Source organism: Tauraco erythrolophus, chromosome 13 (genome assembly GCF_009769465.1).
Source record: "Tauraco erythrolophus isolate bTauEry1 chromosome 13, bTauEry1.pri, whole genome shotgun sequence".
Classification (NCBI taxonomy): Eukaryota; Metazoa; Chordata; class Aves; order Musophagiformes; family Musophagidae; genus Tauraco; species Tauraco erythrolophus.
Window position 1 is genome coordinate 16,167,168 of NC_141477.1, and position 109,740 is coordinate 16,276,907.

Here is a 109,740-nt window from a genome sequence, read left to right on the forward strand (position 1 = left end):
AGAGAGGAGAGAAAAAAAAAAAAAAAGGGACTGAGGGTTGAGACAAGAACAGAGGGAGCACCCACCAACCATGGTCCTGGGCAAAACAGGCAGAGCTTTTCTCAAAGCAAAACAGTTTATTAATGATTACTTAGAAGGACAAAGGGAAACAAAAACCGATTACTTGAGAGGACAGAAAGAAACAAAACCAGATCTTAAAACCGACACCTCCCCCCCCCCCCCTCCTTTTCCTCCCGGCTCTACCTCCTCCCCCCAGCAGCACAGGGGGCAGGGACTGGGGGAGTGCAGGTCAGTTCATTCCATGCTGTTACTGCTGCTTCTTTCTTAAAGGAGAAGGAGTCCTTACACCCTTTTCCCCTGCTCCAATGGATCCCCTACCCACGAGGAAAAATCCACAAACTTCTCCAGCGTGAGTCCAGCCCACAGGAAGCAATCCTTCCCCACAGATTGCTCCGGTGTGGGCTTTACCACAGTCTCGGGTACTTAGGGAGCTGTAGCCACTCACTCCGGCGTGGGTCGTCACGCAGACTCCAGATGCCTCTCTGCCTTGTCGTGCACCCCAACATGACCATCCTCAGGCTCAGGCATCTTCTCCACCGAGGCCATCCTGGTTGCAGGGGGGCCGCCTGCTATCTCACCATCAGCCGCAGGGGAAACTCGGCTCCGGCACACCTCCTCCCGCTCCATCCTCACTGACCTGCTGTCGATGCAGCTGTTTCTCTCAGATCTCAGTCCTCTCCAGGTGAACTCAGCCCAGTGGGCACCCCAGGAGTGGGGTGCCCCCGAGTTCCCCAGCTGGCTCCACCGCCGCCATTCTCCGTGGGCGGCGCCAGCCCGACACAGGCAGCTGCCCGGCCGGGAGCCAGGGAGCGGGGGCAGTGCCCTCCTCCCTTCTCTGCTCGATCCTGGGCGAAGCACCTTTTCCGGTCCCTTTGTCCTGACTTAAATAGGGCAATTCGCAGAGGCGCCCTATTGGCTCAATCCCGAGGGGGATGGCAGTCTGATCTGGTGGCCAGAACTAAGCCTAACCCGGTTCCAAAACCGGGGAGGTCGCAGGGAGCAAAACCCCTCTCCTGCCACCAGAACCACCCCCCCCTCCACATCAAACCATGACAATGGGGCTGGGTACAAGATTTTTCATGCTGCTTCTTAGAAAACAATACTTTCATCTCTTGGTAATTTTTTCCCACAACTTTAATGACATGTCCCAATCCATTAATAATGCATATATGAATCACTTTTTTTTTTTATAGCAGAGACATCGATGCAGCACTGAATCACAGGTGAGGCAGGAAGCCAGAATTCTTGCTCTTCTCTACTTGCCACAATTATTCCCGATTTTAAAGGAGGTAAGCAAATAAAAAGGAGAGAAAAATCTCCTGTCCAACATAGAACTGTACTGGAACTCAAGCCTGATATATTTTCTCTTGTGCTGGGGAGTGAAACTGATTTGAAGTAACTGGTGTGGAGTACTCCAGGTGCACTGTACTACTAAAGCTTAGAAATAACTTTTGGTGAAAAGAACAATAATGAGTGGCAAAACTAAGCTATCTACCCAATCAAGCAACCATGATGCCTTCAAACTTATAATACAGATCCCAATCCATACATCAAATGCTGGAGACAACATGCTCTGCTAGCTTAAAGGAGATAAAACACTCATGAAAGATACTCTTCATTTTAAAATATTAAGAGAATTCTTGCCTTATGCCCTCACTGTTTCCATCTCCCAACACTGGCACAAATGGCAGAATTCCCAGTTCTTACTCCTAAGCGGTATACCAACTATGTGCTATCACACCTCACATTATGTACAGCAATAAATTTTACGTGGGGCAACAAAGACCGCATGAGCATGCCTGGGAAAAAGTGCCTTGGGCTATCCTGGCATTCATGATGATACAGAATCACAGAATGTTAGGGATTGGAAGGGACCTCAAAGGATCATCTAGTCCAATATCCTCCTGCCGGGGCAGGACCACCTAGATCAGATCACACAAGAACGTGTCCAGGTGGGTTTGGAACATCTCCAGAGAAGGAGACTCCACAACCTCTCTGGGCAGCCTGTTCCAGTGTTCTGTTACCCTTACTGGGAAGAAGTTCTTCCTCATGTTTAAGCGGAACCTCCTTTGTTCCAGCTTATATCCGTTTCCCCTTGTCCTATCCTTTCAGGATGCCACTGAAAAGAGCCTGGCTCCATCCTCATGGCAGTCACCCTTTACATATTTATAAACATTTGTGAGGTTCCCCCCTCAGTCTCTTCTTCTCCAAGCTAATGAGACTCAGCTCCCTCAGCCTTTCCTCATAAGGGAGATGCTCCACTCCATCATCTTTGTGGCCCTGCGCTGGACTCTCTCAAGCAGTTCCTTGTCCTTCTTGAACTGAAGGGCCCAGAACTGGACACAATATTCCAGATGTGGCCTCACCAGGGCAGAGCAGAGGGGGAGGAGAACCTCTCTCGACCTACTAAGCACACCCCTTCTAATACACCCCAGGATGCCATTGGCCTTCTCGGCCACAAGGGCACATTGCTGGCTCATGGTCATCCTGCTGTCCACCAGGACCCCCATAAATCCAGTTCTGGTAGCGTAAACGACTGCAAGCTGTCATTTCACTGTGGTTCCACTGCCCTCATCCCACTATTTGTGTAACGAGAAAGGCCGAAGCACAGAAATCCACTTGTGAAGCTCGTCAGCAGCACACACGGCACAGTGGCAGCTGTCACCCCCACCCGCACTGTTCCTAGGCTGACTTCTCACACCGTGACCCCAACGTCTTTATCCACTGCAAGGAAATATATTCAGTTTGTCTCTACAGGCAGATGTAGGTGTTTCCTTAGGGATACTGACTGCATTTGAAAACAATAACAAAGCTTTCTATGATTTTTACAATAGCTTATGCCAATATAACAGAATTTTACAAGCACAACACTAGTTTTGATTTTCAGAGTATTTTTTATTACTGTTTCAGTTGTACAGTTTCAACATTAGGGAATAATACGTAATGTACAGTACACAGCTTGCGTTGTTCCCAGGTTTTAAAGTCCTGTGTCAAGGTTCAGGCTGCAGAATAGAGTTCACCATTCCTAAAATGAAAGCAGGAACATACAGTACTATCTTGCTGCAGTATTAGTGCCATCTTGTTTGGCAAATACAAAATTAGGAGCACGACCTGCCATTAGGATACTGCATGCACCGAAAGATTACTGACACGGATCCTTAACGTTCTGCCTCTGTAGCATTTGCTCACATCAACGTGACATCACTAGAAAAAACACTTTAAATAGTTTGCTCCTTGGTTTTAAAAGGTAGTGAAGGGGTGCAGCTAGAAAAACACCTCACAAAGTGAAACTACAAATCTGATAACACATTTTGCATAGTTAAATTTATGTCAGGATAAACTTGGGTCTCTGGAATTTTTTTTGAAGCCTTTGAACTTTTTCTTTGAGCTGAACAGTGACTCAGAACACTCCCTCATTCAGCATTCAGACCATCAGGTCACTCCAGATACCTTTCCATTTCTTCGGTTACTTTCTTTTCCTTAACATCCCTCACCCTTTTTAAATTCCTCCTACAGCAATACACTGTTCCAGACATCCACTCTCTCCCCTTTGGCTACTCCTATTGATTTTCGCCAGCTTTTCCCTCCTCTTCAGTCACTTCCACTCTCTTCTGTTACTCTTCTTGACATCCCTGGTCTCTTTCTCATCTTTAACCATTCTGATTTTTCTCTTAATAAAGAGAAAATGCCACCGTCTCCTTGTTGCATCCAGTTGCTATTTGCAGTACCACTTCTGAATCCTTTAAAAGCATTCACCTCCAAGGGCCTCATTCTTTCCATATTCACACATAGGATGTAAACCAAATAATTCCAATGGTTTTACATGCAAAGTGACAGATGAAAAATCCAACCCACTGCCTTAAATCATAGCTGGAAAGAAAACAGAGCTAATAGAAGGAAACACAATGAAAAAATAAAATCTCAATGTAATTGTGCACATTCCCTCTGTTGAACTTAGTTGTTTTTTTCCTCTCTTGGTATAGAGCTAAAACATCTTTACAGTGTGTCAGCTTCCTGTCACACATTTCTGTTACAATAACATTAAACAAGTTTGATCGCGTTTGCTTCTTTAATCTGCTAATATGGATTGTTCTAAATTCCCACGGTTTTCTGCTTAGTTCTTTTTAACTAGTGCCCAGCATCAGGAAGAATCTGCCTCCTACCTGTTGACACCAAAATGGGAGAGCAAAAAAATTCACACGCATCCCATGTAATGCAGAGGCTGCTGTGATCAGCACACTTCAAAAAAATATTACAGGGCCGCCTGGATCATTGATTGCTTATAGCACAAGTAGTTTTGCAAGCAAGTTTTGCACACCTGCTGGGTACAAATGAAAGCTGTTCTTTCTTCATGGTCTCATAGACTTTTTAAGTCAAAAGCAACTAAGTTGTATTTCTGATTGTCTGCAAAGTATTTTTTGCCTGTAACTTTCACCTCTCTCTCTGTTACAGGTTTGGATTTGTTTAGTTTTGTGTTGTTTTTTTTTTTTGTGAAAGTTGAACAAAACAAGCCCAGCGTTCAGTAGCACAGGGAGCCAAGGCACATTTTGCTCATTTGCTCCAGCCCTAGAGTTGGCAACAGGTAGGAGGAACATTACTAGAAATACACAGAGACCTCTTGTTTTCACGCAGCTCTGCCCACACACAGTGTACCATTCAGGTTTAAGTCAGCACACAAGCTGATTACTCACATACATTAAGAACCACTGTAAGTATTTAACTGCACGTATTTTTTAGTATGGCCTCAGGCTTACTTTTTTGTAAATTAAAACAATTAAAAGGAAAATACTTCATAAAAAACACTATACAATTTGAGATAAGCTAGTGCTTGTGAAAAGTGCTAGGTTAATAATTTTGGAAAGTGCAGTCCTCCACATAGCCAAAGAACACAGACAGCAACAGCGTAGGCATCTCTGATCTGCCCGCAGCAGTTGAGGTGCCAACACGGGGAAGGGGGGAAAGGTGATGAGCCCCTAGTTTGATTCTCTGCTGACATATACAAGGATACCAGTTCTGGAGGTGATGGTTGCAGTCTGAGCACCTGTCAGTCACAGCATGACTGCTAACACTAACTTAACCTGACACACACTGTTATTGCTCCCCTTCACAGTCAACTTCGAATCATCATTCTTGAGGTAGACGACCAGATATTCCAACACACTTTCCCTGCACCTTTCAGTATCACATATTTCAAGTAAAAAACACCTATTTTCAAACACTGTAGCTAGTGATTTCACTGTTGCCTACAGTGTCATCCATACTGTATCATGTCTGGAATGAGCTCTTTTATATTACATTTGATGCTTTACATTTTCAAAGCATATCCAAAAATCAGCTAAATGAGGATTGCATTAAACTCTACAGTTTACTCATAGTATCTGATTATATATAGTATATATATTTTATCTGTATACTTTCATGGCCATAATACAAGCCCCTGAGAACAGAGTTTATGCAGAAACACTGGCACCAATAACACTAGTGGATGCAGCTTTATTTAGGTGCAATTAGCATGGAAAGCACCTGAAACTATTATATTTTCTATTTATAATAGATTAACTCTTTGGATATTTTCATAACTATATTAAGAATACATTTGTTATTCTTAACATCCGTTGTGGAAAGATTATATTTACACACAAATACATGAAGGCCTGATGCTGAAAGAGCAAGAAGGGAAGAAAAGAAGGTGTTTGACCCTGTGCCCTCATATACATGGGTAGTGCCTTTAAATCAACTCGGATGAGCGTAGGTCTCGCGTTTGAACAGAAGTTTTGGGTTCAGGTCCATAATGCTTTATGCATATATGACTTTGACAAAGTACTATTTAAACTATTTTTACAAATACATTCTACAGTAACTGTGTCTACAGGCTCAGGCATCCAGCCCTGAGAGAAACATGAAGTCTGGCCCCTGCATTTTGTAAAACCTACCAGATGGGGTACATGTCTAGAAGTAGCTGCTTTTACAACTCTGCAGTGAAATGCACCTGTTCTACCTAGCGCAGGATACGATCCCTCGAGCATCCCAATCTGCCTTAGGCCCCATAATGAACAGTTGCTCTTTCACTGATTGTCAGACTTGGCCAAGTGAATCTTGGTGAAACTGTAACATCTTGCTTAAAATGCAAACCAATCCAAAACTCAGTTCAAAATAAAATAGATTCCAATTTGTCACCCAGCTTATTTGTGGTTTTGTATCTACTTGCAGATGTTGCTGTCCAAAAAAGAAAGAGACTTCAGTTCAAGATAACAACATTACATCATCTGTGAAAATGAAACTGTAGAATACAGGAGCTTCTTAATATTGGCTACATTCTTCACTGAAGTTATTCTCTCCTAACGTTGTGAATACAATCTTGGTTTGCAAAGTATTTTAGAAGACAAACTAAACGTGTTTGAAATACTTTGACAGGAAAATGAAATTCTTTCCAAACTGAAAGAGTAGGAATTTTGATAAGTTAATAACGACAACATTTTTGTAGGTAAAAAATGCAAATGTGTGTATATTACCTCCAAGCATTTTACACCGCTACCTACAGGGAATTTCAAAGCATCCTTCATTTTGATGTGATTTACCAGTTGAATAGTACATTTTGACCAAGAGTCATAAAGTATATTTGACTGCTGCCTCCTGACTGTACGGATGCAAAGAACACCTTGAAAGGGGAAAGAAAAAAAAGAAAGATATGCTACTGTCAGTTTACATTTATGAGAATATTTTTACCCATACAGGAAATCTGAAAGAATGGCACAGTCCCAAATACAAGGATATATATCTCTCACAATTCAATTTTAATCCTATGAGAAGCTTTTTAAAGTGAAGCCATACTTGTGACACAAAGGAGATTTTTTTGGTGTGTATTTATTTTCCTATTTGGAAAGACACAAGAGAACATTTAAAAATAATTAGAGTTTTGGCCCACAGTTTTTCAAATATGGCAGTGGGACTAAGTAGGTTTCACAGAACATTTATCAAGAACTGCTATATTCAAGAAATCATACTTGTTATGCATACGGTAGTGCCTGCAGTATCTCAAATACTAGACCATTGTGTTTTTTTTTTCCCTGGTGGCTGCTCTGAATTGCCTGTAATTTCAGTAGCCCAGGAGAGGCCGTCCTATAGTTGGGCATTATCAGGGCTGGCTCACTAGCCCTCCCCACTACACCTGTTGTGCCAGAGTCTGGCCAGCTAGCAATGTCTCTGTTTGTTATCACCTCTGGTATCAGTTAAGGCTGGGTGGAATGGGAGTTATGACAGAGCTAGCTAAAGTAGGGTGGTGTGAAAGTGCAGAATATCACTACAGTAATTGCTTTGTGGGGTCAGCAATTACGTATACTGTGAATAGGGAATAAGGTAAGAAATAACCAATGTAAAGACAAAGTTACAAAATTTAAATGGTCTTGGTGTCATAGTCAACTAGTACTCATTTTTGCTAAATCACCACATGGTAGTCATCTCTGTACCTTGTCGTTTCTTTCACATAGAAATTTTAGCTTCTGTGCTTTCTTGTGCATAAATACTCCTTCCAGATTTCCTGTTTCCACAGAGCGTAGTTCAATTGCCTTCTCTCCCCAGCCCATGACCTGATTGGATTGAAGGTAAGCTGAAAGAAAAGAAAGAAAAAGAAATAAATTGATACTATTTAACAGCTGAAAAACAGATTCTTGCCTCATTTATGTCACTATGAATCTGAAGTATTTCTCTTTGATAATATATTCTGAATTATTTGTATTTTAAGGTTACACCAAAGGCCTTGGGCAAAGTAACTAAATTTCAGTTTGTCCTCTCAGACTTGTTTTGGACTCTAGACATAAATCTTAAGTGTGCTACTGTTGCGTATTTTAGAATCACAAAAGGTTGTAGGAAACCTCTGAAGGGCATCTTGTTTAACCCTTGCCCCCAAAGTAGGGCCAAATTAGACAAGGTTACTCGGCCCCCTGTCCAGACATGTTTTGATAGATACTTCACAACCTCTCTGAGCTCCTGCTGCAATGCATCACTACTTGAAAGGTTAAAGTTTTCTTCCTAATAACTAATCGGAATTTATCTTGGTGTAACTTGTGCCCATTTTGCCTCTCATCCTTTCACTGTACACGTCCAAGAAAATTCTTGATTCCGTCTTCTCTATACCCTCCCATTAGGAAGTTGAGTTTGTATTTACTATGGAGTTCAGCTTAGTCTGAAACCTAAACACTTTTGAATCTGAGACTATGGCATCATTAATTTGGTGTCCTTTGCTATTATCTTCACATCACAGGTTACTTGCAGTACCTCCAAAACCAAAGGAACATACTCCAGCACCTTAAATCTGGCAATTAGATGAGAAATTGGAATAGTGATGAAGGAGTTAACACTGCGGATTCCAAATTAGGCACAGTTTCAATGAAAGCCCTCCGATTAGTTTAGTGCATGTATGGGCTTCCAAGGTAAAAACACATTAGTTACGCTCTATTGATAGTCAATGCTCAGAAATTGTTCTTCTTGCTGAACTATGAACTCTTATTTCATCAGTCCAAGAATTGTGGTGCTCTGATATGATGTAGAGGGAATTTGTGCATTTGACTGGTTTTCAGCTTCAGTGGACAGTGCTTGCCTGCCCTACATTGTTAGTGCAAGCAATGTGTGTTCCTTAAAACCTTCCATGTTTATTTAGATTTTTGTCTAAAAATTAAACTTCCAGGACACACTGATACAGGAAGCAACAGCCCCTGATCCTACTTTAGGACAGCATGCCTGAGTGACTGTATATCCTTCTTCTACCAATTGTTGATTTCACGTTAACTTGGAATCCTTGCTTTATAATTCTTGTCAAAACAAGTGTAGGAAAATTATACTTCCTTGGAAACGTGTGGTTTGGCTACACTGTTGTGATTTTAGTTCCCTCAAAGTTGACAGATTTTCCCTAAATCTGTTTAGTATCCTTTCAGTTATTCTTTCTGCACACACCCCGAAAGCTTCCCTTCCACTAGAGCTGAGAGCAAGAAAGTTCTTTCCCAGTATTCCAGTCATGGGGAAAGAGGAAGAAACCATCCTGTTTGAAAAGTGAAACAGCAGTGCGCAACTGAGGATAAGTGGGAGAAGAGAAGGGGGAAGAGGGGTATTTTCTAAACATCAAACACCTGAAATCAAGAAATGTTTGTATCTTTTCTTTATCCTTCAGTTTGTAGGCTGTACGACAGGGCACTACTGCTGCAGGCTGCAAGGAAGACTCATTTCCCCAACATACAGGAACAAAGTCATTCAGAGTTCCCTGAAGCTCCCACGCTTCACCTAGATTACTGCTCATCTTAAAAGGCCTACAGCTGTGCATGAGCTGTGGTTCTTGTTACACCATTTACACCAGCATTACTCACTGGACATCAAAGAATACATGCCATAAAGTCAGTATAGCAAAGTGAGCTCAAAATCAGTTTCTTAACATCGTGAAAGCATTAGCAACGCTCTAAACTTGGGACTAGACTTGGTATTTCCTGTTTACACTGTGTAGTAACATCAAGTAGAGCCCCCGTTCAGGGAAGTGACTGCTTCAAGGGAAAACGGTTGAGGGAGATAGGAAAGGTGAAAGAAATTACTGAGCCATATTGGAGCCATTAACTTCTATGAAGTGTCACTGATGTGAGCTGATGATCTCAGTCTCGCGCCAGTATCGTACTCACAGTCTGAATGAGACAAGCTCATTTTGTACCACAGAACCCAGATACTGGTAGCATCTCATTTCCCTTAATGTTTCTTTTCTTTTTTTAAACTCTTTCCCTTCAAGGATCCCTCTTCTGATCTCACGTACCAAATCTGGCTCACTGCCCTAAGCAGTTATTCCCAGTTGACTTCTGCGTGAGAGCAGAATCAGGCCAACCCTTGGCAAAATATCATAAAATTGGGCTTTTCTGGTTAGTGTTACAGTGTTACTTTCTCTTCCATCCATATCTCTGTGCCGCATTGGTATCACTTGTGACAGTTGTTTGTCTAACCTGACCTTAAAGACCTCTAGTGATGGAGACTCCAAAAATGCCCCGGGCAACTGATTCCAGATAAAGCAAGAAGTTGGAAATGAACAAACTGAACATGGATTAAGAGTCTGACCCACTATCGCATGCCTGAGTCATGATATAAAACTCCATTTCACAGGCTAAGAGAGCATACGCTGCCTTACTGAATTCCTTTTTGGAGACAATCAGTATGTGCACAGGTAAAATTCAATGCAAAAAAGCTACGGAATTTTGCTGTTGTATACACGTTTGAGAAAATTGCTTCAGGCAAGTATGCAGATGAGCACGAACATTAAAAGGAGAATATCTAGTGATGACTTTGCTGACCCTAAAAGATACCAGCTATTAGAGACCATACAGATCTTAAAATGGAGTACACTCCTACAGAACCCTTCTTTGGCCCTTCAGTCAAACCCAGTATGCTCTATGAAATCATGAGTTTTATTGGTTCCTCACTCTCTGGGGAAAGCATGTTGGTTTGTTTCTTTTTAGACAAATGGAAGGGAGACATGTTGAGGAATGGGAATGGAATATAGAGATACCAACAGTGTCCTGTGATGCAGCAAAACTCGTTGCCACTGAAACCCAGCCTCGAACTCTCCAATGCTGCTGATGATCACTGGTTAGGGACTGATTAGCTACTTGCATGTACTTCTGGCTGTGGCCCATGCTTTAAACCTTACTGCCCCCAAAGTTAAAGCAATTTTGGGTAGGAAAACTGAGGGAGGACTTGGTTACTTCTCCTGTGCAATTCTGTGAAATAGTTTTGCTGCTATTATTTATGTTACCTGGATAGAAGTGGGTATTTTTCTTCCTCCAGCCACCGCTGTGGAGAACTTTTACTAAATGAGAGAAGCTAGAGAATTAAAAATCAAGAAAGAAAAAAACCTAAGGCTGAATAAAGGCACAAATGGACAAATTAAGAAATTGGCCATGCGAGGCAGGTGTTTTTCTGCTGTATGTTTTGGTTAGATTGCACTGGACAAAGGATTAACACTTACAGTTCCCTAACCACCCCAAGCAAGCTAGGAATAAATTTAAGACTAAATTTTTTTTTTCTAAACATGTATGTTTCTAAGCATCTCTTTTCCAAAGCTTCTCTGCTCCCAGTTGTTGCCCACTCCTCTGTAGTTATTCCAGTAGAACCAACAATCCAACTCAGAAATGTATCTGGGGTGACAGTTTGCTTGTTTGAATGCTTTTTGCTGTCTCCTGGGGGAAAAGCACACAGGAGATCTGCCAATACAAGCAGGCATTTTCTGTGCATGAGCTGGATGGCAACTGTTCAGAAACTGGTGAGTATGTCGATAGAGGCAGTAATTCAACACCTTTTGGTAATGCTGTCTGTTTCTCTACATAACATCCTTTTTGCTTCTAATACGTACACGGCAAAGGAAATAAGGACTTTTATTGGTTCCTCACTCCGGGAATATCCAGTTTTGTGCCAACCCTCTAAAACTACATACTGTAAATAATTCATTACTCACACAAAAGGGCAAAAGTGCTCCCAAATCTTATTAACTTGATGTCTCTTAAACCCTTTTTTAATCCTGTTTTATAGAAAGAAAATATTACAGCTATATTTGTATTTAGCCCTACATATGTGAAATATCTTTTAGATTAAACATAGATAGAGTACTTATACAATTTTAATTTCCCATGGGATTTGAGTTTCCTCTCTCCAATTTCCTATTAACAGATCGGTCACAGAGGTCCCAACTTAAAGACTATGAGAGTAAGCTATATTTAGATTCCCTGCCCTAAATCCATCAATTATAATAAAAAAATCTTTTTTATTTTTTGTAGTCAAGATATTCTCACCAACTACAAAAGTTTTCTTTCAAAATAGTCGTTTAAAGAAATCAAGAAATGAGCAAAGGATGGCTAGAGAGCACCCTGAAGTTAACACAGAAGCGTTAACACTTCTACACCTGAAATAAAGTGAAAATTTTGAGATAAGTTCATAGGGACTTTAGGAGGTCTGAAACAGGTCTGGAAATTCCCAGAAAATGGGATTTCTTATGAAACTTTCAAGTTCCCCCTAAGTTTGGCCATGCAAATAACTCAGTTATTCACACTTCTCTCATAATAGTTAATGTTTTTGTCTAGAGCCAAGAATTTGGAAGGATCAAGAAAATTAATAGGAACTAGTGGGAAACAATTATTAAAATAATAGTTAACAGAGCTCTTTGTTTAAAGTTTGAGTTGTGTGTTGAATTATAAGTTGAGTTTTGGTTTTTTTTTAGTGGAAGTGTGATTCCAATCAGAAGTCAAATTAAGCTCGTACCACGTCACAAAGTTTGACAATTTCTGTTCCAAAGAAATCCATTTCTGAGATGCCAGAAGTGCTGCAGCAGAAATGCAAGGGTGCTCAAGCTAACATAGTGGAAATATTCAACTGAGAGGGGCTGTTTGGAAACTGCCTCCCTTCAGCAGTGGAATCTGCAGAAGTATAAACAATGGAAGAGACAGGCGGACCGAGACAGACACCTTTCCTTCCAGAGAAAACCCACAGTCCCGCTTTCTGAGCGCTCAGAGAAGTTCTGCGAAGGGCTGTTTACTCAGCTCTCCTAACCTCACCATCCAAAACCTTCAGTCTAACTCACCCTCTGCCTCCTCAGCAGGAGCTTTTAATATACCTGTGCTAGCCACCTGTCCCTGGACGGGCACCACATTCCCATCCAGTGGTGCCTACTTCTCTAGACTGACTACAGGGGAAAATCTAAACTACTTACATGGACAAGACTCCTAACTTCTATGCAGTAAAATTCACCAGACTGGATGCCACCCTCAGAAGCATCTTCTCCATCCTCTTCCTATTTAACTGCCCTGAAATACTATAACAAAAATTCTTAGGCAATTTTGTACTGATAGCCTTCCATGCAAACGATTATCATACTGGTGTGCTGAAGAACAGGAGAAAAAGCTACATGAAAGGCAAATGTCCAACTGGCATTCCTTCTATTAAGATGTAATCAACCTTGAGTAATTGAGAATATTATGCCTAACCAGATGTATACTGAAGGATATTTTAAATTAGAGTAATTAACTGGCACAAAAGATCACATTCAGCTGGTCCAAAGTGGTGAAGCTTTACTCACTTCAATGCCAGCTGGGTATGCGTAAGGAAATTTGTACTGAAGTTAAGGCAGCGTGATTTCCAGGCTACAAGAATGCTTTACAATCCTTTCTCTCCTATCTGTGGGTTTGATGATTCAGTACTTTCAGCAACATTAGGAAGAAGGACTTAAGCTCCCTCTGGTCCAAATCACAGACATTCCTGCAAAGTATCTAGATTAAGTGAAAAAGCTTTGAGAGCAATCAGTCCCCAGTGACACAAACTGCAAATTTCCAAGCAGGAGTCACAGATCTATGCGACCCTTCTTGCAATATCTCCCTTACTAAAGCAGGAAGGAAGAAAGCCCTTTGTTCCTCAGGTATCATCCGTCTTTGAAACACACTAGTAACCATGACTCTTTAGGACATAGCATAGAGTAAGAATAATACCACTAGAAAAGCCTGTAATAGTTACAAATAACATCCACGGTTTAAAAGGTATTAAACAAGAGATTAGGGTTAATCTCTGGCAGGACACTTATATAAATGCAGTCGAATTTAAAATTGTTTCTTCGCAAGGCAGGAAAAAGGAGTTCTAACCAATGAAGTACATGTGGGAAAACAGAGAGTTTGAATATTTTATGAAAATCTTATATGCACACCATAAAGTGGATAAGACATTACAGTTTGAAGAAAATGTTCACGTTAAGCTTGCTGAAGGAAGCACGTCCCATAACAACACGCTTCTGGAAAGCTTCTGTCTCTTTGAGATAGCATTCATCAGTGCAGCTTCCAATTCCGTTCAATATTTCTCATTAGAACTCTTCTTACCCTGGCTGAGTAATTGCTCTTTGATTATTGATTATTTCTTATGGTGTTTCCAACATTAATTCAGAGGGGATGTAAAATTTCAACATATCAAAGACCATGAGATATTCCTATGAAAAAAGGGAGAATTGACTTGCTACATTTTGATTATGCCTTGTAGCTCTGAATATGGGCTGAAAAATGGAGATAAGGCTATTCAGTGAAGGGAAGGAAACACTACAGAGTTAACTTAGAACCTTACACCTGTTTTTTCAAACTGAAGCAGTTTTGTTGCTGAATTTTGTTGAAACGGTGGGAAAAAAAAAAGTTGTCTTATAGCAATTTGTGTTCTAGAGGTGGGCTGCTTGCCCTCGCACTGTTGAAAACCCTCTACAAATGTCAAACCTGGCATTTACTCACGGGTGTTATTCTACTGATTTTAAATGGACTTTTCCTAAAAGTACTCAGCTAGAAATGAAAGGAGAAAGGTGAACATCCTCTATTTTTCACTGTGGCATCCAGTTTCTGCCAAGCTAATAATATGCTTTTGTACAGTCTAAGTGTCTTGGGCTTTTTTTGTTTGTTGGTGTGTTTGTTTTAAGATGCAGAAGAACAGGAGTGAGCCAGAACAGAAATTAAAAGCAACAAATAATAAAAACAAGAGTCTGCCTGTGTTGTTCTTGGTTTTTGCCACACTGTTAAGTTGAAGCCCGCTGGGGAAGGTGAAACAAACAGCTGTCCTGGTGACAATACAATCAGAATCTCCTCCTACAAAGCCAACTGCAAGCGTGGAGAGATTGAGAATCTGTTAGAAATACCCGGGGCTGGCAGCACTGTGAAATAAAGTGATAAAATTAAGGGGCCGTTTGACAGCAGTTACAGAACTCTTCAGCAACTGACCTCCCTATAATTGTGAATTTTTACATGAAACTCTATGGGCTATGAACAATCAAAGTAGGCAACAGGAGTACCTTTTCTACCTCTGCGATTCCCGTAATTCTCTCTGTGAAAACTGGTGGTAAGCTGCATCCTCAGGGAAGTTTGGCTGTACAGTCAAGTTATGATGCAATAAACAGTGTGACAAGAATACAAACTCTGTGACCCAAATGCGAAGACTCTCTTGCAATCATCAGCTGTCCTACCACAGACATACATAAATCTGTTTACTCTTTACACGTCTGGTTTGCTCAGGAGCTGCTTTATGTGCCGCACAACCACTTTCGTATGGATACAAACCTCATAAAGAAGTCAGGCTTCATGCAGCTGGATCTTCTATTTAATAAAGGGCTATTTTTCATACGTACCTACAGATGCTGGCATTTCTCCCCACTGTAAAACAGTCTCCTTTGTGAAATGCCCATATATATCAATGTAGATGCCTTCGTCTTCATAGGTGAGTAAAAGCTCCATTCCACTGGTATTCGGGAGGATGATAATGGCATGTGGGCGAATAGCCCCCTGGATCTAGAATCATATTTTACCAAGATTTATATCAGAAAATGGACTGCTATCCTGGTGACTACATCAATCTGACTAGCTTGGGAGGGCAATAAAAAGAACCAGCTCATGGAAAGTGAAAGAAGCGCCTGTTTTCAGAAAGGCTGGGTAGTTTGCTAGCTAGCCTCTGAAACAGGCTGCCTCCCCTCCTCCCCCCTTCGAATACGACAGTAGGTTTGCAAAGAAATCAACCTTCAATATTTCACTTGATTTCACCCGTATTAACTGGCTTCAAGAAGCCATGGAGCCACTGAGACACAATAATATTTACTTACTCACTCACAAAACACTTGCATTATATAAAGAGAAGAAAGGTGAAATAATTTTGAATTCGCAATTATTTCAGAAGATGGAGGAAGGACAAAAGCTGCCACATTCCAGGAAATCAGCGCTTTCACTTTCCATGATATTTCACTACCCCCACTCACAAGCCAAAACCTGTAAATTTAGCAATATTTACAGCAAGTTGAAAAGTTACCTGGACCTTTCAAATACAAGCCACTCTCTGTCCTTCCCTTCCCACATCCTCCACTAAAAATAGTTCCCCATTTAAATGCTGTTCAGCATACATTTTCTGCATGCCACAGGAACAGTGCATTTCACTCACACAAATTATTTTAACAGCTGTTCAATGCACTAGAATCTCTCCCAGAAGCCAACGTGTCCCAAGTGGAAAAAAAAAAAAGTCCAAGTATACAACCATGAAGGTGGGGATTTATGAAAGCTTTTTCGAAAGAAAAAGAGGACAGCATTAAAAAGCAATAAGAAAGCATTTCCTTGTTTGAAGCACTACTCAAAAGTGGATGTTAAATAGTAAATTAAACGACTACAATTATTATTTTTACAGAAAGCATACGACTGCAGGCAGTTTCTACATCATTTTCACAAGCCAGCAACACACAGATCTTTTTTTCTTCAAGCACATACATTTATGCACACCATAAGGGCACAAGGAAGAGTAAAAGAAGCACTGAAGCTGTACTTGCCAAACTGAACACACTCAGGCCAACCACTTGACTCCGTGCCTCCGCAACAACTATCCGTAACACTAGAACGGGTATCCAGAGTCGCAGAGCAATTTTAATGCGTTGCCTTGGTACTCGCATGAGCGATCGAAGCAGGTAAGAGATGAAGAAAGAGGTGGGGAACCAGGAAAAGAGGCTACCAGAAAGCAAGAGTATCTAAAGTCAGCCTGGTGAAGTCTGGTCTGCTGCCACCACAAAGCTCCTTGAGAGAATTATCCAACTCTAGCAGATGCTCTTTAAAATAATGAAATACTGAAAAGACAGAGCCACTGTAGGAGCAGATTTATTTCAGGTCTAAGACTCTGAAGGGAAAATATATTTTTAGTACATGCTGACTTTTGGTTGAAGAGCACACACAAACGGAGTCAGTCTTAAAGGTGCCCCGCATATTCAGGACAGTCACCTGGGAAATCTCTCTCATCAGGTACATAATTATATTTGCAGCCTGCTGAAAAACTAAAGCCTCTAAGAAGGTTCACTTTTTAATTTGCCTTTCTTATCTTGGGCAATTACGCTAATGTTCTTTTTGACAAGTCATTATTCACCTTGCTTAGCAACCAGCTTCCAGGGATGGTATGCAGGCACCATGCTTAGATTTATAAACTGATGTGAATTTTTCATAGTTGCATAGTTAACAAAGCTACTAATTGTCAGATCAAATAAACCCTCTAACAAAACAAATATTAAGTCCCTTAAAAAAAACAAAACACAACACAAAAATAAACAGCACAAGCTTTTAGCAGGTGATTCAACAGTTTGTTTTGAGCAGCTAGAAAAGTTACTTTTGAATTAAGAGAAGTTTATAAACTTAGCAGCCATCCTCAAACATTGTGTCCATGAGAAACACAAGCCTGACAGAACCCGAAGGCTGTCACTTGTCAGGGCAGCAGAGCGATCAAGTGGCTTGCACGGGCGGCGTGAGTTTTCATTTGGTTTGAAAACGGGGGCAGGTTGAGAGCGGAGAAAAAAAAAAAAGTCGGGAAAAAAAAATTCAAGGCAAAGGCTGCAACATGCAGATCTGGGATGAGATTTCTTCAGACCACCTGAGCGTAACTTTGGGACACATTGCCTTGGGATACAAGGCGGTCATGGCACCTGGATGAGCTAACTCTGCCCCTATGGAGCTCTGTTGATTTAAGGGAGGTTTTCAAGTGTGCACAGAAGTTTCCTTGCCAGGAGCCTCCCATCAGGCTAGAGCCATGGAAACCTGCTAGTTTTCTGGACCTAAGCTCCCAAGTTTCTCTGGGTTTGGGACTCTCAGCTTTGAAAAGAACTATCTAGAACAGCTAAAAAAATAAGCAAACAACAACAAAAAAGATTAAAAGCAGAGCACAGACTTCATATTGGACAGCCCCATGCCAGTCATTCACTTCTGCAGGGGAATTACTTTGCTGTTATCTGAATTTAAGCAGGAATTTAGTGATCATGACCACCATCCTGTCAATGAACAGATGCACAATGCAGTATTTACACATCAACGTGAAATCAACACCTTCATGCCAACTTCTTGACAATCTAAGGAGAAAATCCTGAGGAAAATGTAAAAATTCTTTTGAATGTAAGGACTGATTTCACAGGCAACTGAACGGTAAGATCAGCAAGTTTATTTAGTCTGGAAGTTGGGTTTCTGCAAAGTCATGACTGAAAGGCAAATCACATTTTGCACACAGAGCCTGGATCTGTAATCATGTGCAACAAATGCAACTTGGCTCCATGGTGAAGAAATTGGGATTACTCATGGGTGCACACACAGACTTGGCTCCTCTAGCTACAGGCACTCGTTGGTGCAAGGGTAACATGCCTGCAGAGGAGCGAGATTAAAACGTGTTGCAACAGTCTTTGTAATCCAGGCCAAATTTCAGCTCAATTCAGCGATAATTTAATCAGCTTGTTAGCAAGACTGAAAAGCACCGTGGCAGATTGTAAGTGTCACCTAAATTCATGTAGATATTATTGTGTCTTTGATTGCTTAAGAAGGCCTAAATTTCCAGGATAAAGCAATTAAAAATAATACTGTCCATACAACATTTATTATTAAAAATAATACTGTCCAACAATGGCTTTCTGACATCAAACCATTAAAATTGATATTCTAGAGGTGATAAAAGCATTTTAACACAACTTCAGCATTACAAAAGTATGTAAAAGTGGTTTTCTATTACTTGGCACACAATAATTATTCTCTTACCCTGTCTTTTGAAATACAGCACGACTCTTAACCTGAACATCATCAATATACAGCCAAAAGAACAAAGGCATTTACGTAATTTTTTGGAGTATCTTACGTGTGTTGGAAGGTACAGGTCATACACAGATCCAGAGTCCACATCAATAGCGTGAAAGCCTACTAGGGAGCCATATATGACTTTTAATCTTTGTCCATTTTCAACAGTCAGGTCGACTGACAGTGGTTTGTGATGAAGCGAGGTAAAGGACTGGAAAAAGAAAAATATGCTTTATAACACAAGAAAGCTGTTGGTTTAGCGATCTACATACATGATCTTAAGAATTTTCAAAACTCAAAAGTTAGACAGCTATTTTTGTTAAATAGTATGTTACGTTTAAGGAGCCGAGTATCCATCATCCACTGAGCTGCAAGGAGAGCTGGATAATTCACTTGTGTTTTGAAAAAAAATCCAGATTCTAGAAATGGACTAGGCAAAAATTAGTCTGAGTACCATTCGTGTTCCATGTCCTCCTCTTTTGAGGGAAAGCAGCATCAAGTGTGTGAACTCAAATGTACGTTTTGGCACAGCACTGAAACAAGTTATCCACATCTAACAGAATCATGACTGTGAGAGTTTTATGCCTGCCATCTCCAATGTATGTCAAATGAGCTACATTTTCTTTACAAGAATATTCATTTCATCTTTAAATAGAAATAAATGTTATACAAAGCAACAAAAAAGCAAAAGCAAAGAGCAGATGAAAGACAGTGAGAGACAGTGACACATCTGTACCAAAGAGAAGTTTCGCTTACCTTAAAAGCCATGAATTTGTGATAAGGCTTTGGAGCCCAAGCATAAACCTCCACTGAGTTTTTCAAAGCAATTACAAGGAATTTGATTCTCTCATATTTTACTGTAATACAAGAAGAACAATTCCTTAGGTACCAGACAGACACTTAAATCAAAGACCATCTCATCACATGAAATAATTTCAATGAACTACTTCTAGAGGCAGACATCCAGCAAGGGAGACTGGACATCAGTGTTTAATATCACCAGTGACAATACCTTGACTGAAAACCTATAGTTCATTTATTCTCACTAAAGCCAGATGACTGTTAACAACATTTATATATTGCTTTTTATATATCTATGGAAAAAAAATAAAAATCTTACCAGTCAGAAAAAAAGGTCTTGACCCTGCAGCTAAGCCAACCTACTATATTTTCCAGGTGTGAACACACCCCAACATTGCTGGTTGTGAATAAGCTGCTTTTGAAGGAAAGGTGGTTGTTGGCTGAACAATTCTGTTAAACTCTGCAGGGTGAATTTGCATTTCACTGTTCATGTGTGGGGTTAAATGTGCTGGTGCTAGTGTGGGCGAAGGACTCCCAGGTTTCTGAGATGAGTAAGCATTTAAGAGATGAGCAACTTCTCTAAGTTGATTAAGGTCACGTTGAACCCATCGAAAATAATCATGCATTGAAAATTAAGGCTTCTTTGTGTATTGTGTTTTCACTCTGCCAGAGAGGCAAATGCTTTGGAAACAGAATGCTGGGGTATCGCATCCCAGCGCGTTCACTCTTCGTTTCATATTCAGTGTCTGCTTGGCAGGGATTTTTAAAAGACGCAGGTGTTACGCTACTGAAGTAAGGTTTGTTTTCTGTGGGAGGGTGGCTTGATCAGCCCTTGCTGCTTACAAAAGGAACAGTTCACACCGGCCAAACAGATAGCAGAGCCATGAAGAGTGGGTAAGGACGGACACCAGTCGGGAAAATCTCACATAGGCAGAGAAACGGTAAAAAAAAAAAAAAAAAAAAAAAAAAAATCAAACTCCACCAAAACGCAGAACAGCACATCCTTTTCCTCTTCTACCTGGACAAATGGCTGTAAAACCAAAGGTCAAGGTACAAGAAGATTCACCAAGACAAAAAGACAGCAGCTGTTTTGTCAAAGAAGTAAGAGTAGCTTGTCGTATGAAAACACAGAAAATCCTACCAAATGTTTGCCTAATTTTAGGATAGCTATTTTTCTTTTTTGATTAAAAAAAACCTCACACCAAACCCAAAAATGAGCAACTGAAGTGTAATACGAGGTGCTTAGCTATAATCACAAAGCAAGTAACAATGCACATCTGGTTACTTTCTTGGATTTAACCCTTGCCACTTTTAAAGCTGTGAGATATAAAGGCAAAAAAAACCTGTCAGGCAAAGTATTTATGAGAGCCAGCCCCCCCGCCGTCTCCTGCACTCCTCTATATCATTTCTCTACTTGACTTTGAAAAAAGTGCCACTTCCACGTACCATCTTTCACCAAAGCAAAACTTGTGCTATACATCATACCCCTCACGCAGTTAAATGATAGAAACTACCACAATACTGATGCTCATCTTCAAGAACGAACTGCGTGAAAGCCAAATAAAAGCAAGATGGTTTTTCAACTGCTACGGTACCATTTCCAGTGTGTAAGTTCAAACAAAGGTCTATTTAGGTCTTTTATGACCTGGAGACAGGGATGAGCTGTAGCACATCCAATCTCATCTACCTATGCACATCCTACAAATACGATTTACTAGCACTTTACTAGTCTGGTTTCTTAGCAGTTAATCAGGGCCTGGAGGGAAGCTGAATAGCATGGAGGTGAAAAACATCAGTCTAATTAAAGCCTTAAGTAACTACAGAACTTCTAAACCACTGACTGAGTGACAGACCAGGGCTGGAACTCCCTTCTGCCAGCCGTCACGGAGAATACCCAGAACATCATCCGGTAACTACTGCAAGAAGAGATGCTACCTGGAATGACAGGGAGCAAAGCATCTGCCATGTAAAACAAGGAGGTTTGAAAGAACTCAGACATATTCAGCCCAACAGAATTCTGAAACAGAGCTGAAGAAAAATGCTGGTGTCACAAGATGCAGCAGGATGATTAAGCAGCTCTTCAAGGAAAAAATAAAAAGCCTTACCAACTTTGTAGTGCACGCAGCCTTCCAGGTCACCCACAGACACCCAGCCTTGCCGCTTCTCCACCTCCGGATCATTGCGCAAAATTTTATTTCTCAGCCATGATAAGTAATATACCCTCAACTTATTCTTCTTCCCTAGGATTTGGAAAAAAGACAGACATAACGCTTTAACTCACTGAAGTGCAAACTCTCACCCACTTACAAAAAGCCAGAGTTTTGTGACTGAGTACAGCAGGTCTTTGTGCCTTGTCAAGGTGAAGGAAGAGCCCAGCAGCGCAGAAGAAAAACCCTGAGTGATGGTGACATGCAGGAGGGAACTGAAACACGAGCAATCCTACAGCATTTGGCACATGTGCACTTACCTCGTGACTCAAGCTTCATGCAAGATTTTCACACCTGACTAAAATTTCTCCCTCAGGCCAAAGAATAAGTCTCTATAGATACACGTATTGTCAGAAATAATCACACTATCTGGCATTTACTCTTTGATGTGAAGGAAGGAACACAGGTATGGCCTACAACGGCCATTTTGAATAAGTGACTCAGTTCTAATTAACCGACAATCTTCATTACAAGTAGCTATTTTCTTTCGGACGCTTTTCCAGGTGAGAATTACTTTGTCATCTTTCATCTCAGTCACTCTTTCTGTTGCTTCAGTTCATAAGTACACACAGTCAACAGCAGTCTGGGATCACAGGTTAGTCTAAAAGAGAAGGACTGTGTCGTGTAAGCAAGGGGACCTGGCAATATGGGACAGACAGCTTGCATCATCACCTACCATGGTGAGTCTGGGTTGCAGATATGGAGCTGCCATTCCTTGCTGGACCTACATCTCCGACCTTGTTAAGTACTAAGCATCCTTTGAGGCCACTCTCATCCGTGGGGAATAAGGGCCTCAGTACCTTGCAGGGCAGAGTCCAAGCTGATTGTCAGCAGAGGTTGAAGATGCTACCCCATTTAATGTTACTGATGCTTTCACAGTAGAGATCACTCTCATGTTACTGCTTACACATCTCGTTGAACACAGAGTGAGGTTCTTTAATGATATTTTAATAGAATTGCACTTAGATAATCTGACCCTCACCTATCACAGAAACAAGCAGACTGACAAACCATAACTTGCTAAGAACCAGTTAATTTTAAGAATATGAAACACTTCATACTTCCCACAAACCATTTGTACACATTAACCAGTTAAGGAAATATCCCAAAGCCTCTCTGAAATGAGAACGTAAATGTTGAGAATTCAAGAGAGCTTTCCGATTAACAAGAATAACTGTCCTGTGATTTTCTGTAAGAGGAAATTCTTCAACCTAGTTTATAACCTAATTCTTCTTTTTAATTGCTTCCAACCTCAATGCAGGTCAGATACTTTTAGACACTGAACTAACCTGATATAGTAATTAGCACATTGAGTCCTTCCAGAACATCCATTTGCTGGAATCGTCTCCTTGTAATCAGCGAATAAACTCTTCCTTGTCCACTTCTGTCCAAGAGCCACAATCCATTCTCTGTTCCCACCAGTAAATTTACTCCTGATACATGGAAAAAAATACTGCATAAATCACCTAATGATTCAGAGTGTTCATTGTTTTGAGAGCAGATTCTCATTTAGTCGCAATTAATGGTACCTGATAATTTCTCTGTTGCCCCGTGGATGACCTCCCAGAAAAAAACGAATAGGTAAAAAAAGGATCTCGCCATTATAGTTTTTACGCAGCAGAACACTTACATGCTCATGTAATTTAAAGGATGAGTACTTCCGCTGAAGTCAATGTTGATTTAAACAAAAAGGAAAATGCTTGGCGAACTTGAACTTCTCAGGTGACCTTGGGAAGTGCCTGTGAGCACTGCAAAAGTCCCAGTCCAGCACCACTCCACTGGCAACATAAGAGATTCAACTAGATGATCTAAGGGTCTCTACCAATTAAAAAAAAAAAAAATTCCCCCTTTCCCCAAACACAATACTCAAATCACAGGAGGACCAAACTTGGGGGCAGAAGGGCTGCTATTACGAGGAAGTGGAGTGTTCATTTGAAAACGGTCTGTGTTTTGCAAGAACGCTTTCAATTGCCAAATTAAGGGAGTGAATCCATCTGAAATCCAACTGCTCCCAAGGAACCTAAGGCTCCAGTGGGTTGCTGACATCAGAGGATGTCAAAAATTGCATTTGGCTGGCACGATAGCTACGTTTCCTAATCAGCAGGTTGTAAAGAAACAACACGAGGTATCCTGCTATAACAAGCAACCTCCTCTACTGGCAATGCTCTGATGAGTACCTGCTGCCCTTCAGCCTCAACGCACATTTAATTACAGACCTTGCCACACAGCTCTGTTCTTAATTTAAAATTCTGGACTCCTACAAACATATATTACACAAAATCTGTGAAGCTGTAAACTTGAAATCTACATTTCCTTTGGATAATGTTTCATCTACTTCACTCATTTTCCATCCCAGATTCAAAAAGCAAGGAGGAGTAAAAGGCTGGGTGAGACCCACAGAACATGTTTGTTCTTCTGAAGTAGAAAGATGGTTAAAACAACTCAAGAGCTTAGCTAGCGTGAGACTGGGACAAGGTCTACAGATGTTGAAAACTAGTCTGACTATACTCACCTTAGTTTTACATCATGTGAAGCTGACCCTGTAAAAAGGGTGATCCAGCAAGGTTCTGACTAAGCACTGACAGCAGGAAATAAGGAAGCCAAGCTTTTGGAAAACCTGACGCCTGACCTGCTTCAGATTCTTGGAATACCTAACGCACATGACAGCAAAAGGCATCAGGTTTGGATTATTTCCACTGGGTCAGGGCTTAGTGTGATACAGCTGAGGTAAGCGTAAGTATCATGAGCTGCATAAGTTACTAGAACATTTGCAACACTTGGCTCTTCCAACGAGTACGGTTTCAATTCGGTGCCCGATCAAAACGTTTTCTCATTCTGATGCACAAAATCCTTTGCAAATGTAAGTCACCTGTTTGCCATCCTCTACCAGGAAGGCAGTGCCATGCGAATGATGCAGGTATCTACCCTGTAATCTGCTCCAGGACTTTCTGACAGGAAAGGTGCCATACAGCTGTGAAATCTGCCTGGCATATCCTGCCAGCCTCTCCTGCTGCTGCCTTCCCTCCACACACACGCCCAAGTGCTCCTGAGCTTACCCCACAAAGCAGCACAAAGGACCTCTGAGTTGAATTTCTTCTTGTATTTACGAATTTCTGGACTGTCACTCTGTGGGCGGATATTCGTTGGGTTGACGTTGACAACTGAGCCCTTCCTTGCATTTTCTCTCCTGACGGGCTCAGGTTTTGCGCTAGATGCTAGAATGAAAGACACATGCAGTCATGAAAAATGCAAGTGTTTGGCTACATCTCACATTTGACCTGTGTATGGCAGAGTGAAAGAAACCCCAGAGGGGTAAGAAAACACCTCGGGAGCATTGTGTAGCCAGAGAAAAAAAACAACCCATACATCCGGAAAACTCCTCAGGCATTCCTGAGTAAGCACTGTGGTAACACAGCAGCAGAGTAGATCGAGCCACATCTGGAAGGGCAGAAGTAGTACAATGAAAATTCATAGCAATGTGGAATTTCAGTTTCTGGAGATGTTACTGACATTTTCCATTTCCAAGCAATGGACTCTCCCCATTCCAGAAAAAAAAAAAAAAAAGAAAGAAAGAAACCAGGAGTGACATTTTATGAGAAGGGTAAAGCATACTCACAGGAACTACAGGAAGGTCCTACTGGACTGGTGGGAGGGGTGATTGGCAGAAGTCTAGGATCTATGAATGAAGTAAATGATGTAGTAGACGATGTACTGCTCTTTGAAGGTGTGCTTTCAGTGCATGGGGTCTACAATGGAAAACAAAAGCTGCTTCAGGAAGATGATGCTAGGGGAGCAGAGAGCACACAGCAACACGGTGCCTCTGAGGTTCAGAAGAAATGGCATGTGGCATACTTAGACATGATGAACAGTCTTAAAGCAGTAGACACATGGTACAAATTCATTAACAGAAGAGGAGGCCTGAGCAGGGAGCTGTGTCGGGATGCTTAGCCAGGCACTGCGCTGATATAACCCGTCCCCAGAAGAAGAGTACGTTGATCCCTCCCCGCTGTCTCGTCTGCAACAGGATGTGGCTCAAATCTCTTTGCAGCAAGGAGGACACTATTGCCTCCTGTAAGGCAGTTTAGGACATGACCCCTGACAGAGCTGTTCTCTGCCTCCATGACACACTTCTCTCCAGGAGACCCCTGTGCTCACCGCCGTGTCCCTTTGGGGCTTCCAAGACATGCTGCCCTGGCCCCCTGTGCTCCCACCTGACACTTGGATGGAAGAAAGTCAGCGACAATGAGCAGAGGCAGATGAGAGTGCTGCATTGCTGACATGACAGGTAAATGAGCAGAGGGTACAACCCCTTCTAGCTTGTGTAAAAGGGAAGAAAAATAGGAAGGAAAGAAAAGGGAGCAGAGAGAGAGATGGGGAGAAAACAAGTGGAACAATAAAAATCTATTAAGGAGTTCAAGATTTCTTATCCGTCCTCTAGATAAAACTTTTAAAGAAAAGAAATGTGGTGAAAAACCTCATCACAAAAAGAGACAGGACAGATGAAGTTAAAAGGCTCTCAATCTCAGGCTCCTAATGGCTGGACGAAAATGATGGTACAATTCATTCAATCTGTAATTTATCTCTTACCTTATTCAGAGGTTTGTTCTGAGGTTCCTGGCTAGTCAGTGGCACTTTTGGTGAGTTCACAGAGGAGTCTGAAATTTGGCTTTGCTGGAGGAGATCTGGCAGGAGATAGTTCTGGTTGTTTACGCTCCAGAGGCCTTCTTGGGTGCTAGAAATTTGTTTCCCTAAAATCTGATCCTGCACACGAGAACATACAGTTAAACATCACATTTAGCATGCTGCCAATGCCCTGTGCAACTCCTGTTAATTAGGACAATAAATAATGAGCATATAGGGAGGGGTGCTCCGTGTGACGCATCACGTAAAGACAAACCCTATGGAAAGATTAAAATAAAAAATTCAATACAGAAGTGTGTGGTAAACACTGGAGACCTCACCACTGACTTCCACTCCTGAAGTGCTCCATGAATATTCCTCATCTACGTTACCTCAACCACAGGTGAAGAAGCAACCTCATCCTCAGAGACTCTTAGGACAGAATCAAGTGACTTGTCCTAATGTTACAGACCTGACCTCTACCCACCACAATCAGAAGTAGGTACTTTTCAGTTCTGGACCTGCATTTAGTTCAAAGCCCCTTACCATTCGTTTCATTGCTACTTTCTATTTGCTGAATTAGGAAACCTTATTCTAGAATGATGACATTCAGTAGGATCCAGTATCAGCATTTCCAGTACAATGACGTTTGGTACTGCAGACCTGTTTACAGGATCCCACCAGCTTCAGGGAAATACTTGTAAACTATGTAAGGTGCGAGGCACCACACAAGCTCTCTCCCTCAAAGCACCAAATACAGGGTCAGAGGTTGGTTTCTGGGAATACACGGCTAGAAGCTTTGAGAGGAAGATGGGGTGGGTAAAGCAAGTGCTGTCCCAGATGGGGAGGGCAGTGCAGAGGGATCTACCCCTGGCCATGATCAAAGTACCTGAACATCATTGGCACTGGAACATAAAGAGTGACAGAAGCCAAGTGCTACAGTAGAAAATTCTTCCTGAATTACACTGAAGCAAAAAGCACCACCCAGCTCAAGCAGCTTCTGGGTGGCTGAATTCAAGCATGTCTGTACATTTGATAAACATTGTCTGTATCATTTGATAAACAACCTACTGAAATCAGAACAGCTTTTCTGAATGCTGGCCAAAATATGGAAAAAAAAAGTAGATAATGCTAAATGAAAGACATTTGCCTTTCAAAAGCCAAGTAATTAACTAGAAACCAAATTGATAGTCTAAGTATTTTACATTTTAATTTAGATATAAAACCCTGAATCAAACCAAAACATACAAGTCAGTATTTGAGATCAGGGAATCAAGCCAGTATGGGGCTTTTTTTTGGTTCAGTTTTGAGTCAGATTCAGGTGAACTGAACGAAACTCCCATTTGAATCATTCGGGTAGTTTGGGGCACCCTAACCCCTTGAAACAGTTCACGCTGATGGGCCAGGTAAAGGGATGTTGGAAGAAGTCGTGGAGACTCATGATGGCTGTGGCTGGTGAAATAGAGGTGGGAGGAATGGATAGGATTCTCCATGAAAAGGAGGGAGAAGGCTGGAAGGCATCAGAGAGGTTTGTGAGGAAAGGTGGCAGTCATCTGTCTGTTCTCCCTCCCATGTTGTCCTCTCCAGAAAAATGTCACCTCCACTCTTTTCCCTCCTCCATCATCCTAGTTTGGGCCTCAAAGACATCATATCCTTCTCCTTTCCCTCAAGCAGCCTATTTCCAATGCCTGGCTGTCAGGGGAAAGGGACTGGGCTGGTTTTGCTACAAGAAAAATATTGTGTTTGCCCTGTTTATAATTCCTTCTCCAAAGCAGGGTTTCTCCTCCATGAGGATGGTGAGACGAAGGCAAAGTGGGACTCCTTCCCCAGTCAGGAAGGATGCTACTCTGGTATGAAGCTTAGAAATCACACCAGAGGTAAAGAAAACTACTTTTATTTTCCTAGCCCCACCATGGCTTACTCAAACAGCTCTAGGAAAAACACCAGTTTCACTGTAATTTATTTTCCCTATCTGTGAAACAAGAATACACTCAGTAATATGTGAGAAGTGCTCTGACGCTGAGTGCAAGTCTTATTACTGTAATTTTTTTTTTGGTTTTAACCACAAAGAACATTGTTCTACTTTGTCTGACTTCATCTTTTCTGCACTAGTATTTATCAAAGGGGAAAATCCACGACTTGAAGTCTCTACTAGGAACTACAGCTGGGAAGGAACCACAACATGACATATGAGAAGACATTTATTTTTGCTAAGCCAGTAGGGAGAGATGAAGTGGTTTTCCCCTCTTCTGGTAATATCTTAAGTAGAAACAGGTAGTTCTCTTTAAATTTGATAAAAAAGGTCAAGATTTTTAAAAACAAGAACAACGCACACCAACAATAATCAACAGTATTGCTTTTTGCAACATGCCCAATGCCTTCAAGAGACAGGTTGACATCAGAAATCAGTACCAGGTCAATAACAAGGACAAATAAAGAAGTGCAATTTTGTACCTAAACGCAAGCATTTTCGTAGGAAGCACAAAACCTGAAACTGCACATTTTTTCCAAGGCTTATAGCTATAATTTGCAATGACAGAGCAGGACTTCAGAGTGAAAACGCTGCTGAGAAGAAATGGATACAAGGTTTATCATGCACATTAATGATCTGACTCCCCTCCACTGTACCCACCCCCTTACAAATGGCCAAATTACCTTCTGTTCTGCGATGGTGCTTTGAGGTTTCAGTTCAATTCCATCTGGTACTCTCGTCCTTGAGAAATCTGCCACTCTGCTGCTTAGCAGTTGCCTGGTAACAAACTCCAATTAATGAACAGAACTACTTCAGGGAAAAAAAAGAGCCCAAAAAACAAAAAGCTAAAAACTCCACATATACATGTTCAAAAGTGAGTATAATTAACATTTGCTAGTTAGACTTGAAGGTTCTTCAACAAAAGCAAGCTGATTAGTCTGTGGATGTGCCTGAACGGACTTGAGCCCGAGGACCACTCACACACAGCAGGAAGCTCTCCCCACCTTGACAAGAGAGCATCCTTTCATCTCCCTGCACTTCATCCATTGGTTTTCAGACACTGAACAGCTCAGGCAAGCGAGAGCTGGTCTTTCAAGCCGTCATTCGAGAAGCGCCTGCTTCAAAACTACTTCTGTCTCCCCTCGTACACTACCCTGTGTGGTGCAACGATGAGCCACTCTGCTCTCCAGAGACAGAGCATCAGCTGCACTTGCAAGAGGGAGAACCGCTGCTCTGCTATATGCTGGTATCTGGGACCTCTCCGCCAGTGCCTACTGGGACAGGCTACACTGGAATTTCATCCTGTGAATCAGTCCCTGAACCGTGGATATCCTCACCTTACGTACAAAGAAACGAAGAAAATACTGGCCAGTGCACACAGAGACAAAAGAAAGTAAGAGCTGCTGGACTGGCTGGGGCCAAAAGCCCAGCTAGCCCAGGATCCTGTCTTCAGCAGTGACCAAAAGCAGATTCCTAAAGAAAGAGTAAGAACAACACAAGCATCCGTTCTGATACATCCCAGCATACTACTGCTTCCTAGACAATCAGTGGTATCTTTGCATTTTAAACTTCTCCACCCAAGTGGAACTGCCTCAAGCTTCTGTCAGCAAGGCTCTGGCCCCATTCCTGTGCATTTGGCAAGAGAGCTACCAACTTCAGATGGTTTGTGAAAGAGTAGAAGTTTTTGTGGCTTTTTTTTTTTTTAATTTCTTTTTTGGTTTTGGGTCCGCCCTCCTCTTCTATGGAAAGGGTAAATATTTGCATAGTAAACTAACAAGGAATGGCAAGATATGAAGTAGGATCAATGGAGAGTGCAAGTCCTGTTCTTATCAAGAAAGCAAGCAGCAGCTGACCTTAAGTGATGTCAATCTCCCACTTATCACAAGGAGAAAGTAATTCCTAGCCAAGCACACACCTGCACTCACCTTGTTCAAATTTTGGCAGGGAACAGCATATAAAGAGCAGAGAGAGGAAACTGAACTATACAAAACGAGTCCCAGGAAACTCAGTGGTTTAGGGGGATTGTGAATGCTGCTGGCATCGGAGGAGGCAGAACTCTCAGCAGAGCAGGAGAAGTTAGCATCAATGGAATAGATATGCTATACAAGCAGGGAAGAGGCTGGATCACATATACCGACATCGTTTCCTTAAAACAAAAACCTGGTGCGTGTGAGGAAGAATTCTGGCTCATCTCACTGAAAAGAAAAAAAAAAAGAAGAAAAGTTGTTTTACTGCTCAAAGACAGCTGCCCTTAGACCTGGCTTCGTCAGAAACGGAGCCTTCTCAGGGTAGTCAACAGGATTTGTCCAAGGGAATGTGAAGCTCTTTCTCTTGCATACGTGCGTGTCCCAAGTCTAGTCCTGTTGGACACCTCCATGAAAGCTGGAGCATGGACATCAAAAGCTGTTCCACAGCCCAGGCAAGAACAAGAAAACAGAGATTGTTTTCGATAGCCAGCTAAGACTTGGCCCAAGGTGTCTCAGCCAAAGCCCACACAGAAAAACTTCTACAGACTTCACATGCTTTAGATATCAAGACAAACAAAAACCTTCACTTTATGCAGAATATGTAAAGTTTCAATGCTGGCTGCTGCTTTCACTTTGATCACTATCCTTTTTGCTATTTACTTGTTAGCAATCAGTATATATTTCCCAAAGTGCCTATCTTTCAATATAAATGACGTTCAGCCGAGGCGAAGGGACTTTGTTAATAGACAAGATGGTACTTTTGATTTTACAGCAGTTCTTGCAGTGGCTGTGTGCACAGGAAGGCTGATCCTGCCGATTCCACTTCTCTAGAGTACTGGTGGATCCCAAACACAGAAGAGATGCAAATAACACGTGCAGATTTCCAAAGGCAGTGATACCACTCCTTCAAATCATGACAGCGTGCAAGGATCACAGCAATCTAACACTTACACAGCAAAGTCATTGCTACAGGGCAAACCCATATTTTTATGTAGAGTCTTTCTGAGGTCTAGGATGACTTCTATAACCTAGAGTGAATAAAACTTTTTACAGATGACAGTAAGGTGGGTTGGAAGAGGAGCAGTAAGAAAATAAAGGCACTACAGTAAAAAGACAGCTCTTTCAGGTGTACTGAATAAGCAACAAGATTTTTAATATTCTCTTTCCGTATCCTGCAGCTTTGAAAATGAACTTCAGAAATGTAAATCAGGAGCATATGCAGGTGCAAAAACTCCACCTTCTTCTGAGCAGCACAGGGGAAAGGACTGGTATCAGGCCAACACAATAGCTTGCCAACAGTGCTACAAATCTGTGCATCTCTTCCTGAAGACTGACAAATCTGCACGTGCAATTATGTCAGAAAAGCAAGAACCCCATCCCAGAGAGCTCTGTAACCCTGTGATGCACTTCGAAGTAAATCCTAGAACTTGAATTAAACTGAAGTCTCTTTGCAAGAAAATTACCAGTTTCATTCATCAATATAAAAAAAAAATTCCATTTGCTGTTCCAAACAGCAGGGCTGACCAACTGACCCGCCCGACTCTCTTTCACTTGGACTAGAAAGCCATTCATACTTCGTGATTTCTCAGCAGAATACACATTTTGCATGACAGGTAGAACACCACAAGATACCAGTCACAAAAATCAACAAGGAGAAACTGGAAAGCTAGAGAGAAACACTTCAGGTGAGATCAGCTTGGTACAAGCCACAGCATCATCTGGCAACCACAGCAATTGTGCAAAACAACAATATTAAAAATACAGCAAATTTTACAAAAACAAATCCTGCCTACACTATCCTTTCTTTATAAACAGTCCTGGTGAAGGATTTAGCTTTTCAGTGGTAATTATTTTTCCCAGAGCAAACAGACTATCTGAATACAAGGGTCATGTTTGCTTTGCTTTTTTCACTGTAACCTGTATGTAGCATGAAGGTGTGCAGTTTCAGTTCCCTCTCCTTTTTTCTTTCAAAAATTCAATTTGAACGTAGATCAACGTGAAGTAATCTCTATAAAAACACAACCTATTGATACTCACTTAAAATGAGACATTTCCTCATTGTCCCAGGGCAGCAAGTCATCAAAGCTCATTACACTACATAGATCTGATGGAACAAACATTTACCCCTGGGAGTTCATTATAGTGCAATTAAACTGCTTAATTACAACTGACATACATGACTGATAGCAACGTCAGAGGGGAGGTAGCATTTATGTATGCCAACTTTTTCCAGATATTTAGAAGTGTGTAATAAAAAGGAATAAAATAATAATAATTAAAAAAACATCAAGCCAACCTGGCGTGGTTCACATCATCTTCATCGCTGCTGCTGACTTCGTCACTTGATGAGGAGTAGTCTGCTGCTTTTAAGAATGCGTTGGCACCGTCCTTCCCCTTGGTAAAGGAGCCTGGACTCTGAGTAAAGGAAATTCAGTTGATTTTTTCACTAAACAGCACATGCAGTGTTTTACTGTCCCAATAAATATAGCTATTGTCACTTCTACACCAAAAAAAGCTTTATTAAGAAGTTGACACTTTTGCTGGTCCACCACAAGTGGTTATTCCCCCACCCCAAACACCACCCAAGAAAAGAAATGCCTCAGTAAACAGAGAAGTAGCAATCAACCTTTCCATCCTGGCACATCAGTGAACAGAGAGCCAGGACAGTCTTGAGGGTGTCACAGCCTGGTAGCGCATATTCCAGGCGGTTACACCCTGGATATTGGCACAAGCCACAGGCATGGTCTTGACTTCTGAGTTGCATGACAAGTGATCAATGAATTCCTGAAATATTACAGACATACCCTTCTTTCCTAAAGATTTACCATCAGGCAGGTTAAGGAAGACTGAACTCTCTGCCGACGACCTGAGCTGGACACAAGTCAGACCCTGACCGAATGTGATGAGACACACTAAGGCAGCCGTAACCTCCAGCCAGCCCCAGCGGCCTCTCGACGGACCCATCAGCTGGCAAACTCAAGCACCTACAGAGGAGCTGCCTGCATAGACAGCCCGCAGTGAAAACCACGAACAAATCAAAAATATCAGCGTATTTAAAAGAACCTACTGCAATCTGGCCTGGATTAGAAACTTTTTCAGACTTCTTATGCAGCTGCAAGTGGTTCTGGGACAAAGCGTTCTCTGCCTTGGCTGCTCCTGGATTCCCTGGGGGGGGGAAGAAAGTTTTTTTTTGAAAATGCATATGCAGCAGAGTGAGAAAGGGGACCAGTAAGACAAGCACATACAGTTACCCCCCAAAGCAAACACCAGCCTTTGCTGACAAAGTTCTTTCTACTCTTTGTTGCTAAAGGAAATCTTTTTGCTTGCTTCCCCGTGGCTCTGGATGCCACAACATTATGTATATAAAATCAATACTGGTGCAGTTTAATGCTGTAAGAGTAAGACAAGCAGACCAAAACCTTGGCAACATACTCCCATTGCACACCAGCAACAGTTCCACGGACTGGAAGGTAGCTTGCAAGGGAAAAGGGTGAGGGCAAACTAATCCCTTCCTCTGATCCTCTTCTTTGAGGAGACAGCTCATTGTATCAGCAACTGGTGGGTATATTCCAGCACTGAAGGTGCCACCCAGCTATACTCCTGTGACTGCAGAGGGGGGTCAAGCAGAGGGTACATGGAGCTGCGCCCTGATGCACACTTTCACAAGCAAACAGACGTGATGCCAAGATTTGGCCTTCATAAAACTGTTGCACAAAACCAGCCTAAAGTCTCTGATTCTCCAAACCCAAACAGGCTGGGGGAAAACAGCTGCACTAAACTCCACTCACGAGCATGGGGTCAGGCTAAAAGCAGAAGAGCGTTCACCGCTTCCCATGGCAGCACAGGCAGAACTGTTCATTTTCCAGTCCTTGCTTCCCGTGGGGCACGCAGAGTGTCACTTCTCAGCTCCCACTTCCACTGTGCCATGGGGAAACAGGTTTTTGCAGAGACAGCTGGCCCTCGCCACAGGCCAACTCAGCACCACGTGGCACCTCATGACACTCTGCGCAAGGTCAGGTATGGGTGGCAGGTGGCCTGGGGACCCACACTTACCACCCTGCTTGCACAGCTACTGAATACCCACGCAAACAAGACTAGAGGAGCTGGAGTCCATCTCTATGTGCTGGCACCAAGTTAGGAGGGATGTTTGCAAGTCATTAAGCTAATCTTCCATTTCAGTGCCCCCACTGCCCACGAAGCTACCTGGGAAGAGCAAAAGCAGCCTTGGAGAGACGCTGTCTTCTGCAAACAATTCCCGATACAAGCGAAGGGAGGGAAAGCAGATGTGCCCTCACCCTGCCACTGAGACACACTGGCCAGATCAACGTCTACTTCATTCAGCAATTTCTCCCATGACTGTCTCACTGCTACCAACAGCACTCTTTGCAAGTTAAGGGAGGAGAATTCAAGCTCACACAAATTAGGATTTGTATTTGGCAATTTAGATAGTTTTGTCACAATGGCTTCATGTATTCATGCATTTTGCAAAGCTTTTAAAATTCAGAATTCTTTATTGGTCAATGAGTACCTAAGCAACTCAGCAGAAGTATTAGCTTTAAAGTATTTATAGCCCTTTCCTGCCCAATTCATTATCCCTGTGGGTTTGAGAAAGCAACAAACTCTTTCTGGAACACCATATGCCAGAACTAGCTGTAATTTAATGACACTTAAGAACTCACGGAGACAGTTTAAACCACAAGGGAGGTTTTCTATTCTTTCCATTGCTGGTGAGGTTTTCATTTCCCCATGCCAAAATAGCACAGGAGTTACACATCATGCAGACGTTGCAAAGCTGAGCTGTTGCATGTTGTTCATCTCTACACTGTTATTCAAACATAAAATGACATAAGAGCAAAAAGAAACAAAACCCAAGCAGTTTAAAGTGTGCTTTGGATTTGCTTGAAGCAGAGCTTCCTAGTCTGTGTAGTTAGTGAAAGCAAAACTGACTTGACTGTTTTAAATGTAATAAATAAGCTATTTGTTCCTCATTTATCAAGGGCTTGCAAATTAACAATGCAAGCCTCAGTTTAAAAATAAATGACTTCAGCAGCTCACTGGTGTGGTTTCAGAACATGTTTAGCATCCACCCTGCTTCGAATTGGGCGTGGTTCCACCATTCTGAGTAGTGAACCTGGATGCAAAGTGGTGTAACACACCACTGCTTTGCAAGGAGCTACAGAGAAAACGCTCTACAGTTGACCCACAGAATAGGGGTCAACCTATTCAAGACCTTAGGAATAACTATAGAGGAACAAAACTGTCCACTTCTGCTCCGTGTCCCCATCTGCAAGAATCTCAGGTCACGTCTCAGGAACCAGAGTCTGTACTGCAAAACATCTGCACAACCATGAGCAAGCCCACTGCTTCCTACACTGCTGCCAGTGATACCCAAATAATTTACAAAGTTGCGCTTTCCTTAAATTGGATGAGGATATCTCTACCTTTTAACTTGTTTTGCCTTTTTTTTTTTTCAGTTTCACTACCGTTCTGCAAATAAAAGAATATTGGAGGAATGTTTCATAAGGTGCTGTAGGAGAGTCTTATGCTTTCTTCACCCAGTAAGTTATTAGAGTGGTGTACAGCAACTGCTCACCTGGACCATCTTATCAGTGGGCAATGCAAAAAAGCAGCATACAGTTATGCAGAAAATGTCAACGGGTGAACACGAGTATTGAATTACACCTGGACATCTGCAACGTTGGCTCCGCTGAGTTTCAGTGGTGTCAGTGAGTGCAAGAGAACTGATTTTTTTCAATTCTTAATTGAGGCACTTCAAATTTTCTACATGGAAATATGTTCACAGTCACTTTTTGATCCAAAAGAGGAAGTGTTTATATTTCAGGAACATGGAGCCATAAAATCCAGAATTTTTTCAAAAGCCTATCACCAGAAGGCATTGTTAAAAAAAAATCCCGCTTGCAATACAACACTTGACACCCTGCAGAAACTCATTTCACACGATAGGAATTTTGCACATTTTGACTGATGAATCTTTGACATAGGAATCACCTGAGGTTGACCAGCTGCTCTGATGGGATCCCATCTCCCACTGCTTGTTGCCAGGAGTGCTGCTGCTGTTTAGCTTCAGAGCATGTGCCCCAGGGGATGACTGATGAGTGTTACTAAACAGAAAGACAAAAAGCAGATCAGATTATCTTGCATGCAGGAACACAGACTGGAACCACTGAATCAAGTTCCCTGCTGTTACTGTATGATATAATACTCCTGATAAACAAAAATTTTATATTAATTGCTGGTCCAAGAAGGGCCACCCAGTAGTGAGAGAAGATGATGGAGCAGGCGGTTTCCTCTGGGCAGTCATTCTGGGAGATTACAGAGATTCCCAAGTCATTACAAAATATCCTACTATATGTACTTCTCCCTTGGCCTCTTCAGATCTGTGTCACTCCTGATTCCAAAATCTCACAGCTTTTACAAATAATGAAACCTGCTCCAGTACCTTCCTAGAAGATACATCATCATCCACTTATCAACAGGGAAAGGAACACATGGGATAGTAAAACCAGCTGCCAAGCGTGTGAAGTAAAGCAGTGCTCACCCAGAAACCCAGGCTCAGAAGCCACTCACTAGTAACACTGTGGTTTACTTACACGTTTCTTTTCTGCTTTGCCTCCTATAATTCCTAAGTAGAAAGCATTTAGGGCTTGACTTTACTTGAAAGTTATTTCAGATGATTTTTCTGACTCTGGTTCATCAGAAATGCTGCACATTTAGTTATGTCAGCTAAATCTACTTCTCTTTCAAATCTCTCCAACCCAAGTTACTCGCAGCATTATGTTCCCTGATTAGACATCCTGTGGGGGCTACCCTTTATCATTGAGCCCTCTGCATCCTTGGTCTTTTCTCCTGCGATACAAAAAAAAAAATAAAATACACTAGCCTTAATGGCAGACTGCCAAAACAGTCAAGATATATCTACAGACAGCATATTCGCCCATTCGAGCTACTACCAAAACAAAGCTACAGGCACAAGCTTCACAGGTGCCTATACAGTGAGTTGGGGCCAGATCCCCACTTGCCAAAGTATCCAGGCAACTAACTCCCCTTTGAAATCAACAGCACCGATGTAGAGCATCTGCAAGAGCATCCAGGCAGCCCTGACTGGCACCACTCCCACCTGCCATCGTCAGTGCCAACAGGCTTGGACCTCAAGTAACCCACACCTTCGGCAGCCCCTTACTCTCATGTCAAGGGCAAGTAAAGCATCACCAGATCAAGTTAAATGACTGCACAACATGCTGCCCGTTAACTGGGAAACAGATGCACAACTTGCATGCAACCTGCTCGGGCACACCAGGCAGGTGGAACCAAATGAAACACCTCATTGCAGGAATTATTACAGATGGAATAGGTCTTATATATCAAAAATTCTGCTTTCCAGCAGAAGACAGAACTAACTTGCATGAAAAGGAGGAGTAGCTCTTCAGGAGGCTTGTTTCTCTTTAAATCAGTTATGTCAGTCATTAAAAGGAAACTGGCTTAGACACTTCCCTCGGGTTTAAGATCAGGAAGTTTGGGTAGCTATTTTTGTGGACAAACTGACTCAAAAGACAAAATGAACCCATGTCGGTTTGGTGTTACTGAGGTTATGGTTTTGTTTTTAATAAATTGGCTTTAGTTTTCCTATTGACAATAAATCAGCATTAGTATAAGCATAAAACACTTAAGAGCTTACCTTGAAAGGCATCTCTGATGGCCAGGCTGATCCCTGCTGTAAAATTTAGAGGTTGTCCTTTCTGGAACCTTAAGGATTTAATCAAACATTTTAAGGTTGCTACTGATACTTTAGACTCAGTTAATAAACCTAATGCTTACCCCACATCAATGCAAAAATAAGACTAACTAGCATAAACGAATAATACTTCAGTGGGACCTGTGGAGAGGTCTTCCACGACATCAACACTGGAAGCTGCAAGCCAGCAGCAGGTGCTTCCAATTTGCTCCAAGCCTGTGCCCTCTATGAGGGTGCAGACTGCAACAGGTTTGCATTTTTCCCTACACTCAGCATTACTCTTGGTCAATATTTAAAGCAGGCAGTGAAATGCACCTGCAGTCACTAATGTAGCTCCCCACAGGAGGTGGACTACCTAATATTGCTGTCACGGGGCCGGTGGAAGAGACACACACCACCCCCAAGTAATAAAATGAATACATGCACATGAACATGCTCGCACAAATGTTCTTGTACTTGTTCTTAGAAGTTCTATTAAAAAGAGAAAAACACTCTCACCAGAATTACACAAACTAATGAGCTTTTCTGCAATGAGCCAGATTTTTCACAGAAAGGGCAGCTACAAATAGTTGGTCTAACAAAAGAAGTGCATCTGCATTCACAGATCTCACAGATAGACAGGTACACGGAACACTGACCTGCTTAATAATTTGTATCTTCTTTCCAGATTACTGAGAACCAGTTAATGTGCAAGCAATGAGATTTTCACTGCGTTTCATGAAGTCTAGAGGATGGATGCTGCACACGGCAGGGGAACCGAGGAGAGTGCTGTTAACCACCGACAGTGCCAAACACTCCGAGTTTCACATACCTTCGGGGGCTCTTCTTCATTTTGACTCATGCTCCAGAATACGTCATCCTGCACGGGGCTGAGTGGTGTCGTCACCATATCTGACAGTGAACTGCTGTGGAACACATCCTTACTGGCCCGGAAATTTTCACACTTGAAATAAATGAAGCACATGTTGAATTGTACTTTCCTGCCTAAGTAACAGGTTCCAATCTCAACAGATATCAATGGTTCTGTTTGTGAGATCAAATTTTTAGTAAGCGTACAAGGAGTATTGTGTTTGGATATAGCCCTACTCGTCTTGTTCACTGTGAAGCAAATTATTCATTTCCAGCATATTAGCATGTTCGGCGCAAATATTTCAAGGTGAAGAGTATAATAAAAAGAAATAGTAAAAACATCTATGCTGTACATGTCTCCCCTTCCTAAATCTACGGAGAAGCTAATAGGTCATCAGCAATGCACAGCAAACTGCTTAACTTGATGACACAAAAATTACTGTTGAGTAAGCATATTTAATTCAAACCTGACCAATGCTTCCGTTTCAGAATTTAGATAGTAAAATCACTGGGGGAACCCACCTCCCCCGAGTTAGATGACAACTTCCAAACTAGCCCTTACAAGCCCACCATCAACCTAGAGTCAATGGAGATAAACTGCCAGCTGGAAACGCTTTCAACTTTCCAAAGGTTATGAGGGTCCTCTGGCCCTCCTCTGTAAGAGAATTTCCAATTACTTGGAAAAAAAAAAAAAAAAAAAAAATCCAACTTGAGAACGCAGTAAGGAAGAAATAAGAAACTATGCTCAGACCACACCTCATGGGTAGTCATGTCCAGGTGCTTCCGTTACCACTGCCTGTGTTTAAAAGATATCTTCAAAAGTATCAAATTAGAGCATTAGGATAGCAAAAGCCCTAATTGTGGGGTGGGGCCAAGGAAGCAACCAAATCACTTCCTTATAAAGTCTTCATTCCAAAGGAACAATCAGTAAGCAGTGTAAAACTCAAGTTAAAATACTCAAAATTTGGTTCTCTAATTCCTTCTGTATTTAAAAGAAAAAGGGAAGGGAGAGGGAAAAAAGAGAAAAGAAGAAAAGGTCCCTTAAATTCTACACATTAATGATCTATTACACTGGTGTCTTCCAAAGGGGAAGAAAGGCAGAGAGCTAAAAATGTCAACTGAATGTACTGATCTTCCCTGAAATGAGAAATCCTCTTGGACACAAAACCGAGACAAAACACACAGAAATGCGGTGTGAGCTGGGCCCGTCTGGAGGGATTGCTATACTAGACCAAATCTGACATTACAGAAATAGAAAAAATATTAGAGAAATGCCTGAAGCTAGACCATTTTGTCCTTCATCTTGTCAGACCTCCCATGCAAAGCAAGATTGGGGCTCTCCGGAGATACCCAGGACAAGCAGGAACTCCACGGGCTGATGTCCTTCCTGCATTGGGAGCGAGCCCGTGTCCCAGCACGCTAACGGACCTCTGCTGGGAGGCACCTCTTTCCCAAAGGCACGGCAAGACCAGCATCCCCACCATATGCAGACCTAAGAAAGAGGTTTTGTCTGAGTCAAAGTTCAAACTCTTGTGTCCTGATTAAGTTACTGCAACTCAGATGAGGCAGCTACAGCTCAGTTTCCCCAAAGAATGACTCAGATGAATATTTTATTGATTTATTAGCCCAAGTCTATAAAATTCTCCAGTTCCCCAGTCTTAAAAAGTAAACCACAGTAACTGAGAAGCACACACAGCATTTCAATAATATAATAGGATTATGAACTCCCCAAACTCCACAAGACTAATTATTTCATGGGAACAATGTTCGAAATCACGTAAATACTGACAGGTAGTAATTATAAAACCAGCTAAAGATGCCAAACATCCATTCAAATGTCCCATCACAACCTCCCAGACCAGCATGACAAAGTCACTTGTTGAAAAACAGTTCTGAGAAGCTCACCTAGTTAAATATTCAGGTCTTTTTCTGTCTTTTGGGGACAATATGTTCTGTCGAATCTCTTAACAGAAAACAGCTTTTTCAGCAGTTACAACATCTCATAATCCATGTCCTTTCATTTTGTCAAAATTACTTTTTTGTCCAACATGATTGTCACTAATAGTAGTTTTTAGTTAACCAGAATTATTTCAACAGCAAAGTGCTCCCCTGAAATGATTCATAGTGGGTATAGGAATAGGTTTTATAGTAAGTGTATTATTATCAGAATATAGAGTTTTTTTTCTTTGCCATTTTTTCAACAAGATACTCACATTTCTTCCTAAATTCCAGCTTTTGAGCCCTGCAGACTACCAGAAAACTATTTGTGCTTAAAGGCATGGATGAGCTTTGCTGAATCATGATGTAAGTGACTGGGTGAATCCAAACCCTGCAGATGGTACCCACATACCTTCTTTGGGCAGAGAGACACCAGTACACCGGTTCCACGTAAAGCCAAGAAGTCATGATTGCTTTGGGGTATTATTTCTGTAGGACCTACAAGACCTTGCAATTCCACAGCAAGCCAAAAACGTCTCAGATAACTCCCAAAATAAGTGTTTGATATTCCCCTTCAGTTTCACAGATAAAATCATTTGTATGGGGGTGGGGAGGGGAAATTTTAAAAACACACGCGACAATGATTCTAAGCTACTCAGACTTGAGCCTTAAATTGTTTTTATGACAAGTAATACTGAAAGAACACCAGCTCTTCTCATGCATAGAAAGCACTGCTAGACAAAGTGTTACCCGCCATGTGTCTTCAAACCATCAAGGCACACCTAACAGAGCTAAGGAAAAGGACCCTTTACTTCCTAAAATTATAACATAAAGGCGATATAGTTCAGAAGACTGATTACTAGTGTTAGTTTAAAAAGATTTCGCAGCAAGAAGTTTCAAAAAGACAGGCTGCACTGCTGTTTGGTGGATGCCTGAGTTATTAATTTGAACCGAATCTACATATGGGGTGGGGGGGAAACAGTGCAACTGTTGTTACAAAACAGCGTAAGGAAAAGGATTTTCTTCAACTTCTGAGCAGATCTGCTCTGGGACACTGGGCTCTAACACACAGCTAGTTCTTCTAACATTGTTAGCTCTCTTGTTCTGTTTCAGCCATGTTACTCCAGACAACAGAGGAGATCTGGCTAGTAAATCTACAGGAAAACCACCGAGTCAATTAAAAAATGGAATTGATTTCAGATGTGAGCTAATTTCTCCACTAGTCAGGCAGCAGTAGACACTGGGCAGAGAAAAAGACTCTGAGTCTGTTCAAGATGTTCTGTGAAGTTCTGCAGGTAGCCCAGAAAGGCTCATCCCACACCACCCCATTAGAGAGCCAGATCTGATACCGCGCTGCAGCAAACACAGAACAGGTACAAAACAGGTGGAAATTATACACTCTGATCAGCTAAAATCTCCCATTTCCCTTACCAGACAGATAGGATACGAGACACTGAGAAATCATCTCTCTGCACCTCAGGGGCTGTGTTAAGATTTCCAGGGAAATAATTTTGAGAGAGATCTGGGCAACCGGGATGTGCCACAAAATCTCACAGCATACAAGCGTCTAAAATAAGAAATCATTTTTGTCTGATCACAGCTGATCCCTCTCTGACAAACCTGGCTGGAAGTTCTTCGGCACAGACATCTGTGATGAATTCAGCTTGCATTCTAACTCCACAGTTCACTTTTATTTTAAATCAACAAAGCACCCACGTACCAAACTTCACAAGTACATTGCTGGGAGTCTTTTAACCTCCAGGTGACTAACTGGTCCATCACTCCCATTGTCTTATCACTTCCAAACATGCCACTATTAGCATCAACAGCTGCTGCCAACCAGCAAAAGGAAACAAAATCCTTCGGAGGATTTATAAGCTACCCATTGAAGTTCATCTGGTCTCCATACTAACACAGCAGATAAGAGTACAGATTGCCTTCTCTGTGTCCGCACGGTTTCTATCTGCTGGAGCACTGACTTGTGAGTGGCTAACAGGTCGGCTACCAGCAGGGAGTGAAATCACACAGTAACAACCGTGTATCACTTGCTGTTATTATCCTTGAGTAACACCATCACTTTAAACAGCATAAAATTTTATAGTGTAGTTTCCATCAAGGAACGTGAAAGAGGTTGGTAAACACTGCTTCGTCCCTCACCGCTGCCCTTGGCAGCTGGGAGAGGTACCACCAAACAGAGAGCACCGACAGGGCGCAAAGGAACAAAGTGACTTGTCCTGGGTGATGCAGCCAGCCTAGAACGTAGCTCCTTCCACCCCACGAGTGGCATTTTAACAGACAGGACTACCCTCTGTACAGTCACTGTGCTCCTGCAGAATCCCAAATGCCCTGCAATGGACTATGGACTCTCCCACTTCTATTGCAGGGCTGAAATATTCACCTCAAGGAAGCTGCCAACCTCTATTCAAGGCTAAGATACAGATGTCTGTCTGGTAGATCTTGCACCAGCTCTCCAGTGATGTGATGCTACAAGCCAGGCCATCAATTCAGCCCGGTTACAACACTGATGACTTGAAATGACAAACAGGCCCTGGAAAAAGAGATGCGAGAAGATACACAAATATTTTCCCAGGTAAAAGCTATCAGATGAAACAGGGTCTTTCCTCACCCAACAGCTGTCTATAGTGATTTTTGCATCAAACAGAAACCTGAACAGCAAAGGCACAAGGAGGCTTTAACTTAAAGACACTAACAGCCAGCTATTATTTGCTTCCCACAGACTTGCTCCAGGGCAAAAACAGAAGCAGCAGAAGCATAGGACAGAGCTGAGCCAGTCTTCTCTGGCAACCTCTCTTCCCACACCTCTCAAGTAGATGGACCACAAGGCAGAGACGGGGGGAGCAAAGTCCCTCTCACTGTGAAAAAAGGTCAGGTTTGAGATCACCTGAGGAACCTGAACATACATAAGTCTATCGGACCTGATGAGATGCATCCCAGAGTCTTGAGGGAATATGGATGATGTAGTTGCCAAGCCACACTCCATGATACATACAAATAATACTTAGTAGGGCCTATTGTGACAAGACATGGGGTAATGGTTTTAAACTAAAAGAGGATAGATTTAGATTAGATAAAGGAAGAATTTTTTTACAATGAGAGCGGTGAAACACTGATACAGGTTGCCCAGAGAGGTGGTAGATGCCCCATCCCTGGAAACGTTCGAGGTCAGGCTGGACCTGCTTGTTGCAGAGGGGTTGGACTAGATGACCTTTAAAGGTCCCTTCCAACCCAAACTATTCTTTGAGTCTATGATCTTCCATGCAGGATGTTCACCAGCTCATGCCAAACGAGATTTCAGTGGCCAGCGATGAGCTTAAGAAAAGCTTGGGATGATACAACCTAACCTCACTGTAATAACCCATAATCACAGGTGGCCTCAAAGAAGTACACGGGCCCACCCTGCTGCTAGGGCTCAGCGGTGAGGCAGCACGACAATGCTCTGAAAGCAGCTGAGCTGAAACTAATAACCCACTCTCCTCTGCCGTCTGATCCTCCCCCTTTGACTCCAAGATCCAACACACAAGGAGAAGAGGCCACAAGATGCCACAGCAGCACACAAACAATGCCTAAGCCTGATCCACATGCCACTCCATTGCCGGTCCCACTAGCTAAATCCAACAGAAGTAACTGGTGAGATGGATCAGAGGCTGTATATCCATTCATCCAGGAGTCCAGGACAAACTGAGAGCTGCCAAGAATAAAACAAGTGCTATGATTGTATATCCTCGTTGAGGGGACGAACGAACGCACAAACGACGTGCTGTGGGGAACTGTGAAGCCAATACGATTATCTCGGCCACTGCGCGTTTCCAAAGCAAGTGGAGATTGCCAGCTTCAATGAGGTGTGCTCACACGTACAGGAGTTTATTCCATTTCTACTTGCTGTCTTGTTTTTCTTTTGCTCCCACATGCTTACAGTCCCTTCACAAGAGACTGGAGAAACAAGTAACTGCAGTCTAAGCCATTTATTTCCTACCCTGTGGAAGAGCAGGACATGGAAAGCAAGCCGAGTTTCTGGGCACACGGCGAGAACCCTGAATCGCCTCTCCCAGAACTGGTAGAAACAGCAGGAGACAATGTTTTGAGAGAAGTATTCCAATGCAGAACTTTATCAGAGTGCTTTCACTGTACAGGTACTGTTTAGGTACCACTTCTACCTCTAATACTGAAATTTTTCAAGTCACAGACCTTCTGGGCTCTATCCACAGGCAAAATGTGACCTTGGTCCTTACTGCATCTCCATATACTTCTAGATTATTTCTTAAGATCCCTAATGAGCTTGCTTGTGTATATGGTCTTCAGGGATAAAAATTCTGGCTTTGGACTTGTTTTGTGAAGTGCCACATGTATTTATGGCACCATATAAATAATACATCATCCAAGGACTGCAACAGCGCAGTCATTCAGGCTTTCCGTAAAACTTCTATGAGTAATACCACAGAAGCAGCAATCAGGCATCAAGTATATAAAAATAACAGATATCTACCCCTGATCTGCAGTGCCTGTGTATAATTCCACGTGTAACTTAGTGCCACCACGTGCTCCTAAAATCCTCTGAGCCGGTTTGCCCAGGCCTCAGTTATTTGTGCCAGGAGCGAAGGGAATTGGGTTTCCCATGTGCTGTTCTGCTCAGGAACCCCCCCCTGCTTTCTCCTCCCCACCTGGGGCAGCAGCACCGTACCTGTACCACCACAGCTCTCTGCAGCGCGGGGGTGCACGGGCTGGAACTGCTGCCGGACCCCGTCCCGACGCGTGGCGTGGCTTCGTGCCCCAGCGCCGCTGCCCACTGGAGGGAAGGCTGGATGCTGTCACTTTGCTTTTTCCGGTCCTCGACCTGAGAAAGAGAAAAGCAGCAGCACGTGGCACACTGAGCCTCAGGCTTTGCAGCCTGGAGGTTGTCCAACAGCAGCACAGTGCCCACTGACTCTGGTGGATCTTCCCATCAGGGAGAGGTCAGCTCTGGCACAATCCGAACCATTATTGTCTCTCTGTTTGCAAACCTTCCTTTTCCATCAAGTTTCCAAACTGCAGCAAGGAAAAGGGCTTGATTTGCCATCTGCTGTATTCTAGGCCACCGCATTTGCTGTAGGCTGGGATTTTAGCTGGGAGGAATCATTTCCCTGTATTTACTAATCTTTGACAATACGTAGCCTGTTTTGCTGTGCACGTATTACCTTCTACAACGCTGACATTACTGCATGTTGTTTTCTACTTTAAAACACTTTTAACACTATCTTTTCATACGTTACTTGCACTGTGGAAAAGACTGAACAACATGATCTAGAAGGAATAAAGGTCCTTTTATTTCCTGAGGGCATTGCTCATTACAAAAACCTTTATCCTACGATTTTGACCCCACTGATCCTTCCAGTTTCATTCAACATGACTAATTTCCATTTTCTGATGTGAATCTTCAGCATATCTTCCAATTCAGCAACCTAGAAACAGCTCTAGAGAGTAAACTAGATATTAATGCCATAAAACTACCCAGTTATCTGTGTCTGGGTTGGCATTCTTAATGGTATCTCTCACTATATCTGGATGTTTGTGTCAATGTCAGGAAGGTAAGCATATTCTTAACACAGCCCAGGAAACTGCTGAGGAGATGGAAAATGATTTCATTTAGTCTCACGGATTTTGATGGGGGAGAAAAAAAAACACAGAAAAAAACCCCAAACCCACAAAAAAACCTTATTAAAACAAGCAACCACAGCCAAATACCATGAAATTCTAGCTTCAGTGAACTTGATCGTTATACCACTCTTGAGGCCAGATTGTCATCGCTTGTAACTCCTAATAAAGAAAGGCAAATCTTATGCGCAAGAAAGAAAATGTAAAAATTAGAGTGGTTTCACTAAGCTAGATATGATAATTTACCTACCACCTCTGTGCCCGAAGGGTGCTCTCATACAATACATTACGATCCAGATGCAAACTCGTGCAGCCAAAGCTCTGGGCTCCCAGAACGGACACCAGCCCCTAGCCAGGCACTGAACTGGTGCAGTGTCAAGCCCAAGCTGGGAGTCCTTGCCTCGCAGCTCATCCCCTCCAGTGCCGGTGGGACCCGACATAGCACAGAGCGAGCTCACAGGGGCACACGTCACGGAAAACCTGCCCGGACCTGCCTGCGACAGGATGAGCCCAATGGCAAAGATGAGGAACTCCCAAGAAAGGGTTCTGTGGCCTCAAACATTAAACTTGAGGCTTTGGAGGGCCTTAGGGGTTTTTGTTTGTTTGTTTTTAATGCCTCAATGCAACAATAATTCTGGAGAGTTTTTGTATATCAATAATCGGTCCTGCAAAGCCACTGAGCCCTGAAAAGTATGCAAACAAACTCACTTTTGAGAAGGCTATCTCTAGCCCCATGTAGATCTCTCCCAACAGAGAGACTAGCATCCCTTTGGCTAATAAATAGAGGAAAAAAAAATCAATACCAACAAGAACAAATTCATTGAGTTATCACTGTCAAAAAAAGTCAAAACTTTAAAGCATTTTCAAATTGTTGTGAACAATTATGACTGCTGACATAATTACAAAGTCTCAAACTTCAACCAAAAAATGCAACCCTGCACCACTAATTACAATTTTAGTAGAAGGATCTGTGACTTCCAAGAAGTTCTGAGATTAAGTAAGTTATATTGTAAAATAATTTGTCCTTAAAACTAGAGCATATTATGGTAGCCTTAATGACAATAGCCTTGTGCTATGAACCTAAAAGGCAGGCAGCACTTTATCTACAACTAGTGGTATTTTATTTCACCACTAAATTAAAAGTTAACAGTGTCTGCACACTAAATTCCATAATACATTTCATTCTGCTACAAAGCTGTCATTTACAAAACACATGCCAAAACCAGAGATGAGTATTTAAGCTGACATTTTGCAGTTCTTTTGACTTCTAACTACAATGAAGTAGAAAAGAAAGTTAAACCAACTCAACCGAGCAGCATTTTCTCCCCACCCACTGAAAGCCCAGCAAAGGCAACGCATTTACATTGACTTTGATGTCGTGTATTTAGCAAAAGCAGCTTACTTCTCTGTCCACACCCAATTTACTCCCCAGCTGGAAAAAGACCCAGCCCTCCACCATCAAACAAATACTGATTTCAAGAGGAGTTCATTCAAATTTCAGTAATGATTTGTTTAATTAGTCAAGGCAATCAGGCCTTTGAGCTAGGGCATTTGGGTTTCTGACAGTTAAGTTGTACTTCAAACAGAATTATTCTCGTTTTCACAAACTGCTACTCTAACAAGGAGCTTAATATCTTTTGTTTTCCTGATTTCATATTGCTGCTTAGCTGTTTGCAGACTCTATTCCATTCTTAAAATTCATCATTTCAACAATCCTAGCAGTTTCATTTAACTGTTTATCATATAGAAAATTTCAGCTACGGGAACCAGTTGCAGCACACACACACACGTGCACACGCACCAAGAGGTGACAAAGAATGCACTTGTTTAAAGACTGCAGCAAGATATTAAGAAGCGCTCTGCATTCCTCCTACATACATGTGTATGAGTCCTCCTCATGCCTTTGCTTGGGTGTTTTGGGAAGATGCTTTGCCATGAATGTTGAGACCATCACATCCACCATTCTACTTGGACACAGCCACCCGAGGAGACACCTGTGAGCTGCTGAGATTTTTGAGATCGATCCAGACTTCAGTAACACAACAAATTGCATCGGCTGTAGAAGTGGGCTCACAAGTTGGGACGATATCAAAAAGAAAAGTAAATGTACTAGGAATGATGAGAAATATGTGAAATGGACCCATGGGATTCCACAATATCATAACAGTAAACAGAACAAGTTGGTGGGCAGAAATACTTTCAGAGTTAGCAAAAGAGCGAAGTGGATTACAGATCTTAATCAAGGACTATATGTGGCTAGCCCTGATCCATCAAATCTTATCTACAAAATCCTGGGAGACAAAGAATAAGAAAAGGCATCACAGTCCAACATTGGGGCACAGAGATCTGTGCTTGGGAGGCATGACGCCGTTCTGTGTTTGAGTCAGTTATGTGGACCCGAAATCACGCAAAGACATCTGTTAAATCTCAGATGATGCTACTTTAATTCATTCCTCTTTGGAAGACAAGGGAGTGACACCTGGTTGACCAGAAGGACCTTGTTCCCCCATTCACTAGTCAAACCCTTCTCTGAACTCTAGTAGAAGTCACAGAGCAACCTTTCCTTTCCCTTATCCTCTGTATTAGTGGAGACCAAAGGCTTTACTGCAGCGTAAGCATGTAGTAAGGTCAAGCTCCAGGTTTAGGTTTAATGATCAGTCTGTTCTCTGCTTCAGCATTACCACAGCACCATAAACTGCAAAGCACCAAAATGTGACATTGGCCAAGACGGTACCTCTTTACTTGTGCTGCTTGGTGGAGGATGCACAGCTGAATTTGAACTCTTGGAAGGCTCCTTCTTCTTCTGCTTGTGGTCATGCTGGAGAGACAGCAGCTGTGTCTGATCTTTGGGGAGAGTTCGATGCACCTTCCTGTTTTGCTGCATGTCTTCCACCTTCTGAAAACAAAGAGGGATGAACTTCAGAGAGAACAATGCCTTGGAGGACAACCAAGTTGACCGCTGGAAATACTGGCTTTTCAAAGAACAAAGCGACCACAGTTCCAGCAGGGCTGACAGAAGAGCCACAACCTCGAGCAAGAGGAAACATAAAGTGACCTCAGACACTCTGTTTTTGGCTTTTCAGGCAGTATGTCAGAAAATCATACTTTTTCTTTTTACTTTTCCTGAAACCAGAGGGCTTCAATCAAACACTCCAAGCTTCTGTTTGATCACAAATCAGTTTTCCACTGATGATCATTTTGTGGACAAGGTGCCAGCCTTGACAATGAGACTTCAGCATTAAATTAACCTCCGCTCCATTTTCATTTGTGAAAAAGAAACGGTCCTGGTTACAGCCCAAACACAAACTGGAGTCTGGAGATGTGAGCTTAGGTTGAGCTGACGGTGGAAGCTTTGAGGGTAAAGACCCTTTCAGGAGGGAGAAACAACGGCAAGGACAGAAGTGGGAGAGGCAGTGTCATTGCTGTACCATGACTCAGTAACACATAAGTGAACTCTAAAAGAGGCTGAATCTGAGAACAAGAAGCAGTAAATGCATTAAAAAAAGTCCCTCTCTGGTCAGTGACTCAGAGGATGGGAACACCCCCAGGGAACTGAGAAAGACATCAGCTACAGGACCAGGGAGCTGCAATTGCTGTTGGTAAACAGTCTTTTCATACCTGCTTCTTCTCCGATTTCCTCTGTCCATCTGCTACGAACCGTTCATCCTCCACAGCCCTTTTGTCTTCTTTACACCTCTCCTCTTTCCTCTGCACAGCCTGAGCCTCCGGCCACCTCTGCTCACACTCTTGTTGCCTTCGCAGCTCCTGCTCTCGCCTCTGATGCTGGAAGAGAGCCAGGGAATAACATTGCTTATTTTACTTTACTTTTGTAAAAGTATTAAATATCAATTATTAATTACCGATGACTTATGCCAGTGTTCATTAATCACAAGGCCCATTTCCTGCTACGCAGTCACTGATGGGGGGATACCTGCCGCACTGCCCAGCAGAAGCCAACAGCCACGAACTGCCACCACCACAACTGCCAAACCTGAAGTGAAACCTTTGCCCTTTCGGTAGCCAAGCGCAGATCTGCAATACGTTTAAGCAGGCATGCGAGAGCTCTGCGATGGCTGGCAGCTAACCTCCTGACAAACATCTCCCCGTCATTTTGAGAATGAAAGGTTCTTCCAGAGTGCCCCGGGTTTGCTGGAGCAGCGCTATGCTGCACAAATGCCAGCTCCAGAGTGTCTGCACGAGGCTTGAATTTCATCAGATACTCATGAGAAGAGATGCGTTGGTGATTTGGCAATGCCTCCAACACCACAGTGTGTCAGACAGCTGAAAAGGCAGCAGCTCTCCGGTGCCATCTTAAACAGAAGCAGAGCCAGGGCTCTGGATCGGATAGACTGACTCCAAACTGAGCAACACACATGAGAAAGAAATCTAGATCTCTCATCCCATCTGCCTGAGCTTCCACCACCAAAGGAACTCAAGCAAAATGCCCTTCTTCTGCTCCCAAAGCTCAGGGCAGGCTGTCAGCAGGAAAAAGACAGAGCCCATTTAAAATAATTTTAAAATCGTGTTCAAAAGTGACACAGTCCTCCCAAGGCTAAAGGCTACAATTCAGGTTGTGCTGACAATTTAACACAGCCTTCTTGCCTTTCAAAGCCTACTCTCTACAGGCACGTTTTTCATTCATGATGAGACATGGAACAACAACACAAGCCAGTCCTTACATCCTCCAACCTCCTCCTCTGCTCCTTCTGCTGGTCGATCCGTTTCTGCCGCTCCGTTAGCAGCTGCTTCTTGTATTTCTCCTGGTCCTTCAGCTGCTGCTGCTGGCGATGAGGGTCAGAACGGTTTTTGTTCTCCTGCTGCAGCCTCAGAAACTCACGACGGAGAGTTGATTCCCCCGGGAGATTAACTATGGAGCTGAAAAACAGGGGAGGTTTCTATATGACTAAACATAACATTAAAGAGAGAATATAAGGTGCATTGGGAATGGCTTGTCCTGCGTTAGCAAATTAAGATGTTCCGATAAATCTCCAGCATGTTGACTATGCATCTGCACTTACTGTGCTACAAAACAGCCTGAAGCTGATTATTGGGTCCTTCATTTGAGAGTTTCCTTCCTATTGCAGGGGAACTAAGCAGCAGCTTATTGCAGACATCTCATACCCAGTAGTTACATCTGATAGCTACAAAACAGCTACAGCTACCAGAGGGGATATAGGAGATAAGGGATTCAGAGCAAGTTAAGAAAGCCATTCTGCCTTCAATGAGAACAGCTTGGGTAGTCAAATTTTCTATTCCAGTAATAAAATTAACCTTGGTTCTCCTTCATCTTCATTCAGCTCATCATCTTCCTCCTCACTTCCACTGTAATCATAGTCCGTTTCTTCTAAAAAAAGAGAACAATAAACAAACCCCAGTGGAGGATGCTGTGATTTAAGATACGATCTTGAACTTTGATTCTGAGCACTCAACCTGAACCACATGTAGCTCAGCAGGAATTTAAAAGCCACAGGTTGCATTGGGAGGCTGAAAGGAGGTAAGATATCCAGGTACATAATTCAAAATCTAGTTCAGATAATGTTTCACCTTTTCCCTTGACTGAGTACTGGTTTTGCAAAAATAACCAATTTCAATAATCTGAAATAAATCAGGCTAAACTCACAGAAATCCAACTGCCATAACACCACCAGCAGAGAGTTCTTCAGAAAGAAATTTAGATAGGACACAAAAGACTTGTACTGCCCTTCTCTGCTATTGTATACCTGTTGTATGACTAAGATGAGGCCTTCAGTAAATCCAGGTTTCCTTTTTTTAAAGAGAATAATTAAAAAAAAGAAACAGGGATAATAAATTAATGCTAGTTTTAGCACAGCGGTTCAGAAGAAGCTGACTCACACTTTTAAAGTTCTCTTCAAGACTAACATGAAGGCAGCTTTTAAGGGGTAATTTCAAACTGGTCCTACTTTGCATTGCTGGCTATATGGCATGCTAAAGTGGGACTTAATTTTTTTTTTGAAGTCACTATTTTGAAGTGTATAGTCTGGCAATTTCCCACTGTTCTCCTTTTCAGGGGAGTTTTGATTAAAAATAGCACTTCTCAGGTCAAAATATAACTATCCATCAAGAAGTGATTGTTATCACTGCATTCCTTCCTCCCCCAAAAGGCATTTATGAGAAACTGTAACTCGCTGTCTTTCCCTTCGAATGTGCTTTGAGATTAACAGCTGAAAGAGGTGGCGGAATTTGCAACTGCTATGGGAGCCAGTAAATCTACATTACAACAGCAATTCCATTTTAGGCATAAATATTCCTGCTGTCAAATCAATACTTGGAGTTTATAAGTCACTTTCCAACTGTATGGTGCTTTCTGTGTTTGCTCTCGTAGTCACTGATCTTCACAGTGCCCCTGCCAGTACAAAATATACAGAAGAGGAAGAAAGGAGAGAGGGGAGGGAAAATTGATGGTCAACAGGCTATGGCTCTCTCTGCTTCGCACAGCCGTTAGTTTGCTGTGCACAAGCTTTTACACAAGTATCATCCCCACTCCAGCACTGCTTCTTCCAAGTTTTGTTCTGAAGACTAAGGCTGGCATTTGGAACAAACTCAGATTCTCTCTTTTTCTCCAGCCATCCTGTGAAATAGATGATTCACTATACCCATTTGTAGTTTGCTGGAGCTTGGAGCCTTCTCGAGGTCACTTTTGCGTGCCCCGCTGCAAAACGCTTAAAGAGCGCTTCTGCCCCCAAAGAACTCACAAGCTACAATTACACGGACATGCAACAGGTAAATTAAATGGACTGGGGACAGACAAACGAACTAAGAGACTTGGAAATGCTCGTGAGTACTACTTAGATACTCAAGAAAGTAGGGCACTAGGACTTTACTTGGACTCCTCGCTCACATTAGCGTTAGGGTTGCTCTCAGTGAATTGGGGTCAGTCAGGCTCCAAAGCCTTTAGCACTTAAACACCATTAGGGACCTGGATTTTGGCAAAGAGATCTTCAATACAGCCCCCCTGCTATCAAGGACAACACTTCCTCACAGTTTTCCTGGTTCTACTATTGCAGTTGCATCTGCCTTGTACTCTGCTGCCAAAAGTGGAAGAGTACCTACTCTCTGCAGTGTTATTTTGGTTTTGCTACATTACCCTTTTCTCCTTTTTTCTTCCTGGTCCTGTCCAGGTGGTCTTTCAGCATGATGCGCACTTGCCGCTCATTCTGCATGTCTCGGATGAAGGAATGCTTAAGCAAGGTTTCAGTGGACGGACGATGCAAATAATTTTTTACAAGGCAGCTTTCAACAAAATTCAGGAATTTCTTTGACCTGAAAAAGAAAAGCGGAGGAAAACAATAATCCTTTTCAACTTGTATGCCAAGTGTTTCCTTTAGCGCTGGAATTGTGTGAGACAATCTGAGTTCTGCCACCAGTGTCCCTCCCAAGACCAGCACCACACTGAGGGCCAACGATGAAGAACTCCACCTCAACTGCCCTCTCAGTGGAGTTACCCTGAATTTACATCTGGATCAACAAAATCATCACCTGGCCAATGAAACTCTTTCAAAAAGGCCCTTACCCTTCTGATATGGTGAAGATTTTCTTTATACACATCATTTAAAAGACAAACTAATTCTCTGCAGGCCACGGTGACTGCCATTAGCCCTGCAATGTCCATGCAGTCTTCTGACACAGCTCTGATTCCAAGAAGCCCATCTAAGCCCTGCCTATACTGCAATTTCAGCCACCCATGCCAAACTTTAGCAACTGCAATGATTACCGCAGTTTGGGCAGTTCAAAAGAAAGGAGCTCCTTCCCAAAGGTCAACTACATCTGCACCTGTGGCTCAAGCCAGCACTAGAAACAGCCTAGGAAAGATCTCATAGATCACTGTAGGATTTGACAAGATCGTTGCCTCTGGACAAAAGAGCTCAAAATCCTCAGTCCAATGCAGCAAAAATACATTTTTTACACATCTCGTTACCATTTTCTGGATTTCAACTTCGGGGGCGGGTTCCGTGGGATGAGGAAGAGTGCTCTCATGGGGTGCATGTCACACAGGGCTGCAAAGGAAACCACAAGCTATTGAAGGATGCACGGCCCCCCTCTGTCCCTCCCACAGCCTGACCACGCTGACCCAGCTGGGCCAGGAGCCTGGTTCTCCCGACAGAGAGGAGCAGTCCTCCACAAACACTCCCACTTCCAACAGCACAGCATCCGCCGCAGAACCGCACCGTTAGTCAATGAAATTCATGCTACAGCCAAGAAATAAAGTCTCTGAGTACACAGAAATCTTTCCCGACAGTCTGCTGTTATTGCCAGCTAAAAGAGATTTGAAAGAAAGGCTGCACTTCAGGAACAAGTACAACTTTCTTCATACTGTTAATATATTAAGGTTTCAGAAGAACGTACAAAGAGCCCAACCTTCTAATACACCAAAGAGTTTTTGCATAAATAGAAGTAAAAAGTTGGGATTAAAATACTTAACCAGTTTACTATGTCTGGCTTACGGTTCAGATAAATGATAAGCTAAATTTTAACCAAACTCTTAGCTACGTCGCTCACAGCATAAGAGAAAACGCAGGATGAAGAAAACCTGATGGAAAGTGGAGAGCTCATAAACTGCGTCACTGGCACAGAGCGCAATGACTAAGCACACATTTCATCTACTGTGTTTCGGAGCGCGAGCACCGTTATTAGACAATCTGCAACAGATCCTACCCATGCAGTCAGCGGCTGGTTTCTCTCCAGCCCAATGTACTTCTCTTTAGTGTTACTGTTGTGGAAAGTTGAAGCTACAAAGAACTCTGCAGAAGGTAAATACCGTCACATCTCATCTAACCCAGGCATTTTGTATGGAATTATGATGGTGCTCCATCTGCCATGGAGAAATAGCAAGGGTCAGAGGTCTTCTTCACAAAACAGAGCTACTGAATGACAACTGATACACGGAGGCTGATTTCTTAGGATATACAGGTGTTCCGCAGTGATTGTCTTAACAGGAATGGACTGACAGCATTACAGAACTAGTGAAAGTGAGAAGACTGTGGTCCGGCAAAGCCTTCACTGCCTTCTATTCCTTTCTCTGCTGTTTCTCACATCTGGGTTGTCTTTTTGTCTTTTTCTTTTGTATTTTCAATATCACGTGATACAGTGGGGACAGGGGGCAGAAGAACTCTGGTTTCTAGCTATGGGTCCCAGACACTGTCGTACTACAGTAAACAAAACACAATGCAGCAGAACACAATCCATAGTACTTCCCTGCCAAAACTGGTGAAGACAAACACAAGTGGCATGAGGCATTAGGACGTAAAGCCACAAAGTCTCTCTCAAAGAAGACTCAGAAAGAGTCCCCATGAACTCAGGTCTCAGGATTATGCTTCAGCCACGCTGAAGCACAGTGTCTGGAAGTGCTCCTGAACTCCAGCTGGCTCCTGAGCGCTGCTCAAAACCAAGTCTGACAGGAGAACAGCCAAGTGTTTTGTTAAAAAACACAGCCTACGTGCTCTCAGGCTCAGGCCAGAATATAATTTATTTCATCTCCTGTGCTCTCAGCAGTGACCGGATACCCCACCGCATCACATCTGCTTTGTGGGCGCTGGGGGAAAGCAACCGGTCCTCCGCGGAAACCAAAACGCACGAGGGCTTTGCATCCCCGCGGCAGCACCGGTCTGTGCGCGGCGGCTGCGAGAGGTGAACTGGGGGGACAGTGGTGGGCGAGGGCAGGCTGTACAACCATGGCAGTCTGCTGTCAGGTTGAGACTGTGGTCACAGACTGAAGCCATTATGTGAGCAAACACAGTATTTATCCCCAAATCTGCGAGAATCAAGTCAGTTCCAGAGTAAAAATACAACCTTCAGGCCCAGCTTCTCCCACTGTCAGATTTTTTTTTTAGCGACCTAAGCCCAAAGCCACTCTTGTCAACTTTTTCTGCTAACATGTCAATCACTTCTGCTTAGCCGTACCCACAGGCAATGACCAACAAAGTGATGCTAACGAGAGCTCTAAGAAGAAATTTTTTGCTTCCCTAGGAAATGAAGGCAAGGAATCAAAATGCAGACTTAAAGGGTCTAAAAGGAAGAGGAAAGCAAAAGAGTCTAAAATGAGAAAAAGTCATAGGTTATTCTTAAAGACACAGCCAGAATCACAATTTTGTACATCTGGGCGTTAGCCAAGCATGAGTTATTTTAACACAGAACATGTTTGTAAAGCATAGACACCCCGTCTTTATACCAAATCACTTACGAGGAGCTCCTTCAGCCATTTCAATAGCAGTGATTCCCAGAGACCATAGATCACTCTGCAGGAAAAGAAACATTGCACATTGCAACTTGCAGAATTCAAGCTTTTTTTGTTTGTTTGTTTTCTTTTGGGTTTTTGGTTCCTTTTTTTTTTGTTTGCTTGTTTTTACAGTTTCCCCAGATTTCTCCTGGATCAGGACATTTTAGTTGGAGCAACACACATTCTGCTCCCTCCCGTTCCCTACCGAGCTTTTAGGAAAATGCTAATAGCCAGAAGCTTCCCATTTCCCATGCAACTCTGAACAGCTGACTCATCATTTAAGCAGCCAGCCCCAAAACGCAGACCTTCTGCATTCAAAAAAACAGAGCCAGAACATAGCAGGCACCGTTTAAATACATGTCTTAAATCTTTCAAAGATTTCATGAGGCAGCGAGACACAGCAGTGTCTCGCCCCCCTGCTCCTGGCCAAAAGAATTCTTGGTCTTAATGCTTATTTCAGAGCAGTCATTGCTGAGTTTCTACATTGATGGAACAAAAATTATAGGCAGGCCTTGGGGGCTGGCTTGTTGTGTCTACAAAGTCTCCAGTCTCGTGTTTTTGGGCACATGAAAGGAGAGAGCACATCATACAGTCAGATTCACGTCGCAGTGTATGTTCAGCTCAGTTAACGTTGAGTGGAGTTTCCTTTATCAGCTTACCTGGATACTAAGGGCCAGGTTTTGATCGTGGAAGGTTAAATGGGAAACACTACCAATGACTTTAAAAACTTCACAAGTTTCCAGTTGATTAATCATGCGCACTATTTTACTATTTTTTTGTGTCTAAACGTAGCCAAATGACAGGCACGTGACCAAAACAATTTGCAGGGCTTCTTTAAAACTATCTTTTAGAAAAAGCTGTGAGAGAAGACAAACCTTCAAAGATGAGAAGCAATATACTATTACATGAAAAGCAGCTCATACCCAGCCTGCCACTCTAACTAAATTTGACTTTATCAACAAAGCCTTCTCAGTCCAGCTGCTCTCAACCACTTTACGCAAGCTGAAAACTAGTTCACATCATAGTTTGTGGAGGGATTTGTCAAGAAAACTGGTGAGAGTTTAACAGAATCAGGGCCTTGACTTGCTATTAAGTAAAAGACTTAAAATTAGGAAAGTCTTCTGGGGTACCACAGGTTTTGAGGACAATGGGAGAAACAACCAGGCTGCAAAGAATTTTGGTTTGGAGTTTCAAAGTACGGGAGGCAGACAGGTGAAAGGGAGGATGACAGCATTTGTAAAGGTCAATGTGTATACATACATATTTATGCGTATTTATTTTTACTCATTTGTTATAATCTTTTTTTTTCTTTTTTAAATCTAAGCTGGAACAGCAAGAAGTTAGAGTGGCTTCCTGCTACTTTGCTCATCGTATCAGCTACAAATCTCTGTAGAAAAGACCGGCCCGATGCCACCTTCTGAGTCATAGCAATGTCTGCACCAGTACTTCCAAAACCCTCTGCTGATCAGTTTTAAACTACCATCTGCAGAATCTATTTGGAAGCACACATAAATGCACGCAGATGAACTGTGATTATTACTAAGGCAAAGAAACCTCAAGAATTAGGGCTGCAGGTTCCTAATGCTTTTATCTTCTGAAAAATACACATTCCGAAAAGGAAATGGACTTGGGTCAGGGAATGAAGACAAGAGATTAATTTCTCGAGGTTTCAGCATAAGGTTTACATGGGATGAAAAATAAAATGAAATCCAAGAACATTCCTTGGTCATGACTGATGCTCACACAACATGACCTCACTGTGCTGGTGCAGCACAGAAGGTCTCAGGAAGGGAGAATCACAGCCTCTGAATCACTAGCAACTGGAAGCAATAACAGGTTCTTCTAATAGATATTTATGAAGCCACAATCAGAATGACAGGTGCAAAGTGGCAACCAAGGGACCACCTGAACCAAGAGAATGACTGGAGGGTCACTCAGAAGGATGGCTGCTCAGAAAGCCACCCCTGGAAGACATCCTGCATGGTTAAGTGTAGACAGACAAATGACAACACTGCTGGAAACAGGCTGTCCTGGTTTTGACTGGCACAGAGGTGGGTTTTTTTAGCATCTAGAAGAGCTCTGTGATTTAGATTTAGTCTGGGACTTGTTATGAGAAGAATGTCCACAGCGCACTGATGTTTATAGTCGGTGCTGAGACAGCAAGGACTTTTCAGCTTCCCATGTTCTTGCCAGTGTGCAGGAGCACAACAGGATGGGGGGGAGCATGGCCAGGACAAAGGGGCCTCAACTCCCCTTATGATTTGAAACTAGATTTAGGATTGAGAGATAAATTGGCTAATGGAGTAGTCCATATGATGCAACATCAGCTCAGTATATAGATGAGGGTTGACAAGGGAGAAGGGCTCTTGCTCTTCCGGGAATTCTTCTTCCAAGGGCTCTCCTGGACTCCTGGTCTCCCAGAGTGCGATCTCTCTCTCCCCATCCCCTTTCAGGCCTCTCACTCATCTGGGAGTGAGGTGTCAGGACTTATCTGTTTTGGAATCATTTGCTGGGACGAGACAGGCGTTGATCACTGGGTGGTGAGCAATTATACTGTGCATCACTTGTTTGTATACATTATTATCTATATATATTAATATATTATTGTTTTATCATTACTTTTACTTTTATATTATTAAGTTGTTCTTATCTCAACCCACGAGTCTCTCTCCCTTTTCCCCTTTAATTCTCTTCCCCATTCCCCAGGGATGGGGGAGGATGAGCAAGTGACTGTGCGGCATTTAGTTGCCAGTTGGGCTAAATCACGACACAGGCCAGAGGACAAAGAATAAGCTTTGTAAATCACTTTGGAATAGCATCAGCATATTGTAAGAGCTAGGAGGAGAACAGGTAAAAGTGTTGGATAGCTGTTCTTGGGCTCTCCAGTACAAGGAAGTCACGGAGATACTGGAATGGGTGCAGCGAAGGGCCACAAAGATGTTTAAGGGATCGGAGCTGGGAGGCTCTGGGCTAAGAGATGGGGCTGTTCAGCCTGGAGAAGGGAAGGCTCAGGAGGATCTCATACATGTGTACAAATTCCTGATGGGAGAGGAGTAAGGAAGAAAAGCCAGACTTCTGAGTGGTGCCCAGTGATGGGACAAGAGGCAACAAGGCACAAGCTGAAATACAAGAAATTCTGTGCCTTCTCACCTTGGCCACCCTGCAAATTAATAGAAGCCATTCTGGGATGGGAAACCTCTTCCAGTCACCTGCTCATGAGTGAAGTGATGCCAATTATTGCCAACTAACTCAGGATTCGCAGCTGAGTACAGAGTATAACAGCTCTATCACAGAGTAGAGCAGTAACTTGCAGTGTCACTATTACACTACTTCAAGTACTCCTTCCAAATCTACCTCTTCCTTTCTTTTCTATCCTGACCTACAACCTCTATAATCAGTGGGGTTTTTTTTGCACAGAAGTTCATGAAAGTGTATTTCGTGTATTAACAATTCACGAAAAACTATTCATAATGAAAATCCACTCTTAAAAAGAACCACAACCCACATATTACAAAAAATGCTATTTGTACAGTTATAATAATACTGTGGTTTAAAAGCAGGGAAGTTTGCACCTTTCAAACGCAGTACTCGAGAAGCATTTCAGCAATAACCTGCACATTTGCTACCTCACGCAGAGCTGTAACACTTACTCTGTAATCATACGTAGAGTCTGGGTTCTCCTCGCAAGCAATGACCTCAGGTGCCATCCAGTACGGTGTGCCAATAAATGTGTTTCTTCTTCCAATAGTCCTATCCAGTTGAGCACTTACACCAAAATCCACTGAAAAGCCAAGCAGAGGTAAAGAACTCAATATTGTATCCACATGGCAGAGCGCTTGTTTGGTTACTTTCACGCTGTTTAGAACACCAAACCTTTGGGCTACAATGCATATAAAATCTGAGGTACATCTTGTCCAATAGTTGAAATTTAACTGCCTTTTTTTTTTTGTCTTTTTGACAGAAAGATCAAATAAACTGCACGCTAAATCTGCCAGGCAGGTTACAGCAGACAGGAACTGCTCTAGGAAGACGTTACAAAATAATTTATGCTTAACCTAAAAGCTACATGAAGTAGGACTCGAGATCTTGAACTGGTATCTGAAAGGAAAATAGTACCTAAGGACAAGGCAAATTTGGAAGTGCGTACTATGGCCATTTGTGAAAACTGGAAAGTACTATCACATCACTTCATTTTGAGGTGTTTGGAATAACTCCTTCCCTATATTCATACACTATCTTAGAACAAGCTGGGGAGGATACTAGTTTATTCTGATCTTAGACTTATTGTAACGAGAGAATCGCGTGGTGCTTTTTGTGCTGAAAAATGGGTAACAGGATTGTACAGCAAAATGGTTTTGTTCAGATATGGAGAAGGGCCCATACAACTGGTAATTATGTGACTGTATTTTCCTTTGAGCAAACCTCTAAGATACACTAATTAGATCCACTGGGCATAACACTTGAGTACTATTCACAGAGAAGATAAAGTAACAGGGAAAAGAAAGGACTGAAAGGAGAGAGCCTTATAGTTGCCATCAAGGAGCAGATTTTCTCGCTTATGTTTACCGCGTTGCAGATAATCTGCAAACCACAAACATTTGTACTACTGTAGTTTAACATGCCTGTTTAGCAAACCTCCTCCAACAATAAGTTGGAGCTGACTTTTGGGATCACCATGTGCTCTGTGCTTCTGATGGGAAGGGTGCATAGTCACTGAAGTAACAGAACTGGACTGAGGACCTCTTGGGTTTCTAGCTTCTTTAAGATACATAAGCTAAATCTCTCTGGAAACAACTCTTTTTTTTTTTTTTTTTTAATTGTTGTCCTTAGTAAAACTGTTTCATTGTTTCCCAGAGATAGCAAGGTTTAACTTTCTTTTAGAGACTGCAAGCAAAATCCTGCCTTTATTTAATACAACAGCAAAACTCCCTTTGTCTTCAGTGAAGCCAGGATTTCGCCATAAGGTTAAACCATAACGAGATTTAAAGTACTTATTTTTACTTGCTCCAGCCAAACATCCTACCCCACATCCACAGGCCATGTTTATTATTTTTGTTCTCCAACTTCACAGTGAATTCTTTCAATTGAAGAGAGAGGGAGCATAAAGATCATCTCAAAATAAGAGAAGAGCTCTCCCTGAGACTGCTCCTTTAAATCATTGCCATGTGTTCTCTGCGATGTCTTCCCAAAACATGAAAGACATCCCCTCCTCAAGAGAGATAAGCACTTGAGTTTAGTCTTAGGAAGTCCAAAGTTGTCAACACTGGCATGTCACAGCTAGAAAAGGATATAAGTAAACTCCCCAACATTTTTGAGAGATGACTATGAGTAAGAGCTACTCGTCAGTCGTTGCCCTCAAACATGAGTAATTTCACCTATTGTCAGATTTATGAAAATCTCTAAGACCGCTTCCCTTAGAGAATGGATTAGCATAATTTATTTCCCCAACTTTTTTATTTTGGAAGTCTTTGCATGCTGGGATCTTCTGTAAGGCCTGATGGTACTGTGACTTACTAGACAGGTTCTGCACTCGACTGCCCAGAAGTAGCTGTATTCCCCACTGGCTGTGAGTGACACCCCTGCAAAACATGTCACTTTTTCAGCTCTTTCTGATAGACACTTTATAAACACAAGCATTAATGCTACTTGACATATCTGTTGCTCCTAGGTCACTTTCTGAGAAGGTTCTTTCTGAGCCAAGATGGAAATCTTAAATATTTGTGATCATGTTTCTAGCACACATTTAAGGAAACTTACCCAGTTTTACTTCTGCATTTTCTGTGAGAAGAACATTCTGTCCTTTAATATCTCGATGGATGACATGGTGCGCATGAAGATGTGCCAAACCCTGAAAGAAAACCAGACTTTCCTTATTCTTTCTTCCTGTCATTAGCATGAGCATGACACTGTTGCCTTTTTACACTTTTACACTTCTGCGACTGTATTCACAGAGAAAGTCCTTTAGACTTATTAGCAACACGAAGACTTCACTTTTGGGGAGGAGAGAAGACAGCAATAACAAGTTCGATTGTCTTTTTCACCCACAGGCCTGACAGTAGCGGAACACCTCTGAAGTCAAGTGTGAAGAGAACAAGCTAGTGACATTTTAAACTTCTGTCTTGGAATCAAGGGATGCCTCCTTAGACTATGAGATAAAGCAAACAACAGAAGGAAGGAGCAAGGCAGAATGCTCTGTATAAGGACCAGAGACAGCAGCTGGCTGGCCACAGTGGCTTAAATTCTCCATTCAGCAAAACTGTGTTCAGTGGTAAATGGACCACAGGAACGTCAAATTATTATGTCAGATCTCTTTTTGAATGCAGCAAATATTGTTTTCATTCAGCTAATATTTGCAATACTCTTGTCTCCTCCATTCTTTCAAAATTGTCCATGGTTAAACTAGCATAGATATGAAGGAACACACTGAAATAATATATTATAGTAAGCCAGGGGATGCTTCACTCAAAATGCTCAGCCTCTATAATATTAATGACTTCAAACAGAGCTTCCACCCAGCTTCCACATTTTCCAAGAGGAAACACTGTCAGTTCACATGTAACTGTGTCATTCTGTTTTGAAACAAGCATGATTAAATTCAAGCTCTTGTTTTACACCAGCATGCTGTTATGGTTTTCAGTTGCATGAGCGTAAACCAAATGTTTTAACATCAACTGCTTTAATAGAGACAATACAGCCACACAAATGAAGATCAACCTGTCCAGATTATTAAGTTGGTTTTTTTTTTTTTTCAGAAGAGCTCTCCCCACACTCTCCAGCTATAGCTATTACAACCTGCAGTCTAACGCCAAATCCTTGTAAGACGGCCAATGTTCTCTACTGAGCACACTTCTCAACAACTCTGCTCCAGAAGCAGAGCTTTACCTCTATTCGAGCATTACTTTGGCATGCCATTTGAATTCCAGCTCCCAGAATACACATTTATCTTACCATTATTTAGAAAAGAAGTAAAACTCCATTACAGGGAGGATGGATCAGTAACTCTGTAATGGGTTTTGAATTTAGAATGACAGGTTCCAATACTACTTTTTGTTCCAGGCTAGTTCACTAGATTACACTTGGGAATTGTTCTATCCTCTGTACTTTCCAGGAACAACAACACCAACAAAAAATCCACACAAAAAAAAAAACCCAACCCCCACAAAAAAAAAAAAAAACAAACAACCCCCACAAAAAAACCACAACAACAACAACAAAAAAACCACCACCAAAAAAGCCCTAAGCCTATATAGAATGAAATACAGCCCCAAGAATTATCTTGGGGAATATTGCCCCAGCAGGGCCACCTTTACGATTCTGGAATGCTGTTTAGTCAACGTCGCTTCTAATTGTGCAGAAAGAGGCCCCTGAGTGTGTGCAGGTAAAGGAATTATGAACAGAAAGATCTTACACAGCATGAACAGCTGAAGCAATGAGCAGTAAGATTTCCTGATGGGAAGAACAGACTTACTAAACCTAGAAATTTTATTTACTTTTCTAAATGCCCAGAATCTAGACTTTCAGAAGATGGCTATTTTCCATAGGAAACAGGAATTTTCTGTTCTTTATACAGAAAACAGGATTAACTACAATAATACAGGATGTCATGCAGCCATCACGCTGGCTCTTGGTGCTCTTCTGAACTCAAGGACCACAGCCCATGAGTCCCATGGATTAAAACCTTTAAATACTAATGCTCATTAGTGACCCATGTTAGCGACCAAAGGTTTGGAAAGGCCTTTTTGTTGCAAACGAGCAACAAAGCTCTTTCGGCACGACTCACCCTAAGAACCTCTCTGCAGATGTACGCGATCCAGTCTTCCTTGAAACAGTTCCCTTTTGTCTTCTTCACCAGGTCAGTGACAGAGCCTGCACCACAGTATTCCATCACCAACTGCAGGAAAACAAAGGCAATACACCTTTACCGCAGCACTGACAAGGTGCCAGCAGAGATACCATGTGCAAACACCCACGCCACCACAATCAAGGTGTGGCAAACTACATGCGACCTTCCCCGATGCCAAGTGAGATAAAATATCATTTCCTGAATCACACACATTGCTGAATAAATAAAAAACCTCAGTAGTGCTCCTCTCCTATTGCAGGTTATGAGTATTTCTTTTCTTTTTTTTTTTTTAAGAAACTACAAAATCAGAAAAATAAGAGCTAATAGCACTGAAGAACATAAGAATTTCTTCAAAATGTGAAATTTCTCATTTTGTTGCAGAGCTTCACAAATCTTGCAGCCAAAAAAATTGAAAGATTCATTTATCTTCTTTACTTTATCGCCAATTCCTGTGTTCCCTTTTTTTTATTTTCCAACTGAAAAAAGAGAGAGGAAAGCAACAAGAAAAAGGAGAGGAGGGGACAACAAGCTCTCTTTCACTTTTGTTAAAACAAAAAAAATTACAAAATTATGGAAACATTTAATTTGGGGAAGAAAAAAAAAAAACAAACCTTGAACGACAAATCAGAATGACAGCACAAGTCACAAGTATATGCTCATCCTCAAAGGAAATCATAGGGGAGGAACATTTTTTTTCTTTTATGTATTATTCTTCAGAACAATGACTTCAGTTCCACTGAGACAGAGTCCAAGCCAAGCACATGGGAGCTCTGAAGAAAGGAGCTATAAATCTGATGAACAGAAATGACACTAAACACTTACCCAGAGCTGATCATCTTGGCCTGCAGGACTTTTCTTTACAAACGCACCATAATATGTAGCAATATTCCGGTGATGGGAATACTTTTTTAGCATATTTATCTCCAGCTTGATTTCTTCCTCTTCATTCTGTAGCAAAAGAGAGCAGAAGGCTCCTTAGGTGACCAGAGATCACTGAGCTCCAGGGCTGCTGGGCAACCTCTGTCTCTGGAGGCTCTCAACACCCAGCTGGAACCAGTCCTGAGCGACCTGCTTTGATCCCATGGCTGACCCTGCTTTGAGCAGGAGGTTGGACCAGAGACCTCCTGAGGCTCCCTCCAACCCAAGTTATCCTGTGATTATGAGACTGCAACTGAAGGACAGGTTCTTAAACCAACAACGAAATCACTCTGCTCCATCAGCCTAAAGCAATGAATTGCTAGAGTTTCACCTAAAGAATCAAAAATATCCTGATTTGGGTATAACAATCTCATATTGCCTCCTCAGGGGGCTTAGACAGGACCTATTACTCCCCTATTTGTGGTTTCTTTATGCAGTAGCATGGTCTTGGAGAAATTAACTAGATTCAAACAAAAAAATATTCCAAACACTCCATTATTTACTTCCTTGGAAAAGCACTCAGTGCGCATATCAACCGATTTGTCTTCCCAGCCCCGTGGAGGGTCTTGCTGGGAGGAAATCAGAGCCGCGAAAGAGGCGACTCCCCACAAGTCAGACTCCAGAGCCAGCGCAGGGTAAGGATCTGCTCCTTCCTTCCACCTGTGAGGTTATCCCACCTGGGCCAGGGAGGTTTTTTCCCCCCTTCCAACATCATGCCATCAGTTCAGTCGCTGGCGTGCCGGCGATTAGCACACCCCGGACACCTCCTTCCAGGCACTGGCTAGCTCTGTTTTCCCACTGTCTTTGTTCCAGCCTCTTCAGGGCAGACGTTCTCTTCTGCCCAGTACAGCACCATGCACAATACGACAACTAACCAAAACATAAGTTTTAATTGTTACATCAGAAGGAAATGCACATTTTCAGGAAAAAATTGTCTGATCTGAAGAGGTCCTCTCAGAGCTAGCAAGTTTGCTGTGTTGCCACCAAGAGAAACAGTGCACAATACCCAGTGAAACACATGCAGATTTTGGTGTCTCATTTGCTTTAATAGGAAATGAGTGGCGGTGCTGCAAGGTATCCTTGTACTGGTTAAAAGGAGTATGACAAAGCTGAAAATGAATTTACCTTGCTGCAAAACATCCCAGTCAGCACTTAGTAGCCAAAGGGAGAAAAAAAAAAAAAAAGAGGCAGCAAGAACAGCTCAGCCTCATCGGGCATATTTCTGCACTTTTCTGCTATTTTCCAGTCGCTTTGCCATTGAAGCATTCCTTTACCCATCACAACAGACTGCTTACAAAACCAGCTGCATTGTCCTTTCTACCTGTAGCAAAACCTTAAAGCCTGACAGGCTGAGGCCAAATTCCCTCTAGCACATGCATATGATGTGTCTTATAAACCCAACTACACAAAAATCATTCCCAACAGAACAGAAGGGACCAGTAAGTTTTCCCCAGTAACATCAATCCACAGGAGACACATTACCAGACCAAAGCCTAATTGTCTAAAGCTTTAGGAAATAGGAAATGTAAAATAACTCCACTTGAAGCAAAATGAGATATTTCAGGTTTCAGAACAGCCCCTTGTTGAGCTCTCAAGCTGCACACATTAGACTAGATATTTCATTTATCTTCTGTTTACAATTAAGGAGAAAAGACGACCCTTAATCCTCAGCTTGATGCAGCCCTGGCTGTTGTCTGAGTTAATTAGTGAGGGGAAGGAGGAGCCCAGTGCAGCATCTCGAGTGTACAAGAGAAATCAGAGCTGACTCCCAGACAGCATGAGGGAAACTCTCCATGAACAAGGTCCTATTTCTGCATGTGGCCAGGGCACAATCAAAGGGAGCTGAGAGCTTGTGCTGATGCTTTCTAGGAGGGGAAGCAAGGCTCTGCTCCCTTTGGGACTCCAACAGTGCACGTGAAAGGATGGAAATAGACAGGTGAAGGCAAGGAGGCAGAGAATAAGGAGATGGGAACTGCCATCCTGGACCTGTCCACAAGGCTTCTGTCACTGATACGAGTTTCTAGTAACAGATCTTTAGGGAGGAAGGACAGAAAGCGGGACAAAGAGGAAGGACTCCTTTCCTCCCCGTGCTGCCTCTCCTGCATCTGGCCCACACCTTCTGCTAGGGCAACCAAACATGTGAAGGGGCAACGTTAATCTTTGGTAAAGGCCTTCCCCAAATTACTTAAGATCTCTTCAGATCTTAAGGTTTTGGGGTTTCCAAACTCTGCTCATCTGCATGAACTCTGCAGTGGTGGGGCAGGACTGAAAAGCCTCCCCCTACGCCCTCAGCAACAGCCTGCAGTTTTCACAAAGTTCCCCTCGGGGAGCTGGCAGATCTCAACCATTTCCTCAGAGCTGTTGCCTCTTTTTCAGCTCTTCTTCCTTTGCCCAATTAACTTCCTGGATGCTGGAACCATGCTGGCACAGCTCTTTTCTGAGTACTTTCTATTCCTCTGCAATCTCACCTCCATGTTTTTAAAACAAAGATAAGCAAGCGCCTGTTTGTGAACACAGCTGGAATTCCAGGCAGGCTCTTCCACAATCACTGGCAAGAGCAAAGAATAAGTTGCACATGTATAATGCTCCTTTCCCATTACCAGCAAGGTGATCCAATTCTTGCTCTACCTTGTGTCTCTACTCAGAAGGCTGGAACCTGCTCCCTCCCTGCACATGCCTCTTCTTCCCTTGCCCATGGAGGCAGTTACCCGTGCTCACGCACTGCTCAGGTACTGGATGAGTGCCTTGGGAAGACACTGCTTAGATGGGACAATGGGCTGCCCTGCTGAGCAGAAACCCTCTGAGCCAAACTCTTGCATCCTCCAAAGACAGAGATGTGACTTCAAGTATCAGCCAGTCTGTAAGGCAAAGGGCTATACAGGACAGCAGGTGGGCATTTCACGGACAAAAAGTACTCTGTCCTCTCAGTGCTTGAATGAGTTTTGGAAAAATTACTCTATTTCACATAGAAAAAACAATGCAGAAGGATAAATGTGAATGATTCTGCCCCATGGGCCATGCCTGAGGCCCAGCCAGGAAGAATGTGAACTTGCTAAATCCACACATCCTTCAAGCAGGGTGACTGGGAACAAAAGCACCCTCAACTTTTCAATGCATGCACATGCTCAGGATTTCCACCTTCCACCGCCCCTCTTGTCAGCGTTACCATCAACCACCTCTCCCAGAGGGGTGGAAACCTGCTCTTAAATCATCCTGCTTAAGAAAAGGAAACCAGCTCACAGATGTGCAGGTGCAAAAAGCTGTTTGCTTTCACAAACCAATGCGTTTCTGGGCACAGATGGCTGCATGCACAAAGCCGACAGGTTCCTGATCAAAGGCTATTTTTGAAGACGTGGGCCTATCTGCAATGACATTAGGAAGCAAAGAACTAGAAAGCACACGCCTCTGACCTCAAATGGAAACGAGATCATCAGCTGATAAATAACTCCACCAAGGGACCCCTTAGTCCTGGGGCTGTTCCAATGACAAGTTTCTCACTTAACTGTTATTTTGCCATCTAGAAAGGCTGAACACAAGGACAGAGAGAGAATGACCTGCTGCAGAAGAGCTCTTTGATCACTTGCACCAATAGCTGAAGGGAAAAGCAGCAAGAATCCGATCTCTTTGCAAGCACTCAGCTCGCTTGGCACCGTCAGGCAACAGGAAGCTGAGCCTGCCTGGGGGGCACACATTGCCACCAGCTCCCCTTCAACCATCTCAAAGGCCTCCCCCCGCTCCCCCCGTGACATGTCACAGCAATACTTCCTGACAGATGTCCAGAGGATCCCGCAATGACCACAGCATCCTGTTGCTGCTCTTAAGGAAGCGGCCCAGGGTGGCAGCTCATGACTGCAAAGGGCAGATTTGCTCAGCTCTTGGTGTGCCCTGGATCTTTGAGCTGAACAATCACAGCTGGAGAGGATCGGGGAATTTCTGATGAAATGATTTCTTGCCAGGGGGGAAAAAAAAAAGTACATTTGGTGAAAAAAAAATAATCTTCTGGCAGAAATGTACTGGTTATGACGAAACATTTGCTGAATGACTTCTTAGGTTGGCTTTACTAGTGATGAAAACATGATGCTAGGGGAGAGGAATACACTGCAGAATATCCAAGTAGTGAGGAAGTAGCTCAGACCCCCAGGATACGAGATATCCTTGTTCAATCCCATTCTCTCCCACGTCAGACAACACTGACCTATTCCTGAGCAGGTTAGTGCCCAAATCACTACCAACCGATACTGGCACAGGGCTCTGCCAAACTCAGCCTCTGGAACTGCCCCACTTTGAATGAGAGAGATCAACTGGAGGCTTCAGCTGGGGAGTCCTCTAAGCAGGTACACGGCCAATTCAAGGATTCGGCTCTTCTCCACTACTTTTTTTTTTTTTTTTTGAGACGGGTGAAGGGAAAAAGACTGCATTTGTCTTGATTTTATTTTTTTAATCTTTTGGTTTTCTATGACATTAAATTTTCTCTCTCTAAGAAAACCGTTCCCCGTGCAGCACTGATCAGATCATATAACCACCCAGAGATGAAAACGGCCAGAGGGGCCAGGAGCCTCCTGTCTCACTCAAGCAGGTTTACTGTGACAGCTTCCATTTCTCACAAGCCAAACTCCACGTGAGATGTTGCTCTCAGGTGCAATTTACAGGCAGGACATTGGAGACGAGGATTTCAATATTTTAAAGACTTTATTTAATGCCTCAAGCTAGCTTTTCAAGACCAAAGCATCAGAAAATAACTTAAACCTGAGCAGACTAACAACGCAAGAGAAATACCGAATCCTTGACAGGCTCTGAATTTATGGCCCTGAAATTTGGAGATGGAAAGGATTTCTATATCACAGTTAGGACCCACCACCTCTGTGAGAGGCTTCAGTAACTGAATGCTACGAAGCAGAGCAAAGCTATTGCTATTTTATAGGAGAACTGAGCTTCAGAGATGCCCTGGACATGTACAGAGTCAGCCTCAGCCATACCCACGCTCCGACCTCCTGCAGCTGCACAGCAGGAGCTCATCTGCTCCAACCACCCATCTGCTCTGCGCTACACGAGACCAGCAGCGTGGCCCCTGGCCCGACGGATCAGTAACCCCATCTCCTGCAGCCCTTGGAATTTGCAGCGAGGTGTCTGAAGGGCTCAGGACTGCAGCTGCCAACCCCTGCTGGAAATAATGGGAAAGCCTGGCGCTCACCCTGCACTAGGGTCAGAAAGCAGAAAGGCTCACGTACTGCTGAACTGGATTTGTTCAGGGTTTAGTGGGGGAAGAGCACCAGGGAAACCCCCCAGGTGGCTGCACCAACATCCTCACCACTCAACTTGCAAACCCCTCACAACTGCTTTTGCATGAAGTGACTCAATGTGAAAACAGCATCACCGGTTACCGCTGCCACTCAAGCAGTGGGACAGGTTCCCCAGTATGATGCTGGCTCTCCAGCCTGCAAGGAAGCAGTACATCAGACCTAAACAGGTGGGTTTTGTTCCCAGAATCATGCAGGTCTATCAACATGAATTCCTGAAGCTGGATCACAAGGTTGTCTTCCATTTAAATTTTGTTTCCAAGCAAGCAGGCCTTACTAGATGCTACAGTTTGTTGCTTACACACAAAGGAGACTGTGTTACGTATAGCAAAGGGAAGGAAATCTTTCCAAGGTTCCCTTCCTGCAGTTTTTGCTTCAATTGTTTCGTCAAGGAAGGGACTGTCACTGGTGTTAACATGACAGCCCACAAGTGACATCTTTGGCCAGCTCTCACACAGCTGACTGACCCAGCAATGCATGAAAGCAGTCCACACAGAAGCTCTGGATCACTTCTGAGTGCCTGCCAGGACCTGTCCTGCCAGCTCTTCCGTCAAAGCACAGAGGTGCTCCGATCTCAGGAATATGTCTGCAACCTGAACCCTACCCCCTCTCCCTTCCAAAATCCAGCAGCCCCTATGTTTAGTCACTGCATTTTTTAAAGCCAAAGCACCAGATGATAAACATGCCTATAGAGCTAAAAGCAAAAATCCCACCAATCTAATGCAGTACTCAGTTAAAAAAGGCACCCTCCTCTGTGCACAGAGAAAAGCAAAACTGGCAATCCACCTACGCACGCGTACTTTACCAGGCAGCAGCCACAGCCAAACCAGCCCTTGGATACGCTTTGTAAAAGCATTACACTAGCCTCTAAGCCCAAAAAAACAACGTGCAATTCAGACCACTTGCTGTTCAGGGCTGAAATCCTACATCATTGGCAGAGAGAGCTGTCCTGGACCCGCTTGACGTGACAAAGCCCATGCAGACACCAACTTGTTCTGCTGGCTTCCAAGACAACCAAAACACATATGAAAACGCAGGCAAGGCTTGCTTGCGCTTGCCCAAAACACCACGTGCGGATGAACCACTGGCAGACTTGGCCCAGAGGACTTGGCCCTGCTTTTTATTTCAGGTGATAACCCTTCACCAATATCTCAAGAGGACTCAACTTTATCTTGGAGTTTCAAACTCCATACCTACACTGCCAGAGAACAGGGAGCTGGCCTTCAGTGAGACCCGTGCATCCCACCAAAGCACAGGCTTCCAAGTAGACTCCAGAAGAGCAAGCAGGGAGTCTCCCCAGCCTTTCTGGGGCTCAGGCTAATATGGTCCCAAGGAAGCCAGCTGCTTTCCTCCTGGCTGCGCTCTTAAAAGGAGAAACAAAAATCAATACCTAGCAACTTTCTCAACACCCTGTTCCAGCACTGACACCACTTTATAAATGGGAGCAGGGACAGCGCCAATTAAACTGCCTCCTTCTCTTATCTGTCAAATAACAATAAAAAAGTGCTACATTTGCTTTTCTAACATGTTCCTGCTTGCTAGCTGTCAGGGTAGCTACTCTGAGGAATGGCTGGCATGCGAGGGGAGAGGATGTGATGAAACGCAGCAGGGGTAGCGCACAGCTCCAGGAAATCTTTTACTTGCTATCTATGGAAACAGATAATCAACTAGAAATAAGCAGGAAGAGAGTTCTCCTCTTTGTTACTACAGACCATCAAAATATATGGCAATGCATTCCCTCATTGCTTTGTCACCATTGGTCAGGTACGATTGACAAACTTGGTTGTATTAACACCTCTCAGTACGTTATGAAATACAAAGTGGTGCTCAACAACCATAATTTATACCACTGGATCATCTTTATATGAGCTATCCATCTTCTTGTGATCTGATTATTTATTTTTCCATGCACCTTGATAACAACTTTTTTTATTTTTGGTTTTGCACTCACCTCAGTAACATTCATCACTTTGATTGCTGCTAGCTGACCAGTCTTAACGTGGCGACCCTGTTAAAATAACAAAAGACTGTAAGTAAAACAGGTAGGCAAACTATGTCTACAGTAACAAATGAGGCACGTAACACCTGGGCTTGAGTACTGGCTTTCAATCATGTCTCAACAACCTTTCAGTGATATAAAACTACCAAGGTGAAGTTTGCTGATGTGTTATCAGACTCGCATCCTTACCATGCTCTACCAAGTTACCTTTGTGGGGCTGAATTTCCCCCTTTAGTTCAAAGCAAGCAGCAACGCTGGGAGATCTTGGCTGCCAGAGCACAACAGGACAGGAGTTTATGGGTCTTCACTCAACTACTGTTCAACAGGTGTTGCTGCTCCTCCAGCCTCCTCCTTCTAGGAAATCTCAGCACAGGCCCAGGGTGACCTCATCAGAACCACCTTCTTGTCCTGCAAGCCAGTGCTGATGTGTGCTGGCAAAGCAAGGTGCTGGGTAGCTGGCACCGTACCCACCTCCCCACCCAACATGTTCTGGCTCACCTCAAGGTACAGAGAAAACTCTGGGTTTCAGGACATCAACCTGGCAATCTGTATGTGGCTGCCAAGAAACTAACGCTGTATGTACTTTCTTACCTTTTTTTTTTTTCCTAAAAAAAAAGATTTTTACTGTGAAATGCTTAGTTTTTAAAAATTCCTACTGCAGCTGAGTTAACTATATCTCAGCTACCTCCCAAAAGCATGCAGAAGCTTTGTATCTAAAATGTAATCTTCTGTAGTGGTGGGGAGGATCTCTCCCAGGGCTTTGACTACGTGTGCCTACATACGTACACACACTTCACTACTGAAATGCCCACACCCCATGACCATTATTAAGCAACAGATAACTGGTAATTTTAGACTAGGTAAGTGGCTAGTTTTTGAAAACAAAGCTAGGAAAACGGAGGTAATAGGGAATAATGCTATTAAAAGAGCAAACTTGATACTGAGACTGACAAAACATTGTTCAGAAGAACATATATTAGAAACGCAACCAGGAATCTTGTTGTAAATTGCACCGTTTCTTGGCTTGGTTAGATCAAGTTGCTCAACAGATGCTGTAGACACAGTGTTTTGCCATGACAACCAACAGTAATCCCATTCTGGAGGAGAGTATCAAAAGACTTACATGAACAGTGGGTATGACAGGCTACACGTCCTAACTCCTCACTTCCATTAAATGTTCAGCAATGGGTTTGAAGTTTTGAGAGTGCAATTTTGTTCCTGAAATACCAGTACCTGCAAAGCTGTACACTGAAACAACTAACTGACATCAGTTAAGGAAGCCGTAGGAAATCAGGAAATCAAATACGGAATGCTGCAGTTTGCAGACAAAATGATTTGCAGGTGGAATTTACAGCTGCAAAATTAAAAGCTGGGTTGATGTCATTTTAAAACTCAGGTCCTATTCTGCACAAAATTGCATACCAGTGTTATTTCTAAGACTAAGCAATTTTGCATCAAAGAAAAATGATTCCTCGTTCTCAGGCGATATGTCACAGTCATGTTTTCTTTTACAGAAAACTAAATCTTGCTGAGTTTTTGTATACTTATACGCGTCCTCCTTCTGTGGAAGCACTCCTGGGATTGCAAAGCTTTTTCTCATAAACTAGAATGATAGGATTTATATATCATCACAGACCTCAGGAGCAAGACAAACAGGACACACCCTCACCGGGCCCATGACACACACGCCACCGGGCACCAGTCCGACAGATGCCGGTGTTTGGTCAGCATCCATCCCAGCTGACGTCAATCCTGGGTAGCAGGCTTCCTCTGCACAGCCACGGCTCCTGTGTTGGAGGCCATTGTTTGCAAATGTTTCCAGGCATTGAATGTCTTGGCAATATAGCGAGAGAGACCCTTCCACTAACTGCAGGCATCAAGACACGCTGGCAGCCTGACTTAACTCCAAAGTTTGCCTCAAGTCAAGTACGCTGACATTTCCCTGTCTCCGGCCACCATGCACAGCAGGTGACCAAGCCATCGAAATGATGAGTCTCTCCCGGGCTGCTCTACGTTCTGCAAAGGGTGATGTCAAGAATCAACACTGATTTTCACAATTACAGCAGTGAAGCATGGAGATGTGCTTCTTGACTGAAAAAGTAAATCAATCAATACTAGGCTAGCATTGCACTTTATACTGAATATTCATAAGAATAAGGTAGGGGGAAAGGCTTGGCATTCAGTTCCGATTTCAAAGCATGGTACCTGGTCAAACTGTCCCTCTGTATAGTAGACATTTGTTATTTTGCAGCCACAGTTATTTCCACTGCATGCAAACCTGCTGCCCTCACTCACTTTTAACACTACAAATGAGAAACAAAACCCCTCCTCAAAAGTTTGTAAAATTCGCATTTATGGGAAAGAAAACAGCAAGCCCTTTTGTTTTGTGGGTCATGATTCACCTTGGCACAGCAAACATGTCCCTGCTAATCGAGACTCACAACTCGATCCTGATCCTGCGTTCCTAAAAGCTCCCACATCTGCAACTGGGCTGGCTGCTGGATGAGAGGAGCTTAGTCTGTGCAGAGAGGGCAGGATGATGCCCCGTGCCTTGTCTCAGTGTCCTATATTCCTCACACGAGCAAAGTTACTACTAGCCTGAGGGAGACGCGTAGGCTCACACCCAACCATCCCTCTGCACAGGCTCACCTGCATAAACACTCCCTGACCAGATAAAGCAGCCTTTACATGGAATTAAGTTCTGTTAACTACATGCACTTCACACCCTGATGTTCTTTTAGATCCCTTTTTCCTGGAAAAAAATAGAGGAGTGGTTCAGTCCACCAGAGAATCATAGAATGGTTTGAGTTGGAAGGGACCTCAAAGATCATCTAGTTCCAACCCCCTTGCCACAGGCAGGGACACCTTCTGTTAGATCAGGTTGCCCAAAGCCTCATCCAACCTGGCCTTGAACACTTCCAGGGATGAGGCATCCACAACTGCTCTGGGCAACCTGTTCCAGTTCCTCACCATCCTCAGAGGGAAGAATCTAAATCTCCCCTCTTTCAGTTTGAAGCCATTGCCCCTTGTCCTATCACTACACATCTTGCAAAAAGTCCCTCTCCAGCCTTCCTTTAGGTCCCCTTTAGGTACTGGAAGGCTGCTAGAAGGTCTCCCCAGAGCCTCCTCGTCTCTAGGCTGAACAACCCCAACTCTCTCAGTCTGTCTGCTCAAGAGGCTGAAAGGAAAGAGGCAGTAAAAACTAATTCCTGTTGGTTTGTGCAATTTTCAACTCACAACAATTCATTTTCAACAACTGTTATCACACCTTTTTCAAAAGAGTCTTCCATGTTTCTCGGCTGCATTGAGATGAAGAACCCCATCGTCCCCCACCAGCACAAGTTTGTGCAGGGTAATGCAGAGGGCTGCAGGTTCACCTCATGAAAAGCTGTAAACATATCTGTATATTTACATCCATCTTTCATCAATTATCGAAACGGATGAGTTAGTTTAAAAGCGTGCATAAAAAAAGTATTTTGGAGAGCGTAGCTAAATATGTATCTACAGCTATGTATCTCTATAAAAACATTTTCATCACGAGATACTAATTTTACTGCCATCTTGGCAGATTTATTTTGATTACAGTTGTACATTTTTGCAAAGTAAAGGATTTATCGTTATCATAGACCAATACATCTCAAAAGTCTCTGCACCTGCTAACGTATGCAACGATGCGGCAGAATCACACAGCACACACTGCCGTTTCTCCTCACCTCTGACATCATCCCAACATACAGAAATAAAACCTTTCCTTTAAATATCGCCAAAGGAAAAGGTTCAGTCAGTGGAGACAAAATAATCCAAGGACTCTGGAGATATCCTAAATTTTATTCCTTCTCCTCCCCAGAACTTCAGTCTATTCAGTTAGTTATGAAGAAAAGGGGCTGAAGCAAAGCCACCCAGCAGCTCACCCAAACACCGGCAGCCCCTAAGCAGTGGTTGCACACTGGCATCCCATTGAACTCAGCACCCAAAAAACCAAGTGTGCTATTGCAAGACTCCATGCAAAGGGAGCTGAAGCTTTCAGAGGACACGTGTCCATGTGGAGAAGGTCCATTAATGCCTGTGCAGCTTATTTGAGCAGGGTAACGCGCTCCACGTTACACCTTGCTTTAATGCACAGACCACAACTGTGCTGGCAATCGGAGCAAAAATCCTGTATTTCTCTCCTTTCCGTCGGGTTTTCAAACTGTTTCAAGTTCATTTTCCTTGACATCTCTACAAGCAGTAAACATCCCGAAACCAGCCCTGGGCTTCTTGTTAACACACTGACACTAGTGCCAAAGCAAGAAAAGGTTTCAGGGCCTGGCCCCTTATTTTTTCATTTATCAATAAATCTCAGAGGTTAGCCAGAGTTCATGGGAACTCACACATTGCTACTTTTGCTGAAGCCACAAGGTTGAGCGCATTTGAATTGTTTTGAGAAAGGTGGTGTTCTGAGTTTTGTTTAAAGCTCCTAGGAGCAACCGGCTGTTTTAACTGTTTCCCAACCAAATGAGACCAACAGATGCTCTTATGTCCAATAACAAGACGTGCAGAAGTTCATCCTTCCTGATTTAATCCAAAGCAGGAGGAAGAACAAGGGGCATCGCCCTCCCGGCCCTCTATGCAATCCACCGCTGACCATCCTCTTCAGACCATTAAAGCAAATCAGCCTGTGATTCAAGATCCTCTGTTGCACGTTTCTCGGCAGAGGGCAGGAATGGTCTGTGGGCCCACTTCCCTAATAAAAGCTTCATCTTTCACCCAAATGCTCAGTTTGAGAGCAGGCTTCCACTCTGGAGAATGCAGCCAAACCATCCAACAGCCATCTGCAAGTCACCTACATTCCCCACACCAGGACACAGCATTAAATACCATCAAGCACATACAAAGCTTCCACATGAACAATTCCGAAGCTCAACGATTTCCTAAAATCGAAGTTCTTGCCTACATTTTGATGAGGTATGCAAGCTGGAAGAAATTCTCCCATTAGTTTTGAGTCCAGCTAAATTCCTTGTCTCTTCCAGAAAATATTCCCACATGAAGTCTGCTGCAGTTGCCAGTCAGTCCCTACAGGAACGCTCAGCAAACCTGGAGCCAGCGTCACACATTTTTCAAATCTGCATACCACTCATTGCAGCCACATTTGTGGTAGATGCTTTATGCCAAAGATCTGGTTCTGATGAGCTCCAACCGTGCATTACCTCTGCAGGGAGATACACATGGAATAGGACGGATCGCTCAGTGTCATTTCTATTTGGTACGTATTTACCTTTTTAGCTCAATTAGATAAAGGAACCGCTTATCTACACCCTTGACTGAGGGTCACGACGTGTGTTTTTCTATTTACATCAAACAAGAGTATCAGCACCAGCGGTCAAGCTATCAGCTGACAAAGGGGCTTTACATGAATTAAGTATATTTACAAAAGATACGTTCAGTCACATACAACACTTTTTCCTGTTAGGTCCGAATAAAAATTTGTGGCAGTCTCTGGCTTGGGCCCACAATTACAAGCAGAGATCCAAGGTCCCAGTGACACACACCTGAGACCATAAGGCTGTGGGTCCCATCCAGAGAGCCTGGTTTGACAGCTTCTCTCCCAGATCCTGCACAGCCCCCAATTCCCGGGGGCAGCAAACAGCTCCCATCTGCTTCCTTCCCCACTTGCAATCTGACAGATTGGAAGTGGACAATCATGAGTCCAGACAACGCAACCCGGCCGTCCCGTTACAGGGCTGTGTGCCACGCCACAACAGACCCATCGCGCGCTGCCTTTTTGGCAGCAGGCGCTCATTAATGTCCACGTGTTCCTGGCTCTGTCTGATGTAGCTGTCCCTGTTTAACCGCAGCGGGAAAAAGCCCATGTGAAGGGCAGGGTCTGCCTGCTGCAGGGGACCAAGGCAGCTGGTGGGTTTAACCACGTAAAAATCCCCGTCTGTGTCCGACCATAAGCACAACCTCACTTTTCTCTCCCTCAAAAAGCAGTGTTTTTGGCGAGGTGTCTATGTGCAAGGACACCTCCCAGATGCCAGAAGCCTTGGATGCTTGTTAGTTTGCACCTTTGTGCCCACACTGATGGTGATTTCACATCAAGCACACCCTGTCACCAGGCACACACACGGTGTGCACTGGCACAAACAGCTGACAACACCGGCACAAGGCTGCAGGATTCCCAGGTGACCCTTCCCGGCACTGCTGGTGTAACCCAGAAAGCTGGTAGATATCACAAACTTAACTCTTGGGACCTTCTCTGGATACTGAAGGTTTGTATTCGACAGTAACGTCTGGCTATTGGAGGTGGAAGACTTTTGAGGTCAGAGGACTTTCTCACCCAGAAGCGTTTATTACGGGATAACCGGCGCAGGCTGCGGCCACCCGCCCTTTGCGAGGGGGTGAAGGCACAGCTGTTTCGCTGCACGCTCTTACCGAACGTGAACTTCAGCAAGCAGGTTTCCTGTTCAAAACCTGCTTAAGAACTTTGAAGTTTGAGCCTATCTTGGGTAAATCAGTGTGTGGCCCTGCGGTTGCTGGTAGACTGCCAGCTCAGCCTTCTGTGCCCTGAGGGATGGGACCCCACCCTCTTGCCCCTCTCCTCTCCACCCTTTCCATCCTGGTAACACAAGGAAAGCCTTTAAGAGACCATGCATCAAAGGAACAATGATCTGCATAGGCATCCAGGAAACCCTATGTCCTATTCCACGTAACCGTAACAAAGTCATGATCCTTCTGTTTCCCTTTCCACCACACAGGGCTTTTTTTACTTAGACCCAGCTCTTTAGAAGAGATAAGCAACGTTTGCCACCACCAACCCCAGAGCCAGTCCAGAAACACCAGCTTTGCCTGCTCACACTACAGGTGGGCAAGGGTAGCATTCCACGTAGCTGCAGCGTGCTGCCCAGGGCATGCCGGCAGGTTGGCATGGCAGGGAGGAGGACCTCAAGAACTTAAAACCTGCAGATAAGCTGCTCTTGCACTGCAGTTTAGTCACAGGTGTTGTTTTACAGCATAGAGCTGCTCACCACGGACATCCTGTTGTCCCTCGGGGTCTTGACTAACGTAAACAAGCGGACAGGGTTTGCACATCTGGAGCTGCAGTGTTTTGGTGCCAGGAAGTGTCATTGAGAAGACAGTTTATAGGAGAGCTCTGTCAGGAAGACCAGCATCAGACCTTGTCTCAGCAGCTGGTAGCACCAGGGACGATCCACTGCAGTCATAATTGGAGCTCTTCAGCTAAAAATACAGCAGCAATGCAAAACTTGAAATGGGACAGGAACAAATGCCAAAGAAGAAAGAAGTTATTAAGGGTTTAGAAGCTTATAGCTTGTTTTTGGTAGTTAAAGGTCTGAGACAGAGCTCAGGGTCAGTCATGCACTGAATACTAGCACCAGATTTCAGAAATTATCCGTTTCATTGTGAACTATAACATGTAATCCACATCAATTGTAATAGTTGAAAAAAAAATCCACACAAAACCAGAAACAAACCACAAAAAACACAAAACCCCCAACCCACCACAACACACATCAGCCTTGGGCAGATAACTACCAGTTTCAGAAAGTCTTTTTTTTTTTTTTTTTTTAAAATCCCCATGAAGAATTCAGGACATGAGCCAGGTGGGAACGTGGCTATAATCTTGATTACAGCTTCATCCTTTTAATCATGCAAGTTAGGCTGAAGAAAGCCTACTTTGACTGACATCATAAAGTTTTGGTAGCACTTCTGTCACAACATCTCTGGGTGCCTTGTATTGTGGGGTTGTAAATCAAAGCATTGTATTCTCTTAGAGCATTTCTTCTCCTCTTTGCGATACTGGGAGGTGCTGAGATTTGGAACCCTCAGCTCCATCTCCCAGCTGGATGGAGCACACCCTCCTGTCCTTGTAAGGGACTGCTTCCACGCCAGCAGTGCAGGATGCAGGACTTCTGTAAAACCACAACCCAGCTGCACTGCCTCAACGCTGACCATGTGGATGCAACATGTTTGCCCTTTCACCCCCACATTTGGCACCCAGTTTCCAGAGAGTCAAAGGTCTCCCCCAAAAACACTTGCCCAGCATAGCCAAACATTGCATTTCCCCTTCCCTATCCTCCATAAACACCCTTTTTCAAGGGCAACTGGACAGCTTCCTCTGCCATTAACTCTGTGCTATCGAGAGGCAGAGCACACAGCAGACTGCAGCATCGAAAGGAGCACCTGAGATTACTTCTTCAGCAACATCAAGTCCTCCGTGGCTCTCAGACTATCGAACACGAGCCACTGCCAGACAGTCCCTTAGGTTGTAACAGGACTGTTTGATTGACTTAGACTTAACATTGTCTTCCGAACTGACCATAGACATCTTCCTTCCAGGGTAGGCAAAGTATGTCACCTAAACACTACAAAATATGATCACCCTTGTACACAGTTGGTCAGAGTGGTGAACAACATAAATATTAATACACTGTAAATAATCAAGACATGCTCTTCAAGGTTTATATATGGTAGGTTTTTTTCCTCCTATATGCTAATTCCCTCTCTACTTTATGATTAGATATGTTCCAAGAAGTTAGCTGAGGTTTGTCATTTTCAGAACAGACCATCCTATGAAGTCAAACACGATTTAGTACACCCCAGAACTTGGGTTGTAAAACATTAATAGTAAAATCTAACATGTCTGCATGTAGATATATAAAGAACAGAAGTTAATTAATAACACTGTGCACTTTAAGACAAAGCATGTTACATTAATGAAGAAATATTAGAGCTATATACTATTTATAAAGAAATGAAAAATTGGTTGAAAAAACGTTACACTGCATTCCAAATGGAAAAGGTCATTCTATCCCTCCCATTGCTTCTCTCTCCCCCCTCATCTCAGAAGCGGGTAAGTATTTTGCACTTACTCAAAGGGAAAAATATAAAGTTTTTTTAAATGAAGTTTTAGACATTTGAGGGGTAAAATGCTAAAAAAAAAAAAAAGTCAGGAACTTCTCTCAGAGCCCCTATTTGTGTCGCGGGCTTAAACACAAAACCAAAAACTTCACTGTAACTCATAACACTACAGAAGACAACTAAGTTGGCAGTGGTGTAGGAGGACTTCCCATATACTAAAATAGCAACACATTAGCCAAGAGAAGAGATGAGAACATAACTTCTATCAATCACTTAAAATTCTACCCAAGTCCACGCTGGCTAGAAGGGAGGGATGGACAGGGGTCATTTCAATGGTACCAGATCAAAAAACCCTGATCTCTGGAGGAAAAGGACAGCTTTTCACCCCTACTGCAACTGTCTGTACCACAGCCCTCGTGAACTGTAAAACCCAAGAGGCACCAAGAGCAGTTTTTCTGTCCAGTTTTGGTTTTTTTTTTTTTTTTAAATCCTTTCAGTTCCTATTTCCTCCCATTGTACAAGTGGAAACGCAGACTGTTTGCTTTGCCTGATGTTTGTCTGTGTCTGACTGCAGACCAGTGGGAAAAGAAAATGAAACAAAGGACCAAGTTCAAGCCCTTTCGCAAACACGTATGCGAGTACCTACATTTTTGCAACATCAGTATGTTCAGTCAATCCGATTACCATCCTTATACAAAACATGAACCACTCATGGCTACTGCATACTTTTATAAGACTGGACTAGAGATTGACCTTTTGGGATTTTGAAACCCGCTCCCAAAGAAGTTATTCATGTTGTCATTAGCAAGATCAAATAAAGCACTAAGCGCTTCTGAAAATACCAAGCTAGTCCATGAAGGAGTTCTGTCCTCTCCTTATTTGAAATGAGATGTTCTGCGACAGACACCGCCCATGTAATCTTCTGCAGCTCCATGCTCATTTGGAGGAATCTGGAAAGTACCCATTCCTGTGGCTTTTCCTCATTCAGCTCACAAGCAGGCACGATGACTTAGATATCCTACTGCTACCTGAAGTTTCTGAACAGTGAGCAAGAAGGAAGAGCAGAAGCATTCCTCCTGGGGCAAGTAAAATTGTGGTGGCCCTTGGTGGGTACCAGTGGGAAATGGAGAGCTGCAATGCACAGCTTGGAAAGCTGATCTCAGAGTCTGCTGCCACGCTCGGGGTCAGCGCTGGCTGGGAGACACAGGGTTAACAAAGCCAGAGCTACTCCAGCGACCTGACGGACCAGACTCCCACCGACTGTGACAGAGCTGGATCTGGCCCAATCTGTTTTGTATCTGGAGATACTTCAGGAGGGTCTAAGAGGAAGATAAACACTCTGAAGCTCTAGCTGTCCTCTGTTCAGAAAGTCACCCAGGTGCTCAACTTCAGAGAAAACCGCAAGGTCCCTGAGCTCCCACGGCTTCTCATCATGCACCCAAAGCAAAGCACACGCTTTGCCAAGCGGCCTGAATGGGAGCTGCTACCAGCAGGGAAAGAAAAGCAACGTTTTGGGGCCATACACAGGGCAAGAGAGTAACTCAGAGAGCAGCACAGGTGGAATGGGAGAAGCACAGAGAATGGGAGAAAGCAGTCTGTGCAGTTATCCCCTTTTCCTCACACTCCATTTATTTGAGCCTAAATTTCAGTATTTGCACAAATAACAGTTTCAACAGCCTTGCCATTCATCCTGGGTGTACGGCATTTGTCACACCTCTTAATGTCTGTTGAAACACGCTGTTGGGTTTCCAGCCTCGGACACCCCATCACGGCTTTATCCCTGCCAGGGGCATGGAGGCTTCACAGACCCAGGCTGCTTTCTTCTTGCAATGGGTGTTCTGCATTAGAAACACCTGGGCTGGTGGGTCTGTGGGCAGCCAGCAAGAGTTGGGACCTCAGTTGCCCGACATGGGGCGGCAGGGACGCGGGGTGTTTGCAGCCCCACGGCTCCTCTCGCCGCGAGCAGGAGGGCTGCAAACAGCCCTGGCACAGAGCCAGTCCCGCTCAGCACCTGGGCAGCCCGGCAGTGATTCATGACAGCAAAGGTCCACTGCACCGAAAGTCTATTCATCCAGAAAAATAAACAGTTTAGGAAAAAAGGCTCAGCCTTTGGAAGGCTCTCGCTCTGCAGACTCAGGGCTGTCAAGAAGCTAAGTCTAGGGAGAGGTACGAATCCCTCCACCCCAGTGAATTTTCGCTGCCTGACTCATGTGCATCCGCTTACCGAAGTACAGGACACCAGAGAAAAATCTATACACAGCACATCTCTGCTGGATGAAGTCACAAGCAGTTAAATGTGTCCCGCCGGTCCCATCCTGCTGAAAGGAAGTTGGGGCTGGACCGCAGGAGGTCAGCTGATGGGTGGCCCGACTTTTGGAGCAGGAATCCCTCAAAGGAAGGGTTTTTTGGCTCACCATCACTATGAAGCTCTGAAGGTCAAGCTGCACACAGCAATTACAAACCTCATCTTATGAGAGTCAAGTCTTAACTTTTTAAGTAATGTAGCCTTCTCAGAAACATTCTAATAAAGAAAGGCTTTACTAGCCTTCTATCCCACATAAATAAAACTTTGCGTGCACATTAAGCTCTCAGTAATAACATCATTGCGTTTTTAAAAATCATTATAAAAATCCTTCAGCATTCTTGAGAACAAAAAGTGTAATGTAGCTGAATTTTCTCTTGCATAGAATGCAGAACATGGACAAGGTTCTGCACGGGTTAAAATTGCTGTTTTTTTAAAAAAGGCTTTAAGGCAGGCAGGATACACAGCCCAGACCACAAGCTCCAGCCTAGATTATGAGAGCTACGACAACCTTAAAGGTGATTTACTTTTTCATTCCAGTGTTGCTGGTGTTTTTGTTACACAGATTGCAACACCATGTGGGTGTGCATCTCTCTGCAGGTGACTGTGCAAGACAGTGCACGTGGCACTGCACAGCACAGCCCCATACTAACAACTGGCATTAAACGGGTTTTTTTGGGGTCTCTGAGCCTTTCCTGCAGTACTTCATGGCAAATACCCTCCCTACAATTCTCTTCACCTGAGGTGAATCCTGAAATCAAAAACTCTACCGAGTACCACTGTTGAGTTCAGCAGATCTGAGGCCTGCTGAGGGAAAGGTCTTATTTTTCACACACATACAAAAGTCTTCCCAGAGCACTTAACTGAAGGGAAAAGAGCAGCTCCTCTCAGTGCCTTTTCATTTGGCTCTGTTTGACGCACGCTCTCTAAAAATAAAAAAGGGAGTTAATAGACACAATTAGTCTGTGAGAAAATACATCAGTCTCCAGATTTCTGAATGAGCTCTGCAAGACTACATGGCACTGATCTCGCAGCAGCAGTCAATTCCTATTTCCTTCCAAAATCCTATTGGCCAGATGGTCCACAAAACTCAAGGGAAAATTACTTAAATGTTTGGAAAAGCTTTCAGTATTAAGTTGGTCTCCAAAATGAAACCAGACTACCCTTCTAATTATCCTTAAAAGTAAAGTATACCTTGCTTTTCTAATTAAATTAAGAAGGAGTGGTGCTTCCAAGTTCACTTACCTAAGGAAAAAAAATCTGAATTTGAGAAGAGCCTTGGTGTTATTTTTTTTCTAAACTGATCTAATCAGCTTTGTACAGCAGAAGCTGGCAAAGGTTCTCCTCTCCAGCAAACTGTAGGTCAGATGTGCAGTAATAGTTCCTGAACAGCTACAAGCAGTTATTGTTCAATGCTCTATCTTCCAGTTTTCTGTATTACTTGTAGAGATCGAAGTCAATTATGGCAGAGAGAGAAATGAACAGTGAACTCGAGAGGAAAAAAAATAAATACCCCTGCAGAGTAATTTCAAGAAAATGGCTAAACACAGTACAGCTGAAGAACCGCAGAGCCTTAAGCAATGTCAAGTAGCGTAATTACCGGCACGTACGAAACAAAAGCAGCAGCTAACCATTGGAAGAATTGGTCACAAAAGGGACCAAGAGCTTCCTGCAATTAATCAGTGGACAGCTTTACCACATTTTGAAACTCTCATCTCTTTTCTTTTTTAAACAACCCAAGTTCATTTTGTACTGTGCAAGACAGAGTGCACTATATAGTGAACTACACATTTGGGTAAAACAAACGCAGAGCCCCAGCACAGGCTGGGGACCCCTCCGTCCTCCTCCGATGCTCTGCCGGCTACGCTTCTGAGCAGGTCCCTGCAGGACTCCCCACCAACAGCTACTGATGGTTTCCCCTAACGCTTGGGTTCTTGCATGCAATTCTGCCTCCACTGTAGTCAATAGGAATTCCTGCTGCTGAATTTATTTGATCTGAACTTGACCCAAAGAAGGTCAAATTTCTCAAACAAAACAAATCCCACTTTGAATCAAGTTTTCCACTGAAAAAGTGTATATATTCAATGCTTTCTCTGTTGGAGAAGGTGCGTCCACACCGATCCTGTCACAGGTTTGAGCCAGAGTTTGTGACAGAAGAAATTAACCTATGCCATCACTGCATAGTAAGTAATGTAAGTATCTGACAATCATCTGCACTACTACTATCCCAAGTTCATTGCCTATTGGAAATTAGTCTCTTCATAAAGCTGCAGATGAAGGCCAGATGGAAACAGAGAACACTTGCTACTCTGATTGATTACAGATACATTAACATTCACACACATAGAGATTTGACTGGATTCCTCTCACTCACCATTTGTCAGCTGGTATGTCACACGGAGCTTTTCCAGGCAGCAATGGCGTCTCTGTAAACTTGTACAACACCAAACTCAACGGAGGCCAAGGTACTATGGACAAAAACGAATACACACGCACACAAACACATCTAAATACTCAAAACTGTAAGACTGAGATTCACTGGCCCAGCACAAGAAGACTCAGGTGTCAATGAAGCTGCTCCAGAACCCTCCTTGAGATTCAGTCTCAAACCCAGTTCCCATTTTCCAAGATCTGAACCCTATTTGCTTGCTTTTAACTTGTAACGGCAATAGCCTGCCTAACCAGTTGCATCACATCACAAAGCAGCTGTCAAGAAAGAAAAAACAAAACAAAACAAAACAACCTAAACATTCCACAAGGTATCCAGCTTATGCCAGCAGCTTGCTGGAGAAACGTGGAGTAGCAAGTATCTGGAGTCTGGTTTACACGTATAATATAAACTTTAAAAACTGGCATCTCTGCTTTAACATCTTCTAATTGTACTCACTTCCAAATTTACTCTAAAAGCTTAACCATCCACAAGTTTCAAAATAACTTCCTTTTGCAGCTTCTTTGCATATTTTGTCATCCACATCCAGATGCCAAAACACACCACCAACAGCTCATTGCTCCTTAGGATAAATCTGGTAGTACGCACCAGAGAAAAATTTCACAGGGTCAGCTAAAACTCTACAGCGTTGCCAAGGCACATATTTAAATAACAGAAATTTAAATAACTAGGTCTCGACTTACAACAAAAGTGTCTTAAAAAAAATAATAATCACAGAGCATGTGAAAACATCATACCAGAAAACCTACCTCCCAAGTGCTTTGTATTGCCTTCTAGTTTCCGAACCTTTAGGTTCAGGGAGTGACATGGGATTAGAGGGAATTGCAAGCTCTTTTCCACTATCAGGCAGACGCTCAGCCAGGTTTCTTAAGAAAACAAGGCGTACATGATCATGCTGCCCTCGCACCCAACCATGTTTTAACCTGTCAGCCCCTTTCAACCAAAACTGACAGAAGTCTCCAAGATGATTCAATTTCTATGTGCTTTGTTAAAATTGGAGATGGAGACAAACTTCTTTCCTCCAGAGTGGAGGGCTCCAGAGCGGGCTACGCAGTTTCAACCCCATGCTCCTGCCAGCTGCTGGGCCAGGGAGCATGTAGCCACCTGCAGCCAGCCGAGGCACAGGCTGCTGCTTGCCCAGAGGGCTGCAGGTAGCCACAGGCAGCAGCTGCAGAAGCGTCAGGTCCAGGCGGCTCAGGGGTAAGCAGGGCCCGTGGGTGTATATGTTAGCAGCCTAAAGGCACTGGGACTGCCGGGGTCAGAGGTGGAGGACAGGATAGGAAAGGACAAACTTGCAAACAATTGCATTCTCTTAGTTTTACTACTCAGTTTCTCCTCAAAATCCAGGAAGTTTAAACTACTTCAGAATTTACCTTGATATATACATCCATCTCTCATCAGTGCTTGTAGGCTATTTTCCTCTAGTCTTAATATTAACATTGCAAAAGTGTTTTCATGTGGGTGAAAAGTGTTTTCGGGGTGGTGAGGCACTGGAACAGGTTTCCCAGAAAAGTTGTGGATGCCCCATCCCTGGAAGTGTTGAAGGCCAGGTTAGATGAGGCTTTGAGCAATCTGGTCTAGTGGAAGCTGTCCCTGTCTATGGCAGGGGGGTTGGAACAAGATGATATTTCAGGTCCCTTCCAACCCAAACCGTTCTGTGATTCTATGTTTGCACTACTGAGGCTCACAGAAAATATGTATTTTTGACATCTGTTTGCACAAGAAAATAACTATATCCAATAATAGAAGGGTTACAGAAAACCAAATACCCAAGGGGTATTGAAGGGGTCCTGAAATTAGTCCCTGAGCCACCTTTGAGGACTGGCTCCCCAGCACTGATTCTTATTTGCCATTTATTCTCTAATCAAATGAGTGCAAGGTAAGCATAAAGCACTAGCATGTCACTGTTAGCATTTTACATCCACTTAGAGTAGGTAAAACAAATGACATCATGTGCAAAGGACTGGAAAAAATGAGGTTCCAAATAATTATTTTTAAAGACCTGGTTTGCACACATGGTTTGACCCAGTTTAATTAGAAATGTATTTCCAGCTCAATTCCGTTAAGTGTGAACGTGCTCACTGGCCTGCATCGGTTTTGTTCATCATTTCCTTTTCACTGATCCAGTCACACTGGACACCATTTTCCAAAGTGCTCATCTTTTGCATAACTCCGTCTCTGTCCATGCAGTTTCACAGCGGCTTTAACAGAAGAAGAGGGAAATTAATGCTCAGTTCTTTGGAAATTCCCATTTATTTCTGTTACCAGCTTTTTCTTCTCTTTAAAATAATTTGGTTTAGGAAAGTCAGCAATTAACACTGATTAAAAGGCTGACTGGTGTAAGCATAATAATCATTTATCTCACGATCCAACGAGAACAGGGGTTTTATCACTAACTGGGACAGCAAATGTTGGCCACAGCTGGGGTGGGTCCAGCCAGTGGTTTTGCCCTCGCAGCACTCATTTGCGAGAACGCATTTCTGCGGCAAGGCAACAATCTTCTACCTGCTAAAGCTTCCTTTTGTTTTTGTCGAGACAAAAAAAAAAAAAAAAAGAGTGAAGAATAATAACGTAAGAAACTATTTTCTGCCAAACCTCAAGAGAGCTGTTGTTCTGCTTCATCACCAGCTCCAGCACACGCCCCGTTACCTAACGGCACCAGCGTCCGCACGACCCAGAGCATCCGGGTTAGAAATGCTAAAAGCACATCTGCAGAAATGAACGGGTACGCTGATGGCAAACGTGGATATGGCAAACATAGTACAGTGGGGGGAAAAACAAATTAAAAAAATTATAAATTAAGATGTAAAGCCTTCTGCATTGCCTCATATATTTCAAACACTGCTTGCTAACAAAGGTTCCTTCAGCCAGTGCTGATGCACAAACATGGATGTCCTCCTCAGCAGCCAGGACATGTGCCAGATGTGGCTTATCAGATCACAACCAGCTCCTGGAAACACACCTAGAGAATCGCACAGTCAGCCTGCCCTGGGGGGAGGAAAAATGCAGAAGCAGCAGCTTCCTCGTTTCTCTTTCTCATCGTGCTCCCAGTTTTCTAAGGAGATCCCTGGTAATGAAAATACAGCATGCAATTTCTGGGGACTTTTTATATCATGCAATGACTACTGACAGAGCACCAGGTAACAGGGCACTGTATAATGACATTGACACTCCTTGTTTGGCAACAAAGGAAGCCAGAAAGGAAGGAAAACCCACTGTTGGCATATGCTCCCGTAATCTGAACAACCCCTCTGGAAGCTCAGGCAGTGTTCACACACAACAGGACTCAACCAGCCAGGCACTCCATTAATAATCACAGTTTACACGGCACAGTGTCATCTCCATCCCGAGCTCCACTGGCACCTACAATCCCCATCAGCCCTGGTCCAGCTCCCATGGGAAGGCTCAGAGCTGCCTCCGTCACAAGGGCAGCAGAGGTGCCTGCAGCCCCGCAGTCAAACTGTCAGAGCTGGACTAGAAGCACATCTCTAATATACAGAATTACTCTATTTTAATATTAATAAGATCAAAAGGGAGACATCTGCCAGAACTCTCTAATGCAAACAGTGCAGGATACAGCAACCACAAAAGCTCAGAAAGCCAAGCTGTCTTTACTCACTATGACATTCAAAACCCATCTGTATGACAGACAGGACAAGTGCCACGCAGGCTCCAAGCATCACCCAGGGCTGATAAGGCCATTTTCTTTGGTTCCTGGTCAGAGACCTGTGAATTTGGCAGAAGCGAGAAGCCAAATGACATCACACAACCTGACCAGGAACCTGTTGTGACTATTTGATCAGCCTCATGAACGCACCAGGTGCTTTGCAAACATACGCAGAAACCTGATCACATGCACATCTGTAGGTGCAGATTCCTCTGCCAACACGAAATACTGTAACTCCAACATACAAACCAGGAATAGAGGCCACGCAGTCTTCCATCAGGTGAGTACCTAGAAACTAACACGATGCAAAGAAAGGAGGAGAGGAACATAGGAAAGGGTGAATTCTAAATCCTCTCTAACTTTTATTCTCCAGCCTGTGGGATCAGAGACTAGAGTTTCCAGTCTTTGTTTTGCAACTTCCTCTATTCAAAACACTTTTGACCAAAATCTTTCAAGGGTCCAAAAGAAAGGAAAGTTGGTGCATTTCTTTACTCCTTCATCCTTTCTCCATTTTCAGGCACATTTACAGAGAGTAGGCTACAGTACATGTAGCTTCTCCAGATGCAACCTCTTTTTCTGCCAAGGAAACTGTCCGAGTTGGGCATCCAGCAATCTGCCATGCCCTACGTACAAATATACCTACCCAACGGCACGTGAGCCAGCAGCTCAACACATTTGGGAAACGTCAGACCTACTTCGGCCAACCTGCACACGCACAAAAAGCCCAATCTATCATGAGCACACCACATTTACTGGCACGTACCACCTCTGTGATGTCCAAGCTATCCCAGGCTTTGCAACTGCTGGGTTCACTGGGCACACCTTACGCCTCAAGCATTAATGCGCCTGCCTGCGAAATCCCAGTGAAATCTGGCAATCTTCCACTGGGAGAGATGACAAAACATATTCTAATGTCTCTGGAAGCAAATCACCCTTCATCAAAAAGGAGTCCCACAGGAGGAACGGTCCGCTGCACCCAAATCATGTTTTGGCACTGTCCGTGCTCTTCTGCAGGGCAAAACGTGCACACAGAGGACCGGTTCCTGCTGTCAGCAACCGAGGAAACATGGGAAGACTTCACCACTGCAATTTGATTTTCAGAGCAGCAGGGATACACTGGTCAGGAATGCCTAACTCTGTCCTCTGATATTAGTAAGAGGCAATCGGATATCTGCTGATATAATTTGGCTTCTGGGGACAGAATGTTTGCAGGAAGCCTGTTACGATAAATATTTCATGTTAGACTGGAAAAAGCAAATATTAAAGCAAAAACATTTTTTCCTGGCTCTTCCTTTTTTCCATATAACAAGACAACATCATGGACAATCCGTGTAAATAATACATCTGAGAACCCATTATCTAAGCTGTATGCATATTTATTTTATGTTGGTTTTGTTGCGTATTTTAGTATAATTGTTCATAGGTTTAAAGCCAAGAGTAAAACAAGAGTAGACAAATCTACCAGAGCAGAAATAATCAGTAAATTGGTTACTCTTTGTTACTTTTAAATATCAGGAAAAATCCATGCTAAAATTTAGCATAATAAACAAGAAAGTTAGAAAATTCATCAAGTTCAGTAAAATAAATAATTTCAGAAGGTCACCACACATTTCTCTTATGCCTTTTTCCTCAAAATTTTTCCACTTTTAACAACAGGAATACAAGAAAAATTGCATCAAAAACGCTGATATCAAATATAGCAACTGCACGACTGTAGAGTCAGGAAATAGAATTTTGTCAATTCCAGTATTCGGCAAATTTTGCCAACTGATCTCACTTTCGGTTGTAAACATTCCTCAGGGAATGGAAAGTCAGAACTCATGTTAATATTCACATGTTTGTTTTGGTAATGGAAAATTATTTCAGTATGCCAGTACCTTTTTTCCCCGAGTATGCAGCACTAAAGACAATCTACGAAATATTAAACATCCTGCTAAATTAAAACCTAAGTTCAAACGCAGCAAACGAAACGCAATGTTTTGACGTTTCTGAAACAAAGTCTGAAAACGAAAGCCAACTCATTTCTTGAAATTTTCCCGCTAACGTTTCTGTTGAACTCAACATGTTTTGATTCGGGGGAGACCGTTTTCAAACGGCAGGTTGCTCAGCAAGTGGCTGCTCACCAATTCTCACAAATCACGTCCGCGAGCACGCTAATGCCTCTCAACCGGAATCCCAAACAAAACAACTACAAAAACAGGGACTGCCTCCATTTTAATAGCTACAGTCATAAGGAGAGCTCCATTTCCAGCGAATTCACATGTTTATGAGCAATGACGAGAAGCAGAGGCAAGAGGAAAAGCTCCATCTCCTGAACTGCAGCTGCCCACGTCAACTCCTCTTATCTTTATGAAAAAGTATATTTCTTACATGATGGGAGCTCCTAAAGACCGCATGCTACCTGTCACATATTAGCTAATAACATCACTTGTGCAGGGCACTGGAAAGGCCACAGTTTGCTAAAAAGTATGTCTTCTGGATTGTCCCCTCCCTAAGATCTCGGAAGTTACTGAAGTTTCATGTTTTGTGGGGAAAATGGAGAGGATGGGGAAGAAAGGACCTTTGAAGAGGTGCTTCTAAGGAAAATCTTAAAAACCTTTCAGGAATCCCACAAAGTCAGTAGGTTACAAGGGCAGGCTTATAACACAAACAGCTGAAAAACAGTTTCCTCTTTAATTTTTTTTTCACTCCAAGATCCATATTCACAGATCTGCGTGGGCCAGGAAAATTACCAGTGGCCAGCAGCCTGAGAACAGCTGAACACCAGACAGGAGAAGCACAATTTTATCACATTTACGGATTTTACAATTGAAATCGAGCATCACAATTTAAAACTGCTTACTGAACATTTCATTATGATGGGACAAGGGGCTGACCTGCGCCTGCATCTACCGACTGAGCAAGCTGTTCGACCACAGCTGACAACAAAAACTGGCTTTTAAACTACATTTCCCCACAAATGCCTTGGAAGGGCAGGATCAACAATGGTCCCACCAGATTTTGCTGCTGTCCGTCCAGGCAGCTGCAGCCTGAATAGCTGTGCTACTTCCAGACCCAGCTGGACTTGGCTTTGAAGGCAGCAGGAGGATCACGGCTGGGCCAAACGCTGCTTTCCTCCAGAGCACCAGAGCTGCCATGTCCCCAAGGAACTCAGCAGCACCATCGCAGAGCCCGGTGTGAACCCATGTGGGGCTGGGAGGCATCACGAGACATGCTCTCTGGAGGAGCTCTTCCCAGCAGCAAGCACAAAGATCATGCTGTTAATGGCACCGGTTGTGCTGCCAAGCTCTGTTGGCTGGTTGTCCTAGCCACCCCTCTCCCTCCATGCCCCCCACCCCACGTAGCTGGTGCTCTGCACAGTGCCGGCCTCTGTTACTTGCGGAGTAATTCAGAGAGTGCGGAAAAGGAGCTGTGGCAATGGTCCACGGCAGCCGACCATGCCAGGGCAAAGCTGTGGGAACATCCCTCATGTGTCAGCACTTCCCGTCCCCAGCGCTGAAAGTCTGGCTGCCTGACTTGGCAGACTCCTGCGCAACCTTTACGCAGCCATAAATCAGCATGTGGTTTGCAGGACAGCAAATTACCAGGCTCACAACTTCATCTGAATAACAAACAAAATTCTTTAATGCTATTTACTTCTGTTCGCTCCAGAAAAGCAACACAACAAAGGGCTTGCTACTGCCACAAGTCAGCTCCCGTCCTATCCCAAGCACTGCCCTAAGCTCAGGTACCAAGGACATACGAAACCCTTCCTGCACAGGCATGGTAGTGCTTTTAACTGCTCCCAGATGGCCTTCACAGGGCAAAAGCTACAACTCAGCAGCTGCTAATACAATTGCTTCTTAGTGTTATTTCATTATGTGCCTGCTCTCACACACATCAGACTGACTAGGAGGAGTTAATGCAAGCTCACCTCTGCGGTGAAGATGCTTAACAGACGGCAGAAGGAACTACAGATGCATTCTGCTGTTCAAGCAAACCAACACTCATTCCACTTAGAGGAGAAAAACCCACCAGAGAGCCTGATCAGGTCCTGGAGAACATAGAAAAAGGTGAGGGTGGGGAAGTCAGAGGTAGGATGGAGCTGATGGTGACAGTGCCAATGCAGCAGACACCTTAGCAGAAGATTTCAGAACTCAGGTCGAATAGCTTTGCAACAGTCTCACTGTGCACAATCATTGCTCTGTGCATGCTGGAAATGCCGCGCTCCGTCCAAGCCACAGAAAATATTGATCCATTACAGATCTCAGCAAGAGAATTTGCCTCTTTGTGGACTAACAATTCTGCTGCTGGATTTTCCAGTGACACGTGCAACACAGCACTGCTGCTACAGGTTACTGGACACCCCACTAAACACATCGGTAAAAAGCCTCCTTTGGAACAGGATTGCATTTTAGATTTCTAAAACATATCCCAGAAACTATCTTTTGGTCCCCAAGATCTCATCCTGCAGGACTTCACTCTTTGGCTCAACATAACAAACTTGTTGGATACTCTAAGAGCAAACTATAAAGCTCTATTATGGATGATTCCTGTACAAAAATATGGGTTCCTCAGGCATAAATAAACTGAAACACGATCTTATGAAAAAACACCTGAAGACTGGGCATGAAACTTAAGAGAATATTTACTGCTGGTGAACACAATGGTGACATCTTGTCTACACAGACAATGGGAAAGGACAGAAGAGCAGCACACACTCTACACAGTTCTTCAGACCAATTCATCACACTGTCAAGTTTAAAGCACCAAATGCTGGGTAAGTCCATGAAACACACATAAGAATAACAAGAATTAAAAAAAAAAAAAAAAAGACAAGCAGGCTATCAATATTTTTAGGAAACCAATTGATACATTCCTTTTATTATGCTCTACTAGCTCCAGCCCAGAGATACCAAAGAGGGACGTTCAAAAACATACATTTATTCTCCAGGTCATTAAAATCAGACCTGGAAAGTATCATTCACATGGAATTAAAGAATCAGAGACACAGAGATAAGGTGGTACGTGTTTATGAGGCACTAAAGGTCCGTGATTCCTTCAGAAAAAGGTACAGTTGCTAAAGCTAACCTGCAATGGGAGTCATCTCAAACATCTATAAAGAACATCCTAAATGTTCTGCTCTTTAAAATTAAGCAACACCCTATCATTCATTCATTAACTCCAATAGCTCATTACATGTCTGGGAGGCTTTCTGGACTGCAAATAGACAATTTCTGACAAGCTTTCCTCCAACCCCACTGATTTATTTTGAAGAGGAGACAACATATACACTGAAATACTTTTGAGTAGACCAGGTATTGTAAAACTCAGGCACGCAAAGCACTGGTCACTCTGATGCATATCTTCACATAGGCATGATTCTGGTTGCTGCTGAGCAGTCAGGAGTATTGAAATCAACGTCACTAGTGAGGTGCTTAAAGTGTAGCAAAGTGCTTGAGTGGGGAATTAAGAGCTTGAACTATTTCCTACTGTGCTCATGTTATCACCAGGGCATTTATAGCATGTTCTCTTACCTTCAAAATAGCATGTCCCAGTGCCAACATCTGAAGTGCTACGCAACATGAGCTCAAAACGCCACCAGTTTAGGATGAAAATGCATTGCACTCTCCTATGTGGACGTTCAGGTCCAAAACACAGAGGAGCTGGAAGTGGCAGGCCTGCCAACAAATTATTTGCAAGGATTTTACTACTCTCTAATGGCTGATATGGCACATCTAATTACTGTACATTGCTCTGCTCAGTCAAAGATCCTTTACGGTATAGAAGCACTCCACAGCTGAAGGGATTTTTCACATCCTTACTCTTCTATTTTTGATAAGCTACTCCTACACTTAAGAATCTTAATTGAATTCCTCTGAAATATTTACTAACTAGAACCAGGACTTAACAATTTGCTAATTAATTTCACATGTACGATCCACTATTTTAAATGCCAGTGCTGAATATAGTTTGGCACTGCCATGCAAATAAGCAGGGAAGTCAAGACTAAAACAAAAAACCACACACACTATGGAAAAAAAACGCTCCTGGCTCTGACAACTAAATGCGCATGTTAAACTACCTACTTGATATATATATTTCAAATAAAAGTCATTCCTCCTACTTTTGTATTCTCCAAGTCAGACATTCACCATCTAGTAGGCTGGATTGATAGTAGGTATGTTCTGCCCATTGAGATTCACATGTCCTAAACTCAAAGTCCTGTACTCAAATCAAGACTGGAAAAGACCTCTGAGAACACATGGCCTCACCTTCTGTTGAAAGTAGGGCCTTAAATTAGGTTACCCAAGACAAGGTCAAACAGCCTTGGATATCTCTAGCAAGGATGACTCCACCACCACCTTGGGAAACCTATTCCAATGTTGACTTGTTCTCACAGTAAATAATTTTTTTCTTACATCCAGATGGAACTTCCCCTGAGCAACCTGCACCTGGTTCCTCTTGTCCTGTGCATCCTTGTACTTGCATATCCTATACAAACCATCGTTGAAGCACTTGAAGACTGCAATTAGATCGCCCTCAGCCTTCTCTTCCCACATTGAAAAAAATTCAATTCCTTCAGCCTTTCCTTCTTGACATGTAAAGTTCTTCAATCCTCTAAGTGTTTTGGTGGCCCTCTGATCCACTGATTTGCTTGCTACGCTCTTGCTGACGCAGCCCAAGGCACCGTTTGCCCTTGTTGCTGCAAGGTTATGCCAACCTTGTTGTGCCAACTCCACATCCTTTCTGATGATAGAGGAAAAGGACCAACATGGTTGGTTGGACCAACTGAGAGAAGTCAGTAAAGGACCAACTGAGAGAAGAGGAAGAAACACATCTAGTAGTAAGTGGACTTCACAGGTGTTATGAAAAATCAGAGGCATGAAGAAGTTAAATGCTGGAACACCAAACCACGCCTCTCTAGTGTATTAATGATATTACAGCCATATACACTAAACTTTGCAGGCAACTCGTTCATAAGCACCACAGCACTTCAGATCTTACTGCAATGGCAGTAGCACGTATCAAGCTCAGACTTATTCCTGAAAGACATCCCTGTTGCCAGGACTAGCAAACAACCTCCATTATTTGTTTGTGCTACTGAAGAAAGGATCTACACAAGGAGTTGACGACTCCATCCAGTACACTGCAGCAATACATCTCTATACACTCCTGCCTACAATAATTAACTACTTTTTCATGTGAACAAGATAATCAGCTATTCTACTAAAAACCCAAATAAAGAAAATTAATAGACAAACAAGCACTTCTACCAATTGCTAGTGAAACAGAAAGTATCATTTTGTCCTTTCTATGAAGAACGACTGATTTCCCTACTTGACTCATCAAAATCTCAGTGCCTTGAAGGCTACGATTGGCTTGAAAACCATAACTGACCACAAACGATAACAAAAAACCCCGAGACGACATGACATTTTTCACATCCCTGCAGCAGTTTGGAGACTCTGAAATTGCATTTCAGCCCCACGATACATTCTTCAGAAGGTTGCTGCTTCTGACCCATTCCCAGGAGGGATGGTTTTGAAGTTTTCAGCTTATACGTGTTAACCTTCTGGACTCCACTGAAGACAACTGCAAAGATTCTTCATATATTTAGCCTCCCAGTAACTGCCCGAGGTGCTACCATCAATTAAGGTTTTCAATACAGTCCACAGACTTTAACACTTCATAACTTAGCATGATCTTGTGATTCTTTCCACACAATACCAAGTCTCAAAAAACTCACATTGCTTCCCCCCGCCCCTCCCAACTTGGTCTCAATTACTTCAGGCAGTTATTCAACGAAATTCATTATGAAGAACTCAGCAGACTTTCAAATTAAGATAAACTGAAAAGTCATTTTTATGCTTCACTACACTCCTGACACTGTACATCAGAGGTAGAGTAATTCATAACTCATGTCAACAACTGAAGCATGATTCCATGACAAGAAGCAGCTGTATTTAAAAAAAAAAAAAAGACAAAACCCCCCCAAAACACTTCCTTACTCAGACCTGCTTCCTTTTCATACCCAGAGTCTTATGTGACTACACAGAAATAAAAATATTAGCTGCGCAGAGCCACTACAGGAAGGCAGGGTTGCTTCCACCCTCTGTTAAGCTTCAGCAGCAGCACTGCTTTGTCTTCATCAGTTGCATTACTGGGAAGCCATTTCTGCTCTTTTGATTCTCACAGTCCCAAACCAGAGCACCTCTCAAGTTCCCCATGCCTTCAGACGCCATTAAAGATACCACCATTCTGCACACACGGCAGCTGCAAATCTGTCACGGTTTATCATCAGCCTGCAAGATCAGACTCCAAAAAACGTCAGTCCTTGGAACTCGCCAAAGACGCTGACCTCTCATTCCCTAGGCTACTCAAAAATGCCAACCCCGGGAGAGGGCTGATCCACATCATTAAGACGAAGGAAGTCAAAAGCCCCAGTCAGGTGCCTCTCGGCATCAGAAAATAAGCAGGTTGCACAGATGCTGCTGATGACCTCGTTTGGCCCGTGAAAACTTTTTTAGAAGGATGAGGGCTCTCAGGGCACAGCTGAATGATGAGGAAAAATTCCTTTTTATCTTGATAAGTAAAAAAACAAAGCAGCTATAAACCCAGATTCCCACAGTGTCTTCCAGAGCTCAAGAGCAATTGTCTGATCCAAACACTTCAAAAACAGCACCCACTTCAGTCGCCCCATTTCTCCCTTTCCCCGTTCACCCATTACAAAAATGGCCCTGCGCTGAAAACTAGAAGACAGAAAATGCATCAACAGGCTCCTACCGAAGACATACCACCCAAAGAATATGAAACTAACAGCTGAAGTCTTTGCAATAAAAAAATATATCACTCCCCCAAACTTACAGTTTAATCATCATTACTAAATGCACAAGCACAGACCAAGATACAACTGTTCTACGCCAAGGGTGATACATGGTCACTATCCAGCTCTTCATAGCAATGAAGTTCAATCGTAGAAGGAAAACAAGGCATCCATAGAATTAAACTTCTGGAGGTAATGGGAGTAGGCAAAGAACTATTCAAATCACAACAGTCAGGTCTTGACAGCCATACCTACAAGCCTCAAGCACACTAAGAGCCATCCACACAGCCACAGACGTTAGCTTCGCAAGGCTTTCAAAGGCACCACCTTTAATGGTACACCACACCACAATAACGTGGCAACCACTAGGGAGTAAAAAAAGATGGTATTTATAAATCTCCTAGATAGTTTTCTGCAGTTTTACTGCCATCCCAAACAAAACCCAATTCAAACTTCCCCAGGCAGCCTGCAAGAGGGGTTCCGAGGCACCATGCTGCAGCCCAGAGAGGAAGCAAAACCCAAGAACTTGCGGGTGACACCTTCAGCAATCTCATTTCCTGCCAGATGACGCTGACAGTTACGCGATGCAAAACATTGCTCTGCTCTGTCTGACGGTCCTTACTGATCAGCAGCTCTAAAAAAATCCCCAAAACACTAGCCCTTGTACTTTGGAGAGCCACCCCACGTCCCTCACACGTCTTTGTGGTCTCTGGCATTGAGGGTTCCCAGAAAGATGGAGCCCTTTCAAAAAGCAGTGCATGGGAAGGTCAGAAACTTCTCTTTCCCATATGTGTTCAATGGAGACGGTGCGGAGACTGGACACAGTCTGACCTTCAGGAAACAAAGGCATGGAAGAGTAAATGCTCATACTTCTCCAACCACCAGCAAATGCACTACTTCCAAACGCCTTCAGAAAAGACTCTCTGCTACCACCTTTCACGACGTTATTCAGAATCGCCTCTTACATAGCACTGTTCTTCGTATTTCAGCTCCTGGAAGCCAACAATTAACTGAAAAACTCATCTGTCATTTCAAGAGATAGCAAAGCCCAAGTTTCATGACTTCTGGGTATCATCTGATTTTTTAATATCTAATTCATATTTTCCAAAAGGCTGAAGTTGCCAGTACTGGCATATTTACATCCTACTGCTTCATAAGTTGTCAAAAAATCTGCTAGCTTTTAGTCAGTTATTATATGCAAATCTCAACTCTATAATATTTCTAGACAGCTCCAGCATTATCATGAGCACGATTTATACCCCTTCCATTTCATTTAAAAAAGACACTGAACTGGAACTGGCCTGGAATAATTCAGTATGAACAACACTCTCCTTCAATAAATCTGTTAAACATTGTTTTCCAAATCTAATGATGAATCCTCTAAATTTTATTTTCATTTTTATGGAGCTGCATATATTAAAACATATAGCCTTATGAATCATCTTCACAGCCAACCAAGCAATTTAGTAATCTTGGACATAGTCTATTTAGCCTGAAATAAGCTTTGTTTTGATTATGTGCAAACTACTATATGTATCTATTTCTGAATGTATGGAAGATTCTGACACCTCTGGAGAATAAAAATGTGCTCTAATGACATGAGTATGTTATGTGGATAACCGAGATTACTTTATAACGTAAATATTTATGATCACAAGCCTATACTCGACAAACTACAAAATGATTCCAGCGTTCCCTAATTCACTCCATTGGTCCTAGCATTGTATAGATCGAAGGATATATTAAACAGCAGTGAAATAGAAAAGTGAATACCATAGCCTAACGTTTTATGGTCACTTTGGAAGCAGCTGTTCCATTGCAGCTGCCCTCCCTCAGAGAAAACAGAGGTTTGCTCTGGTCACAAGGCCAGCACCAGGTAGATACCACCTGGGCACATTCGGCTGGTGCTCAGCATCTTCTGCAGAGGTATCTCCAAAGACATGGGAGCTTTGGACTGTGTGAAAACTGTTCACAATGGAGACCAAGCTGACTGCCTGCAGTCTGGAGCACGTGCTTTGTATCTGCCCACCTCATCGTCTGTCTTCTTCAGCTGCACGGCTCACTGTGATCCTCCTGCAAAGAGCAGCTCCATCTCCTAAGCAAGGCTCAGCAAAACACCCTGCACTCAGCAACGACACGTATTTATATGAACAAAGCCTTTGCTACGGGTATGCTTGCATGGAGCCAGGGTCACGCACAGCCCACCATCCCTCCACCGTGTGACGCCTGTGCACAAAGCGGCCCCTCAGCCTTGCAAGACCCTGTCCCTCAGTGCCTTGCTTAGATGTCGCAGCTATTCCAAGTGCAGAATGAGCCAAGATTCAAATCACCCATTATCAGGAGCTGTCAGACCCTGGTCTTCTGCACGCTCAGTGGAGAGCAGCCTTTGGGTACAATTTTTAATTGTCATTGTCAATATTTCTTAAACATTTTGGCAACTAACATTCTAGTGAACCACACGATAGCTCAGAACATTTTCTTTTGCAGCAGAGAAGCAAACTATGTTGCTCCTTCCTGTTTCTGCCATCATTAAGCAGCTGATTCACTCTCAAGATCCTTAAAACATGACTAGATTGATTTTTTTTTCTCTCACAATATATGATAAATCCAGGTATGAGAAGAAAGGTGACTATTTCAGAGGACACTTGGGAGCTTTAGGATCTTTTCAGAGGTAGAAAACTCTGATCATACTGACAACAGCACCCCTGAATGTCTCCTGGCTTCTAATCTGTCCATGTGAACCCTTGAGCCTCTATTTTTACTTTAGTAGTACTGACCTCAGTGTCTGAACGACAATCTCAGAAACAAGACAGACTTAATCACAGCAACAAAGAGTTACATGAGAAAGATCCTGATTCTGACATAAAAATAAATTTAAAAAATGTAGTATGGGAAAGCAGGAACTCCCCAGAAGTGCTTCTGTAGAGGATTTTCTAGAATCTCTGAAAGAGCATCTATAGCTTCAAAGGAAAACCAACATGTGATCACAGCAGATCTGCCACCAGAGGATGAACACCAAAATGTAATATGCATCCAACTCACTGGAAATCAGAGAAAAACAAACAGTCCTGCATTTCTACATGGGGGTCCCCCTTCTGCATTCCTCCTGCAATAGGGGATCGATGCAGTAAGAGCCTGCACCGATGCAAAGACGCATTAAGCAGGAGCTGGTCAGCTGTGGGATGTGAAGGAGAAGCAAGATTAGACAGCTTCATCCAGTGCCACTACCCTTCTGATGTACCTCCAAGGGTTCAGCAGCACGGCAGTTTCCTTCCTCTGTCTTCTTTCTCCAAATGGGAACAACACAGACTCAGTTCCCTATTTCTTCACATCTATTTTCTCCTCTTAGATCGTTCTTAGGAAAGGCTTCACACTTTTCTAAGCCAGTTCTTATAACTAAGTAAAGGTGTGCCTTGCAGAGCATACACAGTATGTTACGGCAGGTAACGTTTAATTGCTGCAGTTTATTGACTGGCAGTTCTGCTTTGATATCACAGCCACAAAGGCAATAACGGAAATCAAAAACTTCACAGCCTGCCTGCAGAGCAGGGTTAATCGACACCTCTGTCTTGAAGAGTACTGCTGCTTTAGCCTCGGTTGAGCTCTCCACTCAATCCAGGACAAATTTAGCCATCACTGATGTGACTTTGTGCCAGCCACTTATTAAATAATTTTGAAAAAGAGAAAATAACCACAGGACAGAACAAACAGGGCAGAGGGAAGTCAGTAGAAAAGCCAACACACTTATCTGATCTGTGGCAGCAAAGAGATGAAAACAGAGCAGAAGGAAGGGGCACAGAGCTTCACAGGTGACACCATTTTGCATTATGCAGAAAAGACAGCAAGACAAACCAGACTACTACTGGAACAATATTGTCCTTCTCAAACGGTGCTCATTTCTGCTTTAGGAAAAACATCTTTTTCGAGAACATATTACAAATTAAAGAGGCATCCAAACCTTGTAGACTTGTCCGTATGTCCCATTTCCAACAACCTGCACCAGTTCAAATATTCCCGCAGGATCCTGCAAAAAGCACAAGAAATAAGATTATTTGCAGCAAAGCAACCACTTCATAATGGAGCGTAGCTGTACACAATCCAAATGAAAACGTCTGTGGCACATCTCCTAATGATCTGTATTACATCCTAAAGGGAAAATGGCTGAAAAACGGTGTAAGAAATACATTAATATAAAGTTTTCAGTCAAGTTGCCCAAAGCTCTATACGCAAAACAACTCCATGAAGATTTGCAGCGTGGCAATACGGCAGATACAACAAATAAATGGAGACGTGTGAAGAATACAAGAATCCAACAGATTCAGCTTATCAGTAGAATAAGGAATAAACTCCAGGCTTCCTAAGCCTTAAAACACTGAGCTAGCCCGGAGGCTGAGCTACTGTCTTCTGCTACGAAACACAGCGCTAGCAATATAACAAAGAACCTAAATAACAGAATTGAAAAAAGACTATATTTTTACTCAAGCACTTGAGCCTGATTACCTTACAAAAACATATCATCCCACGCAATCCTACCACTACAGGTAGGCTGAGAATGCTCAATTGTCCCGTTTTGCAAACATAACACGGTGAACTTGATGTACTGAAGTCTTAGCTTTGAACCCAAACTAGGTTGCTGTTAATTTACACGAAAGATTCACGTGTTAGGTGATCAGTGTACCATACTACATGAGCCAACTTTTGTCCTACTGGTTTTAGCTCCAAAACCAACCACTGCAGCAGACGTCCTTCTTCAGTAAAGAGACACTACGGCCTTTCCAATATAGGAAGACCATCTTGTTGCAAGGCACGGGCAAGTAAACGTTCGCTCCTGCATGACTGAGCACATTAAGAAATCTGTTGCTTCAGTTAAAACTCACTTGAGAGATTTATATAAAAACATTAAGAACTCAAGGGACTAGTTTCTTGGTTTCTGGCTGAGCCATTTATCAGTCCGCTCATTTCTTGGGATGATATCATTGAGAGATTTATATAAAATATTATTAACTCCATGTGTCAGTTTCACCACATCTGTTTCAGCAATCTGTCATGTCAGCTGATACCTATTGGTACTGCTGAGGGATGCGATACAGAAAAACATTATCTCAGAAGTACAATTTCTATGACCCTGGTCACAAAACATCCCTTTTTAAAGGTATCAAGCTATTTCTCCACTCCACTTATATGTTACTCTTTTAATATAAATAATGCTTCCCTCATATCTGATATGGAAACATTTAGTTAGGCAAAATCCCACAGGAAACATCCAGGCTTTTTTCTGAGTAGATTCTGTCTTTACTGGCACAACTGTCATGATAAATGGCAACAGCTTTCACTGTCAGAGCAACACAGCACAGACCTCCACAACTCAAAGTAGGAGGGAGTTAATTTGGTTTTGCCTTTAAGTTAGGCAAGTTTAAATCTTATACTTCCTGGATTGTCAATCTCACAAAACTTTTTTTAAAAAAAACAAACAACCAACCAATTAACAATGCATAAACCAGATCAAATCACTTACTTTTGACCCATGCACAGGCCAATCTGTGTCATTTCTTTTCTGTGTCTTATTTCTAAGAGAAGGTAGTAAGTCATGGCCTTCTAGACTTAAACCCTAATTCTGAAAGCCCTCACACAACAGTGAATCATTGGGACCACTCGTATACGGAGCTAAGCACAGGCGTAAGAATTATTGCACCATTGGGGTCTTTGTAAAGCGCTTTGCTCCCTTCTCATTTCTTCACTTTTCATTTCTGCTAGTCTTGGATATAAACCAGCCACACACTTTGCTTCAGCAGAGCCTCCCCCCACTGGAGAGGGGCTTTTTACAAGGACATGTAGTGATAGGACAAGGGGCAATGGCTTTAAACTGAAAGAGGGCTGATTTAGATTAGATATAAGGAAGAAATTTTTCACTCAGAGGGTGGTGAGGCACTGGCACAGGCTGCCCAGAGAAGTTGTAGACGCCCCATCCCCGGAAGTGTTCAAGGCCAGGCTGGATGAGGCTTTTGGTCAACCTGGTGTAGTGGAGCGTTTCCCTGCCCATGGCAGGGGGGTTGGAACTAGATGATCTTTGAGGTCCCTTCCAATTCAAACCATTCTGTGATTCTATGAGGTCAGCAATAATCCATTGCCATTGCCATCAATAAAGCAACAGGTGGGTGCTACAAGCCTCTGCCTCGTGCGACCTCCCCACCAAGCTGCACCTCGGGCGGCACACAGCCCGTGAAGTAAAACGCACAGCAGCTCTCCGAGGAACTCTTTCAGACAAGAGCCTCCATGCACAGTCCCTACTGTGCTCCTCCACAGGAAGTATGAGCAGCACCTCATTTCCACATCTCTTCTGCAGACAGCAGCACTGCTGAATTAAGAAGTGTTCATAGTGCGCACAAACCTCGAGGAAACTAAACTGCGTTTTTCAACTTGGAGCTTGCAACTGTCCCTCTCACTTAAACATGTGCTCTGTCCTCACTCGTCTTCTCCAAGCTTATTTATTATGCAAATATAATAATGTAATTTGCATCAAAATCAGCTTCTCTCTCTCCCTCCAGTCATTCTGATTTAGCATCCTAATAGCTTGCTTCTAAAGGTTTCAGACACTCTAGGAAAAACCCCAACAATTACCTAAATAAATGTTAGCATTAACTTTAATATAGTGAAAATCCTACCCTGTCCTTGCTAGCCAATTGAGCATTAACATCTCAAGCCTCTGCAGCTCTGAGTGCAGCCAAAATACTCGGCCATCTCTCTTCTCTTAATCAGGACACCATAGTGAACCAAGCCTCGTTAAGAGTCATAAAGGATATTAATCTGGGCCCTGACTTTGGTCCTTGGATTGCCCTTGTTTGCTTGGATATCAGCACTGCATCGTTGTCTGGCATTCTTCACAATGGGCCAGCTTCTTAATTATCTTGGAGTTAGGTATCATCTTTGATGCAGCGCTTCCTCTCACCTACCATCTAAGCCCCGTGGTCCATCTAACCCTTCACCAGCCAGCCCCTGCCAAATCGCTCGGTTCACTTTGACAGATGCCAAAACTCTGGCCTGAACATTCATCACTTTAAGGTTAATTACTGTAAATGCACTGTACCATATGGTGGCCTTCTTGCTTTCCTGCAAGTCATCTGCAGGGTACTCAAAAGGCAAGAGCAAGACTGCTGACCCAGAGGCAGCCAGGCCACATCCATCTCCTCGGCAAGGCGGAATGAAAAACAACACATGCAGCAAGAGCCCGACTGAAACGCGCTTTTCACACCCCCTGCAGCTAAACAAGACACAGGTGTCTGAAGCTCAAGTTCTTCTAAAGGGCCTCTGCACTTTGCCACGTAACGCAGAGACCTGGCTGAGGCTTTTTAACCACCTGACTGCCCTGATCAACTCAGGGCAGAAGCATCTCGACAAGATTCTCTGGCAACATTTGGAAACTACATTCCAAACCACCTCTTTCCATGAAAAGAAGAAAGCCCTGGTGAGCACCCACTCGGAGGGCACGAGGCCAGCTCATGCAGTTTGAGAACAACCCCAGTCACAGCTGTGCCTCCCCGCTGGACCCCCTGACGGCAGCAAGGTTGGCAGGGGCACAGCTCCAGGCACACCTAAGGCAAGGCCAAGGTAAAGCACCTCTCTTTACATGACTTCTACAGGGCCCAGCCTCACCCACATCCCATTTTCCACTAAGCACAAACCCCAAACTAAGGCTGCTGACGCACTGAAAAGGTTTCCTCTGAAAAAGGACACATCTGTCCCTTCCTCTGTCAAGGCTGAAACCTGCCGTGCGGACAGCCTCTGCCAGGTTTCTGCACTGGATGGTTTTGACACAAAGCCTTCTGTCTGGTTTGCAGCACTACTCTTTTTCAAACTTAAACTGGTTTCTTATCATTTATTTAAGGAGACTAGAGCTTTAGCAGATGAGTCGTAAGAAGAGGTTCCATTATTTTTTCTTACTCCCCCGAGCAAAGCCAGGTTAAACTTCTGCTTGCCTCGCCAGGAGCATTGTGCCATCTTCACAAACTTTACTGTCTCTGCTGCCTTTCTTCTTTCTGCCTCTGGCCCGGAACATCCTTCTCACCATGTGATTATTGCAAAGGCTTCTCCCAGCCCTCTTTTTTTTTTTTTCCTGATATTTTTAGAAAGTAGCTTGCTTTGGTTTCACTGTCTGGGGCTGACTGCTTTTTGCCACAATTGAACTCTTCCCTCTTCTTCTGTGGAGAGTGCTCCAGAAAAAAACCTGCCTTGATTGGACTGGGTTGATAGGTGGTCAGCTTCTATGCAAAAAAGCGAAGTGGAACCAAGGGGCTTCATACACGACCCTGTTAACTGTTTGTGGACACAAAATACTAACAGTGTGGCTTTTAACATGGCCAAAGTTTGGATTATGTTAAAAACCTAAAAACACGAAAGCATAATTATAAAAATACATAACAAACTAGGTGAATGCTTTTTAAGCTTTGGAAGAAAAAAAAAAAAAAGCCCAAACCTCAACAAAAACCCACAAAAGCCAAAACCCCACGCACATATTTTCTTCCAGAAGATCCTAATTTCTCATTTGTTTTCTCTCCACGGCTTCACAGCATTCACACATCGCCCTTAGGAATGTCAGTAGGAATTAGTGATGATCCTGGGAGGCGAAGGAACCTCTCCGGTGCAGCTCGCCCAGCCGGGCAGAGAGCAGCGCTCCCGTGGGACGCGACCTCTCGAGCCCGCGTGTACCAGCGCTGGGCGAGCGCTGCGCCGGCGGAGGGAAGCCCGGCTCCGCTCACCCAGAGCCCTTCCACCCCACCGCACCGGCGGAGCCCTCGCCCCGCAGCCCGCTCTCTCATCCCCTGCGCTCCTTCTCTTCGCACGTTCGGCATCGCGCTGCTCGCCTCGGCCGCGCCGCCACCGGCACGGCTGTCCCGCGGCCACCGCACCGGCACCCGCCGCCTCTCCCCACGCGCGGCAGAGCGAAACCCCCTCAGATACGGGAAAAAAAAAAAAAAAAAAAAAAAAAAATCGGGTGAAGGTTTCGCGCAGCCCCGCCGCGAGGCTGCAGGGGCGAGGAGCAGCCCCGAGCCCGGTGCGTGTGTGAGGGGGGGGTTCACCGCCGTCGAAGGGGCCCACCGCAGCCCCGCCGCGGGACGCCCCCCCGCCGCCGCTCCTTACCCGCAGCGCCGCCAGGTCGATGCCGTCCAGGCTGCGGGCGGCGCAGTCCCGGGCCATGGCGCTCCGCCGAGGCGCGCAGCACCGCGGCGAGCCCTCAGCGGCGCCCCCGCCGCCCCGAGCTAACGGTCCCGCGGGCGGCCCACGGCGGCCCGGCCGTGCCCCGGCGAGCGCAGGAAGGCGGGCATGCCCGGCCGGCCGGAAAAGCCCTCCCCGCTCAGCGGGCGCGGAGGCAGCCCCCGGGCCGGGCGGCCGCCGCCGGCAACTTTGGCGGAGACGGTTCCTCGGGAAAAGTTTGCGAGGAAGTGACGTGCCGCGCCGTGCTGCGCCGCCGGGGGCCGGGGACACCTGCCGCCGGCGGGGGCGGCCGCCACGCGCTCCCGCCGGGGGCGGCGAGGTGGGGGGGCGGGGGGGGAAGATCCAGGCGCGCTCCCGGGTGAGCACGCGCAGCCCCACGCGCGTCCCCCGTGCCGGAGCTGGCGGCGGAGCCGCGCGAGGCAGGAGGAGGTTCGGGTCCGGTCGGTGCCCGAGGCTCGCTCCGGGGACCGAGAACCCGCAGCCCCGGGGGCCCGCACGCAACGGGGCAACCGGCAGCACCGAGTCCCGCCCGGCGCGGAGCGGGGCGGCGGCGACCCCCTGGGCTGGGCAAGCCCGTCCCGGAGCGCTGCAGCGCCGTACTGGGAACTCTGCTGCTCCTTACAGGCTCTTTCGCCCTGTAATTATGACCGCGGGAAGAACAGCGTACGACTGTGCCGTGGAAGGACTCGTGGATATTTCTGGGCCTCGCATTTAGAGGCAAAAATCAGGGGAAACGCACGTTGCTGAGATAAAGTCCTTCAGCACTCCTGAGCGATGCTCGGGGCTGGGACGTTGTCCTCCTCGCAGAGAGGCCGGAATTCTGAATCACTGTTTTCACAATCACAGACGTGAAATCAAGACAAAGTGGTCAAAGCATCTTTGGTGCCCATTAGCACACCACGGCAGACGCGGTGCCAGCAGTGGAGTGGCAGTGTTGTAAGAAAAGCATTTGGCAATTTCCTTGAAAGAAATGCTGACGCATCATTCAACTCCAAAGTATTCTTTTAAAACTGCCCATGCTGGGTACGCTGCCTGCTAGAGCCACCCCGGCTCTTTGCTCTCTGTCTGTCTGTAGGCCATACTGATGCTCTGCTAACAGATTTGAGGCCAATTGCTGCATTAAAGCACAAGTTTGTTGAAGAACTAAACGTGCATAACGCAGCTATGTACAGCAGGGGCAGAAATCCACACACAGGGACAGCCCAGCCCAAGCCCCTCTCCATGCCCAGCCCAGCCACCCACTCTCCCCTGGGCACCGTTTGGAAAATTCTGGCTCTGTCACCTTTGACAAAGTTAAGCCACAGTTTTGTTGCCCATTATGGCCTTCCTGCCTTACATAAATCCATCATTAGCCTTTCTGCTTGTGTAATTTCTCACAATCCCTCTTTATCTCCTCTCTAACCTTCAGGCTGTCCTTTGTCTCCTGCCACTTTCCACTTCCTTCCTGCTTCCCTGGTGAGAACTGGTGTGAAACTCCCGGCTGTTGCCTACCAGACGCCCTCTCGCTTGCTCCACCTTTTAGATTCTTCGCTGAAATTAATCCTACCTGCCTTGCTTGCCCCTGGTGAGTGCACCAACATGAGGATTAATTTCCATTTGACAGAAAGCTCTACTCAAAACCAATATGAAAATCTGGTTTTAGAAGTATAATATGGCTAATAGTATTTCTGCAGGCATGTCTCAGTATCTCTTTGCTACATGCATTTATCACCACCTTTCCTTGTCTTCCCTCCACTGAACCCTG

At 43.6% G+C, this 109,740-nt stretch overlaps 1 protein-coding gene across 3 annotated transcripts; it reads right to left on the bottom strand.

Moving 5' to 3' along the window:
• Positions 1–5,583: 5,583 nt before the first annotated feature.
• On the bottom strand, positions 5,584–107,978 carry NRK (Nik related kinase). 3 transcript variants are annotated; one of them, XM_086619663.1, is made up of 31 exons: positions 107,922–107,978; positions 102,745–102,810; positions 72,659–72,715; positions 65,315–65,440; positions 64,430–64,540; positions 62,407–62,497; positions 60,300–60,430; positions 56,614–56,668; positions 54,352–54,430; positions 53,521–53,696; positions 51,687–51,759; positions 51,095–51,290; positions 50,034–50,198; positions 49,150–49,308; positions 45,466–45,618; positions 38,791–38,922; positions 37,923–37,990; positions 36,236–36,348; positions 33,294–33,391; positions 32,523–32,641; positions 28,943–29,036; positions 26,255–26,428; positions 25,284–25,413; positions 24,724–24,882; positions 22,957–23,100; positions 21,566–21,700; positions 19,416–19,516; positions 18,721–18,870; positions 15,218–15,377; positions 7,527–7,666; positions 5,584–6,718 (listed from the first exon to the last, which is right to left on the bottom strand). In XM_086619663.1, the coding sequence occupies exons 1-31, from the start codon at positions 107,976–107,978 to the stop codon at positions 6,635–6,637; spliced, it is 3,696 nt and encodes a 1,231-aa protein (XP_086475789.1). In that variant the 3' UTR covers positions 5,584–6,634. The 3 variants fall into 3 exon arrangements, with proteins under 3 accessions (XP_086475789.1, XP_086475788.1, XP_086475790.1); XM_086619662.1 differs by having other exon boundaries at positions 49,150–49,311; XM_086619664.1 differs by lacking the exon at positions 45,466–45,618 and having other exon boundaries at positions 49,150–49,311.
• Between the last annotated feature and the right edge of the window lie 1,762 nt (positions 107,979–109,740).

Excerpts from the sequence above, each read along its gene's own strand:
- NRK (XM_086619662.1), bottom strand. The coding sequence starts at position 107,978 with ATGGCCCGGGACTGCGCCGCCCGCAGCCTGGACGGCATCGACCTGGCG. Across the intron at positions 49,312-50,033 it reads GGAAATCGGAGAAGAAGCAG|AAGGTGGAAGACATGCAGCA; the intron begins GTATGAAAAGAC and ends CTTTGTTTTCAG. Across the intron at positions 24,883-25,283 it reads AGGACCTTCCTGTAGTTCCT|CATCTAGCGCAAAACCTGAG; the intron begins GTGAGTATGCTT and ends CTTTCATTCTAG.